Here is a 144,179-nt window from a genome sequence, read left to right on the forward strand (position 1 = left end):
TTTCCTTGCTGACTTTATTACTCATCCCATCATGTCCTTGTCTGGCCCTGTTCACATAATTACCAGCCCCCCTGCGGACCTTAAGTGAGGCATCAATTAGTTTTTTGATTGCCTACCCTGTCCATTTGCATCCGGCATTCCTACTCTCATACCTTCTCTATCACTCCTCATCTGATCAAAATTGTCTCTTCTCCCTCCAAAATTTCTATTATACCTTTGTGGCTTGCTTCTCCAATGTCTATCCTGATTATTCTGATCACTTCTATCTTCTCTCCACCTGTTATGGTTATTACTGTATTCATAATTAATACTGTTTCCCCTTTCATGATACCTTCCACTCTCCCTATGTTCCATGTATTTAGGTCTGTAACACAATGCCCTGTCCATATTATCCACAAAATTAAGAAATTCTTCCACTGAATCTGTTGCACTGTGAATTAAATCCCATTGCAAATGCTCTGGTAATCTTCTCTTTAGTGTAGATATTTCTGTTAATACACCCAGTGGCCTATCCGGATGATTTAATTTATTCAGTTCTCTAACACAGAACTCTCTCATACTTTCCTTTCCACTCTTGTAACTGGATCCATTCAAAAAATCGTTTTGCAATCTTAATTGCTTTTCTTGGCCCCAGTATTTGTTCAAGAACAGGTTTTCGAAGGTTTCAAAATCACAAAATTTATCATCAGTTTGGTTTGCCCATGTTTGAGCTCCCCCTTCCACCTGCCTCTTAACATATTTAATTTTTGCCTGCTCACTCATCCCTGTCACAAAGTTATCCTTACACGCAGCTAGAAAGTCAACTGCATGGTATTTATTCTCCCCATTAAAAGGTTTTGACTGAAATCCATGCCCCAGAGGATATCCCAACAATAAATTTCCATTCCCTGCTGCCACAGTATTAACTGTTTCCCTCAAGACGTTTATTTCCCCTTCTAATTCCTTCTTATTGTCAGTAATTCCCTTGTGGCAATCCAGCACTCCTATCTTAATGGATTCAATGTCTGCCTCTGTTTGTCTTTGAAATAATGTGCATTTCTGTTCCTGTACCTGAATCTGCCCCACAAGATTACTTTGCACAGTGTCCACCTTGGCTACTAGGCCTCTTTCAACCTCATCAACTCTCTCGATAATTCCCTCAACAATTTTAACTGTGTTTTCAACTTTATCTGTAATTTGAGTGAATTTGAGATCTAGCTGATCAAATTTTTCACTCACTGTCTTTATTTTATCACTAAGCCTTAATTCCATACCCCCTATTTTCGAATCCATTTCTCCAACTATTGCAGTTTTTATCTTCCCTATTTTCGAGTCTATTTCTCGTAATTTACTAGTAAGTTTTACAAAAAATGTGCTGAGGTCACTTCCTGGTATCCAGCCTATTTCTTTTGGCATGCTAGGGCTACTTCAGGTACTCCTAACATCCACTGACTCGCCTTCACTTTGAGATTCACGCGTCGGCCATGGTTAATGAAAGGACACAATTTTGCAATGTAGCTGCTGGCTGTACTTATCTTTTAAATTCTCGTGTGACGCGACGTCTGCAGTGAGCTCCGCAGCACGGCTATGCAATGAATCTTAATCGGCGGCGTGGACACACAGCAAACTCAATCAGGAGCGAGAACACGTTGCGTAGGCCCCTGGCAGCATGTAGTCGTGTTGGTCGGTGGCACGGACGACGGCGTTGATCGTCGGCAGCACGTGGATACAGCTTCGACTGCTTTACCCGTAGCAACACATGGACGTGGCAAGGACGACGGTTTTTTCTCGCGGCAGCACGTGTCGCGGCACGGACGACTGTTTTACCCGCGGCAACACGTGGACACGGCAAGCACGGCGGTTTTACCCGCGGCAACACGTGGTCGACTCATCAGACTGTGTAACTGACTGCTTCACATTCGTGGTGGCCTTATATCGGCGTAACCACGGGGCAGCGCGTATCTTGTCCAGCACAAACACTCCGGTACTACTAATGCACCGATTCAGCTCAGAGCCCCCACACTGACTGTTCAAAAGCCTAACGTCAGACGGACATTCGATTCCGAAATACTATGGAATATGGAAGAAAGTCCTATCCCGGACGAGTCCCCAATTGCAACTGAACTCGGGCTCGTTTACTACCTACACTCCTGGAAATGGAAAAAAGAACACATTGACACCGGTGTGTCAGACCCACCATACTTGCTCCGGACACTGCGAGAGGGCTGTACAAGCAATGATCACACGCACGGCACAGCGGACACACCAGGAACCGCGGTGTTGGCCGTCGAATGGCGCTAGCTGCGCAGCATTTGTGCACCGCCGCCGTCAGTGTCAGCCAGTTTGCCGTGGCATACGGAGCTCCATCGCAGTCTTTAACACTGGTAGCATGCCGTGACAGCGTGGACGTGAACCGTATGTGCAGTTGACGGACTTTGAGCGAGGGCGTATAGTGGGCATGCGGGAGGCCGGGTGGACGTACCGCCGAATTGCTCAACACGTGGGGCGTGAGGTCTCCACAGTACATCGATGTTGTCGCCAGTGGTCGGCGGAAGGTGCACGTGCCCGTCGACCTGGGACCGGACCGCAGCGACGCACGGATGCACGCCAAGACCGTAGGATCCTACGCAGTGCCGTAGGGGACCGCACCGCCACTTCCCAGCAAATTAGGGACACTGTTGCTCCTGGGGTATCGGCGAGGACCATTCGCAACCGTCTCCATGAAGCTGGGCTATGGTCCCGCACACCGTTAGGCCGTCTTCCGCTCACGCCCCAACATCGTGCAGCCCGCCTCCAGTGGTGTCGCGACAGGCGTGAATGGAGGGACGAATGGAGACGTGTCTTCAGCGATGAGAGTCGTTTCTGCCTTGGTGCCAATGATGGTCGTATGCGTGTTTGGCGCCGTGCAGGTGAGCGCCACAATCAGGACTGCATACGACCGAGGCACACAGGGCCAACACCCGGCATCATGGTGTGGGGAGCGATCTCCTACACTGGCCGTACACCACTGGTGATCGTCGAGGGGACACTGAATAGTGCACGGTACATCCAAACCGTCATCGAACCCATCGTTCTACCATTCCTAGACCGGCAAGGGAACTTGCTGTTCCAGCAGGACAATGCACGTCCGCATGTATCCCGTGCCACCCAACGTGCTCTAGAAGGTGTAAGTCAACTACCCTGGCCAGCAAGATCTCCGGATCTGTCCCCCATTGAGCATGTTTGGGACTGGATGAAGCGTCGTCTCACGCGGTCTGCACGTCCAGCACGAACGCTGGTCCAACTGAGGCGCCAGGTGGAAATGGCATGGCAAGCCGTTCCACAGGACTATATCCAGCATCTCTACGATCGCCTCCATGGGAGAATAGCAGCCTGCATTGCTGCGAAAGGTGGATATACACTGTACTAGTGCCGACATTGTGCATGCTCTGTTGCCTGTGTCTATGTGCCTGTGGTTCTGTCAGTGTGATCATGTGATGTATCTGACCCCAGGAATGTGTCAATAAAGTTTCCCCTTCCTGGGACAATGAATTCACGGTGTTCTTATTTCAATTTCCAGGAGTGTATTTTTCACGTGGCTCATCTGTAAAGGGGGTTGGTAGTAAACTGTTGCATTTGCGCCCCTATTATTGAGTCTGATATTGGCTGGCTTTTTAAGAGCAGTGAATTGAACTATACACGTTCAGATTGAAACTTATTTATTCAAAAGAAACACTTTAACGTTGTGGCCATGCATTTTTAAGTTCACAAATAATAATCGGTGCAATTCGTACACTGTTTGTCTCACACCCACACACTTTCACTTTGTTCCTTCGCATACCCTGGCGTCCATGCTTGCACTCGCGGCACTTTGCCGCTCCCAACTCACCACCACAACGGCCAACGACAAAAGACCACGATTTTCCCGCTCATATCCACAGTCCTGAGTCGGCTCACATGACACCACAGTAGTCAAAATAATCGCTAAACATGACCACAATTTGTTTTCAATATTTTATAATATTTAAATACTTAAATCTAAATACATTATATAATTTTACAAATTATCACCACACTTATATAATTCGTTAAAAGAAAACCAAAACACATCCAACGGAACTACAACGTCCATCAAAACACAAAACAAGTATTTTTCGGTCTATTTTGCCCAGCATATTATCTCTGCTGCTGTGCTTTAAATTTTAAATTACTTGAAAGAGTTCCATATTATCCCCTGTTATCTTACATGCTCAACGCCGCTGGGTGCCAGGACGTCCCATCATCGCCTGGTGAGCGGCGGCTGCATTTCGTGTTAGCCGGTACCCCAGAGTTAGGCTCCGACAGCTGTATCTCCATCGTTGCAGTTTCGTGAATTTGACTGCATTACATTTCTACCAGTGGAGACATGTGAAGGCAACTATTTCTGAGGCGCAGATCACGTGCCATACTCACCTCAGGGAGCAGAGTGCTGATGTTTGCTTTCAGGTTATGAGTTACTTCCAGTCCGTGAGGAGAGGATGAAGTGGATAACAACAACCTTACGACGTGATGGACTTCATGTCAATCACCGCCTATACCCTATGTGTCTTATACGAGGGTCACTCCAAAAGAAACGCACACTATTTTTGTAAAAATACAGTTGTAATTCTACATGTGTGAATGTTTTACAACGTGTAGATACATCCTTCCCGCTTGTTTTCAAACTTAGTTCAACCTGTTCCCGTGAGTGGCGCCGTCACAGCATGTCTTCAAGATGGCTGCTACACTTGACGTTCGTCAGAAGCACCGTGTTGTCATAGAATTCCTGTGCTGTGAAAACGAGACATTGGGAAACATCCACAAGAGGTTGCAAAACGTGTATGGAGATGCTGCTGTCGATCGCAGTTAGTCGGTGGGCAAGCAGGTTAGGTGATGAAAGCGGGCACGGCGATATTGAGGATTGTCCTCGCAGCGGCAGGCCTAGTACTGCACACACTCCAGACAATGTGCAGAGAGTTAACGAATTGGTGACTGCTGACAGATGCATCACGTTGAACGAATTGTCACTCTACGTTGGGATAGGGGAAGGAAGTGTTTTGCAGAATACTGAAAGTGTTGGCGTTAAAAAAGTTTTGTGCCAGGTGGGTTCCCAGGATGCTGACAGTGGCTCACAAAGAAACAAGAAAAACGGTATGCAGCGAACTTTTGGAACAGTACGAGAATGATGGAGATGAATTTCTTGGAATAATTGTGACAGTTGATGAAACATGGCTTCATCATTTTTCACCAGGGACGAAGAGGCAATCAATGGAGTGGCATCATGCAAATTCAGCCAAGAAAAAAAATTCAAAACCACACCCTCTGCTGGAAAAGTTATGGCTACGGTGATTTTCGATTCCGAAGGACTCTTGCTTGTGGACACCATGCCAAGTTCAAAAATGTTCAAATGTGTGTGAAATCTTGTGGGACTTAACTGCTAAGGTCATCAGTCCCTAAGCTTACACACTACTTAACCTAAATTATCCTAAGGACAAACAGACACACCCATGCCCGAGGGAGGACTCGAACCTCCGCCGGGACCATCCGCACAGTCCACGACTGTAGCGCCCTAGACCGCTCGGCTAATCCTGCGCGGCTCATGCCAAGTGGAACCACCATAAATTCTGATGCATATGTGACAACACTAAAGAAACTTCAAGCTCGACTGAGTCGTGTTCGACCACATCGGCAAAAACGGAATGTTTTGCTGTTGCACGACAATGCGCGGCCACATGTCAGTCAGAAAACCATGGAAGCGATCCCAAAACTCGGGTGAACAACACTGAAACACCCCCTTTACAGTCCTGACCTGGCTCCATGTGACTATCATCTCTTTGGGAAAACTGAAAGACTCTCTTCGTGGAACAAGGTTTGAAGATGATGACTCCCTTGTGCACGCTGCCAAACAGTGGCTCCAACAGGTTGGTCCAGAATTTTACTGTGCGGGTATACAGGCACTGGGTCCAAGATGGCGTAAGGCAGTTGAGAGGGATGGAAATTATGCGGAGAAATGAAAATATTGTTGGTAAAGGATGTATCTACACACTGTAAAACTTTCAAACATATAGAATAAAAGATGGATTTAAAAAAATAGTGTGCATTTCTTTTGGAGTGACCCTCGTAGACAACATTTGCCTTGTTCTGTACAAAATGCGACATAGAGTAAAACCTCGATAATCCGTCCCCTACCGTATGGGGAGTAAGGCCGTATGGCCGCAACAAGAAAAAGTTCGGATTATCAGAGGAACACTTTTATTAAGCGTATAATATCTCAAAACAGCACAGTCCATCTTTGGTTTTCAGCTGAAAATATTGTCTGAAGTATTTTTCCAGTTAAAAACAGAAACAAAACGAAAAGGAAATGTAATTTCGTAAGAATCTTACGAAAGTGTAATGTACAGTAGTGCCTGTACTGTATAACATGTGTGTATCCTACGGTGTGATATCGTTACTGTGAGAATAAGTTTAAGATCCGTAAATACATTGTTACAGTACTGAATCGACGCATAACTGATCTGAAATTAATTATTTAAGGGGCTCCGGAAAGGCTCAAAAACATGAAAAGTCAATTTTTACTTTTTTGCGTTTTCTGAATCTGCAGACTATTACCTTTTAATAGATATATAATTTATTCAATTCCGAAGACTACAACTATTCTTAATTTTTTTTTGGAAATGTGTTCTACATGGGCGTGACCCACTGTGGCGCTGTTAAACTGCTGTCAAATGGTGTTATTATTAACGTCCGTGTTCATCAGGTACATTTTAGTGATGTGAGATAAAGTATGTGTTGTGGCTAACCTGTGATGGTTCAATATATATCGCTGGTGTGATTGTCGATTGTTTCATGTTTATTTATTCTGCCGTTATCTCGAAAAAATTCGTAATTAATTCTGTTTCTTGAGTCTCTGTTTTGTTGAAGTATAATAATGAGTTAAAGTAAAGTTATTAGAAATCCTCTGAAGGCTTTTAAGAAAAGGAGAAATGTTGGAAAGCCAAAGGTATTTAGAAATATGGGAATGAAGATAGGTTCTAACATGGTACGTGCGATGCTTGCTTTAGACAAGGAACGCCTTCGGGCTGCAGACAGGGCTGTAAAGAGTCTAGAAATACAAGCAAGAGTAAACAGGAGGAGGAACAAGAGGAAGCTGGAGGAGGAGTTTGCAGAGGATGAAGATAATCCATCCTAAGGACCTGGAATGCACTAAAAAGTTAATCCAATCTTTGTCGCTCGATTCCCAAAACTTTTATTTTCTCATACTAATTACATGTTTTCTAAGGATCTTCCAAACATATTTGTTTCAAACTTTCAGTAAATGTTACACAGTACCTTCTGCATAATTTAACACAGCCTTTTTCCAAATAAATGTATATTTTTGAATATATAAATAAAAAATTGCAAAAAAATGTGAATTTTCATTACAATTGAAAAAAAATCATCTTTAATAACTGAACTAAAATTTTGTAAAATCCCTGTGTTAAGTTGTAGCCCATATTCCAATAAATAATCTGTAAAAAGTTCATCTTCCTACCTCAAATACTTTGTGAGGAAAGATGTAATTTATAAGCTTTATTTTAACATTGCAAGTATAGGGCGTTCCGGAGCCCCTTAAAACTTGAGAAATGACACGGTAAAAAATGTTCTGTTCTTGAGCAGGACGAAAGAAATCTGTAATGCTGTTTTGCTTAGCAGACGACGACCTTTGTTTTACCGCAATGTTCCGACATTACTTAATCCTTAAAATGTCTACTGGAGTGGACGTGTTGCTTTATTAAATGTATTGAGGGCCTTTATCAAAATGGCTCTGAGCCCTATGGGACTTAGCAACTGAGGTCATCAGTCCCCTAGAACTTAGAACTACTTAAACCCAACTAACCTACGGACATCACACACATCCATGCCCGATGCAGGATTCGAATCTGCGACCGTAGCGGTCGCACGGTTCCAGACTGAAGCGCCTAGAATCGGTCGGCCACCAAGGCCGGCGGGGCTTTATCAAATGCATATTTAGCATCAGTATCTGATACTCGAGCCGTGAGTTCTTTGTCTTCCATGTCATCGCCTTTTTTGTCCTCATCGGTTGTTAGAGTTACAGCGTCAGTGAGCTGGTCCCCTGTAAATTCTGTTTCTGTTTTGCAGTCAACATCAGCAGCTCTGATCCACTCACTTATGTCACTGGGTTCAATATCCGCTTGTAAAGACAGCGTCACATGTTTACGTTCAAATCGTGCCAAATTTAGTTTGACATACACTGCTGGCCACCGTAAATGCAACACCCTGAAGGAAGCATCCGAATCGAGTGAAATTTACACCATGAGTTTGCAGCGATGAGATATGCAACTGATTAGAATTTCAGCGCAGACGCACATCACGCGCGCCTGTGGCGCCACCTCATAGCGCCATTTAAGGCTTGGCGATTTCGACGAGTGTACGTTCGGCACGTGTGTTTACCTTGTGGTTGTTTCACAAGGCGATCAGTTATGCCTCGTAGACAACAGCGAACATCTTTTGATCAAGTATCCGAGTTCGACAGAGGAAGGATAGTGGCTTACCGAGATTGTGGATTATCATACAGAGAAATCGCTAGTCGTGTTGGACGAAACCAAACAACTGTAATGCGGATATGTGACCGTTGGATGCAGGAGGGTACGACGGACCGATGTGGTCGATCGCATTCACCTCGGTGCACCACTGCACGTGCTGATAGGCAAATTGTGCGCATGGCAGTGACGGATCGCTCAGTGACATCCCGAACCATAGCACAGCACATTGCGTCTGTAACGCATCATCCAGTGTCTGCGCGTACCATTCGACGCCGTTTACAGCAGAGTGGTCTGTCCGCAAGACGTCCATTGCTTCGTCTACCATTGACGCAGAACCACAGACGTCTCCGTCGCCAATGGTGTGATGTCAGACGGATGTGGACGGCAGAATGGAATGGCGTTGTCTTTACTGACGAGGCACGCTTCTGTCTGCAGCACCACGATGGTCGGATTCGAGTGTGGAGACACCGTGGAGAGAGGATGCTGGACAGCTGCGTTATGCACCGCCACACTGGTCTTGCACCGGGTATTATGGTATGGGGCGGTATTGGATATTACTCTCGCACGCCTCTAGTACGCATTGCCGGTACTTTAAATAGCCGGCGCTACATATCCGAGGTGCTGGAGCCAGTTGTCCTTCCGTACCTTCAGGGCTCGGCCACAGGCATATTTCAACAGGATAATGCGCGACCACACGTGGCACGCATTGTCCAAAGATTCTTCGTCAATAACCAGATTGAATTGCTTCCCTGGCCGGCTCGCTCTCCGGATCTTTCGCCGATAGAAAACATGTGGTCCATGGTTGCTCAACGAGTGACCCAGATTACATCCCCAGTTGCCACACCAGATGATCTTTGGCAACGTGTGGAAGCTGCTTGGGCTGCTGTACCCCAGGAACACATCCAACGTCTCTTTGACTCAATGCCGAGACGTGTGGCAGCGGTGATCTCCAACAATGGCGGCTACTCTGGATACTGATTCTGGCAGGAACCACATGTCACAGACGTCTGTAAACGTAATCATTTGATACTTGGTCAACATGTTATCTACAAAATAAATTTTGTTGTGCTACCTCTTGTCTTTCTTGGTGTTGCATTTACGGTGGCCAGCAGTGTACTTTTATATGCAAGAAGAACCCTGTGACAATTTATAAAAGAAATTCGTGCACAATGACACTTACAGGTCGAGTCTGAAAAAATGTTATTTCATACTAAAACTGATGGAACTATCGCAGCTGGCGATGGTCAGCTGCCTGCAGACCCATATTGCAGGTGGTGAGTCACTGACAGGTGCGGACCTAATTGTAACAGCGGCCCGAGTATGTAAACAGACACCGGAAGTGGAATGGTCGAACTAAGCGAGGAGTCGGACCAACCGAGGTCGGATTAGTGGTGTTCCATTGTAACTCAGATACTAACTAACATGCTCAAATGGAACTCTCTATATGTTTAATACGTTAAATGATCCCCTTTTCGTTAGAAAATTACGAGTTGTACCCTGGATGGCAGGGTTTAAAATTCCCGGCATGTTGCAGAAACAGCTTTACAGGTCTCTCCCCGACCCCTCTCCCATCTCGTACTATTTGACTTTTAATTTCTGATCATCTCTGGTTCCGGTCCCGGCAGAAGCTGAATGCCCGTCGGAGCAAATGGACCTCGCTGGACAATAGAGGGCAGCGTCATCAGAGCGCTGCACTCGCCTAGTGAGAGCGCCACGTGAATACACCGGCCAGTAGTGTCCGTTGCGGCCGGCATAAATACTGCTGCACCTCAACTGCTCAGTCGTCCCTCAGCGTGCTCCTAGCTTCCAGTACTTGGACCAGTTACTGCTAGCAGAATTGAACACTTCCATCACAGCACACGATTTTAAACTCATCCTCCGCTGCAGTGCAATACCGCCCCTGGTCACAATTGCGTAACCTACCGCCACCTCAAGGAATGTCCTATCTCGCCACCAGTGCCACCCTGTACACCACCATCCTCTACACCGGCCCTTACCCTCACCTGTGGAAGACATCCTGCATCCTGTTGTTCCTTAAACCCTTCCGATACCTCCTCCTATCGTTGCACATGTCTCACCTCCATGTTCAGTAAGGTCTTTGAGTCCATACTCTCTCGCCATATCCATCACCATCTAACTCAACACCACTTCCTACCTCTTACCCATTGTGGTTTCCAACCCTCCTACGACCATCTCCTCTCTGTCCAACTCAACTCCCGTTGCACTGCCATTTATCGTTTCCCTCGACCTCCAAAACGCCTACGACCGTGTATGGCATTCCAGGCTGCCTTTAAAGCCCCAGACCTACGCCCTTCGTATCAACTTCGTCCATCTCACTGCAGCCTTCCTCTCCCACCGTCCTTCCTAGGTCACCATTCATAATACCAAATCCGGTACCATCTACCCTACCACAGGTGTGCCCCAAGACGCTGTCCTCTCTCCTCTCCTTTATCTCCTGTATAATACCAAATCCGGTACCATCTACCCTACCAGAGGTGTGCCCCAAGGCTCTATCCTCTCTCCTCTCCTTTACCTCCTGTTCACTGCTGATATGCCCAAACCACCACCATCCATCCATCCATCTCCTTCAATATGCTGATGACACAGCCCTCTGTAATACACTTCAACGGTCCCAGGACTTCCTTCAAAGCCATCTAGATCAGTTTACCACTTGGTGCAACCAGTGGCAATCCTTAGAAAACCCAGGCAATCACCACAGGACGCACCATCCCCTCCTTCCAGCTCCATGATTTCTACTTCATCGTCTATGACTGTCCTACCCAGGTTGAAATACCATGGCCTCACCCTTGACATTCACGTCACCTGGACTCCCCATCTCTGTACCACCCAATGCAAAGCCCACAGTATACTCTGCCTCCTGAAACTCCTGTCCAGCTACACATGGGGATTGCATTCTTTCATCATCCTTCATATATACAAATCCTTGATTTATCCCATCCTTTGTTATGCCAATGTTGCCTGGATCTCTGCTCTCCTCAATTCTATAAAGTCCTCCAAATCCTCACCCCCTGGTCTCTCCTTTCTTCTCCACTCCCCACCTGTTGCCTCGCCTCTACCAATGTGTCACACCCTCTCCGAGTCCCTAGACACTCCATCTCCTTTCCCAAAGAAACTTTCAGCGTCTCCCATCCCAGATGATGAGTTTCACACTGATATTTATCCTTCCTTCCAACTCTGACCCTACCCTTCCTCTCCCCTCCTCTTTATGGCTCCCTGTCCTTTCCCTCTGCATTTTCTGTTTCATCCCTCCTACCCCCTGCCTTCTTGCTTCTACTTTCCCAGTCTTTTGCTGCCTTCCCCACCCTTCCTGTCACCTGCCCCTTGGTGTGCTACCAGTTCCCTCCCTTCCCCTTCCGCCCCTTCCTGCTCCCCCCCCCCTTCTTCACTGAACACCCTCCTCTCCCTTCTCTTTAACCCACTCTGGCCTCCGTTCCCTTGGCAGATCCCTCTTTTTTTAATCCAGTTTACTCGCCATCGTGTTTTGGTTCTTGCTGTATGTGTTACTTACGTGCAGTGTGCTTTTAGTGTCGTCATCCCATGTGGCTTTTAATACTGAGGATACCATTTCTTATTGTGTTCTCTGTGCCACCAATGTTGCTTTACTGCGTCTTCGTCGAGTATTATGTTACCTATATGTGAAATTTTTGCACTTGTCCCTCATTTAACTCTACCTGTTTTTGTGTATTTCAACTCCAACTGTTTCCCTTACTATGTGATAAATTCATCTTTTATCCCAATATTAACTGTTTTTAACTGTCTCCTATGTTATTTGTGAGTCTCTTGGCTGAAGGGCGGTGAATTGTGTCGCTGTCATTCCAATCCTGCCCACATGGGGTGGAGGTATAAAACTACAGTAAAGGGAAAAAAAAACATCGCTCAGTCAGTCACATACCTCTTCAGATAGCTTTCGTTAATATTTATAGACTACTCGTCGACAACTTCGCTTTGGTATTGGTTTTCCTCTTTGGTCTCGAATTGGACTGTATGTCGTACTTGACTTGTTCACAGCGTTGAGTCGAACGTTTGTTGCACTTCGTAGTTGCATTGGTTGCTATTTACCTGCTCTTGTTGTGTCATGTCCACCGTTCGGTCAACCCTGTTGCTCGACTCCGCCGTGGGCTTGAGTTCCGTCCGCAGGGGGCTTCCCACCTCGCGTTGTCAACGTTTCTCGCCTGTTTTTTTGACGTGTGCACCGGTATCCACTGCTCGCGGATATAGCATTATCAACTTATTTTTGTTTTAGAATTCTGGTTCCACAGCAGAGGCTGAGTCGTATAAAACGTAACATCACTTTTATTTCGTGAAAGGTTCTGGATATGGAGTTGAGGTTTCTGGACGTTTCTCGGGTGTTTCTCCGAATGTTTGTTTAACACCAACATTAACAAACGTACTGAAGATCGCAACAACGTGTCACTGTATTCGTCTCTTGAAGTGCTATTGAATGGTGTTAAAAATATATCGTTTTAAGAAAAGTGGCATACCAACAAAGGGAACGACAGTGACAAAAAGTGCAGCGTACGCTTCACTCCAGCCCACTATTCCAACAAAACCGTGCCACAATCAGATGAATATTCCGAGAAAGCATATGATATCAGTATTCGAATAAAGTTGGGATACACATGTATCCCTGTATCCCACACACAGTAAACATGTAGGACACGACGGAGACCGAAACCAAGTCAAATTTGGATCTTCTAATGAACTGTGTGAAAACTTCGTCAGATGTGGGCTCTCTTGTCAACAAATATTAAATAATTAATGAGTCGAAACGATTTCGAAATTAGGAGCGAAATGCTACAAGTGTACATAAATCTCTTACTATTAAGTAATGACATACAGGGTGTTTCAAAAATGACCGGTATATTTGAAACGGCAATAAAAACTAAACGAGCAGCGATAGAAATTCACCGTTTGTTGCAATATGCTTGGGACAACAGTACATTTTCAGGCAGACAAACTTTCGAAATTACAGTAGTTACAATTTTCAACAACAGATGGCGCTGCAAGTGATGTGAAAGATATAGAAGACAACGCAGTCTGTGGGTGCGCCATTCTGTACGTCGTCTTTCTGCTGTAAGCGTGTGCTGTTCACAACGTGCAAGTGTGCTGTAGACAACATGGTGTATTCCTTAGAACAGAGGATTTTTCTGGTGTTGGAATTCCACCGCCTAGAACACAGTGTTGTTGCAACAAGACGAAGTTTTCAACGGAGGTTTAATGTAACCAAAGGACCGAAAAGTGATACAATAAAGGATCTGTTTGAAAAATTTCAACGGACTGGGAACGTGACGGATGAACGTGCTGGAAAGGTAGGGCGACCGCGTACGGCAACCACAGAGGGCAACGTGCAGCTAGTGCAGCAGGTGATCCAACAGCGGCCTCGGGTTTCCGTTCGCCGTGTTGCAGCTGCGGTCCAAATGACGCCAACGTCCACGTATCGTCTCATGCGCCAGAGTTTACACCTCTATCCATACACAATTCAAACGCGGCAACCCCTCAGCGCCGCTACCATTGCTGCACGGTAGACATTCGCTAACGATATAGTGCACAGGATTGATGACGGCGATATGCATGTGGGCAGCATTTGGTTTACTGACGAAGCTTATTTTTACCTGGACGGCTTCGTCAATAAACAGAACTGGCGCATATGGGGAACCGAAAAGCCCCATGTTGCAGTCCCATCGTCCCTGCATCCTCAAAAAGTACTGGTCTGGGCCGCCATTTCTTCCAAAGGAATCATTGGCCCATTTTTCCGATCCGAAACGATTACTGCATCACGCTATCTGGACATTCTTCGTGAATTTGTGGCGGTACAAACTGCCTTAGACGACACTGCGAACACCTCGTGGTTTATGCAAGATGGTGCCCGGCCACATCGCACGGCCGACGTCTTTAATTTCCTGAATGCATATTTCGATGATCGTGTGATTGCTTTGGGCTATCCGAAACATACAGGAGGCGGCGTGGATTGGCCTCCCTATTCGCCAGACATGAACCCCTGTGACTTCTTTCTGTGGGGACACTTGAAAGACCAGGTGTACCGCCAGAATCCAGAAACCATTGAACAGCTGAAGCAGTACATCTCATCTGCATGTGAAGCCATTCCGCCAGACACGTTGTCAAAGGTTTCGGGTAATTTCATTCAGGGACTACGCCATATTATTGCTACGCATGGTGGATATGTGGAAAATATCGTACTATAGAGTTTCCCAGACCGCAGCGCCATCTGTTGTTGAAAATTGTAACTACTGTAATTTCGAAAGTTTGTCTGCCTGAAAATGTACTGTTGTCCCAAGCATATTGCAACAAACGGTGTATTTCTATCGCTGCTCGTTTAGTTTTTATTGCCGTTTAAATATACCGGTCATTTTTGAAACACCCTGTATAAAACAACGGTGTTCTTAAGAAGCAACTATCTTCACCAACATTAAAAAGCAATAATTCGAGAGCGTGCTGAAAAGTAATGCCTCTGAATTTTTTATGCGAAAACTCTTAACGCTTTTTGAACAAAACACACGCCATTAACACTTTACATCTTTAATCTTCATGTCTACATATTGGCAGCCCAGTACCGCTTGAGGCCTCGGAATTGCAGCATGTGACATGGCGGCGTGCAGCGTAATTATATTGATGCATGAGACGCAGCGAGCTGCAATCGAGTTCCGAATCCGAGCAGCACGCCCACGCATGAAACATGACAGGGCCAGGCCACACGCGAGCGCTGCAACATCTCCACCAATCAGGTGCCTTAGATTCGCTGACATCGATCATTCTCCATACCGTCCCGACCTGGCCCCAACCGATTTTCATCTGTTTCTAAAACTTAAAGAAAAGCTTCGGGAACTTCTCTTTGACAGTAATGAAGCGGTGCAAGTAGGGGTGGGGCTGACAACAAAGCCAAACAGTCTACAGCGACGGTAACAATAAATTGGTCTCTCCACAATTTTGGTAAACATTTTTGGAATACAGTGATCAATTAATTGTTATATTTAGATTAAAGTTCAGTCTTGATCACGTTATGTCTGTTTTAATGAGTAACCGGTTTCGGTTTTTTCTATAAAACCATCATCAGACCCATTGGCTCCCTTGGGTTGATAGGTGGAGCTCTCCTTGCTGCTATGCAGTCAACTGATCAGCAAGGAGAGCTCCACCTATCAACCCAAGGGAGCCAATGGGTCTGATGATGGTTTTATAGAAAAAACCGAAACCAGTTACTCATTAAAACAGACATAACGTGATCAAGACTGAACTTTAATCTAAATATAAATTGGTCTCTCGTTGGGAATGTTCGTCGCCATGATGGTTATGTAGAGAAATGGATATGTACTTATGAAGGATAAAAATATGGAATGTTAATAATGCTTGTTTTATTTAAAAAGCTTTTAGAGTTTTCACATAAAATATCCAGAGGCAGTACTTTTCAGGATGCCCTCGTTAATAGCTTTTTGTTTCCAACAAAAAGCCAGTAAAGTTACACCAAAAGAAAAAGAAACTAGTTAGCACAGTTTCTGGTGCACAGTCTCTGGTGCACAGTCTCTGGTGAGCAATCTCTGGTGAGCTGTCTCTGGTGAGCAGTCTCCAGTGTAAGAAACTGAACACTACCACATATACAGGGCGCTCAAAAAAGTGTCGAATAGTTTGAGAGGTGGTAGCACTTATCGAAACAAGAAAAATAAGTGCAATGAAATGGTTTAGGAAATGCATCCTTTCTCAGATAAGTCCAATGTCCATGGGTCCGGAAATGCATACACTCTGTTATAAACACGTGTTTACAGGAAATGTACAACGTGGCATCAGTTCATGACCATACACCGCTCTGCCCTCCAGCGTAAGGAATGACTCGCCGTTTGTAGCATTCCCGGATGTTGTTCTACCTGCTGGCACGCATTGAAGACGCGACCCTCTAGTGTCCGCATATCGTTGAATGTCGCGGCGTAAACCAATTCTTTCAATTGTCCTCATAACCGAAGACTAGGGAATTGAGGTGTGGGGAACGAGCAGGCCAAGGTGTCCGACCCGCGCCCCGGTCAGTCCAGCGCTCATGAAATTTCTGCGTCAGATTTTCGCCCACATTGTGATGAAAGTGTGCTGGTGCGCCATGACGCATGGACCACAATTGTATACGTTGCTGCAATGGCACCACCTTCAGCAAGGTAGGTGGCAACACTTTAATGAGAAAGACCAGATAATGCACCCCAGTTAACCGTGGTTTGCAAGTATGGCCCTATTACACTACTGGCCATTAGTATTGCTACACCAAGAAGAAATGCAGGTGATAAACGGGTATTCATTGGACACATATATTACACTAGAACTGACATGTGATTACATTTTCACGCTATTTGGATGCATAGATCCTGAGAAATCAGTACCCAGAACAACAACCTCTGGCCGTAATAACCGCCTTGATACGCCTCGGCATTGAGTCAAACAGAGCTTGGACGGCGTGTACAGGTACAGCTGCCCATGCAGCTTCAACACGATTTCACAGTTGATCAAGAGTAGTGACTGGTGTATTGTGACGAGCCAGTTGCTCGGCCACCATTGACCAGACGTTTTCAATTGGTGGAGATCTGGAGAATGTGCCGGCCAGGGCAGCAGATAAACATTTTCTGTATCCAGAAAGGACCGTACAGGACCTGCAAGATGCGGTTATGCATTATCCTGCTGAAATGTAGGGTTTCGCAGGGATCGAATGAAGGTAGAGCCACGGGTCGTAACACATCTGAAATGTAACGTCCACTGTTCAAAGTGCCATCAATGTGAACAAGAGGTGACCGAGACTTGTAACCAATGGCACCCCATACCATCACACCGGAAGATATGCCAGTATGGCGTTGACGAATACACGCTTACAATGTGCGTTCACCGCGATGTCGCCAAATACGGATGCGACTATCATGATGTTGTAAACAGAACCTGGATTCATCCGAAAAAATAACATTTGCCATTCGTGCACCCAGGTTCGTCGCTGAGTACACCATCGCAGGCGCTCCTGTCTGTGATGCAGCGTCAAGGGTAGCCGTAGCCATGGTCTCCAAGCTGATAGTCCATGCTGCCACAAACGTCGTCGAACTGTTCGTACAGATGGTTGTTGTCTTGCAAACATCCCCATCTCTTTATTCAGGGATCGAGACGTGGCTGCACGATCCGTTACAACCATGCGGATAAGATGCCTGTCATCTCGACTGTTAGTGCTACGAGGCCGTTGGGATCCAGCACGGCGTTCCGTATTACCCTCCTGAAGCCACCGATTGCATTTTCTGCTAACAGTCATTGGATCTCGAGCAACGCGAGCAGCAATGCCGCGATACGATAAACCGCAATCGCGATAGGATACAATCCGACCTTTATCGAAACCGGAAACGTGATGGTACGCATTTCTCCTCCTTACACGAGGCATCACAACAACGTTTCACCAAACAACGCCGGTCAACTGCTGTTTGTGTATGAGAAATCGGTTGGAAACTTTCCTCATATCAGCACGTTGTAGGTGTCGCCACCGGCGCCAACCTTGTGTGAATGCTCTGAAAACCTAATCATTTGCATATCACAACATCTTCTTCCCGTGGATTAACTTTCGCGTTTGTAGCACGTCATCTTCGTGGTGTAGCAATTAGAATGGCCAATAGTGTAATTTATCACCAAGTACGCCAGCACGTATGTTGGTTGAGAATCGGTGCTGACGCCTTCTTTCCTGAATTGATTGGGGATTTACATCTGCCCATATATGCTGGTTATGTAAACCATCTCTTGTGAACAATGTTTCATCAGTAAATAAACTCTACGATGTGAACAATTAAGCTCCCGCACATTTGTGCATTAGCCATTGACAGAATGGTCATTTGCTATGATGATCCTGTAGCCTTAGGGCCTGAACGCGCTGTAGATGACGTGAGTACAGCAATTGTTCACTAAGTGCCCCTCACACAGGGGAGTGAGACACCCCTTCTGCTGCTGCTAATCGTCTCACACTGGTCCCAGTGGTCTATCCCACCAAACAGAGCACGTGCTCCTCCATGTCAGGTGTGCATAGTGTGCAAAGTGTGCAGGGCCTTCCACTGTCAGTCGTCCGAGGTGCAGGGGTACCTGTGTCCCTCAGACGCTGGAAAACTCTGCCGAACAGCTTATGAGAGGGCACTCCGCGCTGTGGATGTTTTTCATCACAGAGGGAACAGGCTGGCAGGCTGCGTCCATTTGCTAAACCACAGCAGAATACCATACCATCCATTTCACTTGTCGACTAGTAGGCTTCCATTGCTAACAAATGGTGAAAGAGAGAAAATGTAAATGTACGACACCACTTGTACATACAAACTGCGCAATAACGGGAAACACACAAGTGAATCCGTGTGTGGAAGAAGGTACAACACCATGATACCTATCCAGGGTTGAAGTACTGTACAATAAGACACACAAACACGGCGAAAACTACCATAGCCTAAGCCTACAACGTGACTCGAACCCCAAAACTGACTGCAGACCACTTAATGGTATGTAGAGTACCATGGGTAATACGTCATAATACCCTGCCGAAACATTTGACGGAACGCCAATGCAACAACTGTGCTGAAATCCACAACCAAGCTTCGCGCAGCCCTTCCTATAAACACGTGTTTATCTCCGAAAGTATGCATTTCCGGAGCCATGTTCGTTGGACTATTTTTCTTGTTTCGATGAGTACTACTACCTCCCAAGTACTCGCCTTTTTTTTTTAAGAACCCGTTGACTTTTTTTTGTTTTGCTTAGTAAAAGCACATCACTTTCCAGTAAGTGTATTATTTCGGAGGACTGCCATGATACTGCCCGTGTTTCAACCACCTATCGTTTTTCACCTATTCCACGAAGCCGCAGCCTTTGAAACTGAACAACACATAAAATACCATTAGAAGATGCCAGCAAAACTACTAGTGATCCGCTTCAGGGTCGTTGTGAAGACGTTGCATTCTGGTTTACTATATCCAGCCATACAGGCTACATCGCTGGTCTACAGCCCTAGTACTGCTGTTCCGATCCTAACACTCCTCAGGGAACACATGTGTTTTAATTGGACTCAACATTTTGCCGTCATCAATATCTTTCGATGTGAAAGTAGCGTCAAATCAAATGCTGCAGAGTAGTTCAAGAATAAAAGCTCGGTTTTCAGGCCGCTTTACTTCGAATAAAATACTCGAGCTATCGACAGCCATTGACTGCCAGGGTTGGCATTCGGACATGCGACAGTGAAATACTTCAAGGACAGAGTAGTTCAGTTTTACAAACTGTAGAGTAGTTCAGTTTCACAATCTGTCAGTTTTTTCAATTTTACAGCACATTTTTAACAATTCCGTAGTTCTGGAGGAAGCTGATCCCACTTTTCAGTCAGTTTCTAATATACTTCTTCATGCCTTTACTCCAAAAGATTTACGTAGTATTTTCCAGTTACTGCTCTTTGCAAGATAACCAATAAAAGGAAACCCGATTTGCATCCCGGGAAAAACTGTTCTTATCTTTTCGGCAATTGAAATCAACTTCTTCTTTCACATATAATCTTCTTTAAGTAGTGCTGCATAGCTTTCATATCCTAAGTCTTGATCTTGGATTTTATGAATGAGAAGCTTTTAGTGATGTTCAGTAGATTGTTTCAGGGCAAAATAAGGTTAAATTAAAAATTTAAAGATCAGTGTGATTCACCAAAATTTTAAAACATTTTCGAAGCGAATACTATTTATGTTTTAAAGTAACTGAAACATGCGAAATACTCCGAAAACTAAACATCTAAAAATTATGAACACAACACCACTGGACTCTGAAAGTATCGGTCGATACCGAGAGTAGGCCCAGCGCTGCATCGAATATATATATATATATATATATATATATATATATATATATATATATATATAGCGCCGTGCAATTTTTATGAAATACACAATCACGTATTTGAAAGTGTAGGGTACATTACGATATTACAGCATGTTCTAGACATGTTCTACATAAAAATCACTAAAGCATATATATATATATATATATATATATATATATATATATATATAACCTTTATTTCTGTAAGATATGCTGACACTGTGATAATCCGCTTTCTTTTAGCAGACGCTGCCACCTACGGGAAACATGCACAAAGAAAATCAAAAGATACACTGAAAGCACATGATATAAATAAAATATTCCATACTCAGGAAAAATGAGTTTACTTTATTTCATGAGATGGAATAAATTTAGAGGTAACAAAAAAATGCTTGTAATGGCTCATGCGACTGAGGTCATCAGTCGCCTAGAACTTAGAACTAATTAAAGCTAACTAACCTAAGGACATCACACACATCCATGCCCGAGGCAGGATTCTAACCTGCGACCGTAGCGGTCGCTCGGCTGCAGACTGTAGCGCCTAGAACCGCACGGCCACTCCGGCCGGCTAGAGATAACACGTATGCTACATTAGGACTGTGAAGTGACATTTTGCTGCAAAATCATTATAAGTTTAATAGTGTGCTTCTTGGTGTTCTGCCGAGGTGTTTTGCATCTTATGCACGTTTCGATGGCAGACCCAGCCGCCCTCTTCATGCGCTGACCAGTTTTCATCCGGAGCGCTGAGCGAGTTCGTTCTTTTGTTCGTAAGGGGAGGCCGACTTTGTCTGCCCACTTTCGGCTGGTTGGCGAAGTGCTGCGATTACAGAATCGCCCTGCAGTCTTTATCAAACGATTTTACAGAAACTATTCGTTAAAACATTTTATTTTTGCGTTATTTACAGTTTTATATGTCAGCTTTATCGTCGTATGCCCATCATTTCGTTGAGGATCATAGGTATTGTGATATTTGCATTTATTCGAAAAAGTTTTCAAGGAAAAATAGGGTTCGCTATGATTTTGCGTTTGGCGCATATTACGTGATATGTCGCTTGGTATGAAATTTAGCTAAAATGTAGAATTTTTCGTTAGGCTTGGTTGAGTTCGCTGTTGAAACGTCCCCTTTTGAACAATTTTACGGGACTGTGCTTAACCTGACACACAATATTTTTTAGCGCAACGCAATCTGACTTTCAACACACAATATTTTGTTAGCGCAACGCAATCTGACTTTCCACACACAATATTTTGTTAACGCAACGCAATCTGACTTTCAAAATTCTCTACAAGAGAATGGCCCTGACTAACATTAACCTGTACTTTTCAGAAATCACTTACCTCACAAAAATCTTGGTTACTCCCACTACTGCAATACAGCAAGCGCCACTACTGCCAGCTAAATAAAAGATTCAAACTATGGAAGGCACTAACTACTGATAGGGATAGTTAGCAAATGAAAGATATTAATAGAGAACAAACAATGTATTTACCTTGATATCATGACAAATTACAAAACTCCGCCATCTCTCTCCCCACATCCACCACTGCTGGCGGCTCACCTCCAACTGCCCAGCGCTATGCGCTGTTCACAGCCAGCTGCCTAACACTACAATGGTTGAGTATTACAACAATGCAAAGCAGCCACAGACTGCACACGGCACAGCTGGTGATTTTCATACTGAGGTGGCGTTACCAATAAAAAAACCTAAACAGCCTACTTACATAGCCCCCATGCTCCCCACAAAAAATTTTACAAATTGGGTTGGGCAGTGGGCAATACATATTTGTTAAAATTTTTCATAGTCGTAATTACAATAACAAATAAATCAAATGCACACACTTATTGATACAATGTTGGTCAAAAGCTAAAATTTTCTCACAGTCCCTAAAGACAGTCCTGATCATTCATCACATTGCAGTGTTTTTCTCAAAGTCTGAGCAGTAAAAGACAATGCGCACAGACGTAGTGGATTTCCATGCAGTCTTGAAGAAGTAGTGTTGTCCTTCCAACGGAAAGACAGTGCTGACTCTTGACATGCTGACAGGTAATGGGCCACAACAGAGCAAACCCACAACAGAGTCAGTCGAAGTTTTGAAGAGTATTGGTGTGTAGGTCATCACAGAGCAGACCCACTGTAGTCCTGGTAGAGATTACGGTATTGGTGGGCCACCAGAGGTGCAGACCCACTGTAGTCCTTGTAGAGATGGCTAGCAGCCATCTGTTATGACTGTGCAGGTACACAATCATCATTGAAGAGTCTTGCGGATAATATAGCAAGTCCATAACCACCACTTGTGCACTCACAAAGTTTTTGGAATTGTCCTTAGAACCAGCAATGCTGTTATCCAGTCCCTTGCTGAATTATTAACACACGTGCAAACACTAACAGTCCCTACTTGTCACATATTGTCCATATATTATGACCAACAAAAACGTGTGCAGTGAAATGTAACTTACAAGTTACTTAATTTGATGACCTGGTGTCAATTACAATTTTATAACATAAGAATACAATAACAACGGTATAAAATACATCAATAAAAACATAATAATACAGATAACATTTGTAGGAATAGGGGCTTTACAAAAGAATAGAAATAAACAAATACATCAGTGTTACAAAAATAATGACATAAGTACATACATAAAGATCAGAATAACTTTTGGAATATCAACTTCCACATGAGCATTAAAACAAAACAGAACAAATACTGTTTAAACATGTTTACAAAGTAAATAACATGGTATTAGAAAAATTCTACAACATAGGTCTTATCAGATAAACAACTAAAGACAGGAAGTACACAAATACACAAGGGAACACAAACACATAGTGGGATAACACAAGGAAAGGACAGGGTTTCTTTTACTGCAGTATCTTGCGAACAAAACTTTTTTTGTTCTTGGAGATCTCCCTTCGTTCCTCATTATTTCCAAAAGTCCTATCTGTACCTCTTTTCTGTATTCTAACCATATTTCTTTCAAAATAATTATTTCTCATTGTACAATACTCATTTTGGCCCTATCTGTTTCTTGTGGCTTCTCAATGCATTTCTTCCAATTCATCATAGTTAGTTTCTTATATAGTCTACCCCCTCTTAAGCTAACTTAAATCTACTGAGCTCAGATGCTAAACTAAGGGACGAGGCAATGCAGCAGCACATAACAAATTAACACAAACAGCAATGACAAAAAAAACGCAGATTTGCGAAGCAAGCAGCATTAAGAAATTAGCAAAGCAATTGTAATATTACAACTAATCTAAGGCAATGTGCAGCAAACAATAAAATAATCATTAGTAAAACTGGCTTAACAGCGTAATACAAAATCAAATTCAGTAACATTATGCCTGGCAAACAGCAGAAGCAAAAGCAATAAATTATATCTAAACATGACAACGCTCAAGCATAAAAATATTACAGTAAAGACAACAATGCAGATAAGGGAAATGTATAATCACATCTAAATGTCTATGTAATTAAAGTGGTGCACCACAACTTATTCTACAAAAGAAATTACCAAGTACTTGAAAAGAAAATTCTGTATGCAATTCCTATAAAATGTTTTTGTGCTCCTTCATTTTTTTTTAAGTACACCATAAAGTGATTCTTTACTGGATCTGTAGGCATAAAATATTTATATTAGTACATCTATTAAATTTTATTTTAACCAATGCTGCCGTGCAGCTAGAAACTAGATATTAAACAAAATTAGTAAATAAATACATAAAGCAAGCCATATGGCATTTCTCTCAACTAGCAAGACAATAGCCGTGAAATGTTTCTCATCGTTTCATTAGGCATTTTAGTAAATATCATAAATTAAGAGCTCCACAGTATAATCATAGGTTTTCAAGTTTGAGCGTGTCATATTTGCGATGCTTTCTACAAAGGAATGTCAATAGCGAGGATAATGGCCTCCCTTTTTTTTTACCTGTGCCTCTGAAAAGGCACACACTAATGGCTTTTTCTCCAGGCGTCTGACAGCTGGGTGCCCACAACGCATTACGGCACGTGGTCACTTAACTTTCTTACGGAAATATTTACGACAGCAGTTTCCGCTACAGTGGCAGTCTCATATAAAAATATTTCACAGGTCAAGAATTTGCGTTACAAATCTGTAGAAACAAAATCCTATTGACATAACAGAGTCCAAAAAATTTTCGTCGGCATTGTAATACATTCACGCATTTACATACATTTCATAACTCTTAAAATACGATTCTTGGTTTCCAACATCCTTTTCCACAAACCAGAGTCCCTAACCACTACTCATTATTCCTTACCTTATTCGTCGACACTTCTTCAATATTTCATCATAACAGATACGTAGCATACTCAAATAACTCATATAGCATCAGCTTATTAATCATAAACATACCGCAACAGCATAATACACATAATCATCGTAATAATAACATCATAACATCCCAGTCAACTCTCAAAATCGTCGTAGCTTCCTCCAATAATTTCAAAACCTAAAAAAATTCTCTGCTCATTTAAATAGTGTCACCTACCTCAAACGTACTATAAAAATCATGATCCCATCTCAAATATATCATTCAAAGCTCTCATAGTATCACAATGGTTTCGAAAAAAATATGAACAGTTCACAAAGTACAGACAAAATACAATTTCATAAGTGTGAAGTTACCCAACTGTGTAATTGCGTAAACATGTGTCACTGATGTAGTAAAAAAAATGTTTATCTCTCAGTTAAATGATCAGATAGCTGTGTAATTTGTGTTAGAGAAATATGGTACCGATGTGTAAAGTTGTATAAGCAAATACCATATTAGCTAGGGCTCCTTGTGCTTGCCAAACACATGGTACACGAAGTAAGTGTGTACCCCCCTGAGGATAAATGTAATTATACCCTCAGGTGTTACAAATTACAGCAATGGAATGAAATGTATGACGGAAAACTTTCTTTGCAATTTAAAAATCTTAAAAAATAAATGTTTGAAGTACAAAATTAATCACTCAAATACGTGTCCTGTAGCGCTAAACTGTGCGTCATGTTGTAAGATAATCTCTGTGGAAGTGTCGTAGTTATCGTCCTCCGAAAGCTAAGTTCTGCAGAAGTCAATGTACTTACCTGATGATACACAAAAGTGAAATGCTTTGCGTATAGATATCTTAGTTATTACGCTTATTGTTGTGATGAAGAAAGTATTGTGCTGTAACGTATTGTTGTGCTACGGAAAAGGCTGCCTCATTGTTGCTATACCACAAAAGTTACTACTAAAACATGTTTTACTTTCCAGAAGAATTCAGAAAAACTGTGCAGATATAAAACAGATACACCGCAAAAGCAACAAGGTGAATTGTGTCACACATTAGTAGCGTCGTGATATAGTCGTGTAGCTGTCAAATAGACTAACCACTGTGTCACCTGGTATCTCTCAGAAAGCACCTTGAATCCATAATGTATTTGCAAGTAAACCAATATGTTGCATTAAAAAAAAGCAGATTATCTTTCAATAAACGGTTTTACATGTGAAATGTGGTGTAAACCTTTACTCTTCCTAGTACGCAGAGTTTCAACTTCAACGCAATTATCATGTGGTATACGTCGGATTCTGTATGGTCCATTGTAAACTAGAAAGAATTTGTGACTCAAGTGTTTCTTCTTATGTGACAATGAATGAGCTTTAATGAGAACTTTCTGACCAATATACAATTTCTTTGCATTTGCTTTTCCGTGTAGTTTTCTCCTTTTGTCTGCTGCAGATTTTATATTTTTAAGACCCAAATCAATTATGTCTTTGTGTCGAAGTTTACGTGTATTCGGGAAAGGTACAAGCTCTCTGATTCTGTTCGGTGGTTTTTCATTCTTCAGCACAAGAGTAGGTGGTAAAGCAGTGGAGTCATGAGGCATTTCATTCAGCACGTTTTGAAATAAGTGTAAATATCTGTCCCAATGCTGATGCTTTCTGTGACAATAAAGTCTGCAAAGCTTATTGATTTCTTTCATAATCCGTTCGGAGGGGTTACAATGTGGTGAGTACAATGAAATAAAAACAGGTTTGATTTTATGGTTGCGAAGCATGCGAGACCAAACAGCAGATCTGAATTGCGGCCCGTTATCTGAAATGACTTTACTAACGTGTCCAACTTCACGTAAGAAATTTTTAACAAAGGCGTTGGATACAGATCGTCCAGTGGCTTTACGTAACGGAGTGAAAGAAACAAATTTGGAAGTAAGTTCAACAGCGACTAGAACGTACGAAAATCCATTCGATGTTCTGACAAGGGGTCCCAATAGATCAACTGCAGCAAATTCTTTTAATTTAGAAGGAATAATAGGAAACAACGGAGCACGATGTGAGACAGTAGATGGTTTCGCCTTTTGACAAAGTTTACAAATAGACAAGACTCTTCGAATTCTCTTTTCCATATTGTTAAAATAACAAGTCGTTCGAAGAATATGATAACATTTTCGTGGACCAAAATGTGCGTAGCTGAAATGAATGTACCAAATGAGCTTATTAACAAAATCGTCAGGAATGCAAAGTACCCATAGCTTGTCATCAACAGTGCAGCGTTTAAACAGTATGTTGTTTCTAACCAGATAATAATGCCGAATCTGTGTGTGTGTCTTTTCATGCCATTTGCTTTTGATGTCTTTCCAAATCGGATCTTTATCTTGTTCATGAGCAATGTCCTTTAAAGATGTGGTGATGAAGTTTTCAAAGGCGACTTTCTGAATGTAAAGAATACTGAAATTTTTCTCGAGGTTGCCTTCTGTGTTACTTTTCTCAAGCCCAGCCGGTGCGCGTGACAGTGCGTCCGCAACAACGTTCTCCTTGCCGGGAATGTAGACTATTGTGAAGTGGAATTCTTGCAGAAACAATGCCCAACGTTTTAACCTGTCATGATTTAATTTTGAAGACATAAGAAATTGTAATGCACGATGATCACTGTATACTTTTACGTGCTTACCAGAAAGAAAGAAACGGAATTTGTTAAATGCCCAAACGATAGCTAAAGCTTCTAATTCAGTAACGGAATAATTTTTTTCAGATTTTGTTAGCACTCGGCTAGCAAAAGCAATGGTTTTCTGAACAGTAGTGTCATTTTCTGTGGCTTCTTGAAATAAATGGGCACCAAGACCGACTTTAGAAGAATCCGTGCTAAGGCAGAACTCTTGTGACAGATCTGGATGAGCTAGAATTGGCGCGTTAAGTAGCGATTCTTTCAAAGAATTGAATTCCAACTGTGCTTGTTCGTCCCAGTTCCAAATAGTATTTTTTCCAGTGAGAGAACAAGTTTTGGTGTAACAAGGATTTGCATATTCAGAAAACGACGGTAAAAATTTACGAGACCTAGAAAACTACGGACTTGTCTTTTTGTGGATGGAACTGGAATGGCTCTGATTGCTTCTAACTTTTCAGGATCCGGCTGAATGCCTTCAGAAGAAATAATATGTCCCAAAAACCTCACCTTTGACCTACCGAATTCAGACTTTTCCAAGTTAACTGTAATTCCAGATTCTGCAAAAATACGTAACAAACTGTTGAGGATGCGATTATGTTGTTCCCATGAGGTTTCTGCTATCAGAATATCGTCCACATATAAGGTGATGTGACGTTTTAAGAACTCAGGTAATATGGAATTTAGCCCGCGAATGAATGCTGCTGAAGAAATGTTCAAACCAAAAGGAAGTTTCCGAAACTGATAACAAACGCCGAAACAAAGGAAAGCTGTGTATTTTCTACATTCTGGATGAAGTTCGATCTGATAAAAGCTGGATCTGAGATCAATGGAAGACAACACGTTTACACCATTAAAATTTTGAAGAAGTTCTTCCAACGTTTGCGGCCTGTCTGTTTCAGGAATAATGATAGTATTGATTTGTCTCGAATCTAAGACAAGCCTGATCGATCCATTTTTCTTCTCAACAACATGTAATGGATTGTTGTATGAGCTTACTGCAGGCTCAATAATGCCCTCGTCAAGCATAGATTGTATTTCTGTTCTAACACGGTCCCTATAATGCGCCGGAATTACGTATGGTCTAACACAAAATTTAGTATGCTCACGAACACGAAATTGGTATTGAAATCCCTTGATTGTTCCTGTTTTGTGAGTAAAAATTGTGGAATGTGCTTGTAAAATCTCAAAAAGGTCTTGCCTATCATTGTCATTACAATTCTCAATTGTTTGAATTTTATTCTGAATTAACTCATTAGTATCAAATGCGCCGTCGATATCACCCCTGTCAGTACTTGCAGAGTGATTGTTAGTGTCAAGTTCCGTCGAAAATTCCGAACTGTTCTCTAACAGGAGGTAAAGCCGATTAATTTCTTCGTCATGGTTTGAGAGCCAATCTTCAAATTTCAAAGCTACTGACTTACCTTCTTTTTCTAAACTTATTTCAGCATCGTGAAAGCTTAAGATTGCTTTGTATTCATTCAAAAAGTCTACTCCCAGTATAATTTCCGTCGACAATAATGGAACAATGAGAAAGTTCATAGAGAAGCTGTGGCTTTGGCAAAAGAATTCTAAGTTGGTTTGTTGGCGTACATCTACACTTTTTCCAAAGATTGCACCTTGTAATTTAATCTTACGTAACGGAAGTATGGGGCAATCGTTCGATTTGTTGCATTTGCTAAAAGCTGTTTCACTAATTACTGAAATGGGACTGCCAGAGTCAAGTACTGCCGTAAATTTTACGTTATTTACTGTAATGTGAATCACAGGATATGCAATGTTGTTATGTTTTACGTCGTGTTCTTGGAGTAAGATGTCCCTAATGTCTTCCATTTTTACGTAATTACTAGCTACGGCAGCTGCGTCGTTAGTGTCATAAGAACGTTTTGTGGCTGCCAGCGGTGTGAGTCATTGCCTATTGTCTCTCTGTTGTCGCGCGTTGTTATTGGGATTTGGAGACCTAACTTCTACAAATTCACCGTGACGAGAGGGCCCTGCCCTGTTTAAATCCCGCCAGTTCTGATGCAATTCAGGTCTGTCGTTACGATCACATCGTCTGTCGTCATGTCGGTAGTTTCTGTGGTTTCTTTCTTGTCGGTTAAGTGGTGGAGAATTTCTCCCTGAATCGTAACTGCGCGCTGGACCGTTGCGTCTAAAGTTATTCTGTCCCTCGTAATAATAATTGTTTTGGTTCCCATATTGTCTGTTTCTCTGATTGTCTCTGTGATAGTCATTACCGCGGAGAGGTGATCTTTCCCTGTAATTATTACTACTCTGCCAACGGTTGTTATACGGGTGGTGTCTGTTTCGGTCACGATCTGTGTTGTGAGAATAGCCTTGTCGCGTCCAGTTATTATTTCTTTCATCGCGGAATTGCGACGGATGTGATCTGTAATTGTTGTGCTCGTGCGTTCCGCGATTGTCAGTGTCAATTTCTAGTTCTTGTAAGAGTCCTTGAAATGCTTCAATGTCGTCTTTGCAACGTCCTGCCAAAATAATATGTCGCAAATGTTCAGGCAGTTTGATTAAGCAAATGCGGATGAGTTCTGAGGGGCTGTATGGGTTTGACAGGTACTGATTCTTGTGCAACATGTCTTCAAAATATTTCACAAGACTGGAGAATTCAGATTGTTCGAAATGTTTCATCATTATGATGCCATGTTTTACTCGGTCTTGTGTGGCTTGAGACCAATATGCTGAGAGGAAGGCATGGTAAAATTCTCCTTCACTATGACAATCGTGAATGACCGAACGCATTCTTACAGCTGGTTCATTCTCTAAATAGCCACACATAAATTCTAATCTGTGTTCTAACGACCAGTTAGGGGGAAAACAATGAGAGAATTGATGGAGCCACGCTTGTGGATGAATGTCGTTGGCAGAATTTTTAAACGTTTTGAATTTACGTGTAGTAATGAACAGCTTATAGTCAAAGTCATCATGTCGGCGAGTCGCATATCGGTCATTATTACGTCGTTTCGGCGGTTCCATCTCAAAATTCGGTGTGCCTTGCCAATTTCTGTCATAATTTCCGAAGTGTCCTGTGTTATTATTTTGTGGCTGTTCCATATTGCTAAGTCCCTCTTCCCGTATTGGGGCGCGAGTGTCCTCCGAAATACGTAATTCTTGTACTACCTGTGTCAGCTGATCTTGTACTTCGCGGATTTCTCTTTGGTGTTGCGTATTAATTTGATTCTGATTTTGTTTGAATTTCCTAATTTGTTCGCACTCTTCTGTGTCATTAAAGACTACCGGTTTTGTGTCATTCAGATTATCATCTACCTTCGTAGATAAATTATTTAGCTGATCCGAAAGTTCAACTACTTTCTCTGATAATGTACTAATTTCCTCCATGTGTCTTTCTACTGTGTCTTTTAAGTTTTCCTGGGTTTTTGCAAGTTGCGTAACCGAATCGGTAGATGCAACTGAGTCAAATTTAGCTTGCAAGGTCTCATGATTTTCATGAACAGTAGTTTGCAGTTCTTTTATGGCTACTTCGTGATTCTGTAGTGCATTTTCATGCCGCGAAAAAATAGGTTGGAAATGCTCACAAATTTGTGTTTTTACGTCGTTACAGACTTTTTGACATTTCGATTCAATGTGATGTAACTCATTAGTTAAATCCTCACGTGTTTGTTCAAGAGTTTGCTCCAATGAGTCTAACTTTTGAAGCTGTTGCTGTGTTTGACTCTGATTTTGTTCCATTTGTTTCTGATTTTGTTCCATTTGTTTCTGATTTTGTTCGATTGTGTCTAATTTTTGAAGATTTTGTCCCATTTGTTTCTGATTTTGTTCGAGCGTTGTGTCTAACTTTTGAAGCTTTTGTTGTGTTTGTCCCATTTGTTGTATTAATTGTAATAACAATGCACTGGTGTCTGGAACATGTTCCTCAGTGCTTTTCGGCAGTGAATTTGCACCGGAAACATTCACATTTTGACAAGCAGAAAATGTGTCTTGACTCATTTGAGAAAACGGTGAGGACCCAAATCCTGAATTCACAGCATTTGCGAGATTGTTTCCTGTCGTTTCGGATTCCTGAGGCGAGCTGTCGCCGACCGATCGATCGATAATGCTTCCCTGTTCTCTAATTGTTTCGCTGTCTACACCATTGTTTGCAGCCCGCTCCATTTCCCTATGCACAGCTACCAAATTATTACTTTGAACATCTGTTAATTCATTACACAGTGGTGCTGGCAAGCTACGCTCGTCGTCACTATTATTTCTCAGTTTGCTTTGGAGCCTAGTGTTACGTTTTTCACACGCCATTATTGTCACAGTATTTCACACGACAACACAGAAAAACACAATTTGAAGAGCAAAAATAAGAAAACACATTAACATAGCACTGAAAATAATATCTAGTTAATTGCAAGCGCAGCTGCGAAATACTTGCTGCAAATCTACATGCATGCCACAACTGTTTTACTGTACAACAATGAAAAACTACAACTACAAAGGAAATTCTCTCTATAATTACGCGCTAGCAATAAACAAAATCTACACTAATTACACAAACTACAAGGAAAAAATCAGAAGATTCCAGTGAGGTATCCTCGGCTAAGGGTCGACATATGAAACGTCCCCTTTTGAACAATATACACGACTGTCCTTAACCTGACACACAATATTTTTTAGCGCAACGCAATCTGACTTTCAACACACAATATTTTGTTAGCGCAACGCAATCTGACTTTCCACACACAATATTTTGTTAACGCAACGCAATCTGACTTTCAAAATTCTCTACAAGAGAATGGCCCTGACTAACATTAACCTGTACTTTTCAGAAATCACTTACCTCACAAAAATCTTGGTTACTCCCACTACTGCAATACAGCAAGCGCCACTACTGCCAGCTAAATAAAAGATTCAAACTATGGAAGGCACTAACTACTGATAGGGATAGTTAGCAAATGAAAGATATTAATAGAGAACAAACAATGTATTTACCTTGATATCATGACAAATTACAAAACTCCGCCATCTCTCTCCCCACATCCACCACTGCTGGCGGCTCACCTCCAACTGCCCAGCGCTATGCGCTGTTCACAACCAGCTGCCTAACACTACAATGGTTGAGTATTACAACAATGCAAAGCAGCCACAGACTGCACACGGCACAGCCGGTGATTTTCATACTGAGGTGGCGTTACCAATAAAAAAACCTAAACAGCCTACTTACACTGTCTTTCACCAATCTCGGGAAGATTGGTCTTATGTAGAACACTCATGTGCGATCGCGCATACCAGTGATAAGGGAAGTACGAAATAAACGGTTTGAGATATTGAAATGAAATTTTTACAAAAGAGGAAAGTATTTTTCCATGTGGTTAATATGTAAAACTTCATTATCTACCATGTTATTCCACCACCTACAGAATTTTTGGATGAAAGAATGCAATTTTTAAGTGCCATCGATGGCTGGTGAAACGAACAATATTGTGGGTTTTGGAACAGCGTAAGTCAAGACATCATAGGTTTATTTTTGTATCGAGGATGTCATTTTTCGTCCGCTATTGATCTTACTTTACCTCAGTTTCTCACTTACTAAACTAATGTTTCAGAATTCTTTAGCAACAGTGTTTCCCCAACATGTCAATGAGGTGACACTCTTTAAATTCCAAATTTCAACATAGCAACAAGAGAAATTCAAAAAGCTGTAAATTGTTAACAAGACAGGTGAAAATAAATCGCTGCTTTTGTTGCATTTTCAGTGGAATTCTTTTTATCTGCTAACCAAATAAGAGGCGACAGTATGTATTTTTGAATGATCACCATGCAAGCGTGGGTGTGGTAGAGCTCCACTCAACATCTGCAAGAAAATGTGAGCATAGGCTTCAGTTTATCATAGAACTTTCCCTCCAGTGCTCGGCATTTCACCTACAGCGCCACCGCACAACCCCCGCCATTACCACTCTCCCACACATTCACTGTGACTGCACAAGTTACCAGGGGCGTTATTCTGTGCTCGCTGCCTGCACTCCAATCAGACTCTGAACTAACGTTGGTCTCGCTCTCCCACTCACAGCCGAGTTGGATTCGTGGCACTCAGCATGACACTGATGCTGTTTTGTTTCTCAAATCTTACACTGACATTCCCTGAAATGCAAAATCTCTCAGCGTTTTCCAACTCTGGTGAATATGATTGCCAGAGAGATTTCAGTAAACTGAGATCCAGTCTAAATGGAGTATTTAAATCTAAAACTACATACCCGTTTATTAGATTTTCTGGCATCTTTATTTCGATAGATTCTAATTATGCTGTCCCAGAAACTTGGAGTTTCCACCACGACTCTGACCTCATCGTATTTCATTTCGTAACTATATTCGAGGCTGTCCTCTGCGACATCTGATTTGCTTGGTTGTTTTTGATGGGTGTGTCGTTGATGCTCTCTGTATCTCTTCTCCGTTGTTCTGACAGTCTGGCCTATGTAAGACATACCATATTCACATGGAATTCGATACACGCCCGACTTTTGAATACCTAGATCGTCTGTGAGATAGTAAGAAGTACTGTGTATCTTAGTTAAAGAGAGCGAAATACACTGGATGACATGTTTCCCTAGGAGTCTACAAATACGGGCCGGTGAAAGGCAGGTACTCGGTATTCTGCTTCACCTCCTCGGTCCCAACGTCTTGCTCAGATATTCTTGATTCTGACTCTGCCGGCCATTCAGTTTGATGATCTGAGTACCCATTCCTTCGAAACAGTATTATTAGGTGTCGTAATTCTTCAGTGAGCCTCCCCGTGTCTGAAAGTGCTCGACTTCTATGGATCAGAGCCTTTAGCACCGTATTTCTTTGTGTCGGATTGTGAGGGATCGAGACGTGGGGGGCAGAGATCAGGCTGCGTGGATTTTTCTATATACACTGTAACCTAGGGGTCCGTTCTTCTCTTAACTAACAAGTCGGGGAAGGGTAGCTGTCTGTCTTCTTCAAGTTACATCGTTACATCGTCAATTTTACACTCATATTACAATGGACAGAGTTTGAATGTTCCAGTAACGCCTGAAGCTCTTCCGCTCAGTGTGGCCACACCACAAACGTGTCGTTGGTTTCAATTAGGCGTATTCCAGTGTCCTTGTCTCAATGTGTTCCACGTATAGGTACGCGACGACAAGCGATATCGGACTACCCAACGTCATGCTATCAGTTTATTCACAATATTTTCCGTTGAAAAGGAAATACGTAAATGTAAGGACGTGCCTAAAAAGTTCTATGAAACAATCGTCGAACTTTTCCGTGATTATGTAACATTAAGGAACGATTGACAAGAACAGGTGAGAGGAATACAGTAGAAGAAGAATGGATAGCTTTGAGAGATGAAATAGGGAAGGCAGCAGAGAATCAAGTAGGTAAAAAGACGAGGGCTGGAAGGAATCTTTGGGTAACAAAGATATATTGAATTTTACTGACAAAAGGAGAAAACAGAAAAATACAGCAAATGAAGCAAGCGAAAGGGAATATAAACGTCTAAAAAAATGAGATCGACAGGAAGCGCTTAATGGTTAAACATGAATGGCTAGAGGATAAATATAAGGATGTTGAAGTATATATCACTACGGGTCAGACAGATGACGCCTCCAGGACAATAAAAGAGACCTTTGGGGGAAAGAGAACCACTTCTATGAATATCAAGAGCTCCTAAGCAAAGAAGGGAAAGCAGACAGGTGGAATACGTATATAGAGGGTCTATATAAGGGAAGTTTACTTGAGGGCAATATTATGGAAATGGAAAAGGACGTAGATGGGAGATATGATACTGCCTGAAGAATTTGACAGAGCAGTGAAAGACCTAAATCGAAACAAGCAGACAGTATTCCGTTAGAATTACTGATAGCGTTGAGAGAGCCATTCATGACAAAACTCTTCCATCTGGTGAGCAAGATGTACGAGAAAGGCGAAATAAATATACAAATAAGTATACAATAATACCAGTTTGAAAGAACGCAGGCGCTGACAAGTCTGAAAAAACCGAATTATCAGTTTAATAAGTCACTGTTGCAAAATGCTAACACGAATTCTTTACAGGATAATGGTAACGCTGATAGAAGCCGACATCGGGGAACATCAGTTTGGATTCCGGAGAAATTTGGAAACACACAAGGCAATACTGACACTACGAATTATCTTAGAGAAAACTTTTGACAGTGTTGTCTGGAATACTCTCTTTCAAATTATAAAGGTGGCGGGGGTAAAATACAGGGAGCGAAAGCATATTTAAATTTATACAGAAACCATAGGCCAGTTATAACAGTCGAGGGGAACGCAACGAAATCAGTAGTTGATGAGGGAGTGAGACAGGGTTCGAGCCTATGCCAGATGTTATTCAATCTGTATACTGAGCAGGCAGTAACGAAAACAAAAGAAAAATTTGGAGTAGAAATTAAAATCCAGGGAGAAGAAATGAAAACTATGAGTTATGCCGATGGCATTGTTATTCTGTCAGTTACAGCAAAGTACTTGGAAGATCAGGTGAATGGAATGGACAGTGTCTTGAAAGGAGGATATAAGACGAATGTTAACAAACCAGAACGAGCATAATGGATTGTAGTCGAATTACATAAAGTGATTCTGAGCGGATTACATTAGGAAATGAGACACTTAAAGCAGTAGATGAGTTTAGCTATTTGGACAGTAAAATAACCGATGATGGTAGAAGGAGAGTGGATATAAAATGTAGATAGGCAATGGCAAGAAAAGTTTTCCCGAAGAAGAGAAATTTGTTAACATCGAGTACAGATTTAAATGTCAGGAAGTCCTTTCTTAAAGTATTTGCATGGAGTGCAGATATGTATGGAATTGAAACATGGACGATAAACAGTTCAGACAAGAGGAAAATGGAAGCTTTTCAAATGTGATGCTACAGAAGAATGATGAAAGGTAGATGGGTGAATCACATAACTAATGGCGAGGTACTGAATAAAAGTTGTGAAAAGAGAAAATTGTGGCAAAACCTGACTAGGAGAAGGGCTCACGTGGTAGAACAAATTCTGAGGCATCAAACGATCACCACTGTAGTACTGGTAGGGAGTGTATGAGAGAGAGAGAGAAGTTGAGGGCTAAAACCGTAACGGGAGACCAAGAGATGAATACATTAAGCAGATTCAGAGTGATGTAGGTTGCAGTAGTTACTCGGAGACGAAGAGGCTTGCACAGGATACAGCAGCATCGAGAGCTGCATCAAACCAGTCTTAGGGCTGAAGAACACAATAAAAAGCACAGTTCCAAGTAATCGGAACGTAGAACTATCGTAAAATGGTGACTGCAAATCGAAACTAACTATAATATCAGTATCCTAGAGCCGCAGTCCACTGAGACGTTTTACCGAAGACAGCGGAGTTGCGAATTTCGTGTTCGCAGTTTTACCTATATTCGCTGAGAATGCGTTTGAGGTATGTTTTTAGCTGATTTGTAGGTGCACCAGTATCACCAACTGTGGGTCTTTGAGGGATTCATTTCTTGTGAACCTTCGGAAGACCATAGAGTCGTGGTGACGGACTGCTCGCAACTTAAGACTCTTAATGATGTCACGTGCAAAGCCTGACTCACTGAGAAGAGTCATCATCTTCCTCTCGATTTTATTCGTTCGATGGACATCTGTCGATCTGTACGCATCGTCTTTTTGTAGTCCAAACATGGCCTTAGGTCTGTAGCGTTGCTCTTGTCGGCTCGCAAAACTACTGTTCCCTTGTCCTACGGCAGATTTCTCAATGCTACTCGTTCTCTCTTGGAGATGTGGGATCTTAGCATTGGCGCCTCGGTTAGTGTTCAACAGTTTTCGCGAATAACTTCTTCCGCTGCGAAAGAAGCTCCAGCATACTCAACGGAGTAGATGTAATTTGCTGTTGGTAGCATCTTTGGAAGGGGAGCGAAATGTAACCCTTTAGCAAGGATCTTCACAGTATCCTCGTCCAGATGCTTACCCGAGAGATGAATTACAGTACAGCTCCTTGCATCATATTTTGGCTTTTTGTGAAAGCGATCGAATTTTGCTTTCTAGAGTGCAGACGTTTTCAACTGAATTGATTCTGCCGAGATGGAGATGAAGAAGATCTTTTGAAGTTACGTTTAGCATAAGTCGCGCATTTTATTTCGAGTAATAATTTGTGGTTTTTGTACCTTTGATTGACTATCGAGATAGATCCTAGAGACGCTGTAGTCATTTTCGTTCTACTTGCTGACTATTAAAATTTATAAAAGGCCCAGCGTCCATTTTATGATCCCTATTTCTGCCACAGCCTACTTCTACAATACATATTGCTTAGCCTTTTGGACAGCATTATCGGTTATTGTGTCGATTAACTAGAATAAACCTTAAGAATTACTCCAAGATAGTGGTTCAGTATCTCATTGGCGGAATGCATTCTAAGGTAATATACCTGTGAAATCAATAAAATAACCGATAGTGTAAGCTTATTTACAACTGTGAATTATTTAACTATCCTTATCACTTAAGTACTTAATAACTATTAATAGTAATTCACCCGTGATTAATTCAAAATATAGGTGCCAGTTTTATGATGTTATCTGGAAGGCTAGAATATCGAGTCGCTATACAGACTAATTCTTATTTTGTTAACTGATGAACCTACCGAACGTGACAAATTCAAATTATTCAGATTAAAGCCTATAACAATTGGGTAGCTTACCCCATGCCAGTCGCCACAAGATAGAAGGTGTTAATGTCGTAGTGAATATTAACACTCGGCACTAAGTGGTTGTCGCTACTCTCGTAGTAATCGTAATTTTATAACAGCCCCTGGCAAGATCCATTACAGGCTGACACGAATTCTCTCTCGTACTAGAGTGAGGCTTCCACAGTGCGTAATCGCATTTGCCGCCGGCGCGTTAATGTGATGAGCAAAATTTCACCGGCCATCACTATCCACCATAGTTGGAACACGCCTACAGGATTTGCGTTTCACGGCATTTCAGTGCGAGCTCTGAGAAACAAAAGAGCTTCACAGGGAGTAGTGCAGGTCGGGAAACGAACTCGGCTGTAATAGGCGGCGCGAGACGAACAGTAATGTAGTACACATACTGAATGGAGTGCACACTAACAGCAAACCTCGAAGCACTTGGAGAATACAGCTTGGTAGGACGTCGAAATATTGAGCGGAAAATGGGAACAATTCCCCGGAAGCAACTGAGATATCGCAAGCTCCTAAAATGTTTTATTATTCTGGAACCAGTTACACCATGTATATCATCAAGTGTTCTGTTTGAAAATATATTAGACTAGCTGAGTACCTAGCATGGCCAGGTACTCAGCTACACTCCAAACCTGGAACTGCCATGTTTTTATTCCAATCTTTCTCTCTCCACCTGCAATCAGCCCTCTCTCTCCACTTCCTCCACCCCCCCCCCCTCTGTTCATTCCCACCATTCCTCTCTCTATCCACCTCCTCCACCCCCACTCTCCATCCATCTTCCCCTGTTCTCTCTCTGTCTGTCTCCTCCTCCCCTCTCGCTGCCAATCTCCTCTCTCTCTCTCTCTCTCTCTCTCTCTCTCTCTATCTATCTATCTATCTCTCTGCCCCTCCCCTTCTGTTTATCTCCCCTTCCGTACTCAAATTCAGTCTCTCCCTCATGCTCTCAATCTCTCTGCCCATCTCTTCATCTCCACTCTCTCTGACCACCTCCCCCTATCTCCTCCCCTTTTCTTCTCATGTCCGTCTCCTCCTCTTCCCTTTCTCTGAAATTTCCTCCTCCCTCTCTGTCCCTTCATCTCGTCCTCTGCCTTCTCTCTGTGTAGTCCTCTCCATCTCCTGTCCATCTCCTCCTCTCCACTCTTCCTGTCTATTTCATCCTCCCCTACCTCTATCCACCTCCTCTTCCTATCCCTACCATCACCTCATCCTCACGTCTCCTTCCGCATTATCACACTGACCCACATAGGAGGTTCGTGACTCTTACTGCTACTGTATTCTTTCCCAGATTGTAACTTAGACAACATTTCTAATTAGTGAGATGAATGGCAGCTAGCTCTAAATGTGCTGAATGGAGAAAAATGTAAGTTATTGCAGGTGAGTAGGAAAAAGTAATCCATAACGTTCGAATACAGCATTAGCAGTGTGCTGCTTGCCCAGTGACGTCGATTAAATACTCCCAGGCGTAACTTTACAAAGCGATATGAAATGGAATGAGTATCTAAAGACTACAGCACGGAAGGCGAATTGTCGACGGGTTTGTATAGAGAATTTTAAGAAAGGCTGGTCCATCTGTCAAGGATACCGTACATGGGACACTAGTGCGAGTCATTCTTGAGTAACGCTCGAGTGTTTTGGATGCACAGCAGGTTGTACTAAACGAAGATATAGAAGTAATTCAGAGGCGCGCTGCTAGATTTGTTACCAGTAGGTGTGAAGAACATGCACATATTACAGAGATGCTTTGGGGAACTCAAATGGGAATTATTGGAGGGAAGGTGACGTTCTTTTCGAGGAGCATTCTTGAGAAAGTTTAGAGAACCATTATTTGAGGCTGATTGCAGAATGATTCTACTGCTGCCAACGTACATTTTGCGGAAGAATTACGAAGAGTACAGAGATTAGGATTAGTACGGAGGCGAATACACTGAAGCGACGAAGACACTGCTACACGTGCCTAATATCGTGTAGAGCCCCCACGAGCACGGAGAAGTGCCGCAACACGACGTGGCATGGACTCAATTAATGGCTGAAGTAGTGCCGGAGGGAATACAACACCATGAACCCTGCAGGGCTGTCCATAAATCCGTGAGAGTTCGAAGGGGTGGAGATCTCTTCTGAACAACACGATGCAAGGCTTCGCAGACATGCTCAGTAATGTTCATGTTTGGGGAGTTTAATGGCCAGCCGGAGTGTTTAAACTCAGAAGAGTGTTGCTGGAGCCACTTTGTAGCAGTTCTGGACATGTGGGGTGTCCCATTGTCCTGCTGGAATTGCCCAAGTCCGTCGGAAAGCACAATGAACATGAATGGATGCGTGCGATCAGCCAGGATGATTGTAAGTACGTGTCACCTGTCAGAGTCGTATCTAGACGTATCAGGGATCCCATATTACTCCAACTGCACTCACCCCACACCATTACAGAGCCTCCACCAGCTTGCTCATATGCTGATATGTAGGGTCCGTGGATTCATGAGGTTGTCTCCATACCCGTACACGTTCATCCGCTCGATGCAATTTGAAACTAAACTCGTCTGACCAGGAAACATGTTTCCACTCTTCAACAGTCCAATGTCGGTGATGACGGGCCCAGGAGAGACGTAAAGCTTTGTGTTGGGCAGTCATCAAGGCTACACGAGTTGACCTTCGGCTCCGAAAGCCCATATCCATGGCGTTTTGTTGAGTGGTTCTCACCCTGAGACTTGTTGATGGTTCAGCATTGAAATCTGCAGCAATTTGCGGAAGGGTTGCACCTCTGGCACGTTGAACGATTCTCTTCAGTCGTCGTTGGTCCTGTCCTTGCAGGATCTTCTTCAGCCGCAGCGATGTTGGAGATTTGATGGTTTGCAGAATGCCTGATATTCGTGGTAGACTCGTGAAATGGTCGTACTAGAAAATTCGTACTTCATCAATACTTCGAGGATGCTGTGTCCCATTGCTCGTACGCCGACTATAATACCACGTCCAAACTCACTTAAATCTTGATAACCTGCCACTGTAGCAGCGGTAACCGACCTAACAACTGCGCCAGACATTAGTTGTAGTCCGCAGCGCCGTATTCTGTCATTTTACATATCTCTGAATTTGAATACACATATATATATACCAGTTTCTTTGGCGCTTCATTATAGATAGTCGTTTCCGCTTCACCCTGTTTGCGAGTGGAACTGGTAAGGAAATAACTAGCAGTATTAGAGGTTATCCTCCACCACGCACCGAACGTGGCTTGTGGAGTATGTGTGTGGACGTATCTCTAATTTTACTGAAATCGTTACAGGAGTTTAGGGTGAGTTTTTTACCAGTGGCTTTGCCCGCATTTATACCTATCAAATATATTTCAAGCATACTTAACATTCGTCTCGCATATTATACATATATTTCACCTGTATGTCTAGCGAATTACGTCCTGCAGTTTCATTTTCAAGCAGTTCAATGTTTATAACGACATGTCTTGCGAACTATGTGCTGTAAAATGACAGAATTTTGCAGGTACATTCAGCGGTATATGTGCCTGCTGTCTGCGAGATGTGTTGCGAATAGGATTAGTAGTGAAGAAGTAATGAATTAAAACGTCATGCATGATGCAGCAGTTTATCACGCATACTAGTTTTTATCTCCTGAACTATGAATTCGTACGAAGATACTCTACTGTCCATTAGTACTGCTACAACAAGAAGAAATGCAGATGATAAACGGGTATTTATTGACCAAATATATTATACTAGAACTGACATGTGATTACATTTTCACGCAGTTTGGGTTCACAGATCCTGAGAAATCAGTGCCCAGAACAACCACCTCTGGCCGTAATAACGGCCTTGATATGCCTCGGCATTGAGTCAAACAGAGCTCGGATGGCGTGTACAGGTACAGCTGCCCATGCAGCTTCAACACGATACCACAGTTCATCAAGAGTAGTGACTGGCGTATTGCGATGAGCCACTTGCTCGGCCACCATTGACCAGACGTTTCCAATTGGTGAGAGATCTGGAGAATATGCTGGCCAGGGCAGCAGTCGAACATTTTCTGTATCCAGAAAGACCCGTACAGGACCTGCAACATGCGGTAGTGCATTATCCTGCTGAAATATAGGGTTTCGGAGGGATCGAATGAAGGGTAGATCCACGGGTCGTAACACATTTGAAATGTAATGTCCACTGTTCGAAGTGCCGTCAATGCGAACAAAAGGTGACCGAGACGTGTAACCAGTGGCACCCCATATCATCACGCCGGGTGATACGCCTGTATGGCGATGACGAATACACGCTTCCAATGTGCGTCCAACGCGATGTCGCCAAACACGGATGCGATCATCATGATGCTGTAAACAGAGCCGGGATTCATCCGAAAAAATGACGTTATGCCATCCGTGCACCCATGTTCGTCGTTGAGTACGCCATCTCAGGCGCTCCTGTCTGCGATGCAGCGTCAAGGGTAACCGTAGCTCTGGCCTCCGAGCTGATAGTCCATGCTGCTGTAAACATCATCGAACTGTTCGTGCAGATGGTTGTTGCCTTGCAAACATCCCCATCTCGTGGCTGCACGATCCGTTACAGCCATGCGGAGAAGATGCCTGTCATCTCAACTGCTAGTGATACGAGGCCGTTTGGATCCAGCACGGCGTTCCGTATTATCCTCCTGAACCCAGCGATTCCATGTTCTCCTTACAGTCATTGGATCTCGACCAACTCGAGCAGCAATGTCGCCATACGATAAACCGCAATCGCGATAGAATACAATCCGATCTTTAAAAGTCGGAAACGTGATGGTACGCATTTCTCCTCCTTACACTAGGCATCACAACAACGTTTCACCAGGCAACGCCGGTCAATTGCTGTTTGTGCATGAGAAATGGTTGGAAACTTTCGTCATGTCAGCACGTTGTAGGTGTCACCACCGGCGCCAAACTAGTGTGAACGCTCTGAAAAGCTAATCATTTGGATATCACAGCATCTTCTTCCTGTCGGTTAAATTTCGCGTCCGTAGTACGCCATCTTCGCGGTGTAGCAATTTTAATGTTCAGTAGTGTATACTTTTGTAAGTGCATTCAGAAGTAGATGCGAAAATGTCTGCGAAAAGTGTCGCGAATACAGTAAGTAGCAAAGAAGTAATAAAGAAAATGTCATGGTCCATGTGGCAGTTTTGCTACATGAACAGGGAAAATGTAGTAAGCATGAATGTTTTTCCTTTCATCATTTTCTTGGGGTAGTCAGCGAGATAACTTTCTTAACGATCTGAAATTATGTGTAAAGTTTGTTGCAAGTCTCTAAGTGTTCTCATTCTCAAATACTGGATGAACTTAACCTGGGTGGCGGGCTATACTGCTTTTTCACGCCTCAGTGATTGTTTGCAGCCAGTAAATGACGAGTGTACAAGTTGGGTTGAAATCGGTCAATTGGCTTAGGAGGAGATATCCGTACTTACATATATACATACATAGGTATACTCATTTTTTACAATATTTATGGATACCCATTTACCATTGTAACTATTGGTGCCATAGAGTTTGACATGACTGTGTTCCGGCCATGAAAATGTCATGCCACACTCAAAGTTTTAATGTCTGCGACGCGATGACTTATACTGATGCGACAGAACATTATGACCACCTCCCTTATAGCCGGTACCTCTACCTTTCACACGGATAACAGCGGCGATGCAAAGAAGTAATGACGCCTTGGGAGGTCGCTGGAGGGATTTGGCACCGCATCTGCACACACAAGTCAACAGATTCCCACAAATTCAAGGGAGAGGGCCGATGACCTCTAACGCCACGTTCAATCACATCCCAGATGTGTTCGGTGGGGTTCAGATCTGGTGAGTTGGGCGGTCAGCACGCCAATTGGAACTCGTCACTGTGTTCCTCGAGCCACTCCATCACACTTTATCCCGTTGAAAAATGTCACTGCTGTCAGCAAACGTGATCTTCATAAAGGGTATACATGGTCTGCGACCAATGTAGGGTACTCCTTGGCCGCCATGGAGCATTGCACGATCTCCACTGGACCCATTAATGCCCACGTGAATATTCACCAGAGCATTATGGGGCCACCAACAGCTTGTTTCCGTCCCGCAGTACACGTGTAAAGGAGCTGTTCCCCTGGAAGACGAGACTGATTCACTCCCCTCCCCCCATCGTCGTGATCAACAAGGTATCGAGAGTTTCATCAGACCACGCAACGATCTGCCGCTGCGCCAACGTCCAGTGCCGGTGGTCACGTGCCCATTTCAGTCGTATCTGCCGATGTCTTGGTGTAAATATTGGCACATACATGAGTAGTCGGCTCCAGAGACCCATCGTTAGGAGATTTCGGTGCGCTGTGTATTCAGACACAGTTGTACTCTGCCTATCATTAAAGTCTCAAGTTAGTTCCACCACAGTTCGCCGCCTGTCCTGTTTTACAAGTCTATCCAGCCTACTACGTCAGACGTCTGTAAAGAGGGGTAGAAGTGGGTTCACGCTGGTTCTCCCACGGGTTGAAGACACTCACGACAGCACTCTTCGAACATCCAACTAGTCGTGGATCTTCTGAAATGCTGGCGCCGAGCCTCCGGCGCATCACAATCAGCCCTCGCCCAAACTCAGATAGACCACGAGCCTTCCCCATTCTACACACAGACAGTACACTCACTGATACTACATGAACCGTGCGAGTGTCTGACTAGCAGTCGTTCTTCGCCAGATGGTGCTGTTATTGCTTGGACGGGTTTATATCGACAGTTGGTTGCTGGTCGTAATGTTCTGGCTGATTGTGCACAGTACGAATGTAAAATAATATTTTTTTGTAGCTGCTTGACATGGTTTTACATCAAATTGTCTTTTTTGTGATTCACGGTCAGTGATTATCACTCACTGATTTGATTGGTACTTCATTTCTTCCGTAAATAGGTAGTCCCACCCCTTAAATACACTAAGAGATAGGCGGAAAGTAATCCGTCATTGGAGATTTTTCTCTGTATGTATAACGTTAATTTTCACTTTTATTTTTTGTGCAGCACTGCTCTTACTGAGATGTCTGTTGTGATGCTAATTCTCGTTTATTGGCAATAACAGATTTGGGATTATGGTTTCTTTCAAAAAATATCCAAATGTGTGTGAATTCCTGTGGGACCAAACTGCTGAGGTCATCGGTCCCTAGACATACACACTACTTAAACCAACTTAGGCTAAGTACAACACACACACCCGTGCCCGAGGGAGGACTCGAACCTCCGGCGGGAGGCGCCGCCCAATTCGTGACATGGCACCTCAAACCGATCGGCCACTCCGCGTGGCTATGGAGTCTTTAGTCAGCTGGAAACTTGTCGTTTTCAAATTAAAAAAAAAGGGGCTGCCCCGAGGAAATGTTCCCTGAAGCTTCAGCACTACTGTGATGTTCATTCATGATATGTTTTCATTTCAGTATTATTCTAGTGCTGTGTTATGTTCCCATTTTTTCTTCTTGAATATTTTCCTATGTATCCTCTAGATGCCATGTAATATATTCGCCTAACTCTTCCTCTTATGATTCCGGCTTGTCTGACCGTGAGGTACATAACATTTGCAATGAATCTGACACGATAGTTCAGGCTACGTCATTGTTTTAGTTTACTTTCGTTTCTCGCATTTCTCGCTTAATGCAAGAACTGGTCCTACACCCCTCGATTCTTTTTACACGTAATCTTTCCTGAATACCGAACTACCTACAGCGATGAAATTAATGATCATACCATGATTTATGGTAGGTCTGAAAAAACCAATCATTGCTTGCACTGAGCGTTATTATGCGAGTACCCAGACACCTCCACTCCTCTGCAAGCCTTACTGACTCATTCGTCTAAGACACAAATCTTAATGACTCACAGATTTAAGAAACAGGTGCTAAACAGAAGTGGCAAAAATGAGAAATATTACAGTAACATATTTAAAATTTCGATTCCGTTCAGTGTCGAATTTTGGATTTTAGGGTAATGTTAGGAACCAAATGTGCGTTCATTAGATGTGGAATGACAATATGCGCCTACCTCTGAAAAAAATTACTGAGGCAGAAGTTTTCTTCAGCAAAATAGTAAAAATACACAGCATTTGAAGTTGTATTACGTACATTTCCTGATTAAGGAAGTATTTGCTGTTCTGATAATAGATTATTCTTATTGTTGCAGCACTTATCAGCCAGTAGACCGTTAGTAGTGGGGTAATGGCGGTATCACCCCAATTTGTCAGTGCAGACTGACTACATCCAGGGGAAAACTTGACTGATTTACGACCCCCTCCTCTTAACCAATTGTTCTGTTAATTGATTTATGACCCCCTGGGGATTATCCACCCTTCCGAGAAAGTCCCCCACCCTTTCCCACCCCTCTGGAAACCTCCAACCCTCCCCCCCTCCCCCTTGCCGTTACAACACACATTCAGGCCTGAGATATTCGAACAGCTCACTTTCACACTAACGATTTGATTAACTTATTAATGAAAACAATAAATTAATTAATCCTTCCTCCTCTGGTAAATCCCCAGTCCCCCTCTGAGTCTGTTCGTGTGTCGCAGACGTCTCTCACGAGCCAGGGTACACCTGAGTCAGTGCTCAAGTGTGGGTCCGCATCCGATCATCATTCCAGGTATAATGTGTGGTGGATCCACACTCGAACACTCACTCAGACCTACTCTGCGTCATGAGAGACATACATGACAGATGCACTGTTACAGATATAAGGAAAGCAGAGCAAATGCATTCTATCTGCGGAATATGTGGTTAGACGTGACTGGATGCATTCGAGTATAGTGCTACACTGTACCTTTGGATCAGAAGAATAGTGCTTTTTCGCTAGGTGTTAACAACTGTGCTACATTTACAAGCAATTTTGGAATATGTTGCGAGAAGTGATGCCATGATTGGATGGACAAAAGTGACATAAAATCGCTGAAATTACGAAAGTTGATAGAAAATATGTATAAATTGAGGTAAAATGCGCCACAATGTGGGGAAACAGGCGTAATGTAGCAGTACTTGCATGTCTTTTGCGTGATGCAGAAAAATTCTTGTATGTGGGAATGACAATGTGACAGCTACAGGAATACGAGAAGAAGGTGACATGAAAGCACAGGGAACCAGGGAAATAGTGATTTTTCGTCGACAGCGACAAGGCGGCTGGAATAGATTGTTTAATGTGGATGACCACCAAATGTAGAGTAATAAATTTATATAAGTAGGATCACAAGCCCAGGTTTGACCTCTAAGTTATCTGCAACCACCTTACACATTTTTATAAAGTTTACTTAGCTAAAGAACGTTGTATTACCAGCTGAAGGACTGCAATATAAAACTATAGAATGGATCGCATGTTTGACCCTGTGCAAGACTGTTTACGTGTTTGAAATCCTAGCAAACAGTACTTACAATGAACCTCTCTGTATTCTCCGCCAATGACAACCATGCGGTGTCAGCTAACAAATACCTTACAGAAGGGTTGCTGTATTGTTTTTTACCAGCGTTGTGCTGTATGTCTATTGAAGTAATAGTGATACATGAAAGTTGATTGCTGTCTTTGATGGTTTCCTGGAAAAGAGTATCTTCTGCCTCCAAATTGACATGGATCTGTGTCAAAGGATCATAAAAAAGTAGATGAAGTGATCGGCTGAGAGGAGTTGTAACGAGGTATGATTTAGTGCTAGACCGATGTTGCATTCCAGAGAGGGAGGGTGATGTTGCTGGAGGTCATTATTCACGCATTTAACCATTTTCCCCATTGTTCTCTCGCGGTGCATCAGTTGTGTGGTATAACTTGCAATCGACTCGTATGCAACTGCGTTTTCGGTGTGTGACTATCTACCTGTGATAATTAGCAGCAAACCTCTCCATACCACAGTCAACAGAAGACTTGCAAAGCATGTGTGATGAATGATGTCCATCAACGGAAAACCTATTTCAACACTCTTGTCCAGAGGAAAGAAGATACATGCAAAGTACTCCATTTCTCTGCCACATCTTGTACATAAATCGAGTCCTCCGTTTCATAACTGCACTGAATCTAAGTGACAGGTGTTTGTAAGGTACTGCAAACCCTATGTATAAATCTGCTTGACAGTTGTCTTGTTTACAGAATTAGTGCTACATGGTGCATAATTTCACATATCAAACACTGATGCTATGTATTTGTCTGTTTCCTTGTAAGAGCCATTCTTCGTCACTGAAGACCGTTTATAGGGCTGATGCCAGCATATTATAATTTCTGAACCATAATCGGATGTGAACAGAAGGTGCTATACACTTCTGGAAAGCTATGTAGTGCACGTATCACAGAAAATCTGTGTTTTCTGTAGTGCAGAAGGAAGTTGTTTTATCATGTTAAAGTTTGTCGCTGTTGTGAGTGGGACAGAAAATCTGTAGGTTGGACGTATGTCAGATGCTTTAGAGAATTAAGAGTGGTGCACTTCATATGACTAATATTTTGAAAACCGCATGGCTTTAACATTATAGGGTGTTTAAGTGTAGAACTGTGTGGCCTTAAGAATGCATGTGTTTAAATTATGTGAGCATTTCTCTCTTGCCAGTACCTTCTTGCTACTGGCCCTAGACACTTGAACAATACTTAAGAATTGATAACACAGTTTATTTACATCAAATGCTTCAGAATCCGTCCATCTGGCGTTCCATCATGCATAAACCACTCATTTATTCTTGTTGTTGTTGTTGTTGTGGTCTTCAGTCCTGAGACTGGTTTGATGCAGCTCTCCATGCTACTCTATCCTGTGCAAGCTTCTTCATCTCCCAGTACCCACTGCAACCTACATCCTTCTGAATCTGCTTAGTGTATTCATCTCTTGGTCTCCCTCTACGATTTTTACCCTCCACGCTGCCCTCCAATGCTAAATTTGTGATCCCTTGATGCCTCAAAACATGTCCTACCAACCTATCCTTTCTTCTAGTCAAGTTGTGCCACAAACTTCTCTTCTCCCCAATCCTATTCAACACCTCCTCATTAGTTATGTGATCTACCCATCTAATCTTCAGCATCCTTCTGCAGCACCACATTTCGAAAGCTTCTATTCTCTCCTTGTCCAAACTACTTATTGTCCATGTTTCACTTCCATACATGGCTACAGTCCATACAAATACTTTCAGAAAAGACTTCCTGACACTTAAGTCTATACTCGACGTTAACAAATTTCTCTTCTTGAGAAACGCTTTCCTTGCCATTGCCAGTCCACATTTTATATCCTCTCTACTTCGACCATCATCAGTTATTTTACTCCCTAAATAGCAAAACTCCTTTACTACTTTAAGTGTCTCATTTCCTAATCTAATTCCCTCAGCATCACCCGATTTAATTTGACTTCATTCCATTATCCTCGTTTTGCTTTTGTTGATGTTCATCTTATATCCTCCTTTCAAGACGCTGTCCATTCCGTTCAACTGCTCTTCCAAGTCCTTTGCTGTCTCTGACAGAATTACAATGTCATCGGCGAACCTCAAAGTTTTTACTTCTTCTCCATGAATTTTAATACCTACTCCAAATTTTTCTTTTGCTTCCTTTACTGCTTGCTCAATATACAGATTGAATAACGTCGGGGAGAGGCTACAACCCTGTCTCACTCATTTATTCTTAAGCGTCTGTTATAACATCACAATACCCTCACATCTACTATACACTGAAAATTGGTGCTAACCTCCCCGATATGTGTGCGTCTGGGGAGAACCTGAGCACTTGGATGGATGCCATGAGTGAGATTAGTGCGGAACAGTCTTAGCTGAATAATAGTAATGGATTCAGCTTGGTCTGGTCCTTCAGGAGGTGTGGAACGAAACAGGTATCGTACCCACACGTTCCTGGTCAGCTGCAAATTAAAACATTGACAGTGTTGCAGGAAGAGTTGCTCAAAGACAATGCAGAGAGATGTTTCCATCTCCAAATTTACCTTATGAATGCGAGGATACTGTGTGACTCCCATCCACACAGTGAAAGATGGGAAATTGTAATCATAAATTATGATCCTTGATCGAAGTGCTTGAAATATGTGGATAACCTTTCTGCATCGGTATAAGATAGTGTCTGGTATACTTTGGTATACATCCTTGATAATTAACCATGAATGGATGTACTATACAGTCATCTATCTACACTCACAGTCTAGCATATGGTACACATGAAGTAGTGAATGGGTAGTTTAGTGATGATAGAGAAACTGGGAAGCATGCTGCCATGTCATTGGTCGGCATTGAAATTACAGAAAAATTGGTAAAGTTGCTAAAATTCATCACTCTGTCAACTATGGTGCTTATTACAGTACATTGCCCCATATCAACAGTGTCTTTCCCATCACCTCTTAGTCTGTTGATTACCACATAATGAGTGACTAACACCACTTATTTGAGGTGCTGAGACCCTTGGTGGGAGAAATAGCTTCCAGGGATGGCCAGCACCAAAACAGTGATTGCACACATGGCTCCAATATGAGGAATCAACGCTCTTGGTCACTTTGAAATGGAACACCTAGGTACCTGCTACCCCATCACTGTAAAAGATGAGATTATATGTAGAGGTCATCACCATTGGGCAGCTGTTTGGAAATGCTTCACAATGCCACTCATTCTTCCAGTTTCCATATGTTGCGATGTCATCCACATTTCTGTCAGTAAACAAACATTGCCTCTGTATTCTATTTGAACTATCCTGTGTGTTGTGGGAGCAGTGATGTCCAGCTTTCTTTGAGAGCAAATGCATCGAAGTGTGTTAACAGTCTGTGCAAGCGACTTCGACCACTGACCACCTGTTCCAGGGGTCCAGGGACAATGCCTGTATATTTAATAGGAGCGCCACATATGCTCGATATCAGTATGCAGATGGTATTTGTTTTTCGATATATCAAGGAGAGGGGGATGTGGTAATATCTTATTGAGTTTTCTACCAGGTGCCGTTGGCAAAGGTTTTTGTAGTTCATAGTTTTTTCTCTCTTGGATGGTACAAAATCACGAGGCTAGAGAGAATGTTTGGGTGACAGACATGAATGCTCCCTGATGGATGCAGATGTCCTTTGGACTGCATCACCTGCAATGTAGTTTGGAAATGCACTGTAACGCAGTAGTAAAAACTTTGTCCTTCTTCCAGTTCCCATATGATGCGCTATCTTCTTAATTTTCCCAATAAGAAACACAACAATAGCTACTTCTACTGTCTCTTCTACCACCTCATGTTGCAAGAGAAACCTTCAATTGGCGCTGGCCTTACACATTGTACAAAGTTGGCGGTGTTAGAACGACACGTTCCCATTTCCAGTGAGTGGTCAAAACATGGTCCTCTTGCATAAACTCAGCTCACCCTGTTTCTCCAAGGGATGCAGAAGGTGGTAGGTGTTGAACTCTCTGACTTACTCTCAATTCAGGTTTCAATTGGAATGATCACGTGGACAAAGCTTCAGGGATGGCGGGGCAGAGATTGAGGAACATTTACAAGATGCAGAGGGACTGTCTAAAACCACGCTACGGTTTTGCTGTATGGGGTCAATGGCAGATTGGTTCGAAAAAGGTGACTCGTTTCGAGATATGAGAGGGTCACGAATATGATACACAAGTGACTGTAATCATTAAAAGACACCTTCACAGGATGTAACACAACTATGTGGTTGAATGGAGAGAAAAATGGTTCAAACGGCTCCGAGCACTATGCGACTTAACTTCTGAGGTCATCAGTCGCCTAGAACTTAGAACTAATTAAACCTAACTAACCTAAGGACATCCCATACATCCATGCCCGAGGCAGGATTCGAACCTGCGAGCGTAACTGTCGTTCGGTTCCAGACTGCAGCGCCTAGAACCGCACGGCCACTCCGGCCGGCTGAATGGAGAGACTTGATTCCAAACTGCAGACAGCTTTTCTACCAAAAAGTGTAGCACTATAGAGCTGAAATGACAGCGTATTGGTCACAGGATTTTGTACATTTCTTATGACTTCAATCTACTATTGAACTTTTTTAAAGTGATTCCTCACATAGCGCACCATCTGCTGTATGTAACCATTCTCAATCAGACACTACCTTCCCTCGCCTATAACCCTGTAGATGAATCGCAGAATCTCAGTTACACTGTTTACATGGTATCAAGAAAAAATGTGTTACAAATACTGTTTATTAGCATGGGAAATATCTAGCAACAGTAAGAAGCAGTTGCAAGTATCGCCTTAATACCACGTTGTTTAGCCAAATCACATTCTAAATTCAGTGATAAGGGTGAATTTATTACGAACTTACAACACTGGCGACCTGCATCCAGACTTTTGGATACACTCTTTATGCTCACCATCTACAGGGTGGTCCATTGATAGTGACTGGGCCAAATATCTGACGAAATAAGCGTCAAACGAAAAAACTACAAAGAACGAAACTTGTCTAGCTTGAAGGGGGAAACCAGAGGGCGCTATGGTTGGCCCGCTAGATGGCGCTGCCATAGGTAAAACGGATATAAACTGCGTTTTTTTAAATAGGAACTCCCACTTTTTACTACATATTCGTGTCGTACGTAAAGAAATATGAATGTTTTAGTTGGACCACTTTTTTCGCTTTGTGATAGATGGCGCTGTTATAGTCACAAACGTATAGGTACGTGGTATCACGTAACATTCCGCCAGTGCGGACGGTATTTGCTTCGTGATACGTTACCCGTGTTAAAATGGACCGTTTACCAATTCCGGAAAAGGTCTATATCGTGTTGAAGTATGGCTATTGTGATCAAAATGCCCAACGGGCGTGTGCTATATATGCTGCTCGGTATCCTGGACGATATCATCCAAGTGTGCAGACCGGATAGTTACGTTATTTAAGGAAACAGGAAGTGTTCAGCCACATGTGAAACGTCCACCACGACCTGCAACAAATGATGATGCCCAAGTAGGTCTTTTAGCTACTGCCGCAGCTAATCCGCATGTCAGTAGCAGACAAGCTGCGTGAGAATCGGGAATCTCAAAAAGTCGGTGTTGAGAATGCTACATCAACATTGATTGAACTCGTACCATATTTCTATGCACAAGGAATTGCATGGCGACGACTTTGAACGTCGTGTACAGTTCTGCCACTGGGCAAAAGAGAAATTGCGCAATGATGACAGATTTTTTGGACGCGTTCTATTTAGCGACGAAGCGTCATTCACCAACAGCGGTAACGTAAACCAGCATAATATGCACTATTAAGCAACGGACAATCCACGATGGGTGCGACAAGTGGAACATCAGCGACCTTGGCGGGTTAATGTATGGTGCGGCATTATGGGAGGAAGGATAATTGGCCCCCATTTTATCGATGGCAATATAAATGGTGCAATGTATGCTGATTTTCTACGTAATGTTCTACCGATGTTACTACAAGATGTTTCACTGCATGACAGAATGGCGATGAACTTCCAATATGTTGGATGTCTGGCACATACCTCGCGTGCGGTTGCAACGGTATTGAATAGCATATTTCATGACACGTGGATTGGTCGTCGAAGCACCATACGATGGCCCGCACGTTCAGCGGATCTGACGTCCCCGGTTTTCTTTCTGGGGGGAAAGTTGAAGGATATTTGCTATCGTGAACCACCGACAACGCCTCACAACACGCGTCAGCGCATTGTCAATGCATGTGCGAGCATTACGGAAGGCGAACTACTCTATGTTAAGGGGAATGTCGTTACACGTATTGCCAAATGCATTGAGGTTGACGGTCACCATTTTGAGTTTTTATTGCATTAATGTGGTATTTACAGTTAATCACGCTGTAACAGCATATGTTCTCAGAAATGATAAGTTCACAAAGGTACATGTATCACATTGGAACAACCGAAATAAAATGTTCAAACATACCTAAGTTCTGTATTTTACTTTAAAGAAACCTACCTATTACCAGCTGTTCGACTAAAATTGTGAGCCATATGTTTGTGACTATTGCAGCGCCATCTATCACAAATCGAAAAACGTGGTCCAAATAAAACATTCATATTTCTTTACGTACTACACGAATATGTAATAAAAATGGGGGTACCTATTTTAAAAAATGCAGTTGATATCCGTTTGGCCTATAGCAGCGCCATCTAGCGGGCCCACGATAGCGCCACCTGGTTTCCCCCTTCAAGATAGTCGAGTTTCGTTCTTTGTAGATTTTTCGTTTGAGGCTTATTTCGTGAGCTATTTGGCCAGGTCACGATGAATGGACCACCCTGTGTATTCAATATCACAGTATTTGTGTTTAGAAACACTTCATTCTTAAGCACTACCATACTTCGATTTGTAACGCATGTGTGGTTTTTAACATGGTTATCATTAGCAATACTTGTGTGTGACTGTGCTACCAAGACCGTTATTTATGCAGAGTGACAGTAATATAGTCATTGCAGTCGTGATTGTAATTGCATGGTGATGATAATGATGTTTGTTTGTGGGGCGTTCAACATCGCTGTCATCAGCTCCCATACAAATTCCAATCTTTCCATTTACAGTCTCGCAACTACCCAGATGTTGATGACATGACGATAACACAAACACCCAGTCCCCAGGTAGAGAAAATCCCCGACCAGGCCGGGTATCGAACCATGGACCAAATAGCATGATCCTTACACAAAATGTTTGTTGGAGGCAGTAATGTCAAATGCTGGTTCTCAATAGTGTTCCTCTAAAAGAACATCATTTTCCTTGTAATGATTCCCATCTGAACTGCCTGATGAGAGCAATCAGGCTGCTGAAAAAAAAATACTTGTCATGCAAAGTTACTCTCATGATCAGTTTAATTAATCAGCCTATCAATTTGATATCAATGAGGTGCCACCTGGCACGTGGAAGCGGTGGCTAGGGTACGACAGATGTGATTCAGAAGTTGGAGTGGTAATCAGGCCTTTTTTCGTTGCAGCGATGTCTTTTAATGCAATTTCAACTGCCACCTACACAGAGAGAGTGATATGTAGTATAAACCTGATACAGAATGTGCAATGGCTGCCAGTAGGAGTGGACACAAGGAGTCGGCGATCGGAAGTCAGGGACTAGCTCAGCCTGTGAAAGGAGCGTAGGTACAAAGAAAGTTGCGACCTGTGTTGTCTTTTATGGTAGGGAGGGCTAGTGAAATGACTAGTGTGCTGGTTCAGTGGCGACAGAAGTGGACATGCGTGTTATGTGAGAAGACTGGATATGACGGCTGTTTGTGCTGGACGATTATTCCTCCCATGCAAATTGATCGTTTGACTGCTTGGTGACAGTCTCTTTTACCTATGAGCGTTTGGTACTGTGGGTGTGCAGCTGCTGGAGGATGGGTGTGCAGCTGCCAGCATATCTGGTATGTGTGCAGGTCTCTCCTGAATGGCGTCCATAAGACGGTGTGTTGTCCCTGCTGGTGTCAGACAGCGCGACGACCACAGCTCCCATAAGTTGCCAGATGGCACACACCTCAGTACCGCAAATATGTTTGTGATCAGAAGGAATCAAGTAGAATGTTATGACAGGAATTTGTCTTCTATCAGTATCAGAGACTTGCCGCTTTCGTTTGGGGATTAGTACGACTTCCAGACTGCATGCTGTAAAAGCCGGCTGATGGTGTGGCGACTTCCAACAGATGTGGGGCATGAGTGGGCATACTATGGTCTCTTGGACACTGGAACACGGTGCTGCCTAGTTAAGCAGTCAGGGCGTGTGTGAGCAGCACCGTGTATATGGTTAGTCATGTTGACAGTATCCCTTGTGCAATCAGAACAAAAAGTGAGTACTTAATTACATCTTTTTGATGTGTTCTACAAAACCTGCAAGTTCAGTACAGCAGAGGATGATGAGAAGGAGAGATCCAACACTTGCGAATTGAATTTTATAAATAAACAGTACATCCTATGCTATGTAACTCAGTTTCCCTTCATGAGATCCTCCCTCTCCAGCCCAGACCAGCCAACCTCCAGTTGAAGGAGGAGTGGTGAGTTATGGGATTTACCAGAGGGGAAGGAGTTGATTAATTTTTTGATTTAATTAACTAGTCAATCAAACTGACAGAGTTGCAGGGGGCTATTCAAAGAAAATCAGGGCTTCAAGTGTGCTTATATTGACAAGGTGGTGGGAGGAGAGTTGGAGGTTTCCTGAGGGGTGAGGGAGGGATGTGTGGTGCAGGGTGGGAGGAGAGGGCTGGGACGTTTGCCAGGAAGGGTAGGTATTAATTAATTCATTGAATTAATTAATTAATCAATCATATTGGTAGAGTGGGAAGCGAGCTATTCAAATAACTGAGGCCTGAAAGTGTGCTTGTATCAGCGAGGTGGAGAGGGGAGGCTTGGAGGTTTACAGAGGTGTGGAAGGGGTGGATGTGGGCGGGAGTGGTTGGGGCTTTCTCATTGGGGTAATACCGCCATTACCCCACTATTACCGGTTTGATGCTGATTTACAAGTCAGTCCATACTTTGTGTGACTGTTCATCTCTACATCAACACCGCAACTTAGATATACACTACTGTTTGTGAAAATTGCGTCATCAAGAGACATGTCATTGCAATGCAATTTAATCCACATTTTTGGAGCATGACAATATACAAATGATTAGGATTATGGAACTGTATAAGCACATTGACGGACAGAATTCAGTATGGTGTGAAACTGTCACTTACTGCAATCGCCATGCGATGTAGCCGTGCGGTCTTAGGCGCCTTGTCACGGTCCGCGCGGTCCCCCCCCCCCCCCCCCCCCCCTATCGGTTGCTGTAATCCTCCCTCGCGAATGGGTGTGTGTGTTGTCCTTAATGTAAGTTAGTTTAAGTTACATTAAGTAGTTCGTAAGCTTAGGAACCGATTATCTCGGCAGTTTGGTCCCATAAGACCTTAAGACAAATTTCCAGCTTACTTACTACAATCAGTGACTCTAGACATGGTGGCATGGAATCAAAGAGGGCATGGGAATGGTGCTGGGGAATACATTGCCATACAATTTGTGTACATGTCCACAAAGCACTCACATCGGCTTCATGAGGACCAGAATGGGCAATTTGTCGATCGATCATATCACGAGCGATATGTCACTCCACCCTGCAGGCCAGGGAAGCAGTGGTACAAGTAGTTCTCCGAAGAAACCTTGCACATCCCTCACCACATGTGGCTGGCCATTGTCCTATTGAAATATAACACCTAAAACTACCTGCAGAAGACTCAATGCCTCGGTATCTAAAATGTCCGTGATGTAGTGACTGCAGTTTAGATTGCTCTCAATATGTAGGAGGCGAAATCTCTCGTTATCGCCAATGGCGCCCTAAACCAAAATATTTGGCGTTTGGGCATAGTGTTGCTTAACAATGCGCTCGGCCTGGTTTTATTCACCATTTAGGGTCTAACTCATGCGCGATCAACACTGTAGGACAAATTGAAGTGTAACACTACACTTGGCATGTTAGCATACAGTGACAGCGTTCATGTACCCATTTCGGTCTGAGGTATTGGCATTTTGTGGGCAGCGGAAGCCAATGTAATGGCACGCATGCCACCAGAGCAGCCGTCAATAGATGGCGTCACACCATCGATGCAGTCATGTCCACACACGTTCCAGTGCTCTATCACTGAACCAACACTGCGCCTGCATGGTAGCTCAGCGTGTTCCGTCTGAGGGCTGCTCGCCCTCTGTAATAAAAAAAAAATGAGTAAAGGAATCCACGATCAACTTGAACACATGTCTTGTGACGTCTGCCCAGACCAAACGTAACGGAAAAAAAACCACTGTAGACGTAGCTATTTTGTTGGTCACAGTCATGTGGACAACATGACCGTTATCCCGCGCTGTGATCACGTTGTGTGGTTCGTTGCTCACTCGTCACTGTGTACGATTTCTCCTGTTCACTGGGTCCACGCACACATCACTATCGAAGCTGTGTGCCATGTCTGAGCCACAGTGGCACAGACGTCATATTGTTGTCCTGTAGACCAAACATTCTGTCCCATTCAAACTCACTCACATGCAGATATTGCGCTTTTCACGTCTACATGCATACTGTACTTGCTTGCACGTTTCCACTTCATCCGACGGATCTACACTGACTGCGTATGGCGTAATTCTGACCCGTTTGTTGACGCAGTAAAGACCTACATGTATGTCTTCTCTCTACAGTCTTAATGACGTCTTATGTTTCCACTGTTCTACACATCTTCCTATTCTGGAGTGATTCAGACAATTCCTTCTGGGTGTTACTATTTACACAAACAATAATATATTTGGGACTGCTTATTGTATTCAAGCCTTTCGATTCTTGCCCTTGTATACTTTCTTGCATCACTAAAATGACTTTTCCTTAATGCCTCAATGTACCCTGACAACTCATCCCTTCTTTTAGTCAAGTTCCATTAATATCTTTTCTCTCCGAATCGTTTCAGTACCTCTTCATTAACAAACCATTAAATGGTTGCGAAAACACACTTGAACCTCTTAGCCACAAATAATCCTGATCTAATAGACAGCGTCATGACGGATAAAGGGATTAGTGAACACAAGGTCATTGTACCGAGGCTCAAAACCATATCAACCAAAACCACTAAAAATAAACGCAAAATATATCTATTTAAAACAGCTGATAAAAATTCACTTGATGCCTTCCTAAGAGAGAGTCTCCATTCCTTCCAAGCTAATTGTGTAAGTGTAGACCAGATATGGCTCAAATTCAAAGATACAGTATCGACAGCAATAGATAGATTCATACCGCATAAGTTAATAAGAGACGGGACTGATCCACCATGGTACACAAAACACGTCAGAACACTGTTACAGAAGCAACGAAAAAAGCATGCCAAATTCAGAAGAATGCAAAATCCCCGATACTGGCTAAGTTTCACGGAAGCTCGAAATTTAGTGCGGACGTCAATGCGAGACACTTTCAATAGTTTCCACACTGAAACATTGACTCAAAATACGGTAGAAAACTCAAAGAGATTCTGGTCATATGTAAAGTACACCAGTGGCAAAAGACAGTCAATACCGTCACTGCGCGATAGTGATGGAAATGTTACCGATGATGGTGCCACTAAAGCGGAGTTATTAAATACAGTTTTCCGTAATTCCTTCACTAAAGGAGACGAAGTAAATATTCCAGAATTCGAAACGAGAACAGCTGTTAGCATGAGTGACACAAAAGTAAACATCTTAGGTGTTGCGAAACAAATCACTTAAGAAAGGCAAGTCTTCCGGCCCTCATGGTATACCAGTCAGGTTCCTTTCAGCGTATGCAGACACAATAGAGCCTTCTTAGCAATCATATACAACCGCTCACTTGACGAAGGGTCTGTTCCTAAAGACTGGAAAGTAGCACAGGTCAAACCAATATTAAAGAAAGGAAATAGGAGTAACCCACTGAATTACAGATCCATATCACTGACCTCAATTTGCAGTAGGATTCGGGAGCATATACTGTACTCTAACACTATGAATCATCTTGAAGAAAATGACTTATTGATACACAGCCAACACGGAATCAGAAAATACCGTTCTTGTGCAACACAGCTATTATTACCATGAAGTAATGATTGCTGTCGATAAGGGATCTCAGATTGATTCCATATTCCTGGATTTCCAGAAGGCTTTTGATACCGTTCCTCACAAGCGACTAATAATCAAATTGCTAGCATATAGAGTATCGTCTCGGTTGTGTGACTGGATTCGCGATTTCCTCTCAGGGAGGTCACAGTTCGTAGCGATAGACGGTAAATCATCGAGTAGAACGGAAGTGATATCTGGTGTTCCGCAAGGTAGTGTCATAGGCCCTCTGCTGTTCCTGATTCACACAAATGATCTACGTGATAATCTGAGCAGCCCCCTTAAATTGTTTGCAGATGATGTTGTAATTTACCGTCTATTTAAATCATCAGACGATCAATTCCAATTACAAATGATCTAGAGAGGATTCCTGTATGGTGCGAAAAGTGGCAATTGGCACTAAACAAAGAAAAAAATGGTTCAAATGGCTCTGAGCACTATGCGACTTAACTTCGGAGGTCATCAGTCGCCTAGAACTTAGAACTAATTAAACCCAACTAACCTAAGGACATCACACACATCTATGCGCGAGGCAGGATTCGAACCTCCGACCGTAGCCGTCGCTCGGCTCCAGACTGTAGCACCTAGAACCGCACGGCCACTCCGGCCGGCTAAACAAAGAAAAGTGCGAGGTCATCCACATGGGTACCAAAAGAAATCCGACAAATTTTGGGTATACGACAAATCGCACAAATCTGAGGGCAGTCAATTCGACTAAATACCTAGGAATTACAATAACGAGCAACTTAATTTGGGAAGACTTTTTTTTGGTCATCAGTCTACTGACTGGTTTGATCCGGCCCGCCACGAATTCCTTTCCTATGCTAACCTCTCCATCTCAGATTAGCACTTGCAACCTACGTCCTCAATTATTTGCTTGACGTATTCCAATCTCTGTCTTCCTCTACAGTTTTTGCCCTCTACAGCTCCCTCTAGTACCATGGAAGTCATTCCCTCATGTCTTAGCAGATGTCCTATCATCCTGTCCCTTCTCCTTATCAGTGTTTTCCACATATTCCTTTCCTCTCCGATTCTGCGTAGAACCTCCTCATTCCTTACCTTATCAGTCCACCTAATTTTCAACATTCGTCTATAGCACCACATCTCAAATGCATCGATTCTCTTCTGTTCCGGTTTTCCCACAGTCCATGTTTAACTACCATACAATGCTGTAGTCCAGACGTACATCCTCAGAAATTTCTTAATCAAATTAAGGCCGGTATTTGATATTAGCAGACTTCTCTTGGCCAGAAATGCCTTTTTTGCCATAGCGAGTCTGCTTTTGATGTCCTCCTTGCTCCGTCCGTCATTGGTTATTTTACTGCCTACGTAGCAGAATTCCTTAACTTCATTGACTTCGTGACCATCAATCCTGATGTTAAGTTTCTCGCTGTTCTCATTTCTACTACTTCTCATTACCTTCGTCTTTCTCCGATTTACTCTCAAACCATACTGTGTACTCATTAGACTGTTCATTCCGTTCAGCAGATCATTTAATTCTTCTTCACTTTCACTCAGGATAGCAATGTCATCAGCGAATCGTATCATTGATATCCTTTCACCTTGTATTTTAGTTCCACTCCTGAACCTTTCTTTTATTTCCATCATTGCTTCCTCGATGTACAGATTGAAGAGTAGGGGCGAAAGGCTACAGCCTTGTCTTACACCCCTCTTAATACGAGCACTTCGTTCTTGATCGTACACTCTTATTATTCCCTCTTGGTTGTTGTACATATTGTATATGACCCGTCTCTCCCTATAGCTTACCCCTACTTTTTTCAGAATCTCGAACAGCTTGCACCATTTTATATTGTCGAACGCTTTTTCCAGGTCGACAAATCCTATAAAAGTGTCTTGATTTTTCTTTAGCCTTGCTTCCATTATTAGCCGTAACGTCAGAATTGCCTCTCTCGTCCCTTTACTTTTCCTAAAGCTAAACTCATCGTCACCTAGCGCATTCTCAATTTTCTTTTCCATTCTTCTGTATATTATTCTTGTAAGCAGCTTCGAAGCATGAGCTGTTAAGCTGATTGTGCGATAATTCTCGCACTTGTCAGCTCTTGCCGTCTTCGGAATTGTGTGGATGATGCTTTTCCGAAAGTCAGATGGTATGTCGCCAGACTCATATATTCTACACACCAACGTGAACAGTCGTTTTGTTGCCACTTCCCCCAATGATTTTAGAAATTCTGATGGAATGTTATCTATCCCTTCTGCCTTATTTGACCGTAAGTTCTCCATAGCTCTTTTAAATTCCGATTGTAATACTGGATCCCCTATCTCTTCTAAATCGACTCCTGTTTCTTCTTCTATCACATCAGACAAATCTTCACCCTCATAGAAGCTTTCAATGTATTCTTTCCACCTATCTGCTCTCTCCTGTGCATTTAACAGTGGAATTCCCGTTGCACTCTTAATGTTACCACCGTTGCTTTTAATGTCACCAAAGGTTGTTTTGACTTTCCTGTATACTGAGTCTGTCCTTCCGACAATCATATCTTTTTCGATGTCTTCACATTTTTCCTGCAGCCATTTCTTCTTAGATTCCCTGCACTTCCTATTTATTTCATTCCTCAGCGACTTGTACTTCTGTATTCCTGATTTTCCCGGAACATGTTTTTACTTCCTCGTTTCATCAATCAACTGAAGTATTTCTTCTGTTACCCATGGTTTCTTCGTAGCTACCTTCTTTGTACCTATGTTTTCCTTCCCAACTTCTGTGATGGCCCTTTTTAGAGATGTCCATTCCTCTTCAGCTGTACTGCCTACTGCGCTATTCCTTATTGCTGTATCTATAGCGTTAGAGAACTTCAAACGTATCTCGTCATTCCTTAGTACTTCCGTATCCCACTTCTTTGCGTATTGATTCTTCCTGAGTAATGTCTTGAACTTCAGCCTACTCTTCATCACTACTATATTGTGATCTGAATCTATATCTGCTCCTGGGTATGCCTTACAATCCAGTATCTGATTTCGGAATCTCTGTCTGACCATGATGTAATCTAATTGAAATCTTCCCGTATCTCCCGCCCTTTTCCAAGTATACCTCCTCCTCTTGTGATTCTTGAACAGGGTATTCGCTATTACAAGCTGAAACTTGTTACAGAACTCAATTAGTCTTTCTCCTCTTTCATTCCTTGTCCCAAGCCCATATTCTCCTGTGACCTTTTCTTCTACTCCTTCCCCTACAACTGCATTCCAGTCGCCCACGACTATTAGATTTTCGTCCCCCTTTACGTACTGCATTACCCTTTCAATATCCTCATACACTTTCTCTATCTGTTCATCTTCAGCTTGCGACGTTAGCATGTATACCTGAACTATCGTTGTCGGTGTTGGTCTGCTGTCGATTCTGATTAGAACAACCCGGTCACTGGACTGTTCACAGTAACACTACAGGAAGACTACATAGATAATATTGTGGGGAAGACGAAACAAAGACTGCGGTTTGTTGGCAGAACACTTAGAAGACGTGACAAACCCTCTAAAGAGACAGCCTACATTACACTTGTTCGTACTCTGCTGGAATATTGCTGCGCGGCGTGGGATCCGATACCAGGTGGAATTGACGGAGGACATCGAAAAGTGCAAAGAAGGGCAGCTTGTTTCGTGTTACCGCGCAATGGGGGTGAGAGTGTCACTGATATGATACACAAGTTGGGGTGGCAGTTACTGAAACAAAGTCGGTTTTCTTTGCGGCGAGATCTATTTACGAAATTTCAATCACCAACTTTCTCTTCTGTATGCGAAAATTTTTTGTTGACACCCACTTACGTACGGAGAAACGACCATCATAATAAAATAAGATAAATCAGAGCTCGAACGGAAAGATTTAGGTGTTCCTTTTTCCCACGCGCCATTCGAGAGTGGAATGGTAGATAAATAGTATGAAAATGGTTCCATGAACCCTCTGCCAAGGTAGATGTAGATGTACTCATATAAACTTCAGCGTTCTTCTGTAGCACCACATATAAAAACATTCTATACTCTATAATGTTTGTCTACCTACTAGCACATAATTTATATCTGTCGTTCACACGTTTTGCTTTTTCCGAACAAACTTATTTGCTATTTCCTGACTGCAGTTTATATCCGCTTTAGGTTTTCTGACGTTACTTTGCTACCCAAATGGCTATCTTCGTTTACCACGTTTAGTCTCTCAGTTCCTAAACTAATTACCCCAGCAGCATCTGATTTTATTCCACTACATTTCATTACATTTGTTTTACTCATTTTCGTGCTCATATCGTACCCCTTTTACAGCACTAATCAATCCATTCCACTGAACTTCCATCTCCTTTCCAGTCTCCATATGATTAAAATGTCACTGGCAACTTTTTTTTACGTTGATCGTCTTTACACCTTTTTCTTTGTTTCTCTTACAACCTGTTATGTGTGCGCAATTAATTACATGAAAATTATGTTTCAAACCTTTCTGAGTTACTATATTTTCCGGCGTAACATCAAGCGCCGGCACATCTGTCTGAACGTAACAGCCGAAAAGGCTGTGAGACGACGTCAGCCAATAGGACGCTGACTAGCAGCGCACCACGACAGGAGCGGACCCTATACTAACAAGGGAACCTCCCCATCGCACCCCCCTCAGATTTAGTTATAAGTTGGCACAGTGGATAGGCCTTAAAAAACTGAACACAGATCAATCAAGAAAACAGGAAGAAGTTGTGTGGAACTATGAAAAAAATTAGTAAAATATACAAACTGAGTAGTCCATGTGCTAGATATGCAACATCAAGGAGAATCTGAACTAAGGAGCGCCGTGGTCCCGTGGTTAGCGTGAGTAGCTGCAGAACGAGAGGTCCTTGGTTCAAGTCTTCCCTCGGCTGAAAATTTTACTTTCTTTATTTTCGCAAAGTTATGATCTGTCCGTTCGTTCTTTGAAGTCTCTGTTCACTGTAGTAAGTTTAGTGTCTGTGTTTTGCGACCGCACCGCAAAACCGTGCGATTAGTAGACGAAAGGAAGTGCCTCTCCAATAGGAACCGGAAACATTTGATCACAAGGTCATAGGTCAACCGATTCCTCCACAGGAAAACACGTCTGATATATTCTATACAACACTGGTGACGGCACGTGTGTCACATGACAGGAATATGTTGTCGACCCACCTAACTTGTACACCATTCGCTAAATGGGTAAAAAGATTCTTCTACCTTGCCCGATTTAGGTTTTCTTGTGGATGTGATAATCACTCCCAAAAAGTGATGAAAACATAAGAGTTTGTCACATAAACTGAAAATAAAAAATTAAAATTTTCACTCGAGGGAAGACTTGAAGCTAGAACCTCTCGCTCCATAGCTGCTCTCGCTAACCAGGCGACCACGGCTCTCCTTGACTCCCATTGTCCTTGATCTTGCTTGTCTTCGCATGGACTACTCCGTTTGTATATTTTATTAATTTTTTTCATAGTTCCACACAACTTCTTCCTGTTTTCTAGATTGATCTGTGTTCAGTTTTTCAAGGCCTATCCACTGTGCCAACTTATAACTAAATCTGAGGGGGGTGCGATGGGGAGGTTCCCTTGTAAGAGAATATATGCGCCGCTCCAGCCAGCCTCAACTGCACTAGAAGAACCGCACGAGAAGACGTGAACTGGAGGACGAGCCGTTACTTGTGATCTATAGTAATGGCTTGTATGGAAACTCTACACTGCTGGCCATTACAACTACTACACCACGAAGATGACGTGCTACGGACGCGAAATTTAACCGACAGGAAGAAGATGGTGTGATATGCAAATGATTAGCTTTTCAGAGCATTCACACAAGGTTGGCGCCGGTGGCGACACCTACAACGTGCTGACATGAGGAAAGTTTCAAACAGATTTCTCATACACAGACAGCAGTTGACCGGCGTTGCCTGGTGAAACGTTGTTGTGATGCCTCGTGTTAGGAGGATAAATGCGTACCATCACGTTGCCGACATTGATAAAGGTAGGATTGTAGCCTATCGCGATTGCGGTTAATCGTATCGCGACATTGCTGATCGCGTTGGTCGAGATCCAATGGCTGTTAGCAGGTTATGCAATCGGTGGGTTCAGGAGGGTAATACGAAACGCCATGCTGGATCCCAACGGCCTCGTATCACTAGCAGTCGAGATGACAGGCATCTTATCCGCATGGTTGCAACGGATCCTGCAGCCACGTCTCGGTCCCTGAGCCAACGGATGGGGACGTTTGCAACACAACAACCATCTGCACGAACAGTTCGACGACGTTTGCAGCAGCATGGACTATCAGCTCGAAGACCAGGGCTGCGGTAACGCTTGACGCTGCATCAGAGACAGGAGCGCCTGCGACGGTGTACTCAATGACGAACCTGGGCCCATGAATGGCAAAACGTCATTTTTTCGGATGAATCCAGGTTCTGTTTACAGCATCATGATGGTTGCATCCGTGTTTGGCAACATCGCGGTGAACGCACATTGGAAGCGTGTATTCGTCATCACCATACTGGCGTATCACCGGGCGTGATGGTATGGGGTGCCATTGGTTACAAGTCTCGGACACCTCATGTTCGCACTGACGGCACTTTGAACAGTGGACGTTACATTTCAGTTGTGTTACGACCTGTGGCTCTACCCTTCATTCGATCCCTGCGAAATCCTACATTTCAGCAGAGTAATGCACGACCGCATGTTCCAGGTCCTGTACGGTTCTTTCTGGACACAGAAAATGTTCAACTGCTGCCCTGGCCAGCACATTCTCCACATCTCTCACGAACTGCAAACGTCTGGTCACTGGTGGACGAGCAACTGGCTCGTCACAATACGCCAGTCACTACTCTCGATGAACTGTGGTATCGTGTTGAAGCTGCATGGGCAGCTGTACCTGTACACGCCATCCAAGCTCTGTTTGACTCAATGGCCAGGCTTATCAAGGCCGTTATTACGGCCAGAGGTGGTTGTTCTGGGTACTGATTTCTCAGGATCTATGCACCCAAATTGCGTGAAAAAGTAATCACATGTCAGTTATAGTGTATTATATTTGTCCAATGAACACCCGTTTAGCATCTGCATTTCTCCTTGGTGTAGCAGTTTTAATGGCCAGTAGTGTATATGCCGAAGGACATTAATTATTTGTAGGTCGCCAGTTGCTTACGACATCTCTTGTAAATCGGCAAAGTTAGGTATTGTCAATTCAGTTTACTGTAATAAACCACATTAACAAAATTTTCTTGTATGTTGTTATCTATCGGAGGAAAAAGCTTCCTAGGCACCTTATATTAGACGAGTGGGCAGGACACCAAACTGTCTCCACTTCCTGTGACACTTGTAAGTGCGATCTTGTTTCTGTAAATCTAGTAAATAATCATTAGCGCGCTATATTTACTCCAGCTTGCTGCTAAAAACATATTAATTGTTACGGCACAAAGTCAAGCGCCGTCACACCAGTAGGGAACGACAGGGAAGAGGAGGCTGTGAGAAGAAGCCAGCCAATCGCACCCTGACCGGACCTCTCTCCACGACGACAACGTGACAGCAGCGGCCCCTGTGTGAAGACGAAAAACCCCCGCGACCGACTTGCGATGACCCAGTTCAACAGCAGCTTCAAGATTAGCGACTTGGATAACAGCGTCAACGCTAGTCAGTTCGCTTGCACTCTCTTCGTAACACAGACTTGGGATTGTTTGTACGGAACAAGATTGATTATTTTGTGTGTCGCCCTTTGCTTGCAACACATCTGTGTAACTGGCAAAGTTTAGTACCAGCACGGGGAGAGCCACCACCACCCAGCTCAAAAGTATTCTGTTCTGCATACGTTAACAGCCCGAGCCTACCCGATAAGCGATGAAAATAACATCAAAGAATAATTAAAGGAGCTACAACACACGTTTCGTCACAAAGGCTATGATGAAAACATCATAAGAAAGGTAGCTAAAACCAAAGGAAGCAGAACACGAGAAGAAGGCAAAGAAGAGAAGCTTCCACTGGTGTTGTTGTTGTTGTGGTCTTCAGTCCTGAGACTGGTTTGATGCAGCTCTCCATGCTACTCTATCCTGTGCAAGCTTCTTCATCTCCCAGTACTTACTGCAACCTACATCCTTCTGAATCTCTTTAGTGTATTCATCTCTTGGTCTCCCTCTACGATTTTTACCCTGCACGCTGCCCTCAAATGCTAAATTTGTGTTCCCTTGATGCCTCAGAACATGTCCTACCAACCGGTCCCTTCTTCTTGTCAAGTTGTGCCACAAACTCCTCTTCTCCCCAGTTCTATTCAATACCTCCTCATTAGTTATGTGATCTACCCATCTAATCTTCAGCATTCTTCTGTAGTACAAAATTTCGAAAGCTTCTATTGTCTTCTTGTCCAAACTATTTATCGTCCATGTTTCACTTCCATACATGGCTACACTCCATACAAATACTTTCAGAAACGACTTCCTGACACTTAAATCTATACTCGATGTTAACAAATTTCTCTTCTTCACAAAATCTTTCCTTGCCATTGCAGTCTACATTTTATATCCCCTCTACTTCGACCATCATCAGTTATTTTGCTCCCCAAATAGCAAAACTCCTTTAGTACTTTAAGTGTCTCATTTCCAAATCTAATTCCCTCAGCATCACCCGACTTAATTCGACTACATTCCATTATCCTCGTTTTGTTTTGGTACACTTACCATATGTAAAAGGCGTCAGTGAACGGCTAGGCAACGTCCTCCGCTGACAAGGTTTCAAATCGATTTTTCGAAGCAGTCACAGGATCCACGAAATGATAGGTTCCTACAAGGATGTAGTCAACAATCTTAACACTGCTGGTGTTTACGAACTACTGTGTGACTGCGGAGCTGCCTACATAGGAGAAACAGGGAGACCTGTCAGCTTACGAGTAGCAGAACACGAACGCTATGTACGATTACAACAACATAACAAATCGTTGGTAGCGGGACACCACCGTGACTGTAGACAACCTATCAGGTTCCAGGGAGCCCGAATACTGGCGAAAGAATCGTGGATGCGAGAACGCAAAATACGGGAGGCGATCGAAATTACTAAGCAACCTGACAACATCAACAGAGAAGATGGCTACAAACTCCCGGCGTCCTAGCTGCCGACCATCCCAGTCCAACGGGCCGGGAGCAGTCGCGGGGCAGAAGCTTCACGGGACACGGGCGTGTCTGCACAAACAGCTGTAGAACAACTGTCAGTCCACTTCCGCGCACACCAGGAGGAAAACTTGCCGACCAGTAGCCGAACGCTGATAGGCGGACAGCTACCAATCGTTGACGACATGGACATCCAGGAATAGCCTCTTCCTTCCATCTTCCCTTACGTCATGACTAGCCAATCATATGAGAGGGCCATTAAAAGTTTACAACAGTGACGGTAGACATCGATAGTCTGTAATAAATAGAAGCACCTATCCCCATGCAAAACCAGTCGTGCCCTGAGGAAGGCCGTTGCAATTCGGCCGAAACGTCGGTTTTAGTTTATTATTGTTGTTAGTTTTTAGCAATGCCCCGGCATAATACCCAGAAGAATTTTAATCACTTGAGATTGTTTCTATGGAGCAAGATTGATTATTTTGTGTGTCGCCCTTTCCTTGCGACACATCTGTGTAATTGTCAAAGTTTAGTATTGTAATAAAACTCAGTAACACGACTTCTTTGGTTGTTTGTCTAGCGAACAGAGTTTTCAGCCTTCCTAGACACTACATTAATAAATACTTTAACGGTATTCAGTAAACATACGATCTTAATACATCAAAAGTTAACTGAAGATACAAGAGTGAGAAAAGTCTGCTAATAGTGAAACTAAGTTCTGCTTCATTCCTCATCACAGTCAAATAAATTAACTGTTCCTCAAACAGCAACATGTAATGTCTTGATGTATTTCGAATTAATTAATTTTATGGGCGATCGTAGATGATTCGCTTCATAGTAGATCAGATGATGTGAAGAATATTTTTTTAACAGTATTGGAAATACCCTTCAAACCGATAGCTTAGGTTACTCAAGACACAATGTTGTGAAAAATTCGTAAAAATATACGTTTTCTTGTGCAGTAATTTACAATGCTTTGCCAAGAGACCACAGCTATGTCAGCTATAATAACTGCAACAATTACACTTAAATAATCCTCTGTATTCTTGGTTGGCTCACCCCGCCGGAAGTTCGAGTCCTCCCTCGGGCATAGGTATGTGTGTGTGTGTGTGTGTGTGTGTGTGTGTGTCGTCCTTAGCGTAAGTTAGTTTAAGTTAGGTTAAGTAGTGTGTAAGCTTAGGCACCGATGACCTCAGCAGTTTGATCCCATAAGACCTTACCACAAATTTCCAAAATGTTCGTATTGTTGGTTTATCGCGGTCTGTTTCCAGGTTACATTAGCAAATTTCACCTAACCTGGATGTTTTTAAATCAAACGAACGTAATATACTAGTTTATATTAAACGCAAAAGCATTACTACCTAGTAGAACTGCGACCCCGAGAATAGAGAAACATTCGAACTTGTGACGACATCAAAGGTCAGCAGTGTATTTGCCTCCTGACAGCTCCTGGTAGCTCCTAGCAAATACAGCCCAGTGCTTATAACAGAGCAAACCGCTGGTGTATGAAGAGTTCAAATACGCAGAATTCCTTTGTTACATTAATCAGTATGGAAGCTACAGCCAAGCAACAGTGAATAAATTCTTGGTGTTATTCTCTTTAACAGTACAAGTAATTTTTGAGTAGGGTTAACTTAACTTGTTATATTTTTATAAAACCTTGTGCCACCACATTTATAACTAATTTTTGTGTTTTACACAGTCTGCTTACTGAAGTTCGTTCCCAGTGTGAGCAGTGTGTATCATGAGTATTTGATAACTGGACTTTCGCGGAACGCGCTCATTACCCGCAGAAATTGTCTTCCGGCAGGCACATCGTGTTCTACATCTCTGCAGTTTTGTGCTTCGCAGTGTATACAGGGTGGTCCATTGATCGTGACCGGGCCAAATATCTCACAAAATAAGCATCAAACGAAAAAACCACAAAGAAAGAAACTTGTCTAGCTTGTAGGGGGAAACCAGATGGCGCTATGGTTGGCCCGCTAGATGGCGCTGCCATAGGTCAAACGGATATCAACCGCGTTTTTCCAAATAGGAACCCCAATTTTTATTACATATTCGTGTAGTACGTAAAGAAATATGAATGTTTTAGTTGGACCACTTTTTTCGCTTTGTGATAGATGGCGTTGTAAAAAAACAAACATATGGCTCACAATTTAGACGAACAGTTGGTAACAGGTAGGTTTTTTAAAATTAATATACAGAACGAGGTACGTCTGAACATTTTATTTCGGTTGTTTCAATGTGATACATGTACCTTTGTGAACTTATCATTTCTGAGAACGCATGCTGTTACAGCGTGACTACCTATAAATACCATATTAATGCAGTAAATGGCTCAAAATGATGTCCGTCAACTTCAATGCATTTAGCAATACGTGTACGATATTCCTCTCAACAGCGAGGAGTTCGCCTTCCGTAATGTTCTCACATTGTTGACAATGCGCTGACGCATGTTGTCAGGCGTTGTCGGTGGATCACGATAGCAAATATCCTTCAACTTCCCCCACAGAAAGAAATCCGCGGACGTCAGATCCGGTAAACGTGCAGGCTATGGTATGGTGTTTCGACGACCAATCCACCTGTCATGAAATATGCTATTCAATACCGCTTTAACTGCACGCGAGCTATGTGCCGGACACCCATCATGTCGGATGTACATCGCCATTCTGTCATGCAGTGAAAGATCTTGTAGTAACATCGATAGAACATTATGTAGGAAATCAGCATATAGATTATCATCGATAAAATGGGGCCAATTATCCTTCATCCCATAATACCGCACTATACATTAACCCGCCAGGTCGCTGATGTTCCACTTGTCGCAGCCATCGTGGATTTTCCGTTGCCCAATAGTGCATATTATGCCGGTTTACGTTACCGCTGTTGGTTAATGACGCTTCCTCGCTAAATAGAACGCGTCCAAAAAATCTGTCATCTTCCCGTAATTTCTCTTGTGCCCAGTGGCAGAACTGTACACGACGTTCAAACTCGCCACCATGCAATTCCAGGTGCATCGAAATATGGTATGGGTGCAATCGATGTTGATGTAGCATTCTCAACACCTACGTTTTTGTGATTCCCGATTCTCGCACAATTTGTCTGCTACTGATGTGCGGATTAGCCGCGACAACAGCTAAAACGCCTACTTGGGCATCATCATTTGTTGCAGGTCGTGGCTGACGTTTCACATGTGGATGAACACTTCCTGTTTCCTTAAATAACGTAAGTATCCGGCGAACGGTCCGGACACTTGGATGCTGTCGTCCAGGATACCGAGCAGCATACATAGCACACGCCCGTTGGACATTTTGATCGCAATAGCCATACATCAACACGATATCGACCTTTTCCGTAAGTGGTAAACGTTCCATTTTAACACGGGTAATGTATCACGAGGCAAATACCGTCCGCACTGGAAGAATGTTACGTGATACCACGTACTTACACGTTTGTGACTATTACAGCGCCATCTATCACAAAGCGAGAAAAGTGTTCCAACTAAAACATTCATATTTCTTTACGTACTACAGGAATATGTAATAAAAATGGGAGTCCCTATTTAAAAAAAGCTCTGTTGATATCCGTTTGATCTATGGCAGCGCCATCTAGCGGGCCAACCATAGCGCCATCTGGTTTCCCCCTTCAAGCTAGACGAGTTTCGTTCTTTGTAGTTTTTTTCGTTTGATGTTTATTTCGTGAGATATTTGGTACGGTCACTATCAATGGACCACTCTGTATACGCGAGAAAAGGAAGATTTGGCTTTATTCAGTTTCTATGTACACCTACACTGTAATTATCATGAACATCACAAGACTGTTTAATGTAAAATACGTCAGATTCCGATAACTAGACCCTTACAAGCTACTGTCTTACTCACTCGGCCCAAATTCTTCCCAGTTTATTCTCTATTCACATTCAGCTTTTACTTATTAACATATTTTGGTACAGATTCAGTTGTGTTGGTTCCACTGGCCCATATGGGAAAAGAGCTGAGTACGTTTTAACTGATTTTATAAAATTTCAGGTCGCTAAATACAAACGTAGTTAAAAACTGTTTATAACCTCAGAGTCTCTCAGAAATAGTTACATTAGCATTTTAGTTTTGTTTCAGATGCTTGCTATGAAAGATCTGAAATTTCTTAAGGCTAAAATTTTCAAACTGTAATTAATACTAATGTCAATTCTGATACTTAATAAAGACTAGAAATTAATTTTCAGATCACACAGAGAGTTAAGAAACACGATGTTGATTAATTATAAACGAACTTTCGTTCCACTGATTTTTCTGGGTTAGCTGGAATTAGAGATACAGGCACGAACAGAAGTCTAGTACCATGTTTGTGTTCCGCCTTCCATGGTATCTTTGATCTACTTTCTTTAAATCTCGGTGGAAACAGATTCGATGTTACTTTTACATTGCTAAAAACACTACGGAAATGATCGGCGTACTTTATTTTATGGAGAACTAGTATCAGTGTCTCGTTTGTTTCATTCATTTTCTCAGAGTGAGAATTAGAAATAGAAGCTAATTCCCTGCTATTATTCAACAATATAAACTTAAAATTTGTTCTTGAATTGTAAAGATACAGCTTCCATTTTCCTGGAAATTAAGCAATTTCTATAGCTTCAATGAGCCCTTTGACGTAATTCGGCACGCAAATTGTTCACTCATCTCAAAATGTGTTGAGAGTCTCTTCCCTCTTTCTCTAAATATGACGGTTGTATTACGGGATAAAATATTTCTCTCTTTTTTATCACACTCCAGCAGTTCTGAGGATTCCTTAGGCAGATCAAACTCAGTTTAGTTACTACGACTGAAACTGGAAACTGAAAATGTTTGGACAATAGGTACATCAGGCACTTGTTAGATCGTTTACGGCTGCTGAAAATGCAGGTTATCAAGGTTTAAGTGAGTTTGAACGTGGTGTTACAGTCGGTGCACGAGCGATGGGACACAGCATCTCCGAGGTAGCGTTGAAATGGGGATTTTCCCGTACGACCATTTCACGAGTGTACAGTGAATATCAGGAATCCGGTAAAACACCAAATCTCCGACGTCGCTGCGGCCTGAGGAAGGCCCTGTAAGAACGGCACCAACGGCGACTGAAGAGACACGTTTAACGTGACGGAAGTGCAACCCTTCCACAAATGGCTGCAGATTTCAATGCTGGCCATCGACAAGTGTCAGCGTGAGAACCATCCAATGAAGCATCATCGATATGGGCTTTCGGAACCGTATGCCAACTCGTGTAACGTTGATGACTGCCGACACAACTCGCCTGGGCCCGTCAGCACCGATACATTATGTTGATACATAACTGGAAACATGTTGCCTGGTCGGAGGAATCTCGTTTCAAATTGCATCGAGCGGGTGGACGTGTACTGGTATGGAGACAACCTCACGAGTCCATGGACACTGTATGTCAGCAGGAGGCTGTTGAAGCTGATGGAGGCTGGTGGGGCGTGTGCCGTTGGAATGATATGGTACCCCTGATACGTCTAGAGACGACTCTGACAGGTGACACGTACCTAAGCATCCTGTCTGTTCACCTGCATTCTTCCGTGTCAATTGTGCATTTCGGCGGACTTGGGCAATTCCAGCAGGGTAATGCCACACCTCACACGTCCAGAATTGCTACAGAGTGGCTCCAGGAACATTCTTCTGAGTTTAAACACTTCCGCTGGCCACCAAACTCCCCAGACATGAACATTATTGAGCATATCTGGGGTGACTTGCAAATTGCTGTTCAGAAGAGATCTGCATCCCCTCGTACTCTTACGGGTTTATGGACAGCCCTGCGGAATTCATGGTGTCAGTTCTCTCCAGCACTACTTCAGACACTATTCGAGTCCATTCCACGCCGTGTTGGGGCACTTCTGCGTGCTCGCGGAGTCCCTACACGACATTACGCAGGTGTACCAGTTTCTTTGGCTCTTCAATGTATGTCTGCAACGTTTTATACTTCCTACGTATTACAGCCATTACTCAGAGGAATTGGTAACGAAAAAAAAAACAGCATTAAGTTAATACTACTTTTAGATAGCACACAAATTACATAACATATATGTTGTGTGAGTAAACATGACGGTGATAAACGGTGCCTAATTATCTGTCCACCAAGCACAAGTAGGGGAACCTGCCAGAGAGGAAAATGCATAAAGCCAGAATTTGTGAAAAAAAGCTCACCAGCTCGTGGCAAATGATCATAACTTGCGGATTTAGCTTCCTGCAATTACTAAAGATTAACTGTTACCTTACTGTCAAGAAAATTGACATAGATCGTTGATTTTCTTTGCAAACTGATAAAGACGACTGACAAATTCCAAAATTACATTACTATCCTGGATTTTTTTTGTTTTATAACAATGTCCGAATATCGCACAGGTAGTTCGGCAGTTGTAGCTTAGTAGCTGATATTCACAGCTTGCTCTGTCTTTTCCTTAGTACCATGCTCCATTGCAGTAATTAGCAGCTGTATTAGGGATAGACTAGTCAGGAAGAATCATTACGCAAAGAAATGGGACACGGAAGTACTAGTGAATGAAGAGATAAGCTTGAAGTTCCGTGAGGTTATAGATATTGCGCTAGTTAACTGCTCTGTAGGCAGTTCACTTGAAGAGGAATGGACGTCTATAGGAAGGGCAGTCAGAGAAGTTGGAAAGGAGAACATAGGTACTAGGAAGGTAACTGCGAAAAAATCGTGGATAAGAGAAGAAATATTTCAGTTGATCGACGAAAGGATGAAGCCCAAAAATGTTCAAGGAAATTCAGGAGGGCAGAAATACAAGTCTCTCAAGAAAAAAATAAATAGGAAGTGCAGGGAAGCTAAGGCAAAACAGCTGCATGAAAGATACCGAAAAAGAAATGACTATCGAAAGGATTGACTCAGCATATAGAAAACTCAAAACAACTCTTTGGTGATATTAAAAGCACAGGGCGGTAACACTCAGGATGCAACGGGAATTCCACTGTTAAATGCAAATGCTGCCATTTTTAGTATTCGAACGGTATCTGATGTAAGTGATCGTTCGACACGAAAATTAGTCTACTTTGCTTATCTTCATTCGCTTATGTCGTATGGTATTATATTTTGGACTAAATCTTCGCATTCTAAAAGGATACTTTTGGCTCAGAAACGGGCGGTTCCAGCTAAAAGTGGTGTAAGTTCGCGAACCTCTTGTCGAGCCGGCCGGAGTGGCCGTGCGGTTCTAGGCGTTACTGTCTGGAACCGAGCGACCGCTACGGTCGCAGGTTCGAATCCTGCCTCAGGCATGGATGTGTGTGATGTCCTTAGGTTAGTTAGGTTTAATTAGTTCTACGTTCTAGGCGACTGATGACCTCAGAAGTTGAGTCGCACAATGCTCAGAGCCTCCTGTCGACCCCCTCTCACTAGTCTCGGAATTTTGACATTGGCCTCTCAATATATATATATATATATTATATATATATATATATATATTCCTTACTGTCGTTTCTTGTTAATAATATCGGTTGTTCGCAAGAATAAGCAGCTTTCACTCAGTTAATACTCGGCAGAACTGCAAGCTGCATTTGGATCGTACTTCCTTAACTCTTGTGCAGAAAGTAGTGCAGTATACCCCTGAATCCATTTTCAATAAGCTACAACAAGAGTTCAAAAATCTTAGCAGTAATCCACGCGCTTTCAAATCGAAACTGAAGAGTTTCCGCACGGCTCACTCCTACTATTCTGTTGAAGAGTTCCTTGAAACTTCAAGCTGATTCTAACATTATATTGTTGCTTGCGTTTACTTAAACTTATGGCCCGACTTTTTTCAGTTCAGAAACATTTTATTTTTATCTGTTATTACTTTTATGTTGTAATTTCATGTACAGACACGTTCCATGACCTTGGAGATTTGCTCCTCAATTTGATCCTAGGAACTTCACATGTAAGTAAGTAAAAAGAGAGTGGGCAGGTGGAAAGACTACATTGAATACCTCTATGAGGAGGAAGACTTGTCTTATGGCATGACAGATGAAGAAATCGGAGTCAGTAGGGAAGAGATGGGGGACCAAGTATTTGAATCAGAATTTAAAAGAGCTTTTGAAAGCTTAAGATCAATTGTGGCAGAACGGTTAGATAACATTCCGTCGGAATTTCTAAAATCACTGGGGGAGTGGCAACAAAACGGCGGTTCAAGGTGATGTGTAGGATGTATGTGACTAGCGCTATGCCATCCGACTTTCGGAAAAACTTCATCCACACAGTTCGGAAGGCTGCAAAAGCCGAGAAATGCGACACTCATGGCGCAATTAGCTTAACAGCTTATGAATCCAAGTTGCTGACAAGAATAATCTATAGAAGAATGGGAAAGATATTTGAGGATCTGTTATACGTTGATTAGTTCGCCCTTAGGATAGGTAAAGGCAGCAAAGAGGCAGTTCTCATGTTACTGTTAACAACGGAAGCAAGACCGAAGAAAAATCTAATACACCCGTAGGATATGTCGACCTGAAAAAGCGTTCGACATCGTAAACTGGCGCAAGATGTCCAAAGTGCTGAGAAAAGCAGGGGTAAGCTATAGGAAGAGACAAGTTATATACAGTATATACAAGAACCAAGAAGGAACGATAAGAGTGGAAGACCAAGATCGAAGTGATCGGATTGAAAAGTGTGACAGGGATGTAGTCTTTCGCCCCTACTATTCAATCTACTCGTCGACGAAGCAATGACGGAAATAAAAGAAAGGTCCAAGAGTGGAATTAACATTCAAAGTAAAAGGATATCAACAATGATAAGAATGGCTGATGACATTCCTTCTTTTTTGGTCGTCACTCTTCTGACTGGTTTGATGCGGCCGGCCAAGAATTCCTCTTCTTTGCTAACCTCTTCATGTCAAAGTAGCACTTGCAACCTACGTCATAAGTTATTTGCGCGATGCATTCAAATCTCTGTCTTCCTCTTCAGTTTTTGCCCTCTAGAGCTCCCTCTAGTACCATGGGCGCCATTCCCTGGTGTCTTCAACAGATGACCGATCATCCTGTCCCTTCTTCTTGTCAGTGTTTCCCACATATTCCTTTCCTCTCCGATTCTCTCCAGAACCTCCTCATTCCTTACCTTACTTATCAGTGCACGTAATTTTCAACATTCGCCTGTGGCACGACATCTCAAATGCTTCGATTTTCTTCCGTTGTGGTTTTTCCACAGTCCATATTTCTCTTCCATGCAATGCTGTGCTCTAAACGTACATTATCGGAAACGTATTCCTCAAATTAAGACCTATATTTGGTACTAGTAGACTTCTCTTGGCCAGGAATGCCACTTTGGCCAGGGTTATTCTGCTTTTGATGTTCTCCTTGCTCCGTCCGTCATTCATTATTTTTCTGCCTTGATAGCAGAATTCCTTAAATTCGTCTACTTCGTGACCATTAATCCTGGTGTTACGTTTCTCGTTGTTCTCAGTTCTGCTACTTCTCATTACTTTCGTCTTTCTTCGATTTAATATCAGTTCGTATTCTGAGCTCATTTAGGCTGTTCATTCCATTCAGCAGATCATGAAATTCTTCTTCACTATCACTCAGGATAGCAACGTAATCTGCGAATCGTATCATTGATATCCTATCACCTTGAATTTTTACTCCACTCCTGATTTTTTTCTTTTATTTCTATCACTGCTTCTTCGATATACAGATTGAACAGCAGGAATGGAAGACTACATACCTGTCTTACATTATTTTTAATCCGAGCACCTTCGTTCTTGGTCGTCCACTCTTATTATTCTCTCATGGCTCTAGTTCATATAGTGGATTACCCGTCTCTCCCTATAGCTTACCCCTATTTTTCTCAGGATTCTGAACATCTTGCACCATTCTACACCGTCGAACGCTTTTTCCAGGTCGACAGACCTTATGAACGTGTCTTGATTTTCCTTTAGTCCTGCTTCCATTATCGACCGCAACGTCAGATATTCCTGTCTCGTACCTTTACGTTTCCTGAAGCAAAACTGATCGTCATCTAACATATCCTCAATTTTTTCCATTCTTCTGTATATTATTCTTGTCAGCAACTTAGGTGCAGATAATTGTGCGAGAATTCTCGCACTTATCAGCTCTTGCAGTCTTCGGAATTGTGCCGGTTACTTTTCCGAAAGTCAGATGGTATGTCGCCAGATCCTTACATTCTACACACCAAAGTAAATAGTCGTTTTGTTGCAATTCCTCAAATTATTTTAGAAATTTTGATTGAATGTTATCCACTCCTTCTGCCTTGTTTGATCTTAAGTCCTCCAAAGCTCTCTTAAATTCTGATTCTAATAATGGATCCCACATCTCTTCTAAATCGACTATTGTTTTTTCTTCTATCATCTATATGTTGAGTCAGCCCTTCTACCAGTCATTTCTTTTTCGATTTCTTCACATTTTTCACGAAGCCATTTCGTCGTAGCTTTCCTGCACTTCCTATACATTTCATTCCTCAGCGATTTGTATTTCTGTATTGCTGTCAACAAGGTACCGACAATCCTTCTTTCCACAAACAATACGAGACTGGAATAGAAGGGAGAACCGATAGAGGTACTCAAGCTACCCTCCGCCACACACCGTCAGGTGGCTTGCGGAGTATGGATGTAGATGTAGATGTAGATGTACTGCGTAAGCTGGTGGTGGCTCCATAATAGTTTGGTTTGTGTGTACATGGAATGGCCTTGTTCCTGTGGTCCAACCGAACCGATCATTGAGTGGAAATGTTAAAATGTTATTTTCGGCTACTTGGAGACGGTCTGCAGCCATTCTCGGACTTCACGTTCCGGAACAGAGATGAAATTTGTAAAGGGTGACAACATGCCATATCACTGGACCACAATTGTTCGCCATTGGTTAGTCGAACATTCTGGAAAGATCGAGCAAATGGTTTGCCCACCCAGATCGCCGGACACGAATCTCATCGAACATGTATGGGACATACATCTACATGTCTACATCTACATGAGTACTCTGCAATTCAGATTTAAGTGCTTGGTAGAGGGTTCATCGAACCACAATCATACTATCTCTCTACCATTCCACTCCCGAACAGCGCGCGGGAAAAACGAACACCTAAACCTTTCTGTTCGAGCTCTGATTTCTCTTATTTTATTTTGATGATCATTCCTACCTATGTAAGTTGGGCTCAACAAAATATTTTCGCATTCGGAAGAGAAAGTTGGTGACTGAAAGTTCGTAAATAGATCTCACCGCGACGAAAAACGGCTTTGCTTTAGTGACTTCCATCCCAACTCGCGTATCATATCTGCGACACGCTCTCCCCTATTACGTGATAATACAAAACGAGCTGCCCTTCTTTGCACCCTTTCGATGTCCTCCGTCAATTCTACCTGGTAAGGATCCCACTCCGCGCAGCAGTATTCTAACAGAGGACGAACGAGTGTAGTGTAAGCTGTCACTTTAGTGGACTTGTTGCATCTTCTAAGTGTCCTGCCAATGAAACGCAGCCTTTGGCTCGCCTTCCCCACAATATTATCTATGTGGTCTTTCCAACTGAAGTTGTTTTTAATTTTAACACCCAGGTACTTAGTTGAATTGACAGCCTTGAGAATTGTACTATTTATCGAGTAATCGAAATCCGACGGATTTATTTTGGAACTCATGTGGATCACCTCACACTTTTCGTTACGTAGCGTCAACTGCCACCTGCCACACCATACAGCAATCTTTTCTAAATCGCTTTGCAACTGATACTGGTCTTCGGTTCTTATTAGACGGTAAATTACAGCATCATCTGCGAACAACCTAAGAGAACTGCTCAGATTGTCACCCAGGTCATTTATATAGATCAGGAACAGCAGAGGTCCCAGGACGCTTCCGTGGGGATCACATGATATCACTTCAGTTTTACTCGATGATTTGCCGTCTATTACTACGAACTGCGACCTTCCTGACAGGAAATCACGAATCCAGCCGCACAACTGAGACATACCCCATAGGCCCGCAGCTTGATTAGAAGTCACTTGTGAGGAACAGTGTCAAAAGCTTCCCGGAAATCTAGAAATACGGAATCAACTTGAGATCCCCTGTCGATAGCGGCCATTACTTCGTACGAATAAAGAGCTAGCTGCGTTGCACAAGAACGATGTTTTCTGAAACCATGCTGATTACGTATCAATAGATCGTTCCCTTCGAGGTGATTCATAATGTTTGAATACAGTATATGCTCCAAAAGCTTACTGCAAACCGACGTCAATGATATAGGTCTGTAGTTCGATCGATTACTTCTAATACCCTTCTTAAACACTGGTGCGACCTGCGCAATTTTCCAGTCTTTAGGTACAAATCGATCGGTGATCGAGCGGTTATATATGATTGCTAAGTAGGGAGCTATTGTATCAGCGTAATCTGAAAGGAACCTAATCGGTATACAGTCTGGACCTGAAGACTTGCCCGTATCAAGCGATTTGAGTTGCTTCGCAACCCCTAAGGTCAGGTCAGGTCAGTTCGTGCACAAAATCCTGCGCTAGTAATACTTTCGCTTCTGTGGAGGCAGCATGGCTCAGTACTTCTGTTGGGGACTTCCTACGACTTGTTGAGTCCATGTCACCTCGAGTCGGCGTATTGTGCAGGGCGAAAGGAGCACCGACTCGATGTTAGGGTTATACCATTACTTTTGAAACCTCGGTGTATAAAATACACTGGTTGGAGAAAATTATGGAAAATGCGGAGAAATGCTTGCTTGAACCTGAATGCAGGTGCTAACCGAGCCTACGGGTTGCTCTGTTGTCTTTGATCACGAACGGCACCTGCGCTGTGTCCTCAATACCAAGCAAGAGTCAGTGGCGGTGAGAATACCGTTCTGTGTAGTTTTGTGTGTGTTGTTTTGGAGCTAAGTGAATGCGAACATGGGAAAATTGTTGCTGCTCGTATTGTGGGTGCTTCCTTAAGCAAGGTGGCCAAAGTGTTTGGTGTTTCAAGAAGCACCGCTTACGGCCGGTCGATGTGGCCGAGCGGTTCTAGGTCCTTCAGCCAGGAACCGCGCTGCTGCTACGGTCACAGTTTCGAATCCTGCCTCGGACGTGGATGTGTGTGATGTCCTTAGGTTAGTTAGGTTTAAGTAGTGTAACGTCCCCTTAGAAAAATGTATGAATTACTGTGCTGGTAAACACCTTACGTTATTTGATTTTCAAACAGCTGAGCAAAACTGAACGTACTCAGAGATTTCTCTCTTTACTTATTTTGATCATCAGTAAAGTGACACACAATATTTTTAGCGCAACGCAATTTGACTTTAAATAATCCCTACGAAAGAATGGCCGTGACTAACAATAACCTATACCTTTCATGAATCACTTACCGCATAAAAATCTTCATTACTCAAACTACTGCAATACAGCGAGCGCCAATACTGCCAGCTAAATAAACGATTCTAAATACTGTAGGCACTAACTACTGATAGGCATAGTTAGCAAATGAAAGATCTTGATAGAGAACAAACAATGTATTTACCTTAATAGTGTTCAAAAGTCATTATATATATATATATATATATATATATATATATATATATATATATATATATATATATATCAGTTCATGACATCCAGTCTTAAAAATTTAATGTCTGTGTCCAGATCATCCGCTCTCTAAACTCCGCCATCTCATTCCCCACATCCACCACTGCTGGCGGCTCACCTCCAACTGTCAAACACTACAGTAGCAAATATTCCAAGAATGCAAACCAGCCACAGACTGAACACAGCACAGTCAGTGATTTTCATACAGAGCGCTACATGGCGTTACCAACATAAAAACCTAAACAGCCTACTTACAGTAGTTCTAAGTCTAGGGGACTGATAACCTCCGATCTTAAGTCCCAAACTGCTCAGAACCATTTAAACCAAGCACCGCTTACAGGGTAAGCGGGAAATCATCACCCGCTACGTCACAACGCGGACGAGAGAGTGTGTTGACTGATAGTACTGATAGTGACGAAAAATAAGAACACAGCTGCAAAAGCCACTGCAGAACTGAATGTTGGACTAGCGAAGCCTTGCAGCGCCAAAACTACACGAAGGAGACTCCAGAAGCAGGGAACTGCAGGGCGAGCCGGAGTTGCAAAATCTTTCGTCAGTGAGACAAATCCCAATAAAAGGGAAACGCGATGTCAAAACCATAAAACCTCGGTAGTGGAGCAATGGTCGGATGCCTCTTGTTTTACATTGTTGCCAGTACCTCGCGGACTTTACGTCCCTAGAGCGGAACATGGCAGGGTTTCGCTGATGATTTGGCAGCATCATCGTGGAATCCATGGTCCCATAGTTACTCTGCAAGGTCGCATTACTATCAAGGAATATGTGACAATTTTGACAGATTGGGTGCACACCATGGTACAGTGTTTCTTCCCGAATGGTGATGCTGTGTTCAGAGACGAGAGAGCCTCTGTTCAAACAACTTGCATCGTCCAGGATTGGCTCTTTGAACACGAGGATGAACTGTCGCATCTCCCCTGGCTTCCACGTTCACCAGGTCTCAATATTATTGAGTGTCTGAGGTCTGATTTAGAGAGAAGGGTGAGTGATCTTCACAAGGTCTCAATACTATTGAGTGTCTGAGGTCTGATTTAGAGAGAAGGATGGGTGATCTTCACAAGGTCTCAATACTATTGAGTGCCTGAGGTCTGATTTGGAGAGAAGGGTGAGTGATCTTCACAAGGTCTCAATACTATTGAGTGGCTGAGATCTGATTTAGAGAGAAGGGTGAGTGATCTTCACAAGATCTCAATACTATTGAGTGTCTGAGGTCTGATTTAGAGAGAAGGATGACTGATCTTCACAAGGTCTCAATACTATTGAGTGTCTGAGGTCTGATTTGGAGAGAAGGATGAGTGATCTTCACAAGGTCTCAATACTATTGAGTGTCTGAGGTCTGATTTGGAAAGAAGGATCAGTGATCTTCACAAGGTCTCAATACTATTGAGTGTCTGAGGTCTGATTTAGAGAGAAGGGTGAGTGATCTTCACAAGGTCTCAATACTATTGAGTGTCTGAGGTCTGATTTAGAGAGAAGGATGGGTGATCTTCACAAGGTCTCAATACTATTGAGTGTCTGAGGTCTGATTTGGAGAGAAGGGTGAGTGATCTTCACAAGGTCTCAATACTATTGAGTGTCTGAGGTCGGATTTAGAGAGAAGGGTGAGTGATCTTCACAAGGTCTCAATACTATTGAGTGTCTGAGGTCTGATTTGGAGAGAAGGATCAGTGATCTTCACAAGGTCTCAATACTATTGAGTGTCTGAGGTCTGATTTAGAGAGAAGGGTGAGTGATCTTCACAAGGTCTCAATACTATTGAGTGTCTGAGGTCTGATTTAGAGAGAAGGATGGGTGATCTTCACAACGTCTCAATACTATTGAGTGTCTGAGGTCTGATTTGGAGAGAAGGGTGAGTGATCTTCACAAGGTCTCAATACTATTGAGTGTCTGAGATCTGATTTAGAGAGAAGGGTGAGTGATCTTCACAAGATCTCAATACTATTGAGTGTCTGAGGTCTGATTTAGAGAGAAGGATGACTGATCTTCACAAGGTCTCAATACTATTGAGTGTCTGAGGTCTGATTTGGAGAGAAGGATGAGTGATCTTCACAAGGTCTCAATACTATTGAGTGTCTGAGGTCTGATTTAGAGAGAAGGATGACTGATCTTCACAAGGTCTCAATACTATTGAGTGTCTGAGGTCTGATTTGGAGAGAAGGATGAGTGATCTTCACAAGGTCTCAATACTATTGAGTGTCTGAGGTCTGATTTGGAAAGAAGGATCAGTGATCTTCACAAGGTCTCAATACTATTGAGTGTCTGAGGTCTGATTTAGAGAGAAGGGTGAGTGATCTTCACAAGGTCTCAATACTATTGAGTGTCTGAGGTCTGATTTAGAGAGAAGGATGGGTGATCTTCACAAGGTCTCAATACTATTGAGTGTCTGAGGTCTGATTTGGAGAGAAGGGTGAGTGATCTTCACAAGGTCTCAATACTATTGAGTGTCTGAGGTCGGATTTAGAGAGAAGGGTGAGTGATCTTCACAAGGTCTCAATACTATTGAGTGTCTGAGGTCTGATTTGGAGAGAAGGATCAGTGATCTTCACAAGGTCTCAATACTATTGAGTGTCTGAGGTCTGATTTAGAGAGAAGGGTGAGTGATCTTCACAAGGTCTCAATACTATTGAGTGTCTGAGGTCTGATTTAGAGAGAAGGATGGGTGATCTTCACAACGTCTCAATACTATTGAGTGTCTGAGGTCTGATTTGGAGAGAAGGGTGAGTGATCTTCACAAGGTCTCAATACTATTGAGTGTCTGAGATCTGATTTAGAGAGAAGGGTGAGTGATCTCCACAAGATCTCAATACTATTGAGTGTCTGAGGTCTGATTTAGAGAGAAGGATGACTGATCTTCACAAGGTCTCAATACTATTGAGTGTCTGAGGTCTGATTTGGAGAGAAGGATGGGTGATCTTCACAAGGTCTCAATACTATTGAGTGTCTGAGGTCTGATTTAGAGAGAAGGATGACTGATCTTCACAAGGTCTCAATACTATTGAGTGTCTGAGGTCTGATTTGGAGAGAAGGATGAGTGATCTTCACAAGGTCTCAATACTATTGAGTGTCTGAGGTCTGATTTGGAGAGAAGGGTGAATCATCTCTGGCCACCTCCATGATCGTTACCTGCACTTGGCACTATTTTGCTGGAAGAATGGTATAAGGACCCTGTGAAAACTGTTGCTTCACTGAAATTTTGTGTCTGTTGGGTAAAAAAAGTCATCTGATGCAACCCATATATAGAGTAAAGAAATATCTGAGAATATACGAGGGTTGGAACTTAAATAGTGGCAACTATTTATTCACAACCGATACAAAAGAGTTACATGTTTCCACCTGGTAGTGTCCTTCAAAGTAGTCACCATCGTTGTGTATAATCCGTTGCCAGCTCTGTGGAAGGCGTAGTATAACGTTAGCAGAGCCTGTTCTGTTGATGGTGCAAATGGAGCGGTCTAAACTTATTGTGATTCTCGTGTAGGACTGTGATGGTGTTATCCTGACGCAATACTTTCCTCCACGGCAAACCGTCGATGCATAGTATTGCTGTTCGTTTTTCGAGCATCACCTGCGACCAGCTTTGCGAAAGAAGCGGCGACACTTTCTGCGCAACGCACCCATCATTTTGAACGACAATGCGCGGGCGCATACAGCGCAAGCTGCGGCTGCTCTGTTCGGTCCATGGGACTGGGAAGTACTGTATCATCCCCCATACTCCCCGGACTTAAGTCCTTGTGACTTTGATTTGGCTCCGAAGATGAATGAACCACTTCGTGGCATTCGCTTCTGAACTGTTCCAGAGATTCGACATGCAGTAGACCGCTCCACTCACACCATCAAGAGAACGGGCTCTGCTAACGGTATACTACGCCTTCCACATCCCTGGCAACGGGTTCTGCCCAACGCTGGCGACTGACGTGAAGGACAGTAACAGGTGCAAACATGTAACTCTTTTGTATCGGTTGTGAATAAATAGTTGCCACTATTTAAGTTCCAACCCTCGTACCACAGAGTACGCATGGGATGCGTTGGGGAGACGTATCGCGGTACGCCCGCATGCAGTTACGACCAACCAGAGCTGGTGGAAGAATGGGAAGCCCTGCCCCAAGAACTCCTCGCCAACTTTGTGGCCAACTTGGGAGCGTGAGCTCGTTGCAGAGCATCTAACCCTCGCACGTTTTGTATACTAGTGAAACATGTACTGTGGGGCAACTGCAGCAGAAGTGAATCGTAGCATTTGAGATGTTATACTACAGTATAATGTTGAAAATTAGGTGGAGTGATAAGGTAAGGAATGAGGAGGGTCTCCGCAGAATCGGCGAGGAAAAGAAAATATACGGAAAACATCAACAAGAAGGCAAGAAGATGGACAGGACGAAGGGACGTCTGTTAAGACTTCAGGCAATAGATTCCATGGTTCTAGAGGAACCTGTAAAGGGTGAAACTGTAGAAGAAAACAAATATTGGAATACATACAGAAAATAATAGAGGACGGCAGTTGCAGGTCCTGCTCTGACTTAAAGAGGTTGGCATAGAGCAGGAATTCGTGGCGCAAATAAAAGGAAAAGGTGATCCATAGGTGTAGGACTACTGATAAAAAAAAAAGGAGAGGGAGATGTGGAGGCCAGTTTACGGGTTCATCTAGTTCAGTCCAGCATCCTGAAAATGTTCGATTCGAGAGCTGTCGGAACATGCAATAACCAATGAGGTGGAAACCAAAGGTTTCGTCGTAGGTGGTCAACCCGGTACATTTCCAACTTGTCTAGGTACGTCGTCCTTGTAACAAGCCCCTCATCAAGCAAAACCAGTCCAATTTTCTATGCGCACGTGGGGTGACACCACACGTTCATGTTCCTGCTATCTCGACCTTGTGTCTGGTACTGCGTGTATTCCGTGAACCCCAGGTGTGGATATTATGCTAATTTGTAGTTCCAGAGGCATGGTATGTGACGTCATCACAAAACATTATATCTGAAAAGACAGCAGGATTTCAGTCGATTCGGTTACGCACTTCACGTGCAAATTCATGTGTGTCACTTGTCATAGCTCGCAAAAATTGTACCTTGTGTGAATACAGTAGCAACCGCTTCTTAGTACCTCATGGATAGTTGCACGTGGCACCTAAGCTTCCCCTGAAGCCTGGCGAACTCATTTTCAGTCGACTTCTTAGGAAGCGTTGGCGTACACTCTCACCTTGTTCTTCAAGACACGCCGACCCTCTGTATGCTGCTTCAGAATGCTCCTAGTGTCCAGAAACTGCCTATGTTATGTTACTGGCGTCTGGCTGAGACCCGGATAAATTAAGGGTTAAAAAATAAATACAGTGCCTTTCAATTTGGCAAGGCCTGGGGCCCACCCGTGAGCACGATAAAAGTGCAGTCACAATCTACGTGGAAAACCGGTCCCGTAGAAGTCGAGGATGCATTGTCGGAAAACCAGCAGAGATCAGTTACGGGCGCCGGGAGCAATACTACTGTGGACCCTGGATCGACCCCGATGTCGTGCTTAGCGGTCGGATGAAAGCTATGGCAGGGGATAGGAGGAAGCAGAGAGGTTATAAATGCGCCAACCAGGAGGTTGAGTTAGAGATCGCTGTGGAAGCTCATCGAAATCAACAATAGAGCAACAAAGTTGCCACACTCAAACCGGAAGGCGGTACAGCTTGGAAAGTGATAAAATCCATGTTAAGGAAGCCACAGCACATACCTCCAGTGCTAGTTGGTGAAACAGTAGTAGCTGAGCCACACGCAAAAGCTAACGTGCTTTCAGACGCGTTCGCTGAAAATTTTAGACCTATCATGAAACCAATAGACACTGTCAAGGTCCAAGAAGTAGTAGATAGTCTCCCAAGATTCCTCCAAGAGCAGGGAGATGACATCATTCCTATAACCGAAGAGGAAGTAGCAGAACAGCTCACTAATCTCAATAGCAGGAAAGCCGGCGGACCCGACCTCTTAACGAACCAGATGATAAAGCAACTCCCACCTGCAGCCTCTAACCATATAGCAGGAATATTCAACAAGGTGCTGCGCACTAGAAAATATCCCACGGCATGGAAACTTGCTGGAGTCGTAGCAATACCGAAGACAGGCAAAGACACACGGGTACCCTCAAACTACGGACCAATAAACCTGCTACCAGCCTTATCGAAGATATTTGAGAGACTATACCTTAGCCGCATTATGACGCACATCGAGACGGAAGGACTTCTACCTGAAGAAGAGTTTGGATTCAGGAGAGGACACTCGATGACCCCCCAGCTGCTCCGACTTCTGGAAGAAGTCAGGTGTGCGGTCGAACGCAGAGAATTCTTTGAAGGAGTTTTCATGGATGTTTCCCGAGAATTCGATATGGTGTGGCACGAGGGTCTGTTCTAAAAATTTCTTGACCTCGGGCTCCCCACGTCACACGTCCACCTGCTGAAATCGCACCTCGAAGGATGAAAATTCCACGTTCGAACACACGAGGGTATCTCCACCAAGGGGGCGTACCACAGGGGTCTGTCCTCAGACCCATACTGTACACACTGTTTACGTCCGACGTTCCAAGAACAGCTCGAGTCCACCTGCCGCTGTACGCAGACGACACGGCGCTTTAGTGCGGCAGCAGAAGTGCCGTCCGGTTGGATCACCACCTGTGAACGACCTGCGATGATCGCGCCGACTGGGCAGCCAAATAGCGCCTCGCCTTCAATGCCAGCAAAAGCCAGGTACTTGCAATGAGCAGGAGGCCGTTCCCTCAAGCACTGCCCCAAATTCGCACCGTAGGCGAGGCCCAACCATGGAGAAACACGGCAAAATGTCTGAGCGTGACGCTGGACCGCCGCCTGACCTGGAGATAGCACATTGAAGACACCAGAAGGAAGGCGATGGGACGACTACGTACTCAGTACCCAGTGCTAAACGCTTCATCAGCTCTCCCCACGGAAGTGGGTCGCACCCTGTACAAGACAGTAATCTGCCCATTGCTGGACTACGCCGCTGTATCATGGGGCGACGCCGCCACCACGAACACCACCCGACTACAGACGATTCAGAACAGAGCGCTGGGCTGGGCCCTAAATCTCCCATCGGACTTGGGCACCGTCCCGCTGCACCAACTCGCCGGAGTGCCAAAGCTCCGAGAAGATTTCAGAAACGCAGCCAACAGGCTGCATGAGAAGAAGCAACACCCGCAAAACGAGAAAGCCCGAGCGCTTGGCACCCGCCCACACTGGCGGCCAACAACAAGATGGTCCCATCTCTTACGCACGTAAAATAGATAAGAAATAATAATAATAAGAAGAAGAAGAAGAAGAAACAAAAAAATAGTACATTGTATTTATGTTTTACTGTAAGCATGGCGTAGCACGACTACTATCGTTATGAAATGTATAGTTGGTGGACTGGGACATATATTATATTTAACTAAATGCATCTTAGGAATCCATACTATGTTTAAGTTCAACTGTAAGTGTATAATCCTTCTATAAAATTTGCTCTACATGATTCGAGGATATTTTGGTGGGACCTAGAACATAGACTATACATGGTGTGGGATTTGGGGATACGTTTGTGGGCTGACACACGTGTTATAATTCAGTAAGAGTATCTTAGGAGTGCATATTATATTTAAGTCTTAACGCAAGATTGTCCAAAGTACAACAAGTGCTTGTATAAAATGTACTGCATAGGACTGGGGATATTTTGGTGGGTCATGGGATACATATAGCACACGTTTTTTTTTTTTTTTTTTTTGGGAAATGGAGTTATTTTGATGGGCCTTTGGGACATATGCTGTAAATGTTTTCATGGGTATTGGGAATATATAGTGGGTCTTGGTGCTATACATTGTATTTATGTTAGTATTAACAGACTCAAAGCACAACCAGTGCATAAGGGAAAAAAAAAACTGTGTGAATGTGCGTGTGAATGAGAGTGTGAATGTGTATACGTCACAGATTGTAATGTCCCCTGGGACAAGTGTCACCAAACCAACGTCGAAGTTGTAATGGCGGCATCATTGTAGGAATGATATTGATATAATCGCGTGTGGGGAAACCTTAACCGCCATCTGCTCTGTACTATTTCTACTGTTTCTGTCAACAGAAAACGAGACGGCAACCAACAACTATGACAAAAGATACATCAAGGGTGCTCGGAGTCATAGCCCCACGGGCTCAAAACTCCACAGAGTCCGGGCGTAAGTCTAACGATTATGCTCCGAGACATCAGTCAGTTATCAGGAATGCCTGAAACAGGAAAGAATTCGGCTAGCCAAAATATCGCGCTTTCTGGACGACGCCACCCAGCTGAATATCCAAGAAATATTTAAGAAGAAAAAAGATTTATTATTTTTAAACCTCCTGAAAAAATAGAGCATTTCGGTCGTATACACCCTGTAGCATGAGTTGGGGGAGGGTGAACACCTGCGAGGACTATGATACCAACATGGCGACCATTTTGGAAGCTGCCTTCATGGATGCAACTCAATTTTCAAACGGAAAGGTTGTCATGCGACATATCACACAGAAAATTATACTAAAAACGCTACACAGATAAGTAACCTAACGTAATTCTTAGTGAGCACGTCCGTGGCGCCATCGAGCGACTTGAGACATGCCTATGACCCAGCTCTGAGTAACGTCCCTGAACACTGGGTGGTAGCCGTGGTTAAGCGGCGGTGCATCACGGGGGCTTCGGCATCACGTGGACTCCCTGTCATGGTGCGTCGCCGCCGTCTTACGGGCTAAGGCAGACACTACACGGTATCTCGCACTAGAGTTACGTACCTCCAGTTTGGACCGTCTGGACATCAGTTAGGATCGTGCAAGTAATTCATGTCGTCATGCATGCCTCCATTTATCCTTCTACTGTTCGTTTGCGCTGCTTCTGAGCCTGGGCTGCTCTTGCTACGAGATTGATTTAACTCAGCAGCATCTGCGGAATAAGACGCGCAGCCACAGTCCCTCGAACCTAGTCTACTTGTACATCTCAAGAGTGAACTGTTAAACGCTCTTACAAGGGTCCCACACAGCAGTCAGTATTTTATAATTTTTCATATTTACAGTGTGTGAAGTTCAGAACTCAAATATTCAAAAATGGTTCAAATGGCTCTGAGCACTATGGGACTTAACATCTATGGTCATCAGTCCCCTAGAACTTAGAACTACTTAAACCTAACTAACCTAAGGACAGCACACAACACCCAGCCATCACGAGGCAGAGAAAATCCCTGACCCCGCCGGGAATCGAACCCGGGAACCCGGGCGTGGGAAGCGAGAACGCTACCGCACAACCACGAGATGCGGGCTAACTCAAATATTAATCCCCACAAGTACGAGGGTTGTTCAAAAGAAAAGGTACAATACAACACTGTGGATATAACTGAAGTCTTACTCAGAAATGATCACCAGGGGCCTGAGGTTAACTATGCAACTGTTTCACGAGCTGTTTGCAGAATTCCTATGGCTGTGACAGGAGCAGTCCTCCACTGTGTCCTTCAGTTTGTCATCCGAGTTGAAATGCTTCCCCTTGAAATATCTTTCAGCCAACCAAACGCATGGAAGTCTCAGGGTGATATGTCCTGGCTGTAGAATGAATGCTCAGATTGCTCCCACTTGGCCGCTACAATTTGTGTGACCTTGCAGACAACGGAATCGCTCCTTGAGCAGCTGACACCATTTGTCCTTGATGGACTTGCGTAGGCTACAGAGTATCTCACAGTACACGTCACTGATGATGGTTTTCTCGTGCTCAAGGAATTCTCTAAGCATCGGACTTTGGACGTTGAAAAAGACGGTCAGCGTCACATTGCCTGCTGAGGGCACAACTTTGAATCTTTTAGGGGGAGGTGAAGACTCATGCTTCCATCGTCTACACGCCTCACTACGTTATCTCGAAGCTGCAAGCGGAAGCTTCAACCTTTTTGGTTGTTACGCTGTTTCGTGCCTTTTCATTTGAACACTCCATATAGTTCGATGCTACTCTCTACATTCTCGAGAAAGTCACCTCTGAAGTTTTCCAGTTTTATTTAATATGCTACAGCAAGGTCTATTTTTCTTTCGAAAGGCCGTATGGCTGAGTAGTAAAATGTTCGCGTGACAGGTAGGGTCTTGTCATACATGCTGCGCTGATGCAAATTATTAAACAGAGGTGCCTACGCTACTAGCATTCCGTGAAGTTTAAAATACATAACGCTGAAGAAAAAAATCAGTACCATTCGAGACTAGAGATCGCTGGTACGATTGTCGTTTCGATCATACTTTTTTAGAGTTCTTTTCAGTTCAGTTCCAGTATCTACATCGTTTAAATATAAAATTCATCAGATATATGTTAACTAACAGCTATTTAATTGTTATTTTTATGAAAATGCAACTTTTCTGATTTCTAATTAAATATTGCACATAAATTCCAGTTTTAATTGAAAATATATATTCCTAATTACTGATCTTTTATAAAAGATTGTTTAAAAAACATTACAGATTGAAGTCTTTTTCATTTTTTCTATTTTACACTTCATGGAAATGTTCATGGAAAATGCACCTTTGTTTCAAATTTTGGTAGCGTTTGGAATCGAAACTGTGCCACACACATGATAGGCAAGTATCTACCACGCAGTTACACGACCCGTCGAAAAAAAGTAACAGCGCTTTAGCTATTAAACACGGTCAGAAAACTTCAAAGCCGATTTTCTGAAGAATTTTTGAGATCTGCATCGAGCTGCTTTTGCAAATTGGTATTTGTGTTCAAAACGTACTATAAATATAAAAAAAATTTAAAAAACTTTTTCCTTGTGTTCCCCTTATTAGAGGCAAATCTCTTATTTGTTATGCGAACCAAAAAACTGTGTATCTCTTTCCGTACTTGACTCAATTGTCTCCATAAAAATCAGAAGATACTATGGCACCATATAATTATGCTGTTCACCTCGTCACTGCAAAAATAACGAGACAATTTAGAAAATAAGTAATTTACCAAGAAGGTTCTAAGTGGCATACCAGGAAAATACCTAGCTCAAAGTAACAATAAGGAAGTTTTTGTGATTCTTCCGCTTTTCCCTGCGAAATAACCCACTGGTGAGGGGCCGAATATCAGTCTCCAACGGGCACATTATTTCGACAAGGACCACGTTGCCATCATCAGATGCTTGAGGCCGGAGCGGCGCGGCCCTTCCCACATCTCTATCCCTCCCCCCTCCCCCCTCCCCCCCTCCTCCTTCACTCACCAGTTGGCAGTGCCCAGCATCTCGCATCTCCCCCGCTCCTCCTGCCGACACTTTGCCCTGTCCTAGGTACACTTGCTGGCGACACCTCTGCTGTTTCTCTACCTGGGAATCAGCAATTAGTCTGATTAATAAAAGTAAGAAGATACTCCAAAGCGAACTATCTTCGTGGAGGTACCCCCTTACCTCTTTGCTTTTATCTGAGCATTTCCTTTTGATCTGTCTTTTCTTATCTTCCCGCTTTTCTCGTATTGATACTGTATGCTACACATATTTCACCATTGCATACACCCATTTTCCTGAGAGTTTCAATCACATTGCGCCACTTTGCGTTGTCGAAAAAAACTGTCTCCATTACCAGGTGTGACGTCAGAAATGCCCCTCTAGTGTCTGTACCTTTGTTAAAGCCAAATTGATCGTCATCTAGTAGGTCTCCGATTCTCATTTCAATGTTTCTGTAAATTATTCTTGTAAGAAACTTCGCTGCACTAGGTGCTACGCTGAGTGCGCAGTAGTTCTCATATTTATCTTCATTTGATATTTCTGGAGTGTGTGGCTAATATTACTCCGAAATTTCGAAGGTATGTTACAAGTCTCATAGAGACTACAAAAAACCTTGAATACTTCCTTGATTGGCACTTACTCTCCCATTAATTTTACGAATTCTGATGGAACATTATCTGTGTTCTCCTGTTTATTTGATCCCAAGTTTTCCAAAACTATTTGAAACTCTGGATCTAGTACTGTACCCTCTTTGTCATCTCTTCTTATGTCACATCATCAGACAGCTCCTTCCCGATATTGTCCTTCTGTGTAGTCTTTCTGCCTGTCTGCTCTCCCTATGGTGCGTTTAGCGGTGGAACTCGTTTTTAAAACCCGACACAAACAGAGGAGCGTTACAAATCTAGCTTGTGTGTCTGACAGTGGCATCGTAGCTCCCAAACGAAAGCCAAATTTTAATGATTTTTTTTAATTTGAAAGCTTTTTTAATCCGTATGGTTCTTAGCTATGTTCCATGAAAGTCTGCTCAGCTGTTTTAATTTCATCAGCTATATTAAGTAAAACTGTTTTCTGCTAGTGTGCTCTCTTGATATATGCTACGCTACGCAACTGACACTGAAGCGCCACAGAAACTGGTATAGGCATGTGTATTCAAATACGGAGATATGTAAAATGGCAGAATACGGTGCTGCGGTCGGTAACGCCTATGTAAGTCAACAAACATCTAGCGTAGTTGTTAGATCGCTTATTGCTGCTACAACGGCAGGTTATGAAGTTTAAGTGATTTTGAAACTGGTGTTATAGTCGGCGCACGAGCGATGGAACACAGAAACTCCGAGGTAACGATGAAGTGGGGATTTAATACTACGACCATTTCATGAGTGTACCATGAATATCAGTAAGCGGGTAAAACATAAAATCTCCCACATTGCTGCCGCTGAAAAAAGATACTGCAAGAACGGGACCAACGACGACTGAAGCAGAGAATCGTTCAACGTGACAGAAGTGCAACCCTTCCGCAAATTGCTGCAGATTTCAATGCTGGACCACCAGCAAATGTCAGCCTGGGAACCATCCAACGAGACATCATCTATATGGGATTTTGGAACCGAAGGCCAACTCGTGTACCCTTGATGGCCGCACGTCACAAAACTCCACGCCTCGCCTGGGCCCGTCAACACCGACATTGGACTGTCCATGAATGGAAACATGTTGCGTGGTCGGACGAGTCTCGTTTCAAATTGTATCGAGCGAATGGACGAGTACGGGTCTGGAGACAACCTCATGAATTCATGGACCCTGCATGTCAGCAGGGGACTGTTCAAGCTCGTGGAGGCTCTGTAATGGCTTGGCACCTGAGCAGTTGGACTGATATGGGGCCCCTGATACGTCTAGATACGACTGTGACAGGTGACACATACGTAGGCATCCTGTCTGATCACATGCATCCATCCATGTTCAGTGTGCCTTCAGACGGACTCTAGCAATTCCAGCAGGACAATGCGACACCTCACATGTCCAGAATTGCTACAGAGTGGCTCTAGGAACGTTCTTCTCAGTTTAAACACTTCCGCTGGCCACCAAACTCCACAGAGATCAATATTATTTAGCGTATCTTGCATGCCTTGAGATCTCCACTCCCTCGTACTCTAACGTATTCATGGACAGTCCTGCAGGATTCATTGGTGTCAGTTCCCTCCATCACTGCTTCACACATAAGTCGAGTCCATGCCACGTCGCGTTGGGGCACTTCTGTGTGCTCACGGGGACCCTACACGATATTAGGCAGGTGTACCAGTTTCTTTGGCTCTTCAGTGTATGAAAGCTACATCACGTTACGTAGTACCAGACTGTAGAGCTCAAAAAAGAGTTCACAAAGATTTTTAAAAAATTCGACGAGAGCATATGTTTATATTTTACGGTTGACCAACAATGATGGTATTTGTCTTTTGAAGTCGCCCGTTTCACCACCTACAAATCATAAAAAGGATGAGCGTGACTCAACTGTAAAAGATTAGCGGATGCTCTTGCAAGCTTTCTTGTATTTTTTTTGTTTTTTTTTTTTTTTGTTATTGTCTACAATTCAGTACATACAGTCAATGAACATATGTGTGAATTACAAAAAAGAAAATATGTGGCAATTAAAAAAGAAACACGTAAATCGTATAAGTCACAGTGGTAAAATACGATGGTAGTGTTTAGTGCAATTTAATTTCTAATAGTACCTACAAGTGAGAACTGAGGTATTATGAATGTAAAAATATTTTTAAATATTGCATTGTCAAAATCTTATTTATGACAGTACATCTACTGTCAGAATACGCAGAGGCACGTAAATAAAATAAAAACAGAATATATCTAAAAATGATAATCAGATTTAACTGCAAATAAGCTACCTATGCAAGGTAGGTCAATATCAAGACAACAGTATCAAATCCTCAAGTCCAAGTCTTAATCACTTTACCCCGAAAAATTCACAATTTTGACTCGACCGACTACGAGACCTGCCTGTTTGGGGCCGCCACCCCTGGTCACGTCTCGCACGACGCATACCGCGCGCCACACGGTAATAAAACATCAAACCACTGCAGGACATTAATGCATGAAACTAAATTCCTACATAATTATGTAAAAATATGATATAAAATAAATAGTTAACTTCATTCTTCAACAATATTATGCCAATTAAAGACGGACTGGTTTTCATTTTGTATAATAAGTAATTATACCATCACTAGCTATTTTGAAGAGTGGATGCGCGACCCGCAGGACTGGAACAGATAACGCCAAACAGAAGAGGTTTATACCCAGCAATAATGAAAGTATGCTGCTCCAGAAAGGATATCTGGTGTTAAATCTTTTTACTTAGCGGTCCCCCAACGCGATGACATTTGCATCAAAATATTACTTATATTATATTACCACTTACAGTAAACGTAAAGGGGCAATACATATTGTTTTTTACTTTTAGAGATTTTTCTGTGTCGAGTTTTTTTAAATTTTCTAATTTTTAATTCAAGTTTTATGCACTCTTAATATTGACAACCTTGTTTTTAATTCCTCTGAAACTTATTTTGATTTTTCTATACGTTGCATATGTCCCTCCAATGACCATTTCTTCTTTATTTCTTCTCATTCTTCCTGACACCCTTTGCTATAACTTCCCTGCACTTTCTGTTTACTTCATTCCTGAGTAACTTATATGGCTGTATCTTTTACCGATAATTTTTGAACTCCTGTCTGTCATAGATCAAATGAAGTAAATGATACGCCATCCAAGGTTTCTTCGCAGTTACCTTTCTTGTACCCATATTTCTCTCTCCTATCTCGGTGATTCACCTTTCTGGGGATATATATTCTGCTTCAGCTCAACTTCTGCTGTCATATTAATTATCGCGGTATATATCGCCACAGAATTCAAAAGTGTATCATCTAACTTCCTTACACTCTGATTCTTTCTCATTATTCTTCTAAAGTTCAGCATACTCTTCACAAATACTAAATTCTAACCTGACTTTAAATGTACCACTGGCCATGCTTTAAAATGGAATCTGATTTCGGAATCTCTGATTCATCATGATATAATCCAGCTGGTATTTTCCCTTACTTGCAACTTTTCCAGGTATACCTCCTTTTCTGATTCATAAAAAACTTTGTATCAAATACACTATTTTGCTATTAATAACTGAAATTTATTGCTGAAGTTTTTCTTCTCTCCCATTCCTACCACTGAGTCTGAATCCTGCCGCAACTCTTTCCTGTGTTTCCTCCCCCACTATCTCGTTCCAATCCTCCAAGATTATTAGGTTTTCAGCTCTCTTTATATATCCTTGTGGACTGTCCCTATATCTTCATCTCCTACTTGCATCATCGGCATGTACACCTGATTTCTTTTGCCATTGGTTTGCTGTCATTTTGTTGAGGATAATAATATTGCTTATCTTTTCACTGCAACTCACTCTTTGCTCTACTTTCTTATTCATATCGTACTATCGCATTACCATTTTTTGCTGCTGTTCATAATATCTTATTTTTACATGACCAAAAATCCTTCTATTCTTTCAATTTCCCTTCACTGGTCCACACTGTATCTAGACCGAACCACCTCAGTTCCCTTTCGAGACTTTCTACCGTTCCTACTACATTCAGGCTTCTAAAATTCCACGCTCCGTCTCGGAAAATGTTACAGTTTCGTTGGTTACCAGCCTTCTTCTCCTGATAACCTCCTCAGGTGATGCTGCGGGAATTTGATTAGGAAATGAGACGCTTACAGTAGTAAATAACTTTTGCTATTTGGGGAGCAAAATAACTGATGATGGTCGAAGTAGAGAGGATATAAAATGTAGACTGGCAATGGCCAGGAAAGCTTTTCTGAAGAAGAGAAATTTGTTAACATCGAGTATAGATTTAAGTGTCAGGAAGTCTTTTCTGAAAGTGTTTGTGTATGGAAGCGAAACATGGACGATAGATAGTTCAGACGAGAAGAGAATAGTAGCTTTCGAAATGTGGTGCTACAGAAGAATGCTGATGATTAGATGGGTAGATCACATAACTAATGAGGAGGTATTGAATAGAATTGGGGAGGAGTTTGTGGCACAACTTGACTAGGAGAAGGGATCGGTTGGTAGGGCATATTCTGAGGCATCAAGGAATCACCAATTTAGTATTGGAGGACAGCGTGGAGGATAAAAGTCGTAGAGGAAGACCAAGAGATGAATATACTAAACAGATTCAGAAGGATGTAGGTTGCAGGAGGTACTGGGAGATGAAGAAGCTTGCACAGGATAGAGTAGCATGGAGAGCTGCATCAAACCCGTCTCTGGACTGAAGACCACAACAACAACAAGGACCTCCTCCTTGGCAGTTCCCTCTCGCAAATCCGGATGTGGGATTGATCTGGAATCTTTTGCCAACAGAGAGAAAATCATGTCACTTTTTTCAATTACTGGCCACAACTTCTGTGGACATATATTATGTGTCTTTAATACGGTGGTTTCCAATGCCTTTTTAATCTTCGTGGCTTTGACCATTGCTGATTCATCCGTGTTTTAGGGCCAGTTTCCCATCCGAAAGGCAGGAAGGGTTCTTGAATCTCTGTACTAGTCTCAGTCCTCTTTGATAAAGCAGTTGGCAGAATATGGGTGACTCCCTCTACCAGAAGTTTTCGTCTGCTATTCCTGATGAATTTTATTCAAAATTTAACTAGTGGTTGGGATCGGAACCGTGACCAAGGACTAACTCTATATCAGAGTAACCAAGCTATAAAACAAAAAACTTCGTACTCTGCTTCAAAGACTGCTAATTCTGACTTTGCTAAATAGCTTCAGCTAATCAGGTGGAAAGACTTAGTTACATTATTCTCCAAGGCCGAGTCTGTAAAGACGACTACAGTTCCTGAATGGTGTTCAACAGTTTCCATTAGTTTCCGGATTCCCGTAATCGAAATAAGTTTTATATTTCACTTTGATAGGCATTTCCCTATTTACTGTAAGGTGGTAAACGCATGAGCTGTCAAAATAAGCAGTACCACGCAAAAGGTATTTTAGTATAGCAGATTAATGATATAATACTACCAACTCACCAACGAAATGTGCAGTAAATTTCACCTACCTCCCTGTAACGTAGAAACCCATACTCGTCAGACGCTTGGCAGTTCGCCGCGGTCACGAAGACCTCCGAGCGCCTAGGGGCGGTTTGGTAGGCAACCCAGCGGCACAGTACGAGGATCGCCGAGTACGCATGCGCAAACGGCTGCGCGGCCGACACGAAAAGGTAGGCCGCTAGGCGGAGGCAGTAGCGTCCCCGACGTCGTGCCAGCAGCAGCAGCAGCAGCAGCCGACTACAGCAGCAGACAGCGCAGCAGCGGACAGCGGACAGCGGACAGCGACCATGGTTGACCCGCTCAAGATATTCTGGGTACTGGCCAACAGTACCTATCTCGGTAAGTAACCACTGTTTCCTTCTCATTTGGTTACTTGCTCGTAGAATTTCTTTGATTCTTAGCTTGTCATCTGTCTGAAAGTTCTTTATTATAAATTAAAGACTTTGTCTACTACTCACATATTTAATTAATGTGCTAGCATTAGTAAGATTTCATTTTAAAATTTTTTCCTTAATCCTTTACGTTCAGAAATTTTACAAAGAACACGCTTTCAATTTACCATATAACTCTGCATTTAACATACACTGGATGGCATGCTGCAAGCAAAAAATGGCATAGCGAATAAGAGTTGAAGATAATTATGTAATTATCTATGATTGCTTAAGGGGACATTTAAATTTCTACTGTCTATACTTTTACAAATAAATTCATAAAACTTTGTCACCATGGCCAGGAAGAATTGAGGACTCACACTCACCGCAGTGGAAGTTCAAAAACGTAGCAAAATACCTTTTTTTACATATGAAATTTCATCATTTTTTCACTTATTACTGGCTGCATTTGTTGCTATAGGTACACTTTTCTTCCTAAGTAAGAGAGATTCTTCGATGAATTTTTCATAGCATAAAAACAGTAGTTACAGGTGTATGAAACTCTAGAATTTTCCAAATCTATTAAAAAACTGTGGAAAAAATTGAGATAACTATAAAACTTGAGTTTTTTCTAAACATGAAGTTTAAAATGTAACAGTTCATTCATTTTTTCATAAATTAAATGACTTCTAGAGTTTCATACACCTGTAATTATGGTTTGTATGCTGCGCAAAAGTCCTCGAAGAATCTCTCTTACTTAGGATGAAAAGTGTAGCTATAGCAACAAATGGAGCCAGTAGTAAGTGAAAAAATGACGAAATTTCACATGTAAAAAAATGTGTTTTGTTACGTTTTTGAGCTTCCACTGCTATGAGTATGAATCCTGAATCGTTCCTGGTCGTGCTATTAAGGTTTTATAAATTTATTTGTAAAAGCATAGATAGTGTAAATTAAAATGTCCTGTGGTGTCTCTCCTGCTCCAAGTCGACCCGTTTGACGTCCTACCCCCCCCCCCCCCCCCCCCTTAAAATATATGAAAACTTGCAACCACATTTTTAATGTATGTAAATCATTTTTACCTCTGTGTTGCAAAAAATACCATAAGTAGTAAAATTTTTTCTTTGTGGAGAATATTTTGTTACTGTAAAATACGGATAATTGTGTTGTGGTACCGCATTAATTTCATCGTGTTAGTTGGTTCTCGCTTCGCTGTGCGGAAGAACAACTTTATGTCCATAAATGAAAACCACAAAAATACGGATGTCCTAGAGTGTACCGTAGAGCCCACAGAGCACCTATATTTTTGTTCGTTTCGTTTATAAACATGAAGAATACTGTAGATACTACTGAACAATGACAATTTTGAGCTTCTCATTTATAAGTTATTCTATCAAACATCGACGGATGAAAAACGAGCTACAATTCTATTTCGATTTCCTGGACTGCGTTCCATGGCATTTCCGATATCTGATAGCTATTTGTTTATGTTAAAAATCACAAGTTTCGCCGTGGATTGGAGTCCACGTAGCCCTATAACTGGATGGATGAAACTGTTCAAAGAACGAAGGCAGCAAAGCATATACTACGTCCAGTTCTATGATTCCTTGAAAAGCACTGCAATACCTAAACTAGTCATCGAGTTGAAGAGAAATTTTGTTGTAAGTTTTGCTTGGAACGTCGTACATGCAGAAAGAAAAAAGAAACACACACTTTACGGTAGTTTTACTCCGATCAGTACTTACGCTTGATTGTCTGAAATGGGGACTATTCTGTTGAGAATCATTCTTTATTTCACAGTAGTGAAAGTAATCTTTAATGTGTCTGAATAATTCACGTTGCCAACCGACTTGGTGATTCCAGTTTCGGGCACGAAATTCCGGTGACTTATACATTCGTCCATCTTCAGGTTCTCCGATCATCTTACAAATTCTTCTACAGCAGCCACTGAAATATTATACAAAAAAATTGGAAGGGGCGACCCGACTACAACCCAAAGTTCTGTTTCCGTCTGAACTCCACAAGTCACATTTCTGTTTGAGGTGGAGGTGTGCTACTTCTGATATCACTGCCTTATTTTGCTCCTCCAACGCCATTCGTGAACAGTGCGTGAGAATAAGACTGACAGTAATGTGATTGTCGGTTCCAAAGATCTACTTAGAGGCCTCATTTGGTACGTGTGCTCTCGGAATGTTATCAGTTGCCCTCTACGTGGTGCACAACGCTTCTTTAGAGCCTGACAATGGAGTTTGACGAGTACCTCTGAATCGCTCCCGCGCTTTCTGAACAAACCGTGACAAAATGAGCCACTCTTCTTCGGATATTGCGTGTCTCCTTCGTTAATCGTAGATAGTAATCGTTCTAGACCGATCAACGGTACTCAAGCAGTGACCTAACCAATTTCTGCATCTACATGTACATTTATACTCCGCAAGCAACCCAACGGTGTGTGGCGGAGGGCACTTTACGTGCCACTGTCATTACCTCCCTTTTCTGTTCCAGTCCCGTATGGTTCGCGGGAAGAACGACTGCCGGAAAGCCTCCGTGCGCGCTCGAATCTCTCTAATTTTACATTCGTCATCTCCTCGGGAGGAATAAGTAGGGGGAAGCAATATATTCGATACCTCATCCAGAAACGCACCCTCTCGAAACCTGGACAGCAAGCTACACCGCGATGCAGAGCGCCTGTCTTGCAGAGTCTGCCACTTGAGTTTGCTAAACATCTCCGTAACGCTATCACACTTACCATATAACCCTGTGAAGAAAGGCGCCGCTCTTCTTTGGATCTTCTCTATCTCCTCTGTCAACCTGACCTGGTACGGATCCCACATTGATGAGCAATACTCAAGTATAGGTCGAACAAGTGTTTTGTAAGCCACCTCCTTTGTTTATGGAATACATTTTCTAAGGACTCTCCCAATGAATCTCAACCCGGCACCCGCCTTACCAACAATTAATTTTATATGATCATTCCACTGCAAATCGTTCCGCACGCATACTCCCAGATATTTTATAGAAGTAGCTGCTACCATTGTTTGTTCCGCTATCATATAATCATACAATAAAGGATCCTTCTTTCTATGTATTCGCAATACATTACATTTGTCTATGTTAAGGGTAAGTTGCCACTCCCTGCACCAAGTGCCTATCCGCTGCAGATCTTCCTGCATTTCGCTACAATTTTCTAATGCTGGAACTTCTCTGTATACTACAGCATCATCCGCGAAAAGCCGCATGGAACTTCCCACATATCTACTAGGTAATTTATATATATTGTGAAAATTTCTCTGCAAGTAGGAATTAACAGAGGGGTTTCGGCGTTAGAAAATTGTTACGAGATTTAGGAAAACTTAAGCAACTGTCGTGTGAATCCCAGGTCGCTCTGTTCGACGACGAGATGCATCTAACGGTAGATAGAGGTGTCCAGGTAGATGCCGTGTTCCGTGACTTCCGTAATGCATCCGATACAGTTTCCCACTGCCTTAATCATTTACAAACCGGCTGTACTCTTGTGGAAAGAGTAAATAAAGGAAACGTAGCAAAGCAAGAAATCGTTCCATTTTCAAGCCTCATTTCGCACACTAATCAAGCAGCAGGGCAGGGAGCGACGTCGACTCAATACCATCTACGTTTGCAATCCGAAAATCAGGGCATTGTGTGTGGCTGGGGGTAAATGTTCTGTAGCGATACGTTTCGCTTACCTTGTTCTATTTTCAGATGATACACGATAACATTTGTACGCGTTCGACGAATTTCATTTTACCACTGTAATCATTGCACGATTTGAGGAAGTAATAGAGTCTTTCATTCATATAGGAAAGTGGCACTATTGCGCTAACCCAACAAATACGCTACTGTGTGCGTAGCTCATCCTTGAATCTTTTGTCTCATCCAATAACCCAAATTCGTTACAGTCAAATACCGATGGAATCCACTCACTAATTTATCAGACAAGGATTTTTTTTTACACGACTTGCATGTATTACACGTTCTTCCGATAAATAACGAGGATCTATCGTCGACGCAGCTATGTTCACGCGATAGTTCTACCTTAAAAGTTAAAGTTGTCCAGCAGTCTTCGAAGCAATGTCTTCCTACATTACTTAAAAATTTTCTTAACGACGTGAGCACCGCCGGCCGTTGTGGCGAAGCGGTTCTAGGCGCTTCAGTCTGGAACCGCGCTGCTACTACGGTCACAGGTTCGAATCCTGCCTCGGGCATTGGTGTGCGTCATGTCCTTAGGTTAGTTACGTTTAGGTAGTTCTAAGTCTAGGGAACTGATAACCTCAGAAGTGCCATAGTGCTCAGAGCCATTTGAAGCTTTTTTTTTTCTACATTTACGTGAGCACCCTGTGCACAACTCTCTTATCTACAAAAACAGTGATGTCCGTCTACTAAACACAACTTTCTGGTTTCTTCTACTGCAATGTTAACGTCTATTTCTATCGTGTAAGCCTTTTTAAGTCTAGTAACTGCTCTCTGATCGTGTCGAGAAACTACTTCTTCTACTTACGCGCATTACATCACATGGACTGAAGCAAAGGTTCCATCTGGCAGATTGCACAACAAGCGGTGACCAGCCTTAAGTTTTCCTAAATCTCGTAACAATTTTCTATCGCCGAAAACTCCTCGTAACCAGCCGTTTCGTCTGTCAACAGGCTCCAAGAGACGCGCACATCGGTTGCCAGCTTGTTTATACGTAAAAGATGAGTGCGAAACAAACGTTTCAAATTGTTTGAAATATTTCTCTCTGCCGTGGAGACTTTCCTTTACAGTGACTCTGCCACACATTCTCCGCATCCTGGATGGTGTGAACGGGAGCCATCATTTAGAGCCTTTGTTACGGCCGTTTGGATCGCTTCAGTGGTCTAAAACTCGACTGCTCTCTCATGGGAACTGGAAAAAGCTGCTGGATGGCTGCAGCAGAGGGAGATTGGGGAGGGGGGCGGATAGGGAGAGGGAGTGCCGGATGACTGTAACAAGGGGAGAGGGGGAGGTGGAGACGCGGAAAGGGGGGTAGCTATCTGCCAGATATCGGTGCGGCGATATATTCGCCGTCGGACTCTCACTCGGACACATTCACATCGAAGAGTCAACACACTCATTCAGTGGTCGCTGGAAAAACGATCACGAACACGGAACACATTTTCGTCAGTTTTGCTGGTTAATGGCCGTCTATAGTGAGATTCATTATCCACCCGTCCCTGGCCTTCCGTAAACGATTTTAACCACCCACAATCTTGAGAATACGACAAAGCAGAGTCGCGGCATGCTTCCTGTGACCTTTTAGACGTGTTGGGATGACATTTCTTTATTTACCCCAATAAGCTGATTACTACTGTTATAGTGTTGGCTCTTCAGCACGTTGCGCCATACGCACTGTCGTTAGGATCGAGGAGAGAACTATCTGACGCCTCCAGAGCTCGGAGCGGATTAACGTAGCAAGCAACGAAGAGCTAACAATCAGCCGCTTCTCCCTCTTAACCCACCTCCGATAGAGGTGTCGGAAAATACGAGGCGTGTTTTTTAAGGAAGTACAGTTTTGAAATTAAAAACAGACGTGCTAAGATATCTCAATAATTTTATTTTTACATGAAAGCCTGTACCTTAATCTACTTTTCTACATAATTTCCGTCAGTATTGAGGCACTTTTCATAACGTTGTACCAGTTCTTGAATACCCTCCTCGTAGTAGTCTGTCGCCTGACTTGTTAACCACTGTATCACCACTGTTTTCACTTCGTCGTCGTCTTGAAGACGCTGACCGCCCAGGTGTTTCTTCAAGTGCAGGAACAGATGGTAGTCACTGGGAGCAAGATCGGGGCTATACGGAGGATGATCTAGAGTTTCCCATCGAAAATATGTGATGAGATCTTTGGTCTGATTCGCCACATGCGGACGGCCATTGTCTTGCAGCTAAACGATGCCCTTGCTCAACTTCCGTACACTGTTGTTTTGTTTCTGGTGTTACACAGGCCATCCATGTTTCATCGCCCGTAACAATTTGGCTTAAGAAATCATCACCGTCGTTGTGGTACAGCTCAAGGAAAGTAAATGCACTATCTAAACGTTTGGTTTTGTACACATCCGTCAACATTTTCGGTACCCAGCGTGCGCACAATTTTCGGTAATTCAAGTGCTCGGTCACAATGACATACAAAACACTACGAGAAACATTAAGAAAGTCATCCCGCAAGGAGGAAATCGTAAAGCGTCTGTTTTCTTTCACCTCATTGTCCACTTCCTGCACCATACTGTCATTAACGACCGAAGGACGCCCGCTCCGTTGTTCATCATGCACATTTGTGCGGCCATCTAGAAATGCTCTCACCCACTTTCTTACCATTTCCTCACTCATAATGTTTTCTCCGTAACTGCACAATCACACGATGAATATCGATCGCTTTTAGGCCTTTAGCACTAAAAAATCTTATAACAGCCCCTACCTCACAGTCGGCGGGACTCACATTATCGGAGGGATCTTAATCACTCAGCACACAACGTAAACAAGTAAGAAACAGACTGTAATGGCGTCAGTGTGTAGATCAAGGTACAGGCTTTCATGTAAAAATAAAATTATTGAGATATCTTACCACGTCTATTTTTTTTAATTTCAGAACTGTACTTAAGGGGCTCCGGAACGCCCAATACTTGCAATGTTAAAATAACGCTTATAAATTACATCTTTCCTCACAAAGTATTTGAGGTAGGAAGTTGAACTTTTTACAGATTATTTATTGGAATACGGGCTACAACTTAACAAAGGGATTTTACAAAATTTTTCTTCAGTTATTAAAGATGATTTTTTTTCAATTGTAATGAAAATTCACAACATTTTTTTTTGCAATTTTTTGTTTATATATTCAAAAATACACAGTTTTTTGGAAAAAGGCTGTGTTAAATTATGCAGAATGTACTGTGTAACATTTACTGAAAGTTTGAAACAAATATGTTTGGAAGATCCTTAGAAAACATGTAATTAGTATGAGAAAATAAAAGTTTTGGGAATCGAGCGACAAAGATTGGATTAACTTTTTAGTGCATTCCAGGTCCATAGGATGGATTATCTTCGTCCTCTGCAAACTCCTCCTCCAGCTTCCTCTTGTTCCTCCTCCTGTTTACTCTTGCTTGTATTTCTAGACTCTTTACAGCCCTGTCTGCAGCCCGAAGGCGTTCCTTGTCTAAAGCAAGCATCGCTCGTACCATGTTAGAATCTATCTTCATTCCCATATTTCTAAATACCTTTGGCTTTCCAACATTTCTCCTTTTCTTAAAAGCCTTCAGAGGATTCCTAATAACTTTACTTTTACTCATTATTATACTTCAACAAAACAGAGACTCAAGAAACAGAATTAATTTTCGAATATTTTCGAGATAACGACAGAGTAAATAAACATGAAACAATCGACAATGACACCAGCGATATATATTGAACCATCACAGGTTAGCCACAACACATACTTTATCTCACATCACTAAAATGTACCTGATGAACACGGACGTTAATAATAACACCATTTGACAGCAGTTTAACAGCGCCACAGTGGGTCACGCCCATGCAGAACACATTTCAAAAAAAATTTAAAAATAGTTATAGTCTTCGGAATTGAATAAATTATATATCTATTAAAAGGTAATAGTGTGCAGATTCAGAAAACGCAAAAAAGTAAAAATTGAACTTTTCATGATTTTGAGCCTTTCCGGAGCCCCTTAAGTAAAAAACACGCCACGAAAATATGGCATTTTATCCCAGACACACTTCGTATCACATACAGTAACGTTCGTATCACACTACGTACCGAAGCCAAACGGCTCAAAAATACATCTCAACAAATAATTATCTACATCTACGGTGCGTGGCGGAGGGTATTTCTCGTATCTCTATCTGTTCCCGCCTTCCCTATTCGCGAATGGCCCGCGGAAAGGATTATCGTCGGTAAATCCCCGTATTAGCTCCAATTTCTCGAATTTTCTCGTTGTGGTCCTTTGACGAGAAGTGTGCGGCAGGAAGAACACGTTGTCCTATTCTTCTCGGAACGTACTCTCTTGGAATTTCAGCAGTAACCCCACCATATATATTGTACTGTCTGCCGCTGGAATTATTTCAGCATCACCGTAACGCTCGCGTGGCTACTAAGCGATTGATTGACAAAACACGGCGCTCTTCGTGAAGTATTTTCTACTTTTACTATTAATTAAACCAAATGAGGGTCCCAGACTGATGAGCAATACTCAATAATCAATCGAAGAAGTGTTTTACAAGCGACTTCGTGCGTCGACGAATTTCATTTTCTTAAGATTTTTCCTATCAGTCTCAGTCTGGAATTTCATTTCCTACAATTACAGATGTCTTACCGCTGATTTTACTTCCATTCATTATAAGTTCTAAGTGGTCATTTCACTTCATATAACTACAGATGGTTACTCCCTGATAGTTTACGCTAGTTACTGTTGCCAGCAATTTGTCAGCAACATCGTATGCACAATATGTTACATTTATTTAAGCTCAGAATCCACTACAAGTACTTGTACAATGCAGTCAACCCTCTTCAGGCTTTCCTGCAGTTCGCTGCAGTATTCTGCCGTTGCTTCCTTCGTAAAAACAATCGCGTCTTGTGCAAACAGCCTCAAAAAATTTACCATCTTATCCACTAGATTATTTACATATTTTATAAACGTTAACGGTCCTGTCACACTTTCCTGGTGTACTCCTGGAATTACCTTTACGTTTGTCGATATTGTTCCATGGAGCACTATGTGTTGAGCCCTATGTGCAAGGAATCGTGAGTCCGTTCACGAATCTGGTCTCATACTCGGTAAGCTCAAGCATCTTTTTTTTCACAAAACGTTGCCGAGGGACTGCAGAAAATTTCATCTTGAAGTTAAGAGACACAGCTTCAACGCGAGCGTCTAAGTCTGTAGCGCTGCATCTCATGGAGGAACACAGGGACTGAGTTTCGCAAGATTTCTGTTTGCGATGTCCGTTTTTATAGAGGACCTTTTCTTTCTCCAGAAAAGTGGAGGCGTGATACACATAACTATAGGCCTATATCACTAAAGTCAATCTGTCATATAATTATGGAACGTGGTTTACGCTCACCAGTTTGTCAACTTGATTTTGATTTCCTTTCAATCCGTGATTAAACCCTCTTCGCTAGCGTAGCAACTTTCTAACAAGGCTATTAAACCACGTTGGGTCTTTCCCATTCCTTACAGCTTTGCTCGCTGCATACTTGTCTATGGAGTGTTCAACGACGTTTACGAATTTTATCAATTTGTGCTCCACATCTTCGTATTCAGTACGAAATATTTTACGTTGCATAGTCACATTTGTATCCTGTGACTCTTGTTTGTCAAGAATACTTTCCTTCCTGTCTGAACAGCCCCTATAACACCCGTACTCACAACCGCTGTTGCAGACTTGTGATCAGTGACGCCGATCCCTGCATTAAGGAGTTCTAAAAGTTCAGACCTGTTCGTAGCCAGAAGGTCTAAGATTGTCACCCTCACGAGTTGTCGTCCTAACTGTCTGCTCGAAGTAGTTTTCGGACAACGTGTTCGGAATAATGCTACACGAATCCTTTTCTATGACATCACTTCTGATCGGATGACTGCCATTCTGTAGCTAGCAAGCTGAAGAGTCTCGCTATTACCACAACGTGATCAGAAAACTTATTCACGAAATTCTGCAACTTCTCTCTGCAACGATCAGCCACTATAGCTCCTGACGCAAGGGGCCGATAAAGGCATCAGTGCTTGAGCCACCTTGGATGATTACGCCGAAAGTCGTCGGTAGGCAATAGTCTCTTCCCCGCTGTTGAAACAGATGAGTTGCATTAGTCCCCGTAGAGTACTGATCGCAATGTCTTTCTGATGCCGGAGATCTGACATTCAGTGTACCGTCGATCTCACCATATGGCCCTATCAAGGCGACGTAACATCAGTCACACACTCGTGATCGCCCTGTGGGACAATTTGCGCATTTTGAAGCACCCACCCTAGACACAGTTACCCTCCGAAACTGGAATTCTTTTTTAATCTGCGACATACTATAACCTATGCATTTCGCTTCCCACGTCCCATGTCGGTTAACTCGCGACATATTCACTACACACGGGTCTGTAACAGGCTGCGCAGACGTACGTACTAGTGATGGGCTAGACACAGTTTCCATCGCGGTTAAATTATTTTTCGCTAGCATTTATTTATAACGGTTATTAGTGACTGATCTTCGAAGAAAGGTTAAGAAAAGGCAAACCTACGTTTCTAGCATTTGTAGACTTAGAGAAAGCTTTTGACAATGTTAACTGGAATGCTCTGTTTCAAATTCTGAAGGTGGCAGCGGTAAAATACATGGAGCGAAAGGCTATTTACAATTTCTACAGAAACCAGGTGGCAGTTATAAGAGTCGAGGGGCATGAAAGGGAAGCAGTGGTTGGGAAAGGAGTGAGACAGGGTTGTAGCCTATCCCCGATGTTATTCAATTTGTATATTGAGCAAGCAGTAAAGGAAACAAAAGAAAAATTTGGAGTAGGTATTAAAATTCATGGAGAAGAAGTAAAAACTTTGAGGTTCGCCGATGACATTGTAATTCTGTCAGAGACAGCAAAGGACTTGGAAGAGCAGTTGAACGGAATGGACAGTGTCTTGAAAGGAGGATATAACATGAACATCAACAAAAGCAAAACGAGGATAATGGAATGTAGTCAAATTAAATCGGGTGATGCTGAGGGAATTAAATTAGGAAATGAGACACTTAAAGTAGTAAAGGAGTTTTGCTATTTAGGGAGTAAAATAACTGATGATGGTCGAAGTAGAGAGGATATAAAATGTAGACTGGCAATGGCAAGGAAATCGTTTCTGAAGAAGAGAAATTTGTTAACGTCGAGTATAGATTTAAGTGTCAGGAAGTCGTTTCTGAAAGTATTTGTATGGAGTGTAGCCATGTATGGAAGTGAAACATGGACGATAACTAGTTTGGACAAGAAGAGAATAGAAGCTTTCGAAATGTGGTGCTACAGAAGAATGCTGAAGATAAGGTGGGTAGATCACGTAACTAATGAGGAGGTATTGAATAGGATTGGGGAGAAGAGAAGTTTGTGGCACAACTTGACTAGAAGAAGGGATCGGTTGGTAGGACATGTTTTGAGGCATCAAGGGATCACAAATTTAGCATTGGAGGGCAGCGTGGAGGGTAAAAATCGTAGAGGGAGACCAAGAGATGAATACACTAAGCAGATTCAGAAGGATGTAGGTTGCAGTAGGTACTGGGAGATGAAGAAGCTTGCACAGGATAGAGTAGCATGGAGAGCTGCATCAAACCAGTCTCAGGACTGAAGACCACAACAACAACAACATTAGTGACTGCCAAAAGTAACTTATTCGTACCGTCAAATGCACCAACAGCATTCCTCTGCATCTGGTAATTTATTGCCGATGCGGTTATTTATCACCGGCCGCAGTGGCCGAGCGGTTCTAGGCGCTTCAGTCCGGAACCGCGCGACTGCTACGGTCGCAGGTTCGAATCCTGCCTCGGGCATGGATGTGTGTGAGGTCCTTAGGTTAGTTACGTTTGAGTAGTTCTAAGTTCTAGGGGACTGATGAGCTCAGATCTTAAGTCCCATAGTGCTCAGGGCCATTTGAGCGGTTATTTATCAGTGCAGCAGTCACAGAACACGCAGCAGTTACTGCGGTTGTTAGTAAGTGGCATTAACATTTGCTGAAGGGATCTTAACCTACCGTGAGGTGTAACTATCTAAGCAGCTTCAGGAAATCTGTTTCAAAAGTCGAGTCAAGCAAAATTTCTTAGTGCCATCAAAAACGAATTCGTTAATAGCGTTTTTCAAATATCGTTAATAGGTTATGTAGGCAAAATTGGTAGCTTAATTTTCGCCGGTTATCGAAGTAAACTACTGCACAAGTAATAGCGGTAACGAGATAGTCGTGTCATTTAGCCCTCTGCTATGTTTACATATTAGGAAAAAAGAAGAGTATTTTGATAAAGGTTAAAAACTGCTCGCAAAATTATTTCAGCCTACAAGTTCAGTGCTATGTGTGAATTTTGTAAGTGGATTTTTTTAATTTTTTCATTTGTTTTTTCGAAAATTTCTTACCGCAAAAATCACATTTCGTGTACTTCATATGTAACGTGGTACAGTAGCTCCATATTTCGTTGGTCTTGGATTTCCTCATCTCGACACACTGTCGGTGGCGAAAGTGAGTGAAAAGTATCCTTGTCGCCAACGAACGAAAGAATTAACGGTCTCCAGTCATCCAGTATTCCGGCTGCCAGTTTCGTCTATTATTTCTATGTCTTTGGGAACAACGAGTTATTCGATCAGTTATTTGCGTGGAAATACGAATATCGCAAGGTCACTTTGATTTATCCCTGGCCATATAGGGCGAGGCCGAATTACAAGTGCATTCATCAATAAACAAATGGCGCGTAGTGTTAGCAGCTACCAGGTATTCCCATGGTGGTTCGAAAATCAGATGGTCAATGTATTCATTGTTCCTGGTAAGGAAGTGCGAGACCGGAGGGAAAGTAGGACATTGGCCAAAAGATGCGATTTATTGGCAGTTATTAAAGTAACTGCCTGACACTGATAACCGGTTATTTTGCTAACCGTGAATACTCACTAACCGATTATTTGGTCTAGTTAAGCATAGGTCTACCTATGCTCGAGCCATGCGTCGCACTTCGCTTTGTCTCAATATTCGGATCTCACACACGGCACATCTTCAAATGCGACAACCCTCACCGTGGTTTTGGCGCTGCAACGTTGTGGATCTGTATCGAGATCTTCCCAGAAGTCAGGAAACACTGTTTTTGTTACCTTTTAACTATTGGTCCTCTAAATAAAAAAGAACAACCTGACTAACACACAGTCGCTCTCTGCGTGTCCTTCCTTCACAGACATTACCTGTTCTCCAAAACCATCATCAAACGCGTGCAGGAAATATGTTCCACATAAGCAACTGATTCACATCAGGTTCTTCCGAAGTTCTACGTGTCTGTTCTGCAACTCTCCTCGAAGACAAGGAATGACCTCCGCGTTCCAGTCCATTTCGATCTACAGTATTGTTGAAATTTCCTGGCAGATCAAAACTGTGCGCCGGACCGCGGCTCGAACTCGGGACCTTTGCCTATCGCGGGCAAATGCTCTACCAACTGAGCTACCCAAGCACGACTCACGACCCGTCCTCATAGCTTTCCTTTCGCCATTGTCTCATACCTCCAGTCATATCAGCGCACACTCCGTTGCAGAGTGTAAATTTCATTCTGGAAGCATCCCCCAGGCTGTGGCTGAGCCATGCCTCCGCATTATCCTTTCTTCCAGGAGTGCTAGTCTTGCGACGTTCGCAGAAGAACTTCTGCGAAGTTTGGAATGTAGGAGACGAGGCACTGGCGGAACTAAAGCTGTGAGGACCGTTAATGAGTCGTAGTTGGGTAGCTCAGTTGGTGGAGCACTTTCCCGCGATAGGCAAAGGTCACTAGGTCGAGTCTCGGTCCGGCACAAACTTTTGGTCTGCCAGGAAGTTTCATATCAGCGCACACTCCGCTGCAGGGTGAAAATCTCATTCTACTCTGCTGTTGTTAAAGGTCGTACCAGTTTTTCCACGTATTGGGTAGGAAATGTGTTTCAACTTTGCGTATTTTCATACAATACTGAAGTGCCCGTATTATTCCGAATTACAATGCAGAGTTCCCTCGGAAGTACATGTACCGCAAGTCTCTAGAGGAACGGAGGGTTCCAAATGATTGGAAAAGAGCACAAGTAGTCCCAGTCTTCAAGAAGGGTCGTCGAGCAGATGCGCAAAACTATAGACCTATATCTCTGACGTCGATCTGTTGTAGAATTTTAGAACATGTTTTTTGCTCGAGTATCATGTCGTTTTTGGAAACCCAGAATCTACTCTGTAGGAATCAACATGGATTCCGTAAACAGCGATCGTGTGAGACCCAACTCGCTTTATTTGTTCACGAGATCCAGAAAATATTAGATACCGGCTCCCAGGTAGATGCTATTTTTCCTGACTTCCGGAAGGCGTTCGATACAGTTCCGCACTGTCGCCTGATAAACAAAGTAAGAGCCTACGGAATATCAGACCAGCTGTGTGGCTGGATTGAAGAGTTTTTAGCAAACAGAACACAGCATGTTGTTATCAATGGAGAGACGTCTACAGACGTTAAAGTAACCTCTGGCGTGCCACAGGGGAGTGTAATGGGACCATTGCTTTTCACAATATATATAAATGACCTAGTAGATAGTGTTGGAAGTTCGATGCGGCTTTTCGCGGGTGATGCTGTAGTATACAGAGAAGTTGCAGCATTAGAAAATTGTAGCGAAATGCAGGAAGATCTGCAGCGGATAGGCACTTGGTGCAGGGAGTGGCAACTGTCCCTTAACAAAGACAAATGTAATGTATTGCGAATACATAGAAAGAAGGATCCTTTATTGTATGATTATATGATAGCGGAACAAACACTGGTAGCAGTTACTTCTGTAAAATATCTGGGAGTATGCGTGCGGAACGTTTTGAAGTGTAATGATCATATAAAATTAATTGTTGGTAAGGCGGGTACCAGGTTGAGATTCATTGGGAGAGTGCTTAGAAAATGTAGTCCAGCAACAAAGGAGGTGGCTTACAAAAGACTCGTTCGACCTATACTTGAGTATTGCTCATCAGTGTGGGATCCGTACCAGATCGGGTTGACGGAGGAGATAGAGAAGATCCAAAGAAGAGCGGTGCGTTTCGTCACATGGTTATTTGGTAACCGTGATAGCGTTACGGAGATGTTTACAAAACTCAAGTGGCAGACTCTGCAAGAGAGGCGCTCTGCATCGCGGTGTAGCTTGCTCGCCAGGTTTCGAGAGGGTGCGTTTCTGGATGAGGTATCGAATATATTGCTTCCCCCTACTTATACCTCCCGAGGAGATCACGAATGTAAAATTAGAGAGATTCGAGCGCGCACGGAGGCTTTCAGACAGTCGTTCTTCCCGCGAACCATACGCGACTGGAACAGGAAAGGGAGGTAATGACAGTGGCACGTAAAGTGCCCTCCGCCACACACCGTTGGGTGGCTTGCGGAGTATAAATGTAGATGTAGATGTATGTCGGAAGCAACAATCATTGCGGTGACTACAGCCGTTATGAGATGTATTCGCAATTGCGAATATGGACTGCCATCAGCTGTGTAAAGGAATGATAACAATGAAAATTTGTGCCACCCCTTGACTAGAACCTGGATTTCACACTTATCGCGAACGGTCGCCTTACCATTTGGCTATCTGAGGACGACTCACGGCGAGACTGAAACGGTTGCAGTCGCTGTAGTGCCCCCTCCTTCGGACATGCGCTCATGTCGGAAGGAACTTTGCACCTTAATTGGGCATAACACGGGCACCGCAATATCTAATTTATCCGCCGACACCTGGCAAGCAACTTTCGAGTAAAAGGTCTCCCCTGTACGGAATATACATAATGCATGTAAAAGTACAGGTTGTGGACACATGTTTGACGGTATATGGTGGTTTGGGTCTGGCCGCGAAGCGTGCTAAGGTAGCCAAATGGTACGGCGGCCGTTCGTATACGGGGGGAAATCCGAGTTCGCGCCCCGGTGCCGGACAAGTTTTCATTCTCGTCGTTCCATTATACAGCTGATGGTTATCTATATTCGCAACTGTGAATACATTTCATGTCTTTCATAACGGCTGTAGTCACCGCAGTACTTGTTGCATTGGCAGTTCATGCATGCCCGACGGAACTTTGCATCGTAATACGGATCAATACAGTCACTGCAATATCTTACTTGTCCGCCGACACTGGGCAAGAGACATTCAAGTAAAGTGTCTGCCCTCTAAAGGAATATACACAATGGACGTACGAGTGAAGGTTATAGAGATATGGATGACGGGATTTGGAGGTTTGGGTCTGGTCGTGAGCCGTCCGCAGGTAGGTAAATTGTTAGGTGTCCGCAACTGCGAACACATTTCGTGTGTTTCATAATGGTTGTGGTCGCCGCAGTGCCTGTTCCATGGACATGCACCCATGTCTGACAGAACTTCGAAAGTTTCATTTCCTGTTCTAACAACCCTACCATAACAAAGGTCAAAAATTAATTATGATTGTAGTGCTGCTCACGCTGCTAAATACTGTATTTTCGGGCAACAACAAAGTTATATTATGTGGCAGGTGTCATTAGAGCACAGTTAATAAAGTCATTTCATGAAATAATGGATAAACTAGGCACTCATCTTTTCGTGTTTCCTACGCTGGTCTCGTGAAATCATGGCCCAATCGTCGAAAATCTAGGTAGTGATGATTCCAAGCTCGGATGCAAAGAGGCCTAGGTGTTATTCTGCGATATTCAAAAGTTTTATAGATGTGTTTCATAAACCATTCTTGAAGATTAAACTTTTGCAAGTTAGCACAATGGTGATGTAAAAAAGTAATCATCACTCCAAATTTAAGTTACACTTCTTTTTCTATTACTTTTGTTGCAATAACACGTAACTCACAAAAAATCACTACACAATATAAAACATACTTGAAAATATCTTCCTCATTGTTAAATTTCACATTTTATAAACTGACTACAATTTGCGTCTTTTCAACAAGACGTCCAAGACTTGACTCTCTAATAAACGCTTACTCGCCAACAAATCAGAGTTACAAGTACAACAAAGATCATAGTGTCAAAAGAAAGAATACACATAAGAATAATATCACTGCAACATAAGCCCGCATCTCGCGGTCGTGCGGTAGCGTTCTCGCTTCCCACGCCCGGGTTCCCGGGTTCGATTCCCGGCGGGGTCAGGGATTTTCTCTGCCTCGTGATGGCTGGGTGTTGTGTGATGTCCTTAGGTTAGTTAGGTTTAAGTAGTTCTAAGTTCTAGGGGACTGATGACCTAAGATGTTAAGTCCCATAGTGCTCAGAGCCATTTGAACCATTTTTTTGAACCATCATTGCAACATAAACATATCGATGTATCAAAGTACCTCTACATTAATGAAATCAAATCTGAATGTTGTTTCAGAAATATGTTAACTACTTTACAGAAACACAGTAGAATATTGCTGGTATCGAGAGGTTGAGGTAAGGTGCCGTAATGGTTACGTAATTCAAGTACCATTACACTGTCAAGTGTGTATCACTTCGAACTTGAAAGTAGCAACTGCAGTGAGATCAACTTTAACGAAGCTTAAGCAGCTTAAACAAAAGCAGCTTAAACAAAATTTCGAATTGCGGGCTGCCCTTCATAACTTGCTTTCCGGTGCGATGATAACCAAAGAGCATTAGGAAAGAATTTTTTTTTTTTTGATCAAAATGTTGTACGATATTTTGTAGCAATAAAAGGAGCAGTCAGGATCGCAAAGTTATTTTATATCTAACGTTGGTAACCGATTTTAATCACTAAAAACTCCAGTGTCAGGAGCCGCTGTGTGACATCAACCGGTGTCTGTCGCGGTGTGACCTGGATCTGAAGATGGTTGTAATGACCGGAACATCAGACATAAAATAAACTTACGATCTCGACTGCTACCTTTTACTATTGTGTTATGTACAATCACTGTTTGATGTTTTTTTTGTTCTTTTTTTTACAATAAGTAAGATATTTTGATACGAATGCAGTGTACGTTATTGGATAACTCTTCCGGTCTGTCAACTTCTATCAGTTTGTCATGAGATAACAAGCTAGTGGCAGGAAACTGTTTGGACTGATGGCTCAAATGTTCAAATGTGTGTGAAATCTTATGGGACTCAACTGCTAAGGTCATCAGTCCCTAAGCTTACACACTACTTAACCTAAATTCTCCTAAGGACAAACACACACACCGATGCCTGAGGGAGGACTCGAACCCCCGCCGGGACCAGCCGCACAGTCCATGACTGCAGCGCCGGAGACCGCTCGGCTAATCCCGCGCGGCGGAGTGATGGCGCAGCCAGGTATCCGAGTTACTTTGACAGAGACGGCATCGTTTCTTTAAAATGAAATAGCTGAGCACTTACTCTCCATATTTCACTGTCCACTTACGAATGTTTGTGAATATTGCTGGGAGTGTGGGGAGAGGGCTCTTGTTATAGTTTTATGTATGTTTGTATTGAAATAGGGACCTAGAAACGACGGAGAGGATTCGTCCCCGCCGTATCCCTCAGTGGTACACAACCCCACATCAGGCTAAGCAGTCCACTCACCCCACCGCCGCCCCACACCGAACCCAGGATTATTGGGCGGTTCGGCCCCCACTGTACCCCTCCCCCCCCCCCCCCCCAGCGAACGTCTCATTACAGACGAGTGTAATCCCAATGTTTGCGAGGTAGAGTAATTATGTTGTACGCGTACGTGGAGGCAGTGTTTGCGCAGCGATCGCCGACGTAGTGTAAATGAGGCGGAATAAGGGGAACCAGCCTTCATTCGCCGAAGCAGATGGAAAACCACCTTAAAAACCATCCACACGCTGGCCGGAACACTGGACCTCAACACTAATCCGCCCGACGGATTCGTGCCGGCAACCGGCTCGCCTTCCCGCTCGGGAAGCAGTGCGTTAGACCACACGGTTAGTCGGACGGGTTCTTGTTCTACTTACTAACCAGCCATTCGCCCTGGCTTCGCACGGGCACGGGTAGCTCTATCTGCGACCGGACGACTCGTCTCTTGCAGCGGTAACTTGGGTTTGTAGGCCACTACCTCGACTTATGATTAAAATTCACAGAAAAACTTTAGGTAACTGAATATAACTCCAAGTGCTGTTGTTGTTGTTGTTGTTGTTGTGGTCTTCAGTCCTGAGACTGGTTTGATGCAACTCTCCATGCTACTCTATCCCTTGCAAGCTTCTTCATCTCCCAGTACCTACTGCAACCTACATCCTTCTGAATCTGCTTAGTGTATTCATCTCTTGGTCTCCCTCTACGATTTTTACCCTCCACGCTGCCCTCCAATGCTAAATTTGTGATCCCTTGATGCCTCAAAACATGTCCTACCAACCGATCCCTTCTTCTAGTCAAGTTGTGCCACAAACTTCTCTTCTCCCCAATCCTATTCAATACCTCCTCATTAGTTACGTGATCTACCCACCTTATCTTCAGCATTCTTCTGTAGCACCACATTTCGAAAGCTTCTATTCTCTTCTTGTCCAAACTGGCTATCGTCCATGTTTCACTTCCATACATGGCTACACTCCGTACAAATACTTTCAGAAACGACTTCCTGACACTTAAATCTATACTCGATGTTAACAAATTTCTCTTCTTCAGAAACGATTTCCTTGCCATTGCCAGTCTACATTTTATATCCTCTCTACTTCGACCATCATCAGTTATTTTACTCCCTAAATAGCAAAACTCCTTTACTACTTTAAGTGTCTCATTTCCTAATCTAATCCCCTCAGCATCACCAGATTTAATTTGACTACATTCCATTATCCTCGTTTTGCTTTTGTTGATGTATATCTTATATCTTCCTTTCAAGACAATGTCCATTCCGTTCAACTGCTCTTCCAAGTCCTTTGCTGTCTCCGACAGAATTACAATGTCATCGGCGAACCACAAAGTTTTTACTTCTTCTCCATGAATTTTAATACCTACTCCGAATTTTTCTTTTGTTTCCTTTACTGCTTGCTCGATATACAGATTGAATAACATCGGGGAGAGGCTACAACCCTGTCTCACTCCTTTCCCAACCACTGCTTCCCTTTCATGCCCCTCGACTCTTATAACTGCCATCTGGTTTCTGTACAAATTGTAAATAGCCTTTCGCTCCCTGTATTTTACCCCTGCCACCTTCAGAATTTGAAAGAGAGTATTCCACTTAACATTGTCAAAAGCTTTCTCTAAGTCTACAAATGCTAGAAACGTAGGTTTGCCTTTTCTTAATCTTTCTTCTAAGATAAGACGTAAGGTTAGTATTGCCTCACGTGTTCAAACATTTCTACGGAATCCAAATTGATCTTCACCGAGATCCGGTTCTACCAGTTTTTCCATTCGTCTGTAAAGAATTCGCGTTAGTATTTTGCAGCTGTGACTTATTAAACTGATAGTTCGGTAATTTTCACACCTGTCAACACCTGCTTTCTTTGGGATTGGAATTATTATATTATTCCAAGTGCTAGTATAACTAAAACATAGAAACAAAGTTGTCAGGAGTTACGACGTAATCGGCAGACATCATCGTAGTTCTGCCAATTCGCACTAGATATTTATAAATTATACATACAAACCTTCCTCGTGAATCAGCGTGTCTGTTAGTAAAAACCGCATAAAAATCTCTACGGTACTTCCTAAGATTAGCCTTCACATATGGACAAAAAAACGCTTTGGGAGGTAAGTTAGTAATATGTATAGACACAGTTTACTCAACTTAAAAACAGATTTTCCGTTTCCGATAGTCTCCAAGTTTACCTGCGTGCTACTGTATTAACGGGCGCGTCTAACGAATGATTCGCTCAGTATTGCTATATCACTTGAGAACGCATTTTAGCAACAAAATCAAATTGCGTAAAAAGAAATATCAAGTAGGTAATATCGCTCCATGGTACTTTCATCACGCGATGCCACGAATAGTAATAAATGGGAAATAGTAACGAGGACATAAATAGTTTCTGTCTACAACCGATTTTTGAGTTCTTTAACCGTTGTGGAAACAGCGACTAATCCAAAATCTCCTCGCACGCCAACTCATTCTCGCCTCAATTTCAGCTGAATTTTTTTTCATCTCTCACAAAAATCTTCTATAACAACATCGACATCCTCTAACCGCCTTACGGTGTATCACGCAGGGTGCTTGCGATATTAGCATTACGTCCTCAGTTCCCTTTCCCGTTCGCAAATGGTGCTGGGAAGAACAAGTGTTGGCAGACATCCGTATGAGACATAATTCATCTGATTTTCCCGCCGTGCTCAATTCTCGAGACGTATGTTCAAGGAAGGGAGTTGTTGCTTGGAACGTATGCATCCGTAATTTTATCAGCGAAAGCTCTCTGTGATGCACAAAGCCTCTATATTAGTCTATATGACTAGAGTTCTCCACAACAATTTCTCATTTAAAAGTTTATAATTTATAAAAAAAACAGCTACCAGCCACATGTATGGTTTAAAAATTTCTCATTTACTATACGAATGCATCACAAAACGCGTTCGGCTTGTGTCACGTTATTTTCTCCATTATGCCTAGTTGGTAAGGATCCCGGATTGGTGAGGTTTACTCAGCAATCATCAGATCGAGTATTTTGTACACCACATCTGACATGGATGAGGTAAGTTTCTGTAGGATTCTCAAAATGACACTCAACGTGGTAGTAGCTTTTCCAACATCTGAAAGTTGAAATCATTTTTAGAGGACCACCGTAGCCTGTCTGTCCTATTTCGTAAGATGTTGTAATATATCCTCATCGCACAGTCACCTTTGCAGAATTAAGTGGTATCGGTTGACGTGCGTGCGGATTTTTCGTTGTCGACATTCTGCAATGCTGCTGAGTTAAAGCGCTGAGTGGATTAATACCGCGTTCTCCCGTAGAACACTTCATTGTATTGTCTGTGACAGTAAGAATAGTATTCCAGTCCCAAATCTTTAACTTGTCGCATAGTATGTCATTTTAATTTTATTCCGTTCTTAGGTTCCTTTCTCCTTAAGTGCGTTACATTTATGCTGATGAACGAAACTATTATGACCACGTACTTATCAATTTGCTTGTTCGTCTTCGGAACGATGTACATCACTGATTCTGGGAATTAGGTAGGTTCGTGGACGTATGTTGCAATACATGTCTACGCACATGTCATGTAATTCACGTAAATAAGAAGCCGCCGATTTGCGTACTGCCGGCCGCTGTGGCCGAGCGTTTCTAGGCGCTTCAGTCCGGAACCGCGCTGCTGCTACGGTCGCAGGTTCGAATCCTGCCTCGAGTATAGATGTGTGCGATGTCCTTAGGTTAGTTAGGTTTCAGTCGTTCTAAGTCTAGGGGACTTATGACGTCAGATGTTATGTCCCATAGTGCTTAGAGCAATTTGAACCGTTTTATTTTTATTTATTTATGTATTTATTTATTGTTCCGTGGGACCACATTAAGGAGAAGCCTCCACGGTCATGGAACGAGTCAATACATGAAATTATAACACGATTGTAGAAACAGATAAAATGAAATATAAGAAACATATTCAGTTGTAGATTGTAGAAACAGATAAAATGAAATATAAGAAACATATTCAGGCGACAAGTCGTTACTTCAAATAAAGAAAATCAAGAATGTAACACTGGAATTTGCTTAATTTTTTAGCTCTTTCACGAGCTCCTCGACAGAATAGAAGGAGTGAGCCATGAGGAAACTCTTCAGTTTAGACTTAAAAATGGTTCAAATGGCTCTGAGCACTATGGAACTCAACTGCTGTGGTCATAAGTCCCCTAGAACTTAGAACTACTTAAACCTAACCAACCTAAGGACATCACTCACATCCATGCCCGAGGCAGGATTCGAACCTGCGACCGTAGCGGTCGTGCGGTTCCAGACTGTAGCGCCTTTAACCGCTCGGCCACTCCGGCCGGCCTAGACTTAAAAGTGTTTGGGCTACTGCTAAGAGTTTTGAGTTCTTGTGGTAGCTTATTGAAAATGGATGCAGCAGAATACTGCACTCCTTTCTGCACAAGGGTCAAGGAAGTGCATTCCCCATGCAGATTTGATTTCTGCCTAGTATTAACTGAGCGAAAGCTGCTAACTCTTGGGAATAAGCTAATATTGCTAACAACAAACGACATTAAAGAAAATATATACTGTGAGGGCAATGTCAAAATTCCCAGACTATTGAATAGGGGTCGACAAGAGGTTTTCGAACTTACACCACACATAGCTCGAACAGCCCGTTTTTGAGCCAAAAATACCCTTTTTGAATCAGAAGAATTACCCCAAAAATAATACCATATGACATAAGCGTATGAAAATATGCGAAGTAGACTACTTTTCGTGTTGAAATGTCACTTATTTCAGATACTGTTCTAATGGTAAATAAAGCGGCATTTAGTTTCTGAACAAGATCCTGAACATGGGCTTTCCACAACAGCTTACTATCTATCCGTACGCCTAGGAACTTGAACTGTTCCGTCTCGCTTATAACATGCCCATTCTGTCTCATTAAAATATCAGTTCTTGTTAAATTGTGAGTTATAAACTGTAAAAACTGAGTCTTACTGTGATTTAGCATCAAATTATTTTCAACAAGACACGAACTTATTTCATGAACTACATTATTTGATAATGTTTCAATATTACACAGAAGATCCTTCACTACCAAGCTGGTGTCATCAGCAAACAGAAATATTTTTGAATCACATGTAATACTAGAAGGCATATCATTTATATATATAAGAAACAGCAGTGGCCCCAGCACCGACCCTTGGGGAACGCCCCATTTAACAGTGCCCCATTTGGACTGAACATCATTACCACTCTCATTATTTGAACTTGCGTACTCGGTAATGGCGCACGATAGCGACCCAGCTAGGATTTACATCACGTGAATTTGGTCGCCGAGACATCAACGTGATTTCACGATAATGCTCCTCAAACCGCTGTAGCACGGTTCTGACTCTGAGACACGGACAATTATATTGCTGAAAGATGACATCGCCGGAGAAGACATCACGGCACGAAGGGATACAGGTGGTTCGTAGCTGTCAGCGTGTCTTGGATTACTAGCACAGCTCCCACTCAGGCGCAGGAGAATGTCTCACACAGCAAAATACTGCTCCCACCAGCCGCGTCCGCGCCTCGCTGCACTTTTCGAGCCGCCGTTCACCTCGATGACGGCGTTTGTGGAAACACCTACCGATCTAGTGTAGCAAAAATGTGATTCACCCGAAGAACTGACACTTTTCTATCGATCGCATGACGAATCCCGATGGTTCTATGCCCACTACAGTAGTAGCTGACAATGCGTTGGGTCAACATTTGAACGCGTATGGGTGGTTTCTGAGAAACACTATATTCAACAGTGTACGATAACGGTGTTTTCCGAAACACTTGTCCGTCCACCAACGTTGTGCTCTTTCGGCAAAGATGCCACCATCTATCCTTCTTTACAGAGCAGACACGCCTCTGAACCCGCGTTCTGTCAATACTCGCGGACGTCCAACCATTTAGCCCCTAGCGATAATTTCTCTGTCCTCCGACCCCTTTCTGTAGATGCTCACGCAGTAGCACGTGCACAATCGAGCGGCTTCGCCGTTTCCGACTTACTCGTTCACTCGCTCTGCGTAATAATAATCTTCCATTCATCAAAGTCGCTTATCTCAGTGGATTTCCCCATTTCTACATCTACATCTACATCCATACTCCGCAAGCCACCTGACGGTGTGTGGCGGAGGGTACCCTGAGTACCTCTATCGGTTCTCCCTTGTATTCCAGTCTCGTATTGTTCGTGGAAAGAAGGATTGTCGGTATGCTTCTGTGTGGGCTCTAAACTCTCTGATTTTATCCTCATGATCTCTTCGCGAGATATACGTAGGAGGGAGCAATATACTGCTTGACTCTTCGGTGAAGATATGTTCTCGAAACTTTAACAAAAGCCCGTACCGAGCTACTGACCGTCTCTCCTGCAGAGTCTTCCACTGGAGTTTATCTATCATCTCCGTAACGCTTTCGCGATTATTAAATGATCCTGTAACGAAGCGCGCTGCTCTCCGTTGGATCTTCTCTATCTCTTCTATCAATCCTATCTGGTACGCCTCCCACAGTGTTGAGCAGTATTAAAGCAGTGGGCGAACAAGCGTACTGTAACTTACTTCCTTTGTTTTCGGATTGCATTTCCTTAGGATTCTTCCAATGAATCTCAGCCTGGCATCTGCTTTACCGACGATCAACTTTATATGATCATTCCATTTTAAATCACTCCTAATGCTGACCTGCTATTTTGTAGTTAAATGATAAGGGAACTATATTTCTATGTATTCGCAGCACATTACACTTGTCTACATTGAGACTCAAATGCCACTCCCTGCACCATGCGTCTATTCGCTGCAGATCCTCCTGCATTTCAGTACAATTTTCCATTGTTACAACCTCTCGATACACCACAGCATCATCTGCAAAAAACCTCAGTGAACTTCCGATGTCATCCACAAGGTCATTTATGTATATTGTGATAGCAACGGTCCTATGACACTCCCCTGCGGCACACCTGAAATCACTCTTACTTCGGAAGACTTCTCTCCATTGAGAATGACATGCTGCGTTCTGTTATCTAGCAACTCTACAATCCAATCACACAATTGGTCTGATAGTCCATATCTTCACTAAGGTGATCCCCCCATCCGTGTCTGCTTCGCTTACAAACCTTTGTTAGCGCGTCAAGTTCCCACAACGCCACAAAGCGGCATCCGACGTCTCGGTGGGCAGTGGTCATAGCGTTTTGGGTTATTAGTGTATGCTTTTTTTCCTTGGGACATCCGTCTTTCCACAGATTCTTCCAATTACCTGTCTCTTACTTAATCTGCTGCTCACTTCGTTCACACTTCAAACTGTTGTATTCTCCAACAGTTTATTGAACGTAACTTCTTCTACAATACAATAGCTGGTTGTACAGTAGATGTAGGCGTCCGTCGATCTAGCTGGAGATGTGGTTCCTCTCGGTCGGGTGGTACTTCGATCGGCGGTGCAGTACAGTGGCTTCGGTGATATCTTCTCGGAGACTCTGCTATAGTGGTTGCCATTAGCAGCGAACGAAGACTGGTCTACCTTCCAGCGGCCGGGCCTATATAGTGGAGCCAATAGAAACCCGGCGTATGAATCCGTGGCCGGATATGTCGCGGCGACCTCTGCAAGGAAAGGTTCCTATTTATCGACTGGAATCTTCAGCGTGTTTACCTGATGTCTTCGCCTGTTTGGCTGTTGGTTTGTTTCCCTCATAGCGTGGCTGTTATGCGGTGCTGCCTACCATTTAGGGGAACCCGATGGCAGACAGTACACAAACAATCCATCATTCCAAGTTTTGCTCCCCCTTCTATGACTGTCCGCTGCAGGCAGAGTCTTCGCAACGTATGCTCCATCCAAGGTGTTGTCCATATTGTTATCATTGCAATTAATTTTTCTTTTCTTTCATAATCTTGAAAGTACTTCTTCATTCCTCATTCTGCGAATCCATTTCCCATTAAGCATTTTCCTCCACGACAAAATTTCAAAAAAACAAATATTTATCTTCTTTATTTTTGACTGGCTACACACATGTGACACAGTACCATCGAAAAGCCGCGCATGTGAAAATAAACGTCTGTCAACAGCACACTCATTGCATTCGTTCGATAGCACTACAGGTATTACCGACAACGAACGGAGACATAAACGTAGCGAGCGAGGAAGGGAGAACTTGCCCCCCTTCTAACACTCGTGTACGGCAAGTCTCTAGAGGAACGGAAGGTTCCAAATGATTGGAAAAGAGCACAGGTAGACCCAGTCTTCAAGAAGGGTCGTCGAGCAGATGCGCAAAACTATAGACCTATATCTCTGACGTCGATCTGTTGTAGAACTTTAGAACATGTTTTTTGCTCGCGTATCATGTCGTTTTTGGAAACCCAGAATCTACTCTGTAGGAATCAACATGGATTCCGGAAACAGCGATCGTGTGACACCCAACTCGCTTTATTTGTTCATGAGACCCAGAAAATATTAGATAGAGGCTCCCAGGTAGACGCTATTTTCCGTGACTTCTGGAAGGCGTTCGATACACTTCCGCACTGTCGCCTGATAAACAAAGTAACAGCCCACGCAGTATCAGACCAGCTGTGTGGCTGGATTGAAGAGTTATTAGCAAACAGAACACAGCATGTTGTTCTCAATGGAGAGACGTCTACAGACGTTAAAGTAACATCTGGCGTGCCACAGGGGAATGTTATGGGACCGTTGCTTTTCACAATATATATAAATGTCCTAGTAGATAGTGTCGGAAGTTCGATGCGGCTTATCGCGGATGATGCTGTAGTATACAGAGAAGTTGCAGCATTAGAAAATGGTAGCGAAATGCAGGAAGATCTGCAGCGGATAGTCACTTGGTGCAGGGAGTGGCAACTGACCCTTAACATAGACAAATGTAATGTATTGCGAATACATAGAAAGAAGGATCCTTTATTGTATGATTATATGATAGCGGAACAAACACTGGTAGCAGTTACGTCTGTAAAATATCTGGGAGTAAACGTGCGGAACGATTTGAAGTGTAATGATCATATAAAATTAATTGTTGGTAAGGTGGGTACCAGGTTGAGATTCATTGGGAGAGTCCTTAGAAAATGTACTCCATCAACAAAGGAGGTGGCTTACAAAACACTTGTTCGACTTATACTTGAGTTTTTTTCATGAGTGTGGGATCCGTACCAGGTCGGGTTGACGGAGGAGATAGAGAAGATCCAAAGAAGAGCTGCGCGTTTCGTCACAGGGTTATTTGGTAAGCGTGATAGCGTTACGGAGATGTTTAGCAAACTCAAGTGGCAGACTCTGCAAGAGAGACGCTCTGCATCGCGGTGTAGCTTGCTGTCCAGGTTTCGAGAGTGTGTGTTTCTGGATGAGGTATCGAATATATTGCTTCCCCCTACTTATACCTCCCGAGAAGATGACGAATGTAAAATTAGAGAGATTTGAGCGCGCACGGAGGTTTCCCGCGAACCATACGCAACTGGAACAGGAAAGGGAGGTAATGACAGTGGCACGTAAAGTGCCCTGCGCCACACACCGTTGGGTGGCTTGCGGACTATAAATGCAGATGTACACTCCTGGAAATGGAAAAAAGAACACATTGACACCGGTATGTCAGACCCACCATACTTGCTCCGGACACTGCGAGAGGGCTGTACAAGCAATGATCACACGCACGGCACAGCGGACACACCAGGAACCGCGGTGTTGGCCGTCGAATGGCGCTAGCTGCGCAGCATTTGTGCACCGCCGCCGTCAGTGTCAGCCAGTTTGCCGTGGCATACGGAGCTCCATCGCAGTCTTTAACACTGGTAGCATGCCACGACAGCGTGGACGTGAACCGTATGTGCAGTTGACGGACTTTGAGCGAGGGCGTATAGTGGGCATGCGGGAGGCCGGGTGGACGTACCGCCGAATTGCTCAACACGTGGGGCGTGAGGTCTCTACAGTACATCGATGTTGTCGCCAGTGGTCGGCGGAAGGTGCACGTGCCCGTCGACCTGGGACCGGACCGCAGCGACGCACGGATGGACGCCAAGACCGTAGGATCCTACGCAGTGCCGTAGGGGACCGCACCGCCACTTCCCAGCAAATTAGGGACACTGATGCTCCTGGGGTATCGGCGAGGACCATTCGCAACCGTCTCCATGAAGCTGGGCTACGGTCCCGCACACCGTTAGGCCGTCTTCCGCTCACGCCCCAACATCGTGCAGCCCGCCTCCAGTGGTGTCGCGACAGGCGTGAATGGAGGGACGAATGGAGACGTGTCGTCTTCAGCGATGAGAGTCGCTTCTGCCTTGGTGCCAATGATGGTCGTATGCGTGTTTGGCGCCGTGCAGGTGAGCGCCACAATCAGGACTGCATACGACCGAGGCACACAGGGACGACACCCGGCATCATGGTGTGGGGAGCGATCTCCTACACTGGCCGTACACCATTGGTGATCGTCGAGGGGACACTGAATAGTGCACGGTACATCGAAACCGTCATCGAATCCATCGTTCTACCATTCCTAGACCGGCAAGGGAACTTGCTGTTCCAACAGGACAATGCACGTCCGCATGTATCCCGTGCCACCCAACGTGCTCTAGAAGGTGTAAGTCAACTACCCTGGTCAGCAAGATCTCCGGATCTGTCCCCCATTGAGCATGTTTGGGACTGGATGAAGCGTCGTCTCACGCGGTCTGCACGTCCAGCACGAACGCTGGTCCAACTGAGGCGCCAGGTGGAAATGGCATGGCAAGCCGTTCCACAGGACTACATCCAGCATCTCTACGATCGTCTCCATGGGAGAATAGCAGCCTGCATTGCTGCGAAAGGTGGATATACACTGTACTAGTGCCGACATTGTGCATGCTCTGTTGCCTGTGTCTATGTGCCTGTGGTTCTGTCAGTGTGATCATGTGATGTATCTGACCCCAGGAATATGTCAATAAAGTTTCCCCTTCCTGGGACAAAGAATTCACGGTGTTCTTATTTCAATTTCCAGGAGTGTAGATGTAGACGACCTCTGTAATATTGCACATTCACTGATTAGCAAACATGTCGTTTTCCCAAGAGCAACGGTTTTTCACTTTTGAACATTATTTTGCTCGTCTTTCATATGCATGCGATGAAGATGAATTTCGTGGGGAATATCAAAGCCGGGTGTTGTGGCGAAGCGGTTCTCGGCGCTTCAGTCCGGAACCGCGCTGCTGCTACGGTCGCAGGTTCTAATCCTTCCTCGGGCATGGATGTGTGTGATGTCCTTACGTTAGTTAGGGTTAAGTAGTTCTAAGTCTAGGGGACTGATAACCTCAGATGTTAAATCCCGTAGTTCTCAGAGCCATTTGAACCATTTTTGAATATCACTAAGCCGCAGTGCTCAACAGTTAAAAAATAACGAGAGTAATCAATGCTTTTCGTAAATGCGTATAAGTTGCAAACAAGAAGAAAAGTCAGAGAGCTGCTATTTTGACGGACGCTAGAGACCTGTTGAGGTGAGGAGTGTGATGCCATTGTTAAGGCTTTCGTGGCCACGTGATGACAAAGTGCCTGTTGGTTTCTGTCTCCGGTTCATCGGCCGACCTCTGATCGATGATTTTTCTGACTTCTCGCCAGCACGATCGGCTGGCGTTATCATAGCATCACCCTCCATTGCCGATGGAAGACTGGAGCCGAACTCGCTGCCGCAGATTCGACTCCAGTCCAGCAACTGCTGTATGGTTACCGTTAGTACAGGAACAGCTCAACATGGCTTCGTCGCGCCGCCCCTCCATTGCAAACAATGACCCCTTACACAAGGTGCATATATGCCGACTCTTCATCATCAGATGTATCCACAACGCTGTGCATCTCTATTAACGTCTTAATAACACTCCCGGGAAAACAAACCCGACCTAGCTCGGAGTGGTACTGAAAGCAAGCCTGAGTGCAAAGAGTAAAGTGGGAATTACTGTTGACAGTAGCAGGTACGGTGAGTAACTGGAACGACATTGTTTACAAGCGAGACGCACAGCGTAAATCATCGACGTTTGCTCTGCTGTGCAGATATTTTCAGTGGAATACAGTTCCAAAGATAAATGGGGTAAGAAATCTGACAAATTCGTTTTTTTTTTTTTTCTGTAACGAACCATAGCGGATCACGGGGCCCTTATACCAAACAGTCGCCTTTTAATTTTTTTCTGGTGGTTACTGTATATTTCACGGCAGCTATGTTTCTCAGTCCAGCAAAATCCAGCTTCCAGTACATGTAACTTAATTTTGCGGCTGGGTGAATGTATGACTGCAATCAATTCCACGCACTACATCTGTATTGTTTAAACCGTATTCCACCGGTTCTCGTTTTTATTTGTTTGCACAATGCTTGTTTTAAACCGGAAATAGACAAACAGCTACACATTTGAATAAACAGATACGCCTGACTGCCAAAAGCCACGCCAAACCAGGTAGGTGTATCAAATGAACCGTTAAAAATATAGCGCTCATATTCAAATTCGTGTGTACTAAATTATTCACCCCTTATCATGCGAATACGCTTAACCGTATAGCGTCGATAGAGTATGATACCTTTCTTCCGTTTTTCCGTTACAGAACAGTTAACTCACCAATCTGATTCACTGCATATACTTTTAGATTCATGTTATAGCCAAACACTATAGCACGGTGCAGAGGCTAGGAAAAGGGCAGAGATGTGGCACGCAGATTATACACATTTGTGCATGATTTCCTGCAACAGCAAAAGCTGAGAGTCATTTTAATTTGTCATTACCTTTGCAGACAACTGAATCTTTTTAGTCATGATGGGTTTTTGTGAAACATGGGGAAATCAATCGGCAGGGAACAGACATTTAAGGTTTACAATATCAGAAATTCAAAGGTTAGTTTTCTTCTAATGCAGTCGAAACACTAACCATTCTGAACCTTCTGACCTTTTGTCACAGGCTCCTAGGTGACTCGGTGGTCTGTAATAAAATGAACAATGATGTATTTGAAAATTTTATAACTTCATTTCTATAAACACCTGCAGAAAATTTAGATAAAGCTGAAATGAGTTCAACATTGGGCTCAGAAATTCTGGTTGTCAGCGGATGTAGTAAGGATGAAACAAAGCACAAAACTTTAATATCGTACGACGATACCAATACAACTATAAAAATCTGTAAAATTTTAGTGTGGGCGTAGACATCTCCTAGAGCAGTTGCTCAAGGTACTCATATACAGGGTGCTAAAGGTATAGGTTCAAATGTTTTGATGATTGACCCTAAATACGCATTTCAATGTGTTTGTTGTTTTCTCTCTGCGTCTAACAGTCTTCCTGCAATCTCATCACATAATTTACTTCCCATTGTTATGTGCATGGTCATAACTGCTCCTCGAAGTGGATTACGCCTGCTAGTATAAACTGTCCGTTTTGCGTCGATGCGTCCTCCATTCAATACTTGACCTGCTGCCAAGGGTAAAATACACTAGTGGCCATTACAATTGCTACACCACGAAGATGACGTGCTACAGACGTGAAATTTAACCGATAGGAAGAAGATGCTGTGATATGCAAATGATTAGCTTTTCAGAGCATTCACACAAGGTTGCCGCCGGTGGCGACACTTACAACGTGCTGACATGAGGAAAGTTTCCAACGATTTCTCATACACAAACAGCAGTTGATCGGCCTTGCCTGGTGAAACGTTGTTGGGATGCCTCGTGTAAGGAGGAGAAATGCGTACCATCACGTTTCCGACTTTGATAAAGGTCGGATTGTAGACTATCGCGATTGCGGTTTATCGTATCGCGACATTGCTGCTCGCGTTGGTCGAGATCCAATGAATGTTAGCAGAATACGGAATCGGTGGGTTCAGGAGGGTAATACGGATCGCTGTGCTGGATCCCAACGGCCTCGTATCGTTAGCAGTCGAGATGACAGGCATCTTATCCGCATGGCTGTAACGGATAGTGCAGCCACGTCTCGATCCCTGAGTCAACATATGGGGACGTTTGAAAGACAACAACCATCTGCACCAACAGTTCGTCGACGTTTGCAGCAGCATGGACTATCAGCTCGGAGACCATGGCTGCGGTTACCCTTGACGCTGCATCACAGACAGGAGTGCCTGCGATGGTGTACTCAACGACGAACCTGGATGCGCGAATGGAAAAACGTCATTTTTTTGGATGAATCCAGGTTCTGTTTACAGCATCATGATGGTCGCATCCGTGTTTGACGACATCGCGATGAACGCACATTGGAAGCGTGTATTCTTCATCGCCATACTGGCGTATCACCCGGCGTGATGGTATGGGGTGCCATTGGTTACACGTGTCGGTCACCTATTGTTCGCACTGACGGCAGTTTGAACAGTGGACGTTACATTTCAGATGTGTTACGACCCGTGGTTCTACCCTTCATTCGATCCCTGCAAAACACTACATTTCAGCAGGATAATGCACGACCGCATGTTGAAGGTCCGGTACGGGCCTTTCTGGATACAGAAAATGTTTGACTGCTGCCCTGGCCAGGACAGTCTCCAGATCTCTCACCAACTGAAAACGTCTGGTCAATGGTGGCCGACCATCAGGCTCATGACAATACAACCAGTTGCTACTCTTGATGAACTGTGGTGTCGTGTTGAAGCTGCATGGGCAGCTGTACCCGTACACGTCATCCAAGCTGTGTATGACTCAATCCCCAGGCGTTTCAAGGCCGTTATTACAGCGAGAGGTGGCTATTCTGGGTACTGATTTCTCAGGATCTATGCAGCCAAATTGCGTGAAAATGTAATCACATGTCAGCTGTAGTATAATATATTTGTCCAAAGAATACCCGTTTATCATCTGCATTTTTCTTGGTGTAGCAATTTTAATGGCCAGTAGTGCAGCTATTAATGGCTTGCTTTTGCCAGACATACTTGGAGGTATTAACAAACCAAAAACATAGGACCTATTACTTGTAATAGCTATTGTTATTAATCTGCAAATGAAGTAATCACTGACGTATCATTGTTCAGTATACTGTCCTCAGTCACCAATAGAAGTAGCTGCACGTATAACCGTTATACCCTGTAAATCACACAAACATCAAAACAAAAAACCAAGTTGAAAATTATTTCAGAGACAAATGTTGTTAAAAGCATATTCATTGTAATGCTTAAATTTCGGTGGGATACGACATTTTTGACATTGAAGAATATGTTTACATAATTCACATAGAGATTTACATGCACAGAATGTAATAAAACGGAACAGCCGATTCATTCCTTACACGTTGAAGAAGGAAATATCATCTGGACCTGCATCTCTATGCATGTTAAAAATCACTCAGCTCTACGAACTGCTTGAATCTACCTGCTTGCACAGACTGATTTACCAAAATATCATGACTACCTGCTCAACAGCCCACTGGTCCACATACGAAACGCAGTACAGGAGCTGTTCTGCACGGCCTGCATTCTGCATGTCCGTGGTAGGTTTCCGGAAGTATGTGACACCAAAGTCTTCGCACAGGGCACAGAATTCGCGTAAATTACGGGCCTCTGGTTTGCGGTTGCGGAACTGGTGCCCTGTAGCATCCCAGATGTGTTCCATCGGGTTGAGATAAGGCATAGCTAGTGCAAAAGACATCAACGTGAGTTCACCATTATGCTCCTCAAGGCGCTGTAGGACGATTGCGGCCTTATGACAAGGATAGTTATCCTAGTGAAAGATGCTAGGTCCGCCCGGTTAGCCTAGCGGTCGAACGCACGGCTTTCCGGAGCGGGAAGGAGTGCCTGGTCCCCGGCATGAATCCGCCCGGCGGACTTGTGTCGAGGTTCGGTGAGCCGGCCACTCTGTTGATGGTTTTTAGGCGGTTTTCCATCTGCCTCGGTGAATGCGGGCTGGTTCCCCTTATTCCGCGTCAGCTACACTACGTCGGCGATTGCTGCGCAAACAAGTTCTCCACGTACACGTACACCACCATTACTCTACCACGCAATCATAGGGGTTACACTCCCTGGGGGGTCCACTGGGGGCCGAACGGGCTGTGTTCGGTGTGGGGCGGCGGAGGGGTGAAGCGGACTGCGGTAGTCGTCGTGGGGTTGTGGACCATTGCGGTTCCGGCGGGGACCAAGCTTCTCCGTCGTTTCTAGGTCCCCGGTTAACATACAATACAATACAAGATGCTATTGCAGTCGGGGAAGACAGCACACACGAATGGATGCGGCTGGTCCGCAATAATGTTCATTTATTCCACAGCTGTTCAAAAATGGTTCAAATGGCTCTGAGCACTATGGGACTTAACATCTGTGGTCAGCAGTCCCCTAGAACTTAGAACTACTTAAACCTAACTAACCTAAGGACATCACACACATCCATGCCCGAGGCAGGATTTGAACCAGCGACCGTAGCGGTCACGCGGTTCCAGACTGAAGCGCCTAGAACCGCTCGGCCACACCGGCCGGCATTCCACAGCTGTAATTGTGTGTTCGACTACTACCACAAGCCCCATGAAAGCCCATGTGAATGTCCCCGATAGCAAGAGACTGCGTCCGTGGCGCACTACATGTTTCGAACAGCCGTTGGCCCCTTGTGACGGCGTGTCCGGACGTGACCAGCAGCGACCAAGTGTAACTAGAAACGTGACTCATCCTGATCAGACGACACGCTTCTGTAGATCCAGGGCCCACGGTATTCATAAATCACGAAGTTCTTATGTCAGTAATGGGACACGTGTGGGATATCCACAGTGGAACCCCACGTTCAACAATATGTGCCTGACGGTGTGCTTCGAAACACTCGTTCCTGCACCAGAATAGTACTCCGTCATCTGACCGGCCACATATCGCCGTCTGCCGTGCTTCACAGAGCGGGAAAGCCTCCAGGCTCCACGATCTGTGACGATGCGTGGTCGTCAGTATAGCGTTTCGCCGTACTTCAGTCACTTTCCATGTGTGGTAACGAGAGCAGTACGCGAACAGACTACCAGCTTCCTCGTTTCCGAGATGCTCGTTCTCAGATGCCGGGCGCTGACGATCTCCCCCTTTTTCCGAAGGAGAGAGGGACTGCAGTCGCAGTTGGGTATCGAAATAATTCGGTGGTGAAACTTGAAAATTTATGCCGGACCGGGACTGAACCCAGATGTCCAGCTTAGCACGAGTCGTTCCCTTAATCGCATCGACCTTCCGCACACGCTTTCCGTCCGACCCAAATTATCCGCTTTTCACATCCTAGTAGCGTCTACTGACCATTCATTTACCTGCTCACAGCGAGTCCAGTATTCCCTGAAGAGGCACAAATCCTGTCGTGCATCCTCACAGAAGTTTTCAAGGCAGTCATGCCCAGGACCGTTGCTATTCACAATATAGATAAATGACCTTGTGGATAACATCGGAAGTTCACTGAGGCTTTTTGCAGCTGATGCTGTAGTATATCGAGAGGTTGTAACAATGGAAAATTATACTGAAATGCAGGAGGATCTGCAACGCATGGTGCAGGGAATGGCAATTGAATCTCAATGTAGACAAGTGTAATGTGCTGCGAATACATAGAAAGAAAGAACCTTTATCATTTAGCAACAATATAGCAGGTCAGCAACTGGAAGCAGTTAATTCCATAAATCATCTGGGAGTAGGCATTAGGAGTGATCTAAAACGGAATGACCATACAAAATTAATCGTCAGTAAAGCAAATGCCAGACTGAGATTCTTTGGAAGAATCCCAGGGAAATGCATTCCGAAAACAAGGGAAGTAGGTTACAGTACACTTGTTCGCCCACTGCTTGAACAGTGCTCACTAGTGTGGGATCCGTACCAGATAGGGTTGATAGAAGAGATAGAGAAGATCCGACGGAGAGCAGCGCGCTTCGTTACAGGATCATTTAGTAATCGCGAGAGCGTTACGGAGATGATAGATAAACTCCAGTGGAATACTCTGCGGGAGAGACGCTAAGTAGCTCGGTACGGGCTTTTGTTGAAGTTTCGAGAACATACCTTCACCGAGGAGTCAAGCAGTATATTGTTCCCTCCTACGTATATCTCGCGAAGAGACCATTAGGATAAAATCAGAGAGATTAGAATCCACACAGAGGCATACCGACAGTCCTTCTTTCCACGAACAATACGAGACTGGAATAGAAGGGAGAATCGATAGAGGTACTAAAGGTACCCTCCACCACACACCGTCCGGTGGCTTGCGGAGTATGGATATAGACGTAGATGTATATATATTCCTTGTGTGTGTGTGTGTGTGTGTGTGTCAAGTGTGTGTTCTATCGAACATGTCGGGCAGGACAGACACCTCACAAATATACCGGGTGATCAAAAAGTCAGTATAATTTTGAAAACAATAAATCACGGAATAATGTAGATACAGAGGTACAAATTAACATGCGTGCTTGGAATGACATGGGGTTTTATTAGAACCAAAAATATACAAAAGTTCAAAAAATGTCCGACAGATGGCGCTTCATCTGATCAGAATAGCAATAATTAGCATAACAAAGTAAGGCAAAGCAAAGATGATGTCCTTTACAGGAAATGCTCAATATGTCCACCATCATTCCTCAACAATAGCTGTAGTCGAGGAATAATGTTGTGAACAGCACTGTAAAGCATGTCCGGAGTTATGGTGAAGCATTGGCGTCTCATGTTGTCTTTCAGCATCCCTAGAGACGTCGGTCGATCACGAAACACTTGCAACTTCAGGTAACCCCAAAGCCAATAATCGCACGGACTGAGGTCTGGGGATCTGGGAGACCAAGCATGACGAAAGTGGCGGCTGAGCACACGATCATCACCAAACGACGCGCGCAAGAGATATGTCACGCGTCTAGCAATATGGGGTGGAGCGCCATCCTGCATAAACATCGTACGTTCCAGCCAGGCTGGGGATGATGCGATTCTGTAACATATCGGCGTACCTCTCACCCGTCGCGGTAGCAGTTATTTTGTTGTCCAGCGCCATCTGTCGGACATTTTGTGAACTTTGTTTTTTTTTCTTTTGTTCTAATAAAACCCCATGTCATTCCAAGCATGTGTGTCAATTTTTACCTCTCTGTCTACATTATTACGTGGTTTATTAAGTTTTCAAATTCATACTGACTTTTTGATCACCCGGTACATAGTAATACCCTATGTCTAAGGAGTATATGTCAGTAGTTCCCCCGTTTGTGACCTGTAGCAGGCTGCATTCAGTCTCGAACTGGATAGTGGTCTTAACGAGACTTCATGACAAATTAAAACTGTGTGCCTGACAGCGACACGAACTCGTGACTTTTGCCTTTCGCGAACAATTCCTCTACCGATTGAGCTACCCAAGCACGACTCACGACTCTTCACCACAGCCTTAGATCCGCCAGTGCATCTTCTATCTCCATTGCGGACAGGTCCTGCTTGTGTAGCTCACTCGGTAGAGCACTTTTCCGCTAAAGGCAAATGTCCCGAATTCGTTTCACTGTCAGGCACACAGTTTTAATCTGTCAGGAAATTTCATATCAGCGCACGCTCCTCTGCGGAGAAAAGGTCCTTTCTTAGTGATTATAATATTTTGGCCCGTCATTGTATCTCTGTATGACGGGATAAACGCTAAGGAAAAAAGATGCATAGTACTTCAATCGTGGGGAACCACACAGTCACAGAACCGATCAGTATATTACATGAAACACTTTGCTGCCTGAAAAATACAAGTAACGCTCTGTTGACATTTATACATGCTTCAGTCCGTCTTGGCACAGAATCCCTCATGCGTCGATGTACCCATGGAATATTGTACATGATTTTCTACCCTCCCACAAGACAAGCTTGACGATTAAGTGCATCTCCTAGCCAGGTTTATTTATTTATTAGTTATTTATTTATTGCTTATATAACCTGACCATATTAGGGCTTTAAAGGCCCTCTCTTCCATCTGACTACGAAAAACACATACCAAAGATATTGCAGAAACGTTAACAGAAATAATAATAATAATTATCATTATTATTGTAATAATAATAACTGATAGTAATAATGACAATAATAGACAAAATCAATAATGAAAGTAGTAGTTTGAGACTAATATTAACGGTGATAATAATACCAAAGGGCATTAAGAATGATACAGATGAATCTACCACATGTGAATATGTGTTTAGTATTATAGAAGCGGAAGAGGTAAAGGAAGAAGATTAAAATTACAGTGATAGTGGCTGTCAGGAAAGAGCACAATTTAAATAAAGAGCTCTGCCGACATGGGGGAAGGGAATGTTGTGGAGGAGGGGGTATAGACGAGAGTGAGCTCCATACTAGTATGTGGTGAAGATGTCTATTGTGATAGAACGTGGGCCATTAACTGTCTTTTGAAGTTTGGTAGGAATTCAATGTTTCTAATTTTTGCGGGATGATTCTTCCAAAGTCGGATTCCTGAAGCAGAATATGAGAGAACATGATAATGGTATGTGATGGTACACAGAGAATTTTAATTTGTTGCCAACGAGTATTTCTGCTGTGCTGTTCGGGTAGTAGTGTAAGAGTTGGAGACAAATAAAAGGGAGTGCAAAGATTTAAAAAATGGCTCTGAGCACTATGCGACTTAACTTCTGAAGTCATCAGTCGCCTAGAACCTAGAACTACTTAAACCTAACTAACCTAAAATACGATTGATTAGTTAATCGTCATGATGGTTTGAACCTTGATAAAGTATGGTATCGAGCAAGCTCTGTTGATCAGAACGTGTGACAGTATACTTTACAGTGGACGTCATGGAGCACATATCTCTGCCACCCATGGAGTATTTCTTCCACTATGACTATTTGGCTTGCCATGCGCTTTATTAGTAGAAGACTTAAATTGCTTACGACTGAATTATCGCAGTTTTATGGTTCATGCAATGAGCTGCGAGAATACGAAGATTCACATCTGATACTGGAGTATCTTGAACATTTCCATAAAGCTCTCGCGCTTACTAAACAATCCCGTGACGAAACGCAATCCTCGTCGTTGATCTTCTCTACCCCCTTCTATTAGTACAACCTCGAAAGTGTCCCATAGTGTCGAGCAGTACTCGTGACTCGGTCTCGCAAGCGTTTTGTAAACCGCTTCTTTCGTGGCTGAATTACATTTAGTTAAGATTCTTCCAATGAATGTCAGCCTGGAATTTACCTTCCTACAATTATTTGTATGTAGATACTCCATTGTATGTCGCTTTGGAAGACTGTTCCTAGGAATTTTACGGTAAACACTCTTTCTTGTGATTTATCACCAACGGCACAATCGAACAGGAACGAATCTGGGAAAGAACGACCTTTCGCCATGATGGGAACGTCAATTATTGATCAAATGCCAGTCCCTACACCATTCATCAATCCTGTACAGATCTTTTTGGATTTTATTTCAGTCTTCTGTCGTTGAAATCTTCCTACAGACAGCTTTCATGACTTACTCCTTACATACACAGAAGAACAGAATAGGTTGTATGGACATGGATCCGGAAATAGTTTATTTCCCTGTTCGAAATCGTATTTTACAACTGTTCATAATACATGAATTACAGGAAAACAAACGAACGTAAGGTTCCAGAATATAAAAGTTAACCTTTCCGTACGTGCCCTCTTTGTGAAGTCTGGTGATATTTTTAATCCAGATGGACAGGACGAGGTGGAACAATTCCCTGACGCCCACATCATCTAGATATGAACCCACGATACTTTTGTTTGTGGGGGCACTGGAATGGTCTTGTGTGTCAGACATCATGGGGTTAATTCTGGGCCATTATTTGGATCGGACTGAACTTACAACTGCAGTCTGTTAGAAGGTATCGGCATCACTACAGAAATACACTCCTGGAAATGGAAAAAAGAACACATTGACACCGGTGTGTCAGACCCACCATACTTGCTCCGGACACTGCGAGAGGGCTGTACAAGCAATGATCACACGCACGGCACAGTGGACACACCAGGAACCGCGGTGTTGGCCGTCGAATGGCGCTAGCTGCGCAGCATTTGTGCACCGCCGCCGTCAGTGACAGCCGGTTTGCCGTGGCATACGGAGCTCCATCGCAGTCTTTAACACTGGTAGCATGCCGCGACAGCGTCGACGTGAACCGTATGTGCAGTTGACGGACTTTGAGCGAGGGCATATAGTGGGCATGCGGGAGGCCGGGTGGACGTACCGCCGAATTGCTCAACACGTGGGGCGTGAGGTCTCCACAGTACATCGATGTTGTCGCCAGTGGTCGGCGGAAGGTGCACGTGCCCGTCGACCTGGGACCGGACCGCAGCGACGCACGGATGCACGCCAAGACCGTAGGATCCTACGCAGTGCCGTAGGGGACCGCACCGCCACTTCCCAGCAAATTAGGGACACTGTTGCTCCTGGGGTATCGGCGAGGACCATTCGCATCCGTCTCCATGAAGCTGGGCTACGGTCCCGCACACCGTTAGGCCGTCTTCCGCTCACGCCCCAACATCGTGCAGCCCGCCTCCAGTGGTGTCGCGACAGGCGTGAATGGAGGGACGAATGGAGACGTGTCGTCTTCAGCGATGAGAGTCGCTTCTGCCTTGGTGCCAATGATGGTCGTATGCGTGTTTGGCGCCGTGCAGGTGAGCGCCACAATCAGGACTGCATACGACCGTGGCACACAGGGCCAACACCCGGCATCATGGTGTGGGGAGCGATCTCCTACACTGGCCGTACACCACTGGTGATCGTCGAGGGGACACTGAATAGTGCACAGTACATCGAAACCGTCATCGAACCCATCGTTCTACCATTCCTAGACCGGCAAGGGAACTTGCTGTTCCAACAGGACAATGCACGTCCGCATGTATCCCGTGCCACCCAACGTGCTCTAGAAGGTGTAAGTCAACTACCCTGGCCAGCAAGATCTCCGGATCTGTCCCCCATTGAGCATGTTTGGGACTGGATGAAGCGTCGTCTCACGCGGTCTGCACGTCCAGCACGAACGCTGGTCCAACTGAGGCGCCAGGTGGAAATGGCATGGCAAGCCGTTCCACAGGACTACATCCAGCATCTCTACGATCGTCTCCATGGGAGAATAGCAGCCTGCATTGCTGCGAAAGGTGGATATACACTGTACTAGTGCCGACATTGTGCATGCTCTGTTGCCTGTGTCTATGTGCCTGTGGTTCTGTCAGTGTGATCATGTGATGTATCTGACCCCAGGAATGTGTCAATAAAGTTTCCCCTTCCTGGGACAATGAAATCACGGTGTTCTTATTTCAATTTCCAGGAGTGTATTAAAGAGTATTTCCTTTCGGGCTTAAAAAAGAAAGAAGCTCGTAGCGTGACTAATACCCCCAATAGCTGACAGTCACGATGCTATTTTCGTACGAAAACTCACGCAGGCTATGACTGGAGATCAGTACATGTGTGCGATACATCTGCGACGCACGTTGTTCCACAATATCCCTCCTGCCTGCGAACAATAGACAATCATACTCTGTGCCGGCCGGAGTGGCCGAGCGGCTCTAGGCGCTGCAGTCTGGAACCGCGCGACCGCTACGGTCGCAGGTTCGAATCCTGCCTCGGGCATGGATGTGTGTGTTGTCCTTAGGTTAGTTAGGTTTAAGTAGTTCTAGGTTCTAGGGGACTGATGGCCCCAGAAGTTAAGTCCCATAGTGCTCAGAGCCAGTTGAACAATCATACGCTGTGCTTGCTCCGTCGTCTTCTAAATCTTTGCACTCCCTTTTATTAGCCTCCAACTCTTACACTACTACCCGAACAGCACAGCAGAAATACTCGTTGGCAACAAATTAAAATTCTCTGTGTACCATCACATACCACTGTCATGTTCTCTCATGTTCTGCTTCAGGAATCCGACTTTGGAAGAATCACCCTGAAAAAATTAGAAACATTAAATTCCTACCAAACTTCAAATAAACTTTCGAATAAATTTAGTACAACTGGAAGATCGTCTTCAGTGTCAGTTTTCTCACTGTTAAAAGTATCTGTACATGTCTCGCATAGGGATCATATACTTTCAGTAGACAGTAGTGTGCAAAACGACCAGGAACGAAGCTGTTGAGCGTTTAACAGCTTTAAGATTTGCACGTGACAGTCCGCGTACCACAGAGGTCCACATCAATTTTAACATTATAAAAATTTCACTTTCGACACACCCGTAGCCGGCTGAGTGGCCGAGTGGTTCTAGGCGCTTCAGTCTGGAACCGCGCGACCGCTACGGTAGCAGGTTCAAATCCTGCCTCGGGCATGGATGTGTGTGATGTCCTTAGGTTAGTTAGGTTTAAGTAGTTCTAAGTCTAGGGGACTGATGGCCATTTGAACCATTTTTTTGAGCACACCCGTCATTTGATACAGACGTAAAGCATATACCACTAATGACGAACTGTATGCCCGAATACCGGTCTGGCAATTAAATGCGGCCCAAGAAGTGAACATCTATCACATGATATAAAAGAAGCCATAAGAAAGAGAATCCATAAAATTCCGTTTATGTAAAGTTATGACACATTGAATATTTTCAATATGGAACTTCCGCGACACGATGCTATTCTCTCATTGGTCCTTCCCATAGCTTTTTGTTTTCCCCTCAGCGGTTATTTATGGGTTAAGTATTTTACGTGCGGCATAATAATACTCGTTCATATGTGGCCCAGGTAAACCAAAGGTTTCAAGATCCCTGTTTTAGAGGATCTTATAGTTTCTGTGATGATCAATACCAGCGCGAACGACAACTGATAACAACGTCGTGGGGGAAGAGGAATATGTTTCATTAGCACTTTTCTTCTTTTTCTTTAGCCGCTCAGTTGTGTTTATGGTTTTCATCTTTACACCCCATATATTTCAAAGGTAAATGTCTCTTTATTCAGAGTACCTGCCTAAAATACATTATCATATAAATGTAGTCAACAAACAGCAGTCAGAATATAAAATAGTACAGGGTGGTCCGAAAGTCCGGAAACACCTTCATAAAATTCAAATGGAATAGCAAACAAGGAAACAGAGTCCCTACACACGAGGAACGGGAAGGGGGAAACTTTATAGGCTATGCCACCAACATGGCGGCTATCTTGAAAGCCGCCATCTTGGATTCAACTTCAAAATTTCAAATGGGAATGTGGTCATGTGACATATCAAACAGATAGAGAATTTCACCAGAAAAACAATGCCGTTGTTATTTTAAACATAGCTTTATTCATTCTCGGGTTATAGCCAGTTACATGTGGCAGCGGTGGGACGCTCGGCAACATGTGTGTTATGTACCGAAGAGACATTACGCCGATGTTACACAGTCCCGAGAGACCACCAACAGTCATAGGAATGGCTCAATATGTTGTCCATTATGTTGGATTATTAATGCTATCCTCCGAACCCAGTCCTGATGAACTTTGACCAATACATATCGCTGAATTTGACGACTTGCATCAACAATGCGCTGCTTTAGATGATGCAAATCCCGTATTTTCACAGAATAAACCAGTGCTTTGACGTGACCCCAAAGATAAAAATCCAAAGGAGTCAAATCTGGTGATCGTGGTGGCCACTCCACAGCACCCCTACGACCAATCCACTTTTGAGGGAACTGCACATCCAGGTATGCTCTCACATTGTGCCCGTAATGTGGCGCAGCTCAATCATGCTGGAAGAATTCCGGAAATGTCTCGTCCTCCGTTAACAACGAGGGAAACACTTCTTCTTCCAATAACCTCAGATAACCTTTGGCTGTTAACGTACCATCAATAAAAAAAGGTCCAACGATTTTGGTACCCCACACACCACACCAGACCATCATTTGTTGTGAGTCGACCGTTTTGGAAGTATCAATCCAGTGCGAATTTGTGTCGGACCAGTATCTGTGATTTTGCTTGTTCACTTCACCATTGATAAAGAAATTGGCTTCATCACTGAACAGCACTTGATAGGGGAAACGTGGGTTTATGTGCAGCTGCTGTGACGCCCATTCTGCGAACTGTACCAGACGGTCTGGGTCATCCTCGTTGAGGTATCGGAGCAACTGAATTTTGTACGGGTGCCATTTGTGCTGCGATAAAATTGGCAGTATGGAGGTGCGGCTAACCACACATTCTTGTGACAGGCGACGAGTACTTCGTTGCGAACTCTTGCTAAATGATGCCAACACGCTCACTGTTGTTGCTTCATCGGTGGCGGATTTTGGTCTTCCAGCCGAAGGTTTATCTGCGACAGAACCTGTTGCTCGGAATTTCGCCAAAAGAATGGCAACTGCGCTGTGAGTGATGGGCTGCCTGGTTGGGTGACGACTCTTGAAATCCTCCTAATATCAAAATGATTTCAATGCGTTCTTCATGTGCCAAGGAAACAATGATTAAAACGTTAGCTTGAGTAAATGATA

This window comes from Schistocerca nitens, chromosome 7, assembly GCF_023898315.1.
Source record: "Schistocerca nitens isolate TAMUIC-IGC-003100 chromosome 7, iqSchNite1.1, whole genome shotgun sequence".
Lineage (NCBI taxonomy): Eukaryota > Metazoa > Arthropoda > Insecta > Orthoptera > Acrididae > Schistocerca > Schistocerca nitens.